Here is a 136,175-nt window from a genome sequence, read left to right on the forward strand (position 1 = left end):
AAATGAAATTAAGAGTTATCCTTAAGCAGGACCATGAGAAAGGACATCAAACGTTGCAAAACCTGAGCAGCCGAGAAAACAAGAGAAAAGGACAAGAGGACACAGCCCATGTAGGCTCGGATACTGTCTCTCTCCTTATTAAAAACTTATTGCAGACAAGGATAGCATGATCCAGTGTCAGGAACTTTGCAAGTTGAACACAGAGGGGAGTTACTACGTTTTATACGGTGAAGGTTGAACTGCATGAGTGGAGTACAAGTCCGGGCTGTTGATAGCAGGACATCTTTATATCTATTTTTTGTCGAATTTTTTTTTTTGCTGTTACTAGGACCGTTTATGTGGCTGTACCCAAAAGAGTATTTAAAGCAGTTCCAGGAGACTGTAGCTTTATCTCTGTACTTTTGTTTCAGATTTTGAATAATATCCTTGGAAGCGATCTAATGAAGTATCATATTTTCCCTGTATCCCATACTGGCCAAACTGTTTGCAGTTTCATTGACTTTGATACCCACGTGAGCAGGGATTTCACGCAAATTCGAATACATGACCTTTAGAAGTGTGTTTTGCAATATTTTGAGTAATCATCGTGATGATTTTGGGGGATTTATTGTTAGCTCCTTTGAGTGCAGTGATGACCGACAAACTATCGGAAAGGAAAACCATGTTTGATCCTGTGTTCCCGAATCGACTAATGGTGAGCCCTTCGGCAGAGAAGTTGGAGTTCATATTTGATATTTTTCCATTTATATTTTCGTTTGATCTCGAATTGTTGGATACATATTGCTGTAGAATACTGAGTTTTGGAAGCATCGGTTGCAATAATATGACAATCTTCCCAGTGGGTAGCACTGTAGTCATCGAAAGCTTTGCTAATTAGTTGCCTTTGAATATCATCTTTTTTGGAAGGGAAGAGACTTGAGGGAAATTTTAGTCCTGTTTGGATTAATTATTGAGGGTACTCATAGAGGGATGCATTGGCTGGTGTAAGTTGTTAGGTCAGTCAATAAATTCTTGTTCCGGATGCCTAATGGAGTTTTTTCTAAGATGTCGGGGATTTTTTCTATCTCATAAGAGAGAAGTATTTTCCTGATAGGCGAAAACTTGCTCAAGGCGACTTGTCTGATAAAAAAGATCTCAGCATTAAGATCATGTGCTAGGTTGCTGGAAGCTTCTTTTGCTTCTCTGAGCAAGATAGGGATGGAGTGAAATTTGGAAGACCAGTAGCCATAGGCGGATTTACGGGGGATGCGCCGCACCCCCAAAATTTTTGGTTGAGCTTTGAAAAAAATTAGTTTAGTATATTTCACTCAGAAACGCAGTTGGGGGAAAAAAATTCATAGCTGCTACACTAGTAAATTTACTTGAATCCAGTGTATCGCCAAACGTCGTTAGTGCAAGAAAAACATAACTGTGCTCATATTAACCCATTCATGCCGGTTGGTACAAAAATATACCAACCGGGAAAAAAATTATAATTCGTCCTCACATGATGCTATCTCCCCAATAGCTGTACATTTTACATAGTAAATAATCACAAAAAGGGGAAAAAAATATGCTTACTGTATCTTTGTTAAAAACGGTCGTAACAGTAGGCTTAAAACTTGAACAAATCATAACTCCAAAAGCATTCGTCTTCCGTCAAAAAGTAAAATGCAACTTTTGCATGTATTTTAGTAATTTCAAAAAGGTTTAAAAATTTTACCATAATTGTAACAGTGTATTTGATTCAGATATACTTTTAAAACGTTGTTTTTATCTTTGTTTCGTGTTATGAATTCTCTTTTTACTTTCAATGGTAGAAAATTGTACCAACCGGCGAATATGTAGTCACTGTCTTGCTTCGGGCAAATGAAGTGTTTAATCTAAAATTTGTACAAATAAGTGATATTTTTAAAATATTTTTAAAGTATTTTAGTAGTGTTGTTAATTTATTATGGACGTCATGGACGCAAAAAGCTGATAAGAGGAAATTCGATTAGATTTGAATATAAGCTGTGGGTGTTATTCTCGTAATACGGACTTTTATTTTTTTTCGGTACCATATTGCGTCACCTAGACGAATTGGTATAGCATAAAATATTAGTATTGGTATAGTATTTGTATAGTATATTGGTATAGTATGGAAAAATAATAAGAACCTAAGTACCAGAGGAAACGCATGCCATTATGGGCAATTTTTTACTTTTATTCCTGTGCTAAATGATATTCTTTCAACTTATACATTGAAAGAGTATACAAATGTATGTTCCATTGGGTTCAAGAAATGAAATGAAGAAATACACACACAATCAACCAAGAACAGCATGTGGTAATGCTGCAATAAAGATGATGCTGTAAAATGGAACGGCAGTACTGCAGTAGCAAGCAATAAAGTATTCAGGACATGATGTGAATCAAGCAGTAAATGAGATGCTTTTGAGAAAAATAATTTTATTATTCCAATATCGTAGTTATTGAAACACATAGCAAGTGCATCTGTCGGATAGAATTTTTTGATCCGTAGAAGAATACGGTATTAGAAATTGTTGCAAAAAAAAAAAATGTGGAGGTCCCTTATTTGGGGGGGGGGGGGGGGGGCAATTTCTGCAAAGTGCTGTAAAAGAATGGCGAATGTTCCAGACTTTTTGACAAGAAGATTCGCTATTCATTCCGAGAAGATTGTGATGCATAAATATTCGGTTAAAAATATATTCAATTCGAAATTTTACTACATTTTTAGTATCGATTTTTTCAAGTTCATATTTCATAAAATTTTATATTACAAAATGAGCACATTTCTTTTTTCTTTTGAAATAAATGAAAGTGTAATTAGAAAACTTTTATGTAAGTGTAAGTAATATTCTACAATTAGAAATAATTATAAGTGGTAATCAATGCAATTATTGCAATCAAACAATAAATGTAAAATTTGCAAACAAAATGTGCTCACACCATACAAACGCCGGTTGGTAGAAAAATCTACCATAAAAATAAAAATAGAAAATTTAACGGGAAAAATTAAATTTGTATATAATGCACTTACTAGACATAAAATAAATAAATACTAGTAAAATTATCACAGTTTATTGTTTTTTTCGAAACCGGCATTAATGGGTTAAGAATGCTGAGTAGATGTTTTTAAAAAACTCTTTATTATTGAAGATAAGAAAAGATCTCATTTTGGGAAAATGCAGTTATTTTACGAAAAAAAAGAATGCTGAGAAAAAATCTTAATTTCTTTCAAAAAGAAATATTGACATTTCAATTTTTGGACAGCTTCAGATAATCGGCGACGAATTGTGTGCCTCCTCCCTCCTCCTCGCACAAACCTTTTCCTTTCATATCTCCCTCCTCCCTTTTTTTTTTTCATTTTTTCTATTTTGTTTTCATTTTTTCTATTAGCCCTCAAAATTTTTCTTCTCCAAAGCCCTTTCTCCAGCCAAAGTTATTACAGAGTACCTCAAATTTCGTGTTTCTTGGGCTTCACTTTCGCAAAATTTATAAGGAAGATCTTCTAACCACCTAAATACATCAAAAATCGTTTAAAATTGTGTTTTTGGAGCTTCAGTTTTGAAAAACTGCAGTTTCCCTAACATTGCCAAATATGGTCTTACACTCATGTGTTACTCTAATTTTGGAAAATATTCGAACAAGGGCCTCCGACCCCCTTTCTCTAATATCATCAAGAGTGTTAATATTTTGGTTTTGAAAACTACTGTTTCGAAATATTTAATTGGGAGAATCTTTTTTTTTTTTAATACCATGGAGTATTGCAGAAGAACTTCTTTTTTAGGACTTCAATTTCGAAAATTTTCCAGGGGAGAGCTCCAGAACACCTGCACCGGTAACAGCATCAAAAAATGTCCTCCGTAGTGTTTTTAGAACTTCAATTATGAAAAGTCAAAGAGGTAGCGTGGGGGAGGGGAGGGGATACGTATTTCTATCTGCTTTTCAAAAAATAGATTGGAGACAGTCTATGAGTCTCACTCCTAACCGAAACTATAAATATGGATTATAATCACATTTATAAGACTAAAATTTCTAAAAATAGACTTCGAGCCACACGTACCTTTCTTGCCCCTAAAATATCACCAATAACTGTAAAATAGCGTTTTCAAAACTACTATTTCAAAATTTTTTCTGGGGCGTGAATCCCATTCCAAACCAGTACCTGGATTCACCCATTGCTTCTAATATCAACTTTCGTTTAAGACTTTTTCTGCAGTTTGAAATGTTAAGAATTGCCCATCCCCTAATCTTACTAAATATGGTTTACATCACGTTTTTTAGACTTAAAAGTGTGTTCCGCCCTAAAATTATTTTCTGATTTCGCCACTGCCTTGTTATTCTGGGAATACCCCCCTCCCCCTCCCCAGATCCCTGTTATTTTTGCACCCGAAATATTTCGGCCTAAATCCGCATATGCCAGTAGCTACTGGTAGAGCAGCGTGGTACATTGTTTTAATTTTTTTTCTTATTTGATTGGGCAGTAGATGAGTAGATATGACTACCGAAATTAATCTTACTCTTGATGCAACTGTTCGCAATGTTAAGAAGATCTTCTGTTCTTGCTCCCCATCTGTTTGAGGCAACAACTTTCAGAATATTGATATATTTAAAAACTTTTTTGGATAAACATTCTTAATCATTTTACTTTCATATTTTTGTTTGCAAACATATGAAATTTATAACATTCAATCTCTATTGACCCATGATGGATCATAAAAAAAACAATGAACCTATTCATGGAGGTAATTACACTTCGCTAGCCCCCTCCACCAACTAAAACCATTAAAGAGCTTCTTAAACCTTGTTTTCAGAGTTCAATGTCGAAAAATTTCCAGGGGACAATTAATAATCTCCCTGCTGTCTGAAAGCATCGAAGATTGTTTGAGATTGCTTTTATGGAGCTTAAATTTTTAAAAATGGCCGAAGCACCAACGTTACCAAATACAGTCCCCAGTCATGGTTTTAAGACTTCAATTTTGAAAAAATTTCGGGTTCGACTGCTCCCGTACTAAATCTAAAAATGAAAAAACTACAATTTCAAAAAATTTAATGTGGAGAGCGTTTCAATTTATCACGGAATGTCTCTTTAAACTTCCTTTTTTTTGACTTTAATTTCAAAATAATTTTGGGGGAAAGCTCGAGAACCGCACTTCGCATAACATCATGGAAGTTAGTCTGAAACTGCATTTTTAGAACTTCAATTTCGAAAAATTGGGCAGAGAGGTGATGGATTTTACTCTATTTTTTAGAAAATCAATTGGAGGCAACTTCAAAAAGTCCCACTCCTGTCATTACACTAATGTCGACAAATATAGCTTATAATGGTGTTTTTAAGATTTAAATTTCTAACAATTTCCGCAGAAGGCTCCCCGAAATTTCCTCCCCGCAGCATCAACAGAGACCGTCTGAAACTGCATTCTTAGTCCAAAATAATTCCAAGGGAGAACCCCCGCCCCCCCTCCTCACTCCCTCATTAGAAACGAGAATTTTTTAAGAGTGCCAACCTAAAACAAATTTTTGGTTGCGCCACTGGGTGACAGTATGCAGTTCTTGACCCACCTTGAAAAAAATGAGAAGATCAGGGCAATGTTGCTAAACCCCCACTTTCCAAGAAAAGAAAATGAAATTACAAAAAAAAAGTGGGATGAGGGGGGGAGTAAACTTGGTTGTATGGGCTAGCTCCAAAATAAAAACGTATGTAGGCCACTGCAATATTTCTTTTTCATTGCATGAAAAAATCCTGTAACAATGCCTTTTTTCATAGATGTACAGTACATATGCGAGAATAACCGTTAAAATTTGGAGTTCCAATCTATAGATTTCTCCTTATAAAAATGGCCCTTAGCATTTCTGGTTACATGGCAAATAGCTCATTCTAAGCTTAACTTTTTAACTTGGCATCGTTACATTTTTTGGTTAATTTTTAGTGGAACAAAATATACTCACAATGAGCTGCTTATTACGTTTTGGAATACAAGATTATATTTTTAATCTTAATACAGTCAAAACTTGTTTATTCAAACACTCTGAAAACGAATTCTTTCTTTGACCAATTACATTCTCCATTCCCATTTTAAGGTTTGTTGTTAATTTTTTGTTGGATAAGATGAACTGTGGTTAAGACTAATTGATTTTAAAAGTCTTAAATCTAAATGGTAGGTGAAAATTTAACTTTTTATTGACCGGTACATTGAGCAGCAAATAAATTTTAAATCATGGTAACCTTATACCAAAAAACCAAAATGGTACTATTAGTACTTATTTCAGAAATGGACTTTCCAGAAATGGGATTAGTAAAGGGAAAGGGAAAAAAAATCAGCATTTTTACATAAAGGTTGATCTCCTGCAAACATATAAATCAATAAATAAACAACCCATATGTACATTAATGTTGCTATGCTTTAACTCCACAGTGTATCATGATTTTTCACTATGGTGAATTAATTAAAAGTACACACCTACAATATGCAATCGTTACTAAGTAGAGATGAACACTGGCAGTGAGAACGAAAAACCAAAGCAATAGTTCAATGTCAAGATTCAACGAGGTAAAAGATACAAAATGTTTGTAAACAATAAAAGAGCAAAAGAACGAACGTATACAGGATCATTCTAATATACAAGAAATCAAAATACGGGAAAAAATAACGCTATATCTTCAATTTAGAAATAATTAATGCAGTTTAAATAAGCAAATTCTGTGCAACAAACATAAAATATGTAAAAGAATACCAGTAAAAGCCATTTAGCAAAGTAATGATTCATAGCAGTAGCAGATATTCCTACTTTTTGGTTAAAAACAGGGTTAATTTAGTAAGTAATATTTTTTAAAAAATGATTGGATTGAAATTGAAATAACAGTAATAAATACAAACAAAACTGTGAGCTGCAAAAGAACGTGCGAAAGTCACATTAAAATCTAAAAGAATCAAGATCAGCCGATCAGCAGTAAGCGTTGTCTTTTGTTTATATTATTTGTAATCTCCATTGAAAGTTTCTTAGGGAAAGCAAATCATTAAAGGCTCACGTGCTTGCGAGCACCAATCAGATTGCGCTGTCCTCGTTTAAATGAATATGGCGCAACCTGATTAGTTCTTCCTGTCACGTGACGTATTGATGATTTGCTCTCGTTAGCTCTCTGTTTTAAATAACGGTTAAAATGATCATTACAAAGGATTTGTGCATTTAAATTTGTTTTACAAATTGTAGTGTTTAAAATGTCTTTCGTACGAACTCACGGCTCAACACTGATTGATCAAATGCTCTGGATTTAAAGGTAAATTATCTGAGATTAGGCATATTTACTGGCTGTTTTTGAATGTTATGTGATTAATGCCCGAAGTTTCGACTGCTACTTCACATACAGGACCTTTCCATTAGGGATATATATATATATGAAATAGAAATTTTATCAAAACTGTGAAATTGAAAATGCTGAAGTTCTTTGTTTTTGAACGAAAGTATATCATATCTGTGATTGTTGATACGAATATTTAGAGAATTCCTAGTTTGTCCAATATAACATAGATTTCAGGAAAGACATTTAATAAGATAAACAAGATGATGTTGCTTTCAAAAGTTACCCTCAAAATGAACACTAGCTTCAGTGTCAGCCAAAGATCAAATTTTACAACGATTATTTGTACATAAGCCCATAATAAAGAAAGAAGGTGCGGTAAGACAATTTATAGCAACAAGACAAGTACATCGTGGAATCGACGAAACCCGAAAATTAAAAGAACAGCATAGAAACAAAACAAACACCTAGTATGCAAATTAGATTATTTCACTTTTATTATTATTATATATATATATCAGGCTTAGAGTAATCGCCGATTACGTAATCGTTATGTCGATGGGATACTCCCGTAATCGAAATCATAATCAGGATTTTCATGCCTAATTGTAATCTAAGCAAAATAACCCATAATTTCCCCTTGTAATCGTGTAATCTTGACTTTCTAAAAGTGAAAAAAATTAAGCCGCCCTTTTACTAATGTATTGAAAGATAAAATAGTTCAATATGAACATAGAAAACGACTTCTTTCTTCAAACAACTATTCAGTGCTCGTCTCCACTCGTCCCTGTTTGCAAACGAGAGTCATAAATCGAGCCCTATCTTAAGTGTTTAGTACAATTATTACCCTGTGGGTGTCTTTGACAGGAACGGAGGAACGTTTCAAGGCTTCTTGGAAATGTCTTCTCAAATCCTTACAATTGGTTATTCATCAGTTTCCCATTCATCTGTCAATGTTAGGCAATCAAGCGAAGTACATTGCCTCCTCAAAATCATATTTAGCTGAAAAAGTACAATGATATCAAAAGTACAACTAAGTTTCGCGCTACAAAAACTTTCGGTTCTTTTAATACTTTCATGAGAAAGTAGTGAATGACTGAAAAAAGATTGTCAAAAGAAAACTGAATTCGCATTTGTGTTTCAGTGATTCTTTAAACACTCTTGCCGTAACACGGCATGCTCCGAATATTCGATTGGCACTTGGTATACAAACATTGCAATTACATTGTTTGAAATCCATTACAAAAAAAAAAAAATTGCGACCCCTTGAAGTTCACTGCAACAAGATTTAACTATATATTTTTTAAATAACTAAGAAAACATTTTGTATTCAATGTTTATTTTAAATGTTGTTTTGTTTTGTACAGCTTCCCAAAGGACGAAACCCGCAAAAATTTATGGGTGAAAGCAGTTTGTCGTGAAAACTGGAAGCCTTCAGAATTCAGCAAAGCATTTTCCCAAAGATATGATTGATCGAACTTCTCTTTCGTGTGTGAGGTTACGAGAAAATGCTGTGGTCGATCTTTGCTTTTCCATCTCATCTTCAGAAGGTATTAAAATTTTGTTGTGTGAAATGCAGGATTCGTACACGTCCTTATTTGTACCTAACAAGTCCTTGTTTTAATGCACCATTACAAGAAAGTCCTTTTTTTTATGCTCTTATTATTTAAAAAAAATCAAACTTGTTTTTCTAATAGAATTGCCGCAAAAGCCATCACACTATTGAGGAGCAAGCTGTGGTACTTAATTTTGAAACCAGAAAATGAAGGAAATGAAGACACTTGAAACTTAAAACAAATTTAACCTAAGACATTTGTCTCTTGGCTCTACATTTGTCACAAAATATTGACAAATGTAGAGCTGCACCGAATCTTGAATATTCAGTTAAAACTTTCCTGTTCATTCTTGAAAAATTTCAATAATATCCTGAACTCAACTGAAATTTCATGATGAGTCATAAATCTTGAAAACCAGTGATGGCAGCCCTATTTTTAATTTCTGATTTATAGAAGTAATTGAAAAGTATATATTTGTTGGCGCCAATGTATCACTTCCAACTAGAGATGTACCAAGTACATGGTAACTATGATGTAATCTGCCAAATTTTGATCAGGTACTGAGCCAATGTCGAGTAGTTGTAAAAAATTGAATATGCAGATTTTGCAATTAATACAAAAGTGCAAGCATAGAATATACTGCAATCATTTACAATTCAAATTTAAATTTTGAGAACGATGAAGTTTATTATGCTTCAATGGAGTAAATCTTATATTTTAATGCCCCAGAGTTGACAAAACTTATTTGTTATTAAAAATGGGGCAAAAAGGGTATGTACAGAAAATATGAAATTTTTATATTATTAAATGGATTTTTGCCACTAACAAAATTATTTTTCAGAAGCATAAAAATACCTATTCTTAAAATGTAAAACAACGCTAAAAGCACAAATGTATAGGAACGCTGCAGTCACATGTTTTGGCATTACAAGGAATACTTTTTTCAATGCACAAAATGTGAGCTTATGGATTTAAAGACATCCGACAAAAGTCAGGTTTTTCTACTTTCATTAGCTCATTTTATGCACTAAAAAAGATGTTCCTTGTAATATAGAAACACCTGTCTGCAGTGCTCCTGCACATTTGTGCTTTTGACATTGTTTCATTTGCTTTTAAAAATTATTTACGTTTGGTGGACTAAAAGTATAGATTGATATAATTTGTTTTAATTCTTTTGATTAATCCTACCTTTTATGTATTTGTTTATTTTTAATTAAAAAAATAACTTATTTGCAGGATTAATGACACAAATAAAATATTTTAAACAATGCATAATTAAATTTCAGTTTGAATTTTGATTTAAAAACTTGGACATGAAGGTCTATACTACTGTTCCAATGAGTTCAAAATTTGTCACGTGTGTCGGTGGTTCTTCTTAAAACATAATTGGAACTCGGTACACTCCGCCGAGTAGTGAAAGGCCGAGTACTCGGTACTTGGTCAAAGTGCTCCTTGGTACGTCTCTATTTCCAAATGATACCAGGGGTCTGTCCAGGATTTTTCACAGGGTCCGTTTTTTGTGAAAAATCAAATAATTTTGTGAAAAATGAATTAATTTTGTGAAAAATCAAATAATTTCGTGAAAAATCAAATAATTTCGCAAAAAAAAAAATTTTTTTTTTGTTAAAACGAAATTTTAGAATTTAGAGATGGCACAAACTGCATCAATTAAACTTAAAGTTGAGTGTTTTACTCTTCTATGTCGAAAAAAATCATTCTGGAGTGTTTATCTGATATTTGCCGGGGGGGGGGGGCGGGTGGCATCGCTCTCTCAAGTATCAATATTTATCTACCATTCTACATTATGTTAAATTATACTAGAAATATTTCTGTACAGTATTTAAAATAACTAACAAAAAAATAAATAAATAAAAAAAATTCAGAATAGGGTTCAGTATTTAACTTTTTGACCCAAGACACTCTTAAAAAACACAGAATTTCGTTTAAAACTTATAAATTTCGTGATTTTAACAAAAATAAAAAGATATTTTAATTGTTTACCTCTTAACAAAGCGTAATAAACATTAAAAATGCGAAAAATCGGATTCCCATAGCGGATGCAAAGAGATCGCAATTCTCAAAGTGAAGGCATCAAAAGTATAAAAACGGCTTGTAAAAGAAATATTTTTGATAAAATTATTTTAAAATTGCATTTTAGGTTCCTATGATAAACATTTCATTAATATCTGTGGACACAGTTGACGCAATTAAAAAAAAAAAAAAAAATCTATTCAGCATTTTAATTTTTGACTCATAACAGAAAATGGAATTTTGCTTTAAAAACTTGAAATGAGAGTTCCAACAGAAATAAAGAGACTTTTCATTTATTTGCATCCTAATAAAGCGAAGTTAGCTTGAAAAAACAACAAAATATGATTCTCATATCGGATATTAAAAGATTGCATTTTTCAAAATGTAGACATCTAAAGAAAAAAAAAACGGTAATTAAAAGAGTTTATTTAAAGTTAATCATCCTTATTAGCATCGAAAAATCAAAACCCATATAATTTTCACCCAAAGTAACAATTAAACATTGCACTGCACCGCAAATATTGACAAGCTGGTAAAATGATAAGAATATTTTCTAATCAAGTCATTATAAAGGTTCAATGCCAGACGCTAAGTGGTGATAATTTTGAAGTTGGTAACCCTATCTGAAGAGATATTTTTTCCCCACCCTTACTATCTATCCCTTTGCAGTTCTAAGTTCATTTCGCAGACACATATTATTATTGTTTATTAAATCATGAGCGGGGGGGGGGGGGAGAAAAGTGCTTACCAATGCCTTTTCAGAAAAGTTTACAACAACACTGCTGCTAATTAGCTGTGATAAAACAAACAACCATTATATTTATTTGGCAGTAGCAATTACTTATCACTTGCAGGAGCATAGCATCGCAAAAGTGCCGATTTCTTTTTTTTCCAAAATTAGCCGATTTAGTATAAGCTGATCCCTCTAATTTGACTTCAAAAAAGGCTCCAAAAATTATCGGTTTATACACAGAAATATGGTTTATACACAGAAATATGCGTTATTTTGCTTTTGCTCTTTCAATAAACAATTTGTGAAAGATCCGATCTTGTTTATCAGAATTTTGTGAAGGGTCCGTTTTGTTTGATCGACATTTTGTGAAAGGTCCGTTTTGTTTGATCGGAATTTTGTGAAAGGTCCGTTTTGGTTGATCGGAATTTTGTGAAGGGTCCGTTAAGGGACCCAAATATCCTCTGGCCAGACCCCTGGATACTGTTGGCATTTTTCAAGACCCTGGATTTTGATTTAAGGAATTGTGTACGAATCCTGGAATTGTTATTTTATTAACTTAGTTTTAGTTGTTTGTCAGTTACGGAGCTATCATTATGGGTGCACATTGTATAATCACAACATTTTGTAAGATTAAAATTTCCAATGTTCATGTTTCAGTATAGGTGAGGAACATTTTATATTTTACCAATGGTACGTGCACCGCGTTGCCTGTAGTAGAAAATTAAAAGTTCATTTTGTTAGCCTGTATATTTAGAAATAATGGATAGTAAATTTCTCGCCAATTTGCTTGCCCATGTTACGGTTCCACGTTATGATAATTTGGTAATTTACTCGTCCCTGATATGATAATTTGCTCGTTAATATGTTCTTAAAATTGGAACAGAACAAAATCGAATTTTCAAAAAAAATCGCTTTGTGGTGCACACCCCCTTGCTACAAACTAATTTTTTGTCAAATTTTATGAAAATCAGCCGAACGGTCTAGGTGCTATGCACGTCACAGAGATCCGGACATTCAGATATCCAGATAGAGGAACTTTCAGCTTTATTATTAGTAGGTAAAGAATAGTTGGATGTAGTCTTTCCTCCAGATAGAAAAAGATGCAGGGTGCTTAATTAGATCTTTAATTAGATTTGAAAATCTCACATTTACTTACACACTCTTTCATGCACATTTGTGGAAACAGCGTCTGTGGAGTAATTATATGAAAAATTATTATATGAAAAGTTTTGTTTAAATTTAAATTTTGTATTTCATCATTTCTGTGAGTTATTGGGTTAATTACTTGATATCATTTATTTTACACTGAAATCAAATTGATTGGGATTTTGAGCACATACAATCCCTACCCTGCGACAAAGGTGTCCTTTTGATGCTTGCTTAATTGAGAAGCCAATTTTTCATGAAAAATGACACCAGTTGGTAGAATATTCCATTATCTGGGAACGTGATGTCTAAAACAATGTGTGATAAATATCTTTAACCTAAATGGTTTGAAGCTAGCTCAGAGGAGCTTTAATGTTATTTTTCTCAAATAAATTATTTTCCTTTTTATATTTTTAGGTGACAAAAACTCGGAAGCCACCGATGCAAAGGGCCTTTACTCCTCCCAACTCTGAGGCTGAAGTACAGTCAGCTACTCCTGAATTAGGGGTAGCCAACAGTTCTGAGGCCTACTACTGAATTAGAGTTAACCTTCAGTTCATCACAATCCCCTACCAAAGCAACATACAAGCGTAAAGTAGTGGAACTTAGTGAAATTATTGGAAAAAAAGATAAAAAGCTTAAAGTTTTGCAACAAAAAGTCTGTCGCTTTGAGAAAAAAATAGATAGTTTGTCAGAGTTGCTTGCTGATCTTAAAGAGAGAAAGTTTTTAGATCATGATGCTTTCGACATATAGTCAACAGTTTCTGCTGTTAATAAAGAATTTATAAACCGCCAGCTGTCGACTGTAACCGAATGTCCTTTGCCTCAAAAGTACTCAGAGAAATTGAGATCATTCGCATTGAACCTAAGCTTTTACTCACCAAGGGCATACGAGTATGTGCGCTCTACATTTGGATTAGCTCTTCAACAGCAGAAAACTTTAAGTCGCTGGTACCAACACATCGACGCTGCAGCAGGTTTCACAAAAGAAGCAATTGATGCTTTATCATTGAAGATTAGAAATTCGCCTAATCCCTTGGTTTTTTCTGTAATAATGGATGAAATGTCTATCCGCCAGCAAGCAGAATTTGATGGTAAACAAGTTCATGGCCTAATAAACTTAGGATTTGATGATAATGCTGATGATGGTCTGCCATTGGCTAAGGAAGCATTCGTTTTGCTCTTGGTATGCGTCAATAGTCATTTTAAGTTACCAATTGATTATTTTTTGACAGACGGATTGAGCTCCACCCAAAAACACATGCTCGTTAAACACTGCTTATCTCTTTTGCATGAAAACAGTCAATGTAGCGTCATTAACTTTTGATGGCCTCTCAACCAATTTCTCGATGGCAAAGCAACTGGGATGCAATTTTGATGATGTCAATTCATTGAAAACTTGTTTCCCTCATCCTAGTGACTCGGATAAACAAATAGCAGTTTTCCCAGATCAACCACATATGTTGAAGCTTGTGAGAAACACATTTGGGGAGAAAAAGAGTCTTTTCTCTACAGAGATTGACTGGAAATATGTGGAGGCACTCAACGATTTACAAGAAATTGAAGATCTCCACTTAGGAAATAAGTTGAGAGGAGGGCATATAGACTTTTCGAAACAGAAAATGAAAGTGAAGTTGGCGGCGCAGCTGTTTACTTCAAGCGTAGCTGATTCCATTGACTTTTGTAACAACAAACTTAAATTACAAGATTTTCAGGGGAGTGAAGCTACAACTGAATTTTTAAGAATAATTAATACTCTCTTTGACATTTTGAATCCTAGGTCAATACATCAGCAAGGCTATAAGAAGGCTGTTTCCAAAGAAAATTTAAATGAATACTTAAACTTCATGCAAAAAGCAAAATCACACATTCTTTCCCTGAAAGAAAGCCGTGCTGGTATCCCAATTTTGGAATTCAGAAGGAAAACTGGTTTCCTTGGTTTTCTAATATGTATTAACAGTTTTGAAGCTATTGTCAGAACATGGATTTCTACCGAGTGCCCCACTCTCTCGTACATTCCTATGTATAAGTTGAGTCAAGATCATGTGGAGCTGCTGTTTTCTGCTGTTAGGTTCCAGGGAGGCAGCAATGACAATCCGACTGCACGTCAGTTTCGTTCTGCCTACTGGAAGTTACTTGTGAACACAGAAATAAAGTGTTCTGCAAATATTTCCGGGAACTGTGTTCCGCTTACAGACATAAAAATTTTAGCTGTGTCCAGTTCCAAGAAAGTGATTAACATTACTACCCCACAAACATCAATGGTGGAAGTTGATGAATCAGTTGATGAGCCAGATCTTCATGGGTGCCACTCTAAAAATCCAGGACTGAAAAGCGCGTGGCTCCATTTCGCCACCAAAATGTTAGCGCTTAGTTTGTTTGATGTTTTAGACATATATAATGCTAATTTTTGATGCTGTAACTATATAGTAAAACCAAATTTTAAGATTAAGTAAAAATTCAAACCTAAATAAAAAATAACATATCATTTTCCAAGATTTTTAGGAGGTAAAAGTTGAAAAAAAAACCTAATAATAAAATACAAATAAAAAAACTTACTATTTGTTACTGCAGAAAAAAAAGCTTCAGATTGTATAGTTCATATTTCATACAAAAAAAGTAATTAAAAAAAAATTCAGGTAGGAGATTCTTGGCTATAAGTTGCATTGTGATAAAAACTTTAACAAAACTTTCCAGATTAAGATAAGAATGGTTGAAATCAACAGATTGAGTATCTTAGTTATTTTTTGGGAAAAAAAAAGCTTATCTTTTTAACTTTAGCAGATGGGCCGGTTTTTTGTCCTCAGAAGAATAAGACCTTTTTTGAGAGTGAGACATGGGTTAGAGACGTACCGAGTACTCGGTAACTACTCGGTACTCGGCCAATTTGCCGAGTACTCGGCCAAATTCTGATCAGATACTCGGCCAATACCGAGTAGTTGCAAAAAATTGAATATTGCCCAAGACAGATACTAAAATTTATAAAAAAAATAGCAAGCATTATATTCTACAATCATTTACAATTAAAATTCATAAATCAAATTAAAATTTTGAGAATAATGAAGTTTGTAATGCTTCAATGGAATAAATCTTTATTTTAATGTCCCCAAAGTTAATAAAACTTATTTATTAAAAATTATGCAAAAAAGGTAAGTATAGAAAATATGGAATTTTTATATTAAAAATAGATTTTTGCTACAAACAAAAATTAGTCATAAAAAATATAAAAATACCTTTGCTTAAAAAATAAATGGAAATAAAACAACGTTAAAAGCACAGTGCAGGAACACTGCAGGCACGTGTTTTGGCGTTACAAGGAATTTCTTTTTCAATGCACAAAATGGGAGCTCGTGAATTTAAATGCATCCGACAAGAGTCGGATTTTTTTGACGAATGTCCTTACATTCTTTAGCTCACATGTTATGCATTGAAAAAGACGTTCCTTGTAACGAAGAGGGGGCAGAAACAGGTGTCTGCAGTGTTTCTGCACATTTGTTTTATCTGCTTTTAAAAATTATTTATGTTTGGCGGACTAGAACTGTAATTGATTGGTATACAGTGAAACCCCTCTTATGCGGACAATTTTTAATTCCCTAGTTCCAATGCAAAAAACATCATAAAACCTGTGTCCTGCGAACACCTCTCTATTGCTGACAAAAAAAATTGTCCTGTTAGTGAACGCATTAGAGAGATTTTACTGTAATTTTTTTTAAATTCTAACTTGATTAATCATACCTGTTATTTATTTATTTTTAATTTTAAAAATATTTTTTTTGTAAAATTTGTGACTCAAACAAAATTGTTTATACAATGAGTAATTAAATTTCAGGAGGAATTTAAGTTTTAAAAACTATTATATGGACAAGGAGGTCAATATTACTATTCCAATAGGTTCAAAATTCATCACATGTGTGTGGGTGGTTCTTCTTAAAACATAATTGGTACTTGGTAACTCGGCCGAGTACTCGGTACTCGGCTACTCGGCCAAAGTGCTACTCGGTACGTCTCTAACATGGGTGCAAGTTTGGTGATGTGTTCAAGACGGAAAATATTTTCAGCTCCCCCCCCCCCCTGTGTGCTTAAAGAAAAATTTATGTGTATAAATGTTGGAGATTTTAAATATGCCAGTTTTGGAATCTGTTTCATTTGAATTTTAAGCTTTTGATTTTTCTAACAACATGAACTTAGTTTAAATTGTAATATTTAAACGTTTTGATATCGTGATTCCAAAAAGCCTAAAAACCACCAATAACGTGGGCTTTGCAACCTCTCCCCCAGAAAATTTTTTAAATTGAAGTACAAAAAACGCAATGGTAGGCCATTTTGGTAAAGTTCAGGGAAAGGAGGGTTCAGGGACTCTTACATCAATTTTTTCAAACCGATAGTCCCAAAATCACAATATTGGGTGACCTTCAAAAATATTAGAAAAAGAGGGGGGGGGGGGGGGGGTTGGACTCCGCCCGAAATAAAAGCTTTAAAAACGAAATTGTAGTTCATATTTCATAATGTTTATACGCTTTCTGAATGCATTATCGAAGGGATGGAGTTAAGGAACTCTCCATCGGCAATATTTCGAAATTGAAGTTCCAAAAACGCAATTTTAAACGATGTTGGATAATGTTAGGGGTAAAAGCGTTCGGGGCTCCCCGCCGCTAGTTTTTTGCCGATCGTAAACATTTTATTGCAGCAATAAAATCGCTTGGGACATAAGATTTCACTTTTGCAACATAACTCAGTTATGATCGGAAAGTCTACCCAAGGTAGCTCCAACAAACCAGAAAAGAAGGAAAGGTGGGGGAAGGGTATGCGTGACTAATTATAATAAATTGGTGCCATTCCCCCCACACAGTCTTCATTTGAAAAAGAATTCTTTTATAAGATAACAGGTGGTGAAATTAGCCACAAAAAAACCACTTCAGTGAAGTAGACACATTTTTTAAACAAGGTACTGTTTCCAATATTCATTAATTAAAAAAAGCAATAGGGGAACTGAATCTTCACCCCAGGGAGGGGCCCCGAATCACATCCCTCTTAAGGCACTCAAATATAGTCTAAAGTAGCGTTTTAAATATTTCAGCATCAAAAAATTTTCGTAAGAAAACTTCTGAACCCCTTTTTCTGAATTCACCACAAATATCCTAAATTTGAGTTCTAAGGCTTTAGTTTCTAAATTTGTTTTTAGGAACAGTACCCCCCCCCCCCCAGCTATAAAAATGACTTATGACCGCCTAAAAGTTTTAATACTTTAATTTTGGAAACTTTTTGAAAGAAGCTTCCTAATCCCTTCCCCCTTAAGTCATCCAAAGATAGTCCAAAATAGAGCTTTTAAAATTTCAGAAACGGAAATATTTCGGGCTGGGCGGCAAAATACCCCCTTCCCCCCTCTCTTTGTGGTTATTAAAGGCAGTGTAAGTTTGTGTTCAAGATTTATTATTCTATTGTAAGAGCAACTCACCTCCTCACATCGCCAAAGTTTTAAGACTAATTTCGAAAATGTTCCAAGATAGACCCCCCCCCCCTCAATTCCCTAACTCTTAATTCACTCAAAAATGGCCAAAATAGCTTTTCAATATTTCAGCATGGAGAAATTTTCGGGGGAGAGAGCTCCCTACCCCCTACCCCGAATTTCGAGCTCTTTCCTCTAAGTTCACTAAATTTGACTTAAACTTGCGGTTCCCCCCTGTTCATCACCGAAGTTTTAAGAGCTTAAGTTCTAAAATTTATTGAGAGAAAGTCTTTGAAGATTATCTAAAGCTAAGGTCTGAATGATTCAGCTTTGAATTTTTTTTTTTTTGGGAAGGGGGACCCCGAACCGCAAGATGGTCTAAAGGTTCGCTTTTACGACTCCAGTTTCAGAATTTTGCCTACTGAGAGCCCCCTCTTGACATTGCCAAAGACAGCCTAAAAGTTTTAAGACTTCAATTACAAACACTTTTCGGGAGAGGGGCCCAAATTCCCTTTCTATTAAGAAATTTAAGTATAGCCTCAAATAGTTTTTAATACATCAGCTACAAAATATTTTTAGGTTAGAATACCAAAACCATCTCTCACCAATTCACCAAAGATTGCCTAAATTAGTGTTTTTAAAAAACTCCATTTTCCGATTTTTTTTAAACCTCCTCCTCTTCACCTTTACATCATTAAAGACAACCTAAACATTTTTGACTTTTAAATTTTTAACAGTTTTCAGAGGAAAAATCCCGAACCACTCGTAGCTTCAAAAATGACTTTCAATTCAGTTTTTCGATATTTCATTATAGAGCCCTTAAGTAGCCCCTCCCCCTCTTAGATTGTCCAAAATGCAAACGTTTTAGGACCTCAGTATCGTGGGTTAATTTGCGAACTAACCCTCTTTGCAAGAGCAGCGTTTTTTCGTAAATTCGTGCTGCAGTTATTTTTCTCGTTTCTTTTTTCTCCTCCCCCCCCCATATTTCCATTCTAGCGAGTGTTAGATTGAAAGACATTGGAATTTAGTGATTCCTCAAGTCTTAGATTATTTTATCAGAAACCTGTCAAAACTGCAGGAACTGTTGCCCTTCAGTGTTTCAAACCAGCTTGAAATTTCCCCCCGATTCTTTCCAAAATTCCCATTTTCATTAAAATCTTTAAAGTCCCTGATAGTTCCCATTTTGCCTAGTATGTGAACGCCTTTTCTGAGGCGTAAACATTTCATCTCGTCTGCAATCACTCTCAATCGGTGATTCAGATGCAACTCTGAGACATTTTTTGCAAAAAAAAAAAATGCAAATGAAAAAAAAACCCGAAAGGATGATTGAAAATACAAAGAGAAAAGGCTTAATTTTCAAATAGAGACGACAAATCAGGGAGAATAGTGAGCAACTCCGCGGTCTGCAATGCAATGAGTTGGAAATGAAAAGTTAAACGGCGCGAGTCTATAGCTGCTCCTCCAGAAGCACTACGTTGCAAATAAAACAAGTTCATGTCGGAAAATCGAGAGAATGTCGATGCAAATTTGTGATTATGAAACGGTACAGTAATATTAAAGCATATTTTTCAAACACTCAATTTTTCTTTTTTGAGTAAAAACTGAAGAAAAGTCATCGAATTTCTTTCCGTCCCGATCTCCGTCTCGAAAATTTTGTCCAAGACGGAAATCCGTCCTGAGACGGAAGGTCTTGCACCCATGGAGTGAGAGATTCAAAAGTAAAGCTTTGTTTCATCTATAAAAATCATTTTGAACATGGAAAAAAAACCGATGACCGAAACTTTTGAAAAGACGGAATTCCGTTCCTTGGACGGAAGTGTGGCAGCCATGCAGATCTTCCATGTGTGTATTTAACGGAATACACCAATGATGTAATTCATTACATTGCTGGTTTTGTTGCAAAAAAATTAAGCAGCTCATTGAAATGCTCAGTATGCATAACTGCACTGTATGCTAATGTCATTCCAAAATCGTTATCACTAAACTCATATAAATCTAAGGGGAAGCTTATCTATCCATCGAATGATGTTTTCAGTATTTGCAAAGAGTGTGAGATTGTGTTTCGTCAGCACATTGTGCAAAATAAATTGAAAAGTCCAAAATTAATTATAATTCAAAAAGCACCTGAAGTTTTCAGAAGAATTCAATCCCGCCAATATTTTTCAGCTCTAAACCAACATCAGTTTGACACTCAGCCAATGGAGAACTATCTTATTCATCATATTTAAATATTTTTAAGTCTGCATATCTCATTACTGTAAAAATCTCACATTCAAAAAGCAATCTATTCCTCAGTTTTATAAACATATTATAAATTTTTAAGGTCAGTAATATTTTTTTTAATTAAATAAAATTCAAAATAAACAATAAAATCAATCAGTTTAAAATTAGTTTTATAATGTGCTGATGAAATGCAATCTGACATTCCGCACAAATATTAAATCTTTTGGAAGTATAAAAAAATAAATAAATAATGGTTATTAGAGATGCACCAAATACTGTATTTTACAGATTTGTTTAAGATAAGAAATATGTGGTTAAAAATTTTCAACTAATATTTGAATTTCATACTAATTTAAAATAGGGAAATGCTTGTCTAATTTAGGATGCTTTCATGCATTTTCATTTACATCTTTAAATTATCCATATTAAATTTATATTATTTTAACTTTTTAAGACCGGGAAGGGGGGAATTTTTTACTACAGTTAAGTCCTGACTTTTTCGACCAAGCTATTTTGGAAATGGAATAGTCCACTCTGAGACCCCCATTGGCAGCATCTCGGTTCTTGTGTGCACTAATTGCAGGAGGCGTGGTAAGCTGTCACCTTAATCGCTGTCTCACTTCAGGCGAGCGGCCTTTTTCGCTATTTCCCTTGTCTAGTGTTTATCGCATATCTTTCTTGTTGGTTCAGCTGTCTGCAATCTATAGACACATGGCATGTTTTAAAATTATGAATAAAACATCTGAACCAGAAAAAAAATATTCAAAAATCAAAAGCAATGAAGAATTTCAAAAGGAAAAAAAAAGAACAAGTCGCGTAAAAAGTTAGAACGAATATCAAAGTTTCTTCATTTCCCCTTCCTCCCGAAAAGCGGGCATCTTCACAAGTTATTAGCTATCAATCCTTGTAGTTGTATTGCCATTGGGAATTGTACATTACTGTCACTTGTTCCATCAGTTGAAAATACTTCGGTCGGAAGAAAGGATCTTTGAGGTGGTCTCACAGCGTGACCTTCCATCAGTACCTGCCCATATTGCTAATTAGTTCGTTTTTTGTTTTAGATATCATATTCAGCCAACAGCGCAAAATGCCTAACCTTTCTAGTAGCTTTAGTTTTTGGAAACATTTCCCCCCGATTTCGATTAAAAAAGTTTGAGCATAGCCAATAACTTTTATTCTTCTGCAGAATAAATAAATTACAAAACATATGGTTATTTTTAATACGTGTTTTCCTTTTTTATAAAGTTATTGAAAAAGGCTACAATAAAATTATATAACATTCTTTTTTTAGATTTTTAAGAGACATATTTAAGAATTACAGAAAATCAGAAAATATATCTCTGTACATGTGTTTAAATCTACCTATGTCTGAATATATCTATCTATCTATATCTCTATATTTTTCTAATTTCTTTAAGAAAAGGTAAACATTGCCAACGTCATAGCTCAACTTATTACAACCCCACTATACATAGCATGACACACAACTCTTTTTTTTTTTAGTTAAACCTCATCTTTAACTGAACTCTTCCTGAAATTTTCATTGTTAGAGATTTGTAACGATTGTCGCGAGACAGACAAACACAGAACTTCTTATCTCATTATTTTAATGTATATAAAGATAGATATGTATGCATAAAAATATTGCTTTGAGCGTGAGTGACCTGTTGTTCAGAAGAAAATTTTGTGCTTGCATTTTTAGAAGTGCAAATTTTTAATGTATAACTTTAATCAGAATTTTGAGCTTGAAAGGAAAAGTAATCCTTCGCTAGATTAAATATTTTATAAGATAACACAATTCTTTTTTTCTCCCATTCTGGGAGAATAGTTGCCAAGGCATTTTCTTTAGTCACCACAGCGACCTGAAATTTGGAGTTGGTCGGACCATGCTTAAATAATATACATATTGTTACAAATTCTGTAAATAGTAATTATTGTAGGAACGTAACCTGTAAATAGTTTCCCGTAATGAATATACAACCCCTTTTTCATATGGCTAAAATATACGACCCCTATTCCCTTTTTGTTCATTGATAAAAGTTGATAACGGACAACGCATTTCGAGAAGCGTGTGGAATATTTGAGAAAATTCTTTTCGGTGTATTTAAGCCGTTAGCGATGGATAAACAGTTAGTTTCGTTTGAGATTTCGAACGGAGAGCATTTTGCTCTGTTTATAGCGAGGCATTTCGCTGTGTTGTTTTCGTATTTGGAAGTAAATACGTGTGTAAACGTTGAGTTTACGGTGTTGTGTGATAATTGCTTAATTGCTGATGAATAATTTAGCAGTTGTTGAAGATCTTTCCTGTACATAGTGTAAATAAATTTCCTGTGCTTTTATCAAGAACTGTGTCTTCATTTCAAGAAAGTGGAAGTCGCACCGAATCCGTTACAAATTGGCGCCCAACGTGGGGCTTCTTCTGGACTTTCTTGGAGTAAGTGTGACTTTGGACATTTTTTCATAAAGACTGTTTGAATTTATAGACTTTGTTTTTATGGTGATTACTCGCGCAATGGATAACCAATTAAAACAACTTCTGGAAGCAATTAATGCTGCGAAAAGTGACTTGGCTGAAAGTTTGGCGGCTAATCAAGAGCAATTAAAAAATGATATGGCGGCTAATCAAGAACAATTAAAAAGTGATTTGACTGCAAGTTTTACTGCAAATCAAGAACAATTAAAAAATGACATTGCGGCTAATCAAGAACACTTGAAAAATGAATTAGCGACTAACCAAGAACTGTTAAATAGTGATTTAACTGCTAGAATTACTACAAGTCACGATGAAATGAAAAGTGACCTAACGTCGATGAAAACCATGATGGAGAATCAACTAACCGCCATGGGAGATAAAGTCGATGCTCTGGAAGAAAAATTTGATACTGTGGAAGAGCGCATCGCCAATATGGAAAATAAGTTGGAAGAAGAGGACAAGAAATTGACTTCATTTAAGGAAGAAATAATTAAGGACGTGGAAAGGAGATTGGCGACCGCGAAAAACAGCTCTGTACAGTTTTGCGCTCCCACATCTGTTGCTCGACCTTCCATTAAACTGGCCACATTTGATGGGAAAAGTTCGTGGCAGGTGTACAAGACCCAATTCATGATAGTGGCGGAAGCGAACGGATGGGACTCTGCTACCAAGGCCTGTCATCTTGCAGCATCCCTGAGAGGTGACGCAGCGGACATTCTCCAGACCCTTCCGGACAGCCAGCGCCTGGATTTCGCCGCCCTCACATCTGCGTTGGAGCTTCGCTTCGGTGAGAAGTGCCAGAAAGATTTCAGCCGACTCCAGTTGAAGTCCCGTTTCCAGAAAACCGGGGAAACCCTGCAAGAGCTTGCGGCGGATATCGAGAGACTGTCTCATCTTGCTTTTTACGACTGCCCTGCGGATGTTCGAGACAACCTGGCACTCGACTACTACATCGACGGGGTTCGAGATCCGGAAATCCAGAAAGCTCTACGGATGGCGGATGTCAAAGACTTGAATTCTGCCGTTGTGTATGCGATGAGATACGAGGCCGCCCAAGAAGCAACCCGTGTGGATCGCCATCTAATCCGGACTCAGGAAGCTGATGAGTCTGATTCCAGGTCGTCCCACCTCGCTGAACTTGAGAGACAACTCGGTGACTTGACAAGACATTTGAGCAGCATAACAGCCCAAAAGAAACAAGAGCAGAAGTGCTGGAAATGCGGTAGTGAAGGACACCTGCGAAGGAGTTGTCCGGCTCGCCAAGCTACGCGAGGGAAGGAAATCACCACCACTAAAGCTCTGCAGATTTCCTCTTCTAGTAGTGGCAGTGATGGACTTTTCATTTACGCACATGTAAATGGGAACCCCTGCAGACTGATTGTTGACACTGGAGCCAATGTGACAATCATTAGGACAGATGTGGCTCGTGAATTTGGATTGAAACTGCTGTGGACATCGCCACGCGTAAGTCTCCAGACTGTGACAGGTGACAAGATCGAGATTGACGGTAAAGTGGACTTGGAAATAGTGTTTGGGAATGCCACCTACCATCATACGGCATTCGTCGCTAACATCACGGACCCCTTCATTCTCGGATTGGACTTTTTGAAGAAATATGACTTCACTCTCGACTTCAAGACTAATGAGCTGCACTCGATGAGAGAAGACATAGCCGTTTTCCCTGCAGAAAGTGATGTAAAATCCGCTCATCAAATAATAGCCCAAACAGATATATCGATTCCCTCAAGGTCAGAATCATTAATACCTGGCTCCATTGAAGAAAGCAATAGTTTTCGATTTGGACTTGTTGAATACCCTAACCTAAGCAATAGCCTAAAAGGAGTGCTGGTAGCATCTACGCTTGTGGACCTTTCTAAGGATGTAATTCCCGTGAGAGTCGCCAACGTGAGTGAAAGGCCAAGGAATATCCGGAAAGGTGAAGTGTTAGCAACTTGTACTCCAGTAAACTGCATCATTAGAAGAATCAATTCCCCCGAGACTGTGTCTTCTGAGTCCTTGACATCGAAGTTAATTGGGAGTGCACCCTTATCGGAGGATCAGAGAACTGCCACTATTGTTCCCGAATCGAGAAACAGTATGGAACGACTAGCCCTACCGCCTATCAGGTGACAGTGACTCCAACATCTTCAGAACCTGATCCATGGAGTGACGACCAAGTTCGAAAAGATCAACTTGAAGACCCCGACATAAAACCAATTTTGGAGTTCATGGAGAGTGACAGTCGGCGACCTAGCTGGCAGGACGTTGCCATCTTTAGTCCTGCAACAAAAAGATACTGGGCTTTATGGAACTCACTCCATTTACGGAACGGCGTGCTACACCGGAAATGGGAATCTGATGACGGCAAAGCATCTAGGTGGCAGTTACTACTTCCCCGATCAAGGATTTCAGATGTTCTGAAAGAAATACATAGTAGTGCGACTGGAGGACATTTTGGTGTCTTGAAAACCCTCAATAAAGTTCGGGAGCGCTTCTTCTGGAGCAAGGCGAAGGATGACGTGGAGAAGTGGTGCCATTCCTGTGACGCCTGCGCTGCTCGTAAAGGACCGAAGAAGAGAAGCAGAGGGAAGCTACATCTGTACAACGTTGGAGCTCCTTTCGAACGAATTGGGATCGACATCCTGGGTCCTCTACCAAAAACTGCTGATGGGAACAAATACATTCTTGTTTCCATCGACTACTTCACCAAATGGCCGGAAGCATATCCCATTCCAGATCAAGAGGCTACCACCGTCGCAGAGACTCTAGTCCAACACTGGATCTCGAGATATGGAACACCTTTGCAGATTCATTCCGATCAAGGGAGGAATTTCATCTCTGCTGTGTTTAAGGGCCTATGTCAAATTCTCGGAATTGAGAAAACTAGGACAACACCACTACACCCACAATCGGACGGCATGGTGGAGAGATTTAACCGCACCATCCTGAATAATCTCTCACTTATGGTATCCAGAAATCAACAGGATTGGGACAAGAAGCTACCTTTGTTCCTGCTGGCCTACCGCAGTGCTGTCCACGAGACTACCGGATATGCCCCATCTCAGATGCTCTTCGGACGAGAGCTTCGGCTACCTTGTGATCTCGTCTTCGGTCGTCCTCCGGATGCGCCTTCATCGCCTGAGGAGTACATCCAGGATCTCCAGGCCCGGTTGGAAGACGTTCATAACTTCGCACGAGAGCGAATCAACATCGCGGCGGAGAAGATGAAGACCCGATACGACACAAGGTCTACTGGACATGAATTCAACGATGGCGACAAGGTTTGGTTATGGAATCCCATCCGACGGAAAGGTCTGTCACCCAAATTGCAGTCGCATTGGGATGGACCCTACAAAGTCCTTAACCGACTGAATGACGTCGTAGTGAGGATCCAAAAATCACCTAATGCAAAGCCTAGGGTTGTACATTATGATCGGTTAGCCCCATACTATGGCCATAGTTCATGAGTATTACGTAAACAACCATGGTTGATAACATAAAAGTTGTAGATAATTTTTGCTTTTAATGTTTAGTAATATTTCTTGTTATTATTGTGTTTTTTGTATCTGTTAGTTATTAATTAATGTGTATATTTGTAAACTTGTTATAGAAGTTTGGCACCCTTTCTGGGGATTGTACTGCTCGGGACGTGCAGTCCTTAGGAAGGGGGCAATGTTACAAATTCTGTAAATAGTAATTATTGTAGGAACGTAACCTGTAAATAGTTTCCCGTAATGAATATACAACCCCTTTTTCATATGGCTAAAATATACGACCCCTATTCCCTTTTTGTTCATTGATAAAAGTTGATAACGGACAACGCATTTCGAGAAGCGTGTGGAATATTTGAGAAAATTCTTTTCGGTGTATTTAAGCCGTTAGCGATGGATAAACAGTTAGTTTCGTTTGAGATTTCGAACGGAGAGCATTTTGCTCTGTTTATAGCGAGGCATTTCGCTGTGTTGTTTTCGTATTTGGAAGTAAATACGTGTGTAAACGTTGAGTTTACGGTGTTGTGTGATAATTGCTTAATTGCTGATGAATAATTTAGCAGTTGTTGAAGATCTTTCCTGTACATAGTGTAAATAAATTTCCTGTGCTTTTATCAAGAACTGTGTCTTCATTTCAAGAAAGTGGAAGTCGCACCGAATCCGTTACAATATTATGTGTGCCTATATGTAGTTATTATCTCTTGATGTAATTATGACCTCTTATCTCATTTTTTGTTGCGCTACTGTTTGAGTAACAGTTGTGTGTGGGGAGTGGGGGAGGGGAGGCAGTTTATTTTCAAGCACCCATTCAAGCTCTTAACAGATCTGTTTAGACGCCTTTTTAGTTTGATTTGCTAAGCGTTGCTTTTGAGATTCTAAAACTGGAAAGAAATAAGATTTGAGGCTGAAAATAAAAATAATGAAAAAAAAGTTAAGATGGCAAAATTTTACAAATAGTAGTTGCATACACGTGTTTCGAAGTTCCTTGTAACCCCGAGGCATGTATATGCAATTATTTGTAAATTGTGTGCTTTATCAACATAGTTTTGTATTATTTTTACCAATAATAATAATTCGTACATAAATTTATAAAACCCAAAATACCATCTGTTTCTAAAAACTGGTATAAAATGGTGAGAATTAAAAGTGGAGGAAAATAAAACGCAATTGTACAGCGAATTCGTCTTTTCTCATTTTTTGAGGATACCATGTGACCACAAGTCATTAGCAGCTCTCCATTCATGCAATCGTCGCTGCCACTTGGTAAATGACTACCGGCAAGAAGAAAGGAACTTCCTTGGGGTGGTCTCCCAGTAGGTGTCCCTTTCTGCCCACTACCCCCGTGTTCGTTTAAGTGAACCGTATTCGGGCGGTCTCGGATCTAAGCTACAAAGCCGCTTTTGGGCGGACTCTGTCTTGAGGAGTTCAAGCAGGGTTTGTGATTTTTTTTTTATTATTTTGAAATTTTTTTATTTAAATCATATTTTTTAATTTATGTTCAAAAATTTGCAGATATTACTTACTTTACATCTATAAACATAGTATATTTTGTACAATAGATGAATCCACTCAGCTTACTTTTAAAATTAAGATAAGTTCAGTAAATTTTTAAGATTTATAAATGCTTGAATAAGATATGATTTTTTTTTTTTTAATGCTTTGCTTAAAGATAAAGTTGCCATCATTGTGTAACCAAACCAAAAATTCAGTTTGTCTGCCAATATGCATTATACTGAATACCAACCAAATATTCTGTGCATCTCTGATAATAATAAAGAAAGAATCTATCATCAAAATTCAAAGAACTGGATCGATAGGATTTTAAATTGTTTTTAATTTCATGCAATTTAACATTTGTTTGCGTGGAATTCCCTTTAAAAAAAATTCTATAGATTGTTATTTTTTTAAATTCCTATTCTAGTAATTTTATCAAAATTAGTTTTTTCATTCATGTTAATTCCTTTAATTATCTGTTTTGAATTCAAGCTGCTATTTTTCAGTGTGGTGTATTCTAATTTTGTAATCTGGACATGGGCTTCAAAGTTTCATTTTTTAAAGAGTTTTTTTTTTTTTTTAAATCCTTATTCTGGCAATTTTATCAAAATTGGTTTTTTATTTATTTTGTTCCTTTATTTATCGTTGTTGAATTCCAGCTGCTATTTTTCATTGTGCTGCATTCTAATTTTATAATATGGACATGGCTGCAAAGTTTCAATAATTTTGTAATCTTATGTATGAGAAAATCATAGTTTTATTAATAAAATTATGTTAAAATCAGTTGATCATTTATTTGTCTCTCTTTATTTAAGTGAAGTTTTAAAACTTCAAAATGAAAACCTTAAAACGAAACCATATTATTACTTATAGCTGAAATTTGGAATTTTAGGTCAGGGTACTTCGTAAGAAAAAAAATTTTATTCAAATATACATTGAAAATTTTCAAAAATATTATGTTTTTTTTCTTTCTGCAGATGAAGATACTATAATGTCAAAGTAGACTTGCATATGAAATCTTTAAAAAAAAAATTTTTCTTAAAACTTTCTTCTTGGTAACTTTTATGTTTCTAAAAAATTGACTTGTTTTAGGGCCTAGTTTCATAATTTCTTTTAAAATGTACCTGATATTCAATTTAATTCAGGAGGTTTAAAAAAGTTTTCTAGTAAGTTTCCTATTACCTTTGATTTTACATCTAACAAAATGTCTTTTAAAGACTTTCACTGGTAATTTTGTATTACACTAACAGAACTGTTAATGTGTTAGGATATACTCCTATACCTTTAAACAAAAGCATTTCTGTTAATTCTTTGGAAATTTAAAGCTTAAAATATAATTGTGTTGGGCATTATCTTTTAATTTCCTAGGTAGGCAATAAATACTTAATCAATTAAAGTGAGAAAAGTAAAACGCGCGAAATTTTCCGCCCGCATGATGACAGAGTTTTTCTGTCCTCTCTCACCAACCAATGTGGCCACCTCTGTCATACAGTTACTTCAAACGCGACAATGGGAGTAGATGCGGTATGTTCCCTCCTGTATTCCTACTTCCATGGAGTGACACAGTTTTGGTTTATTGACAACATACATTTCAAGTTCGTGTACTCGGTCAGACGAGACCCGTTTATGATCTCACATCCAATATGACAAATAGCACAATAAAGGGACATAGTGTAGGACAGAATAAACAGCACACAAAAGAAAGTTACAACCAGGGCAATGGGCGGGAATCGAACCCACCACCTCGGGATAACAACAATGACGCGCCAACCAACTGCGCTACCGAGGCCCTCAAGAGAACTATTTCGAGACAATTATCAAGGAAGTTGTCAAACATCAATTGCTCAGTAGTTTGAAATTTTAAATTAACTTGTGTGTAATAAGTTGGGAGATGCTGAATGAAAATTGTACACTTTATAACTGGATATTTTTGCACAGTTGCTTATTAGGGGATTGAGATAAAGTAAGTGCAGTTTTTTAAATAATTTTTTCACACCCCCATTTTATGAATAACCACGATTTAATGCATAAAAAATTTGGTCCCAATGAATTTGTTAAATTGGAGTTCAATTGTAGTAAATGCATCTTCAAATACTTTTTTTTTCTTTTGTCATTATACAAGGTTGAGTCAAAAGTTTTTTTTGTATTTTCACATACGAAAGAATTGTTAAAATTTATTGAGTACTTAATTCATAACAGAATGCATTTAAATAAAATCATTACATGCAGTAAACTATACCACACACATCAAATTTTTTATAGGATTCATGGCTACCAACTACAATCTTAAAGCATTACCACATCAAGAATATAAAAATGCTTTTTTTTCCCCACTAATTTTGCCAAGTACAAAGAAGCACCATTTGGTCGAAACTTAAATGCAATTGCAGCAGATTAAAACAATTTCCAACAAAAATCAAGTTTTTGAGTGCACTTTGCTTCACCAGTTGCACCTTTTCAGCACTACGCATCATAGAAATTCTAAAAAAGTTTTTTTTCAGCCACCCTAATGTATGTTCATAACATTTTTTCATTAAAAGATTTATGATTTTGAAAAAAAATTGCAATTCAAGTAATAATGTGGCAAAATAAAAAGCGCTGCTTTTGCATTGATTTCATAAACCATGTTTGGTAACTCAATAGAAAAACAAAAATTTTACACGAACATAACAGAAATCAAATGTCTGCGCAATAAATTTTAACAAGTGCTTTTGCCAGCTAAACTACAATAGAGGACAAAATTGCCTAAAAATGGAAAATTTGGATATACTGCCTTTTTCCCTCCCACAGAACATTTTATGATTCTAAAGGCGAGAGCAGTGATTAGTAAAAGCTAATCCATAGAAATAAATCTAAACTTGCATACATTATCCACGTACTAATCTGCACATGACACAAACATTTCATGATTCTTAAGGCGAGAACAGTGATAAGTAAAAACTAATCCTCAGTAAAAAATCTAAACTTGCATAAATTATTCACGTCACTAATCTGCACATGACACTTGCCCCCTTCGATAGTCATTCTGTGTTGTGTAAAAAAAAAAAAAATTAAGTTTTCTGAACGTTCCGTTCATAGTCGCTGCGGAAAGTTGCTTAGGGAGAGCAAACCATCAGATGCGTCACGTGTCTGCGAAGACCAATCAGATGGCGCTACTTTCATGCTAGACTAAAATCAGCCTCCGATATAAAATTTCGCTTTCCGTCATGATTCGGAGTACGAAATTGACCGCTTGCAACGCAGTTTTGCGGGAATTGGAGGACTTCGAATTGGATTTCGTGAGCAAAATCGAGCCCTTCCTCGCCATGGGCATCCATCCCGATCGTTACCTATTTACGTACTTCGATTCGACGCGACTACTGAGCGAGACGAGAAAGACTCTCACGGAACGATTTCCTGACGATCGGTTGGAGATGGTTGTCGCCGAACAATCCGACATGGACGAGCTTCGCGACGTTTCAGCGAGAGAGCGAAGGGGAGGACGATCGTCCGTTGCGACGGGAAAAAACTAGCGTGCGGTCACTCTTTTCATCGGGCTTGTATTTCGGAATGGTTCGCTACCACCAAGAGGACGAATTGGGACCGGACGTGCCCGCTGTGCCGTCGTTGTTGCTTCGACTCGAGTGGTGGCCGTAGTAGATGCCGGATCAGGACGACGAAAAATTTCTTCGATTCGCAGAAGTATTGGACACTCGCCAAGACGTACCGGGAAAAGATTTCGGACATCAGAAACATGGAGAGGTTGCTGCAGGAAATCAATGCGAAATTACTGGAGTTGGCCGTCGCTAAAGTAAGCGCTTGTCTCGGGCCGTAGATCCTTGCAATCTTGGTAAGACCCGGAGGAAAACGTTGAAATAATCGAACAGTCGGATGCAGATCCAATTTCCTGCAAACTTTTGAAATTTTCAAAGTCCCATTTTTTTGAAACCCTAAGATCAAGGACCTAAAATTTAAACTTAAAAAAAAAAAATTTTTTTTGCCAATGTTTGAGTTCGAATGTTTGAGGGCTCGTTGGATCCGTATTCCGATTTTCATCAAACTTCAATTTTTTTCTTAATGCCATTCTCTCTTCCTCCGAACCCCTGAGGTCCAGAATCTCTAAGAGATCTAAGGAGATTACGTTTTTTTAACCGTGTTTGCGTGAACTTACAGAAAGCAACATTCGAATCGAAAACAAACACTAACGTTCGCGCGCAGTTCTAAAGTGATTCTCGTAAAAATTCACCAGGTGACATCGTGAACGAGCAGCTGGCCCTGTTTCCAGGCGATTTGACCAAGGTTCGCGTACAATTCTGAAGTGGTTCTCGTAAAATTCGTCAGATGGCCTCGTAAACGAACAAATCGCGCTGTTTCCATGCGAGGCTAACCAAGATTCGGGTACAGGTCTGAGATGATTCTCGTAAAAATTCGCGAGGTGGCCTCGTGAACGAGGCAGATGGCGCTGTTTCCATGCGAGGCTAACCAATGTTCGCGTACAGTTCTGACATGGTTCTCGAAAAAATCGTGAGGTGGCATTGCGAACGACGCAGATGGCGCTGTTTCCATGCGAGAACGACCAAAGTTCGCGTACAGGTCTGAAGTGATTCTCGTAAAAATCGCGAGGTGGCCTCGTGAACGACGCAGATGGCGCTGTTTCCATGCGGGGCTGACCAGTATTCGCGTACAGGTTTGAAGTGGTTCTCGAAAAAATCGTGAGGTGGCATTGCGAACGAGGCAGATGACGCTGTTTCCATGCGAGGCTGACCAAGGTTCGCGTACAGGTCTAAGATGATTCTCGAAAAAATTGTGAGGTGGCATCGTGAACGATGCAGATGGCGCTGTTTCCACGCGAGTTTGACCAGTATTCGCGTACAGTTCTAAGATGGTTCTCGTAAAAATTCGCGAGGTGGCATTGCGAACGAGGCAGATGGCGCTGTTTCCATGCGAGTTTGACCAAGGTTCGCGTACAGGTCTGAAGTGGTTCTCGTAAAAATTCGCGAGGTGGCGTCGTGAACGAGGCAGATGGCGCTGTTTCTTGACGATGACCAAGGTTCGCGAACAGTTCTGAAGTGATTCTCGTAAAAAATTACTAGGAGGCGCTCTCCTATCCCGTTTCTCTTACAGCGTTGCAAAGGTTCCTGGAAAAAATCACTAGGAGGCGCTCTCCGAGTCCGTTTCTCTTACAGCGTTGTGAAGGTTCCTGGAAAAAATCACTAAGAGGCGCTCTCCAAGCCCGTTTCTCTTACAGCGTTGCGAAGGTTCCTGGAAAAAATCACTAGGAGGCGCTCTCCGAGCCCGGTACAGCGTTGCGGAGGTTCTCGCGACGATCGTGTGGGGGTGCCGAAACCCATCTGCGCACCGAGCGGTTGGTTGCCCCGTCTTTGGTTTTTCCTCCGGGGTCCCGTTGCTCGAAAAAAGTATCGAGGGACTGTACCAGTCAAAGCTTTTTGATTCCTTCGCTAAATCCAAGTTCTCGTTAAAACTGGACTCGTTATAAGCAAATTCGACTGTATTAACCAGATACACTACAAGATGTTGCGAAAGCGACCTCGACCTCATGTGAACTGTAGGAGCGCCCTCTCGCGGACGAGCGAGAAGGCTGGAGAGAGTGAAACTTGATTTCACGGAAGACAGTTGTACGGAACTTGATTCCGAAAGAATAGGACTTTAAGCTAGGAACTTGATTCCACCAATCTTCTATTTTTAATGTGTGTGTGTAATAATTAGTCTAGTGTAGCATTAGTAGTTTAATCATTCATTAAAATATGTGTTATTAGATATTTAGGCTTCGTCATTGGTGCTACTACAGAACATATACGCAAATTTATGACAATAACGGATTACTTGCCGCCCGGAAAAGAATATCAGATTAGATGCACGGGGATTTTGCAGGTGAGCAGCTTTTTACCTGACTTTCATTGTCCAGTGCATAATGTAATTGCATACGTTAAAGATAATTGGCATCCCTACCGGGACTGCAAGAGTTTGTTATTGATATCGAAAGTAGATGCATATATGTTTTTATGTTCAGGAATCACACATACGTAAGGCCATAAGTTAAAGACACATAGCTTGTGACATTATTTATGATAAGAAAAGTTATTCAAGGTTAGTAATTATGGCAGACAGCTTAATAAATAAAGCTAAAAAGAAGCGTGTTGCAATCAGAGCGTCCATCACCAGGATAATTACTAAAATTCAGAATGCTTTAGAGAATTTAAATACAGATTCTAGTGATAAACTAGAAGAACTTTTAGAACATTTAAATGAAAAATCTTACGAAATTAAAGCGGTTGATACCGAAATCGAATCATTAGTAGAAGAAAAAGAGTTAGACGCAGAATTATTGAGTGCCGAAGAATATCGCGATAAAATTAGCACTTGGCGGTTCAGAGCCACAAAGAAACTGCGATCTCTGACATCGGAACAGAAACAAGAAATAAGCCACCCGGAACATTCGATTTCTAACGAAGTAAGAACAATCCAAGAAACAAAAGACAAAATAAATATTAAACTTCCGAAACTTAGTATTATTAAATACTTTGGAGACTATAGTGAATGGCTATCATTCTGGTCCTCTTTTGAATCGGCAATTCACAAAAATGATTCATTGGATCCTGTAGATAAGTTTAACTATTTAAAAGCTTATTTAGGAGGTAATGCACTAAAAAGCATTGAAGGTCTCGCGATGACTTCTGAACATTACGAAAATGCAATCGAAATATTGCAAGAAAGATTTGGAAATAAAGAAGCTCTCATTAACGCGCATATGAGTAACCTACTAAATATTTCCCCACTCAGAAATTCGGATGATACTAAGTCATTCAGAAACATGTATGACAGAATTCAGACTCAAATCGGAAGTTTGGAATGTTTAGGTGTTTCCACGGACAGTTACGGAAACCTTTTGTGTCCTATTTTGATGAAAATGTTACTCCGTGATATTATTTTAGATTTTAATAAGGAGTACACTGATTTGAAATATACATTGAAAGAAATCATGAATTTTCTTTTACGGCAACTCAATTCAAGAGAACGAACATTTTCCGATTGCGAAATCGTTTCTTCCCCCTCGCGGCGCCTCCCTGCCGAGCGTCTGAAACAAGAAAGATCCCATAGAGAAAAAAGAAAAACCACTTCAGCAGCTGATTTATTCGTTGGCGATGCAAATGGAATCGCATCTTGTGCATTTTGTAATGAATCATCCCATAGAAGTGAGAACTGTAGTTTCCCGCGTAAATTAAAGAATGAAGAAAAAATATCTCTACTTCGGAAGAAGGGTATCTGTTTTTGATGCTTAGGAAAGAAAAGACATTTGCAAAAGTTTTGTAAATCCAAGGTTATTTGTTCTTTTTGCGGTCATAATCATGTTTCAATAATGTGCAACAGAAATAAGGTCTTTGAAAAAGAAAATGAAAAGAAATTCGCGAATGAAAAAGAAAATGAAAATCGCGTATTAACTAATAAGGCAAATTATTCAGAGGTACAGTTGCAAACTTTAGTTGTATCTGTAATTGGCAAAGGCATCAAGAGTTATTCTATGAGGGCAATATGCGACACAGGGTCCTCCAACAGTTACATTTCTCAGTATGCGGCGGGAAAGTTAGAACCACAGAGGGTGAGAGAAGAAAGAATTAAGCATGGTCTTTTCGGAGGTACTGTGGTTTCAGAAAATCATAATAGGTACAAATTGAAGTTAGTTAATCCAGACAAAGAGTTTAGCTGTGAAATAGAAGTATTAGATGAAAAGCAAATATGTGCTTCTATTCCGAAGATTAAAAATACAGTATGGATTAAACAATTAGAAAATAAAGGGATTTACATAAATGATGTAGGTGGAAAAAGGAATTTATGTCTTTATGACAAGGATCCCGAAGAAATACATTTGTTGCTTGGAGCTGATGTATTAGGAAATTTGTTCACAGGAAGAATTGAACGTTTGTCTGAAAATAACATGATAGCCATTGAGACTAAGCTGGGTTGGACTCTAATGGGTAAAATATATAATGAAAAGGATAACACGGAGAAATCATTATCAGTTTTGTCTTTATCTATGCATGTTTCCGACTCTAAATTAGAAGATTTGTGATGTCTCGATACGCTAGGAATTTCCGCTCGTGAAGAAAACATAACTAAAAGTATGTTAGAAGAAGAAACAAGAAAACATTTTGTTAGTACTTTAAATAGAGATGAGAAGGACAGGTACGAAGTTGCCTTGCCATGGACTGTAGATAGTTCCCTTTTGCAGAGTAATCGATTGATAGCAGAAAAAAGTCTCGTTAAGACAGAGAAGAAATTAATTAGTACTGATAAAAGGGAAGATTATCAGAAAATTTTTGGTTTTTGGGAATCGGAAGATATTATTGAAGCGGTGAATGACAAAAAAGAGTTGGGTGTGCATTATTTGCCTCACCGGCCAGTGATCAAAGAAAGCAGTGAAACCACGAAAATTCGTCCTGTATTCAATGCTTCAGCACACTCTAGAAACAACCCATCACTTAATGATTGCTTAGCCAAAGGTCCAAATTTAATTGAGATAATACCCACTATATTGAACAGATTTCGAAAATATCGGATAGGTGTATCATCAGACATTGAAAAGGCATTCCTGCAGATTAGCGTCAGGGAAGAGGATCGTGACTTTTTAAGATTTTAATGGTATGATGATAAACATAATCTTAAAATTTTTCGTCACCGGTGTGTCGTTTTTCGTTTGACGACTTCTCCTTTTTTGTTGGCTTCGACACTGGATTATCACTTAAGTAATGTACCAGAATCTTGTAGAGAAACCGCAGAAATGCTCAAAACTTCCTTTTATATTGATAACTCTTTAGTTAGTCTTAATTGTGTCACTCAGACTGAAAAATTCATTCAGGAATCCAAATCCATTTTGTCTTCTGGACATTTTAACTTGAGATGTTGGAAATCAAATGTTGGAAATTCTATGATTGAAGAAATGAAAGGGGAATACAAGGAAATAACTGTGCTAAGTTTGATATGGAATTTAGAAGATGATTGCTTAACTTGTAAAGTAGAGAACACCTGCAATTTAAAAGATCCTGTCACAAGGAGAAAAGTGCTGTCCGTAACACAAAAAGTTTTCGACCCGATAGGATTTACCGCACCAGTAACTTTAGTACCGAAATTGATTCTGCAAGAGACCTGGATCCAGAAAATTAAGTGGGATGAAGAACTCCCAATAATTTTGCAGAAAAAATTCCAAATTTGGATGAAACAGTTGCATTTACTGTCAGAAATAAAAATACCCAGATGGATTAACATTGATCAGGAAAATGAATACCGAGTAACGCTCCATGTATTTTCAGATGCCAGCAAGAGTGCTTATGCAGCATGCATCTACGTGCGAAGCGAAACGACATCCGGTCCAAAAGTCCAATTGGTGAATGTAAGGAGTCGAGTAGCGCCGATAAAAGAAATACTTTCTTACCTGATAGGAGTAAGACTCGCGGAAACTGTCAAGGCTGATTTACAAATGTTTAACTCGATTTTCTACTGGACTGACTCAACGACAGCTTTGGGATGGATCAGAAGAGACCAGGTTTGGGGTACTTTCGTCCATAATCGTGTCCAAGAAATAAGATCCCCAACGGATATGTCTAACTGGCGACATGTACCTGGAAGTTTAAATATCGCAGACCTCCCAAGCAGGGGATGTTCTTTTGAGCAGTTACAGAAATCAAAATGGTGGGAGGGACCACCTTGGTTATACTTGCCTGAAACTGAATGGCCTCGATCTGAAGAGCAACCCGATGAAGAATTACTAAACAAAGAAAAAAGGAAAACAATTGTGACATTGATGGACAGAGAAAATAAGTCAGATTGGTACTTTAGATATTTTTCCTCCTTCAAGAAAATAGTACGAATGATTGCCTGGATGTTTCGATTTTACGGAAATACAAGAAATTTAGGAAAGAATGGATCTCCAAATCTTTCAGTCTTGGAGATAGAAAAGGCCGAAAAAACACTTTATCGGTTAATCCAAGAAGATTCCTTCACGGGGATTACAGATCCAAGCATTCGCACTCTAAGACCCATAAAAACTGAAGAAGGAATTTTGAGAGCAAAGTCAAACGTTGCTCAGCGAGATGACAAAGAAGATTTTCGCTATCCTATCATCCTACCTTCTAATCATCCAGTTGTTCATCGTTCAATTTTTGAGAAGCATGTAGAAATGCGTCATGCAGGAGTTACAATACTCATGGCTCAACTAAGAGAAACAATGTGGATTTTAAAATCAAGGAAAACCATTCGCAATGTGATAAGAAAATGCGTAAAATGTCAAAAATTTGATCGCCCTAAGCTAGAAGTTGAACCAGGGATTCCGCCCAGAGTTAGAGAAGCAGCTGTGTTTGAAGTCACTGGAGTGGATTTAGCAGGACCTCTTTATCTTAAGGATGGCTCAAAATGTTGGATAATACTGTTTACGTGTGCTATTTACCGTGCCGTACACCTTGAGTTGGTTACATCACTATCGACAGAAGCATTTATGCAGTCTTTCATAAGATTCATTTCTAGGAGAGGGAGACCGTATGTAGTCTATTCAGACAATGGTTCTAATTTCGTAAAGACACGCAGTACTCTCTCAAGAATCGATTGGAATGCAATTGCTGCCGAAGCAGCTGATCAGAAAATACATTGTAAGTTAAATCCTCCGTCCGCCGCTTGGTGGGGCGGATGGTGGGAGAGGCTAGTGAGGATGGTGAAGCAGCTTTTAACAAGTTTAGGACGTGCATCTTTGAATTACGAAGAATTAAGCACAATTTTGTGCGATTGCGAAAATATCTTAAATTTCCGACCCATCACCTATGTATCCGAAGATGTTAAGGATCCACAACCCTTGACACCTCTTATGTTCCTTCAGGAGTTGCCATCATCCGGAGTACCCGACCTTGATGAGGTGGATTCAAAGGAACTTGGTCGGAGAGCAAGGTACCGGCAACGACTTAGGAGGGACATAAGAAATAGATTCAGGAAGGAATATTTAGGGCAACTGAGACAATTTGCACTGAAGAAGCGTAAAAGCGACCCAGTTAAGATAGGAGACATCGTACTGTTGGAAGATACGAACAAGAAAAGAATCAACTGGCCGTTAGCAAAGGTTGTGGAGATTTTTCCTGGCAAAGATGACATTGTCAGACTAGCTAAAGTCAAAACAGAAAACGGTATGCTCCTCCGCCCGGTGCAAAGACTGTACCCCCTGGAGATTAACAGCCCGACTACAACAGGTGCCCAGGAGCCTGCAGCGGCAAACCAGGATTTGTTGAGTTCATACCACAGACAGAACTCAAGGTGGGAGAGTGTTGCGAAAGCGACCTCGACCTCCTGTGAACTGTAGGAGCGCCCTCTCGCGGACGAGCGAGAAAGCTGGAGAGAGTGAAACTTGATTTCACGGAAGACAGTTGTACGGAACTTGATTCCGAAAGAATAGAACTTTAAGCTAGGAACTTGATTCCACCAATCTTCTATTTTTAATGTGTGTGTGTAATAATTAGTCTAGTGTAGCATTATTAGTTTAATCGTTCATTAAAATATGTGTTATTAGATATTTAGGCTACGTCATTGGTGCTACTACAGAACATATACGCAAATTTATGACAATAACGGATTACTTGCCGCCCGGAAAAGAATATCAGATTAGATGCACGGGGATTTTGCAGGTGAGCACCTTTTAACCTGACTTTCATTATCCAGTGCATAACGTAATTGCATAAGTTAAACAAGAAACCGTTCCGTAGGTAATTGAGACCTTTTAGTAAATAGACAAGTGCTCGAACAAGACGTGCACAAACAACTTCTGCCGTAGCCTCTGATAGGATGGAAACAGCATTGCATCCTCGTTGGCTATGTTTTTGCTCATTTACTTCAAAATTCGCACAGTCGGTGGCTACAGCTGAGTTTTGCATCTAGTTATATTACAATATGCTTCCTTCGCCCTGGATCCGGTACTTGATGTACGAGAGAATAACCTACAATGGTACCAGACAGTCCGGTTATCACATCCAAAGACTGCAGTTTTGTTCTTATTAGAACTCATCAGTCTGGTAGTTGGAACAACCGAGCTGGAGGCAGATATCAACTCATTGGAGCTGAGAGCGCCAACAAACTGGTAGACAAAGTAAATTTATCTCACCACTGAGTGTCCGCAGCATGGTGCGGTTCGACTTGTGGCGGGTTATACAGCAATTAGCTCTGTAATACTACATGAAGTACATGGCTGGTTTTAAGGCTAATGTATGCCTTTACGTGCGGCAGTGATGGGAAAATTGTATTACAGCAATGCATTTGAATTTTTCAATCTCAGACTTGTTTATGCAGGGCCAATGAGAGACCATGCAGCCTAGTCGAAAACTAGGGGTCACAGCTCAGAGTTTTATGAGGAGAGTGGGGGCTGGGGACCAAACTAACAACAGGTTTGCCTTGGCTCTCAGCTGCCCTGCCTTTACCCCAAAAGCAAACCAATTCTCACTACTACTCCATATCCCTGACACAGCTGAGATCTAGAGGGAAAATGATTCCAAATTCTAGAATTTCAAAGCTTCCAACTCGTATCTTCTAACCTAAAATTGGCCTGACACTGCAACCCCGGTTATAAGTAAACCTTCACCTTCACATAAAAAATTTCCCGTTATGCTACAATACCCAAAAACATCTCTTGTGTGTCCATTTCCAGGGCTAACAGGCCCCTTGTGAGCCAGCTTCAGAGTTTTTGCCTGGCACATGGCAGTTCAAAGAGAAGGATGAGCAGGGCATCCCCCGCCGGGCGGGAGTGAAGACATGACAGCGAGCCCTAAACTGAGCTTTAGCTGCATTAAAATGTATTCTTTTTACTTTTATTCAGTACTAGTGTTACCCACACGACTTTGCCCATAGTAGAAAATTAAAAGGTCTTTTGGTTCGCCTGTATATTTAAATAATGTATGGTGAATTTCTCGCCAATTCGCTTGCCCATATGTTACAGTTCCGCGTTATGATGATTTCGTAAATTACTATTCCACGTTGTGATAATTTGTTCGGAGAAATTTTCTGAAAATTGGAATAGAAAAAGAACAAAATCGAACTTTTGAAAAATCGCTTCGAGGTGCACACCCTCATGCTACAAACTTTGCTAAATTTCATGAAAATCGGCCAAACGGTCTAGGTGCGATGCGAGTCACAGAGATCCAGACATCCAGATAGAGAGACTTTCAGCTTTATTATTAGTAAAGATTTAATTTAAAATACTAACACATTCCTGTCTTTTTTAATTAAAAGGAAAGATAACATGGTCAGTCTCTTCAGACGGTACTGCCCCTGCTTTCCTACCTTCTGTGCGGTCTTGGTCAGACCCGGATCTACATACTCGCAGACCCTGCAGTGTGTGTGGGGAAGGGGGCATGCCACTGAAAGTGCCCCCGGCCTTTAATGACATAGAAATTTAGCAGGCAGTTAGCCGCCATGCTGATTTTTGGCAGGGGGCCTCACAATTGATAGATTCGGGCCTGGCCCTGGTCATACTATGTTCTTTCATTGTTCGTAATTAGTTTTATAATTTTGTATTTGAATAAAATTTCTTTTTTGAAGCTACACTTATTTCAGGCTTACAAGAAATTAGTTTACATTTTACTGATGAAAAAACAACTGACTTCCTTAATAACAAAGAAGACATACTGCAATCACACCTGTTTAAACGAAATCAAAGAGACCTATTATGATCTAGATGAACTAAAATAAGTAAAATACAGTAAAATGTGTTTAGTTGAAGTAAAAAGAACTTATCTCTGCACAATGTGTATCACCATTTCAAAACTGGATGTATCTTATCAATGTGATTATTTGTAACTATTCTAGAAATTGGCTCCAACTTTTGAATTTAAACTTGTACTTAACCCAAACTATTAACAAAATCTCTCATTTTGCTTCATAAGTAAACTTATTTTTACTTACTTCTTGTGCAAATGTATTCAACGTAGGGAAACAAACATGTTCAAATCAAACAGATATTACAATAGGCAGTTTAAATTCAAAATTCTCTAAGTATTATTCAATTGTCGTTGTGAGAAAATTATTTGAAAATCTTTGATCCTCATCAGATTCATTCTCATCGGATGATTATCAAATCGTAATTTTCCTTTAAACATCATGCGTTTTATTCAAAACAAATACAATATGCATGTGGAACATATAAAGCATTTCTTAAACGGCAACATTTTTTATCCAGTTTGCTTTCTTTTCCAACTGTAGAACTGAAAGTTGAAAAAAAAAATTGCACGGAACATATCCATTACGCGAGCGAACATGAATTCAACATCAAAACAAATATTGCATCACGATTTTAACCATCTCAAACCCAGGGAGCTCAAACCTAATTCTCTCATTGGTTGACATCAGTTAATCGCTCCAAGTACATGAGATTATCATCGACCAGTAGCTCCTGACCCCGATTTCCACTTGCGATTGTCCAAATTGTTTCACTTGAATTCGACTGCCAACAGCGATTGCAAATCTGGTCGATTGCGATTGTCTTTTTTGCGATTGTGTAGTGTTTCACTTGAATCCGGCCCTTGATGTTGAATTCATGTTACCTTGCGTAATGGATATACACTGGTGTCCAAAAGTTAAGCATAATTGTTATTTATGTGAGTAATGTGAGAAATATACAACGAAATAGGGGGAAACGTGATATGCGAGTGCAACACGGTTACAAAATAAGGAAACTACTAAAAAAAGGTAATATTTACTTTTATCATCCCAAAAAATAGTTTAAATGAAAGTTAGGCATATGAGGAGTTTACTCTTTGTACAAAAAAATTTTTTTTATAAGATGATGCTGAAGTTCAATAGTGTGTATGACCACCTCTGACTGCAAGCATGCAGAGCTCTTTTTAGCTCCGGAGCGGAACTTGGCGGGGGCGGACGGGCTGCAAGTTGTCTCCCGAGCATATGCCAGACATGCTCGATAGGGTTCAGATCAGGGGAGTTCGCAGGCCACGTCATTCGCTGGATATTTTCTGATCGACCACAGCTGTTCGGTGACATGGTGCGTTATCGTCAATGAATATGAACTCAGGACCAACAGCACCTCGAAACAAGCGAATATAAGGCTCAAGAACCTCGTCTATGTATCTTTGACCAGTGACTGAGCCTGTCTCAAAAATGAGGAGGTCGTTGCGGCCATCCAACATAATGCCCGCCCACACCATTACTCCTGCTGACGCAAAGTGATGTCTTTCTCTTATGTTTTGCGGTTGGAAACGAGTCCCCTATTCTCTCCAGATTGTTACCTGACGAGAATCACTCTGAAGAGTAAAGCGGGACTCATCACTGAACATCACATTAGCCCACTGTCCCAGACTCCAATGCCGATGTTGCTAGCTCCAGTTTAAACGAGCGCGATTATGCACTGATGTGAGAGGAATGCAAACTGCTGGTTTTCTGGCATACAGACCGACATGATTAAGTCTCCTGTAAACAGTTTGCCTCGAAATTGTTATTCCTGTGACGGCACTGAGCGCCGAACCCAGTTCTCTGGCACAGCTGTCCCTATGACGTCGTGCAGACATTGCCAGAAAACGATCTTGGCTTGCGGTTGTGACTCTTGGTCGACCTGGTACTGGTCGGCGGGTAACATCTCCCGTATTTGAAAACCTCTTCCACAGTCTCGAGATTACACACTGAGGCACATTAAGAATACGAGACACTTCAGTTTGTGATCGTCCAGATTCTAGCATTCCAACGATTCTTCCTTTCGCAAACATGTCCATGGCGTCTTTGTGCCACTATTAGTTCTGTTTCACCAGATCCAATGTTTCTTGGTATAGCAATTGCATGAAACGCGCCTGATTCTGCGTCTCTTTCAATGCCAGTTTATTGCGAATGTTTACAGCGAGCAGAATTTTCCAAACATAACAACAATACAGACGTAAATTAAGATTCAGAAGAAACCCTACAAAACCGGAAATATTTCACAACACAAAAAACAGTAAATCGTGAAATTAAAACGAACTAAAACTTAAACAGCAATATTTCGCATTGCAATTTCTACCTCACAATTTAAAGGGGCGGCTCTGTTTACATTTTACTCGGGGTTGCTTTAATGTATTTAGGTTACCATGCTGTTTAATAGAACGCGCTCGTTTTCATTTCTCGTTTCGCCAATGTACTGTAATTGGTTTTGTTCGACGATCCTAACCGGTCGACCACTGAGTAACCGGTTGCAACCCGCTGCGTTCTATCATCTACCGGTTACCGAATTATTTGTTGATTAGTTGATTGAAGCACGTGATCACTAGATGTCACGTTATCGGTTAACCGGTAGCTACCGGTTGAGCTCGTCGAACGCAAGCATTGAGAACGTTTCAAAATTCGCCGCCGGGAACATTGGGCGCCGAGCATTTTGGACGCCTGAAACATATTGGGCGCCGAGCATTTTGACCCCGGGAATATTTGGCACAATATGCTCGGCGCCCAAAGTTCCCGGCGTCCAATCTTCCCATTTCGATATAATTTTACGAAACTTTACAGATTTTTCTCACATTTTATGAATTATGCTTAACTTTTGTACACCAGTGTATATTCCGTGCTTTTTTTTTTTTTTTCAACTTTTAGCTCTACAATTGGAAAAGAAAGCAAACTAAATGAAAAATGTTGCCGTTTATGAAATGCGTCATATGTTCCACGCTGTTCCACACGCATATTGTATTTGTTTTGAATAAAACGCATGATGTTTACAGGAAAAGTACGATTTGATAATCATCCGATGAGAATGAATCTGATGAGGGTCAAAGATTTTCAAACAATTTTTTCACAACGACAACTAAATTATACTTATAGAATTTTGAATTAAAACTGCCTATTGTAATAGCTGTTTGATTTGAACATGTTTGTTTCCCTAAGTTGAATACATTTGCACCAGTAAAAATATGTTTACTTATGAAGCAAAATGAGAGTTTTGTTACTAGTTTGGGTTATGTTCAAGTTTAAATTCCAAAGTTAAAACCAATTTCTAGAACAGTTACAAATAAGCACATTGATAAGATACATCCAGTTTTGAAATGGTGATATACATTGCGCAGAATTCTTTTTACTTCAAGTAAACACATTTGTACTATATTTTACTTCATCTAGATCATAAAACGAACAATGAAAAAACATAGTATGACCATGGTCAGGCATGGATCTACAAATTTTGGGGCCCCTTGCAAAAAATCAGCATGACCGCTAATTGCCTACTAAATTTCTATGTCACTAAGGACCGGGGGCCCATTTAGTGGCATGCCCCGCCCCCACACACACACTGCAGGGTCTGTGAGTACGGTGTAAGGAACATGTTGGTGGGATCATCAAAATTGTTCTAGAGTGATGTTCTCTGACGAATCTCGTTTCAGTGTGACAAGTGATTCTGGTCACCAACTACTGTGGGGACAGCGTGGAACACGTTAAGCACAAAAATTTGTTTGCGAACGTGATCGGTGCGGCCCAGGCGTCATGCTGTGGGCAGGCATCATGCAAAATGGCAGAACACCACTTCATATTTTTGAATAAGAAAGCGATACGTCGCAAATGTATTGCAGAGATGTTATGCTGGACCATGTTTGTCTTTCTAGCGGGGGTGTAGGTCCAGACTTTCTCTTTACGGACGACGATACACGACCACACTGGAGCATTGAAGTGTCAGACACACTGCAAAGTGAAAACATTCTCCATATGCAGTAGCCTGCTTACTTTCCCGACTTAAATCCAATTGAACTTGCCTGGGAGGCTCTTGGCAGACGTGTTGCGCGAAGAACCGTCCTCTCAGAACAGTACAAGAACTCAAATCTGCATTTAGAGAGGAGTGGGAAAACATCCCCCAAGTACTCCTCAATAATTAATATGGAGTATGGAAAACAAATGTAAATTGTGCATCAGTGTCCCTGGTAATCATACATCATATTAAGGTACTCATGTCTCCATGATTCTGACCTATATCATTTTTTTGTGTTTGTATGAAAATCATTTAAGTAGGAGTATTTTTTTTATTTTTAAGTTTTTATTTCATTGATGCAGTAATATCTATATTATTTTGCACTTATAATAAAGGCACATCCGTCCTACCAACTATATATTTCGTCCTGTTTCTTTAATCATTATCTATTCTTAACTATTTCAAAAAACGTAATTGTTCCTTAGCAATTGTCAAGCAGTGTATATGAGAACATAACTCGCCTTATTGAGCAAATTCCGCTTTAAGCGAGCAATATTATTGTCATTCATAAAATTTCTGTCGATTTTCACTGCAGAAAAGATTATTCTATTTTTGGCGAAATTAAATTAACATTTTGAATTCAAAAGAGAGATAAGACATAAATCCTGAGGAAAAGTGAAGACACAACCCCTTTTTTTAAAAAAAATTGTGGGGTAAAGGAGGATTTAGAAATTATATTTGTTGAAGCAAATGTTATATCATTTCCGATATATACTATTGAGGATATTGTAATTCTAAGTCAAACTAATGCAGATGAAAAAAAAGTGACTACAATAGCAACAAATGTGAAGAATTTAAAGTTCGACAGCCTTGGACATACTGTCAGCCCGGCTTAATCGAATATCGTCCGTTCCAAGAAATATTATTCGATTAAGTGGGGAAATTTTAATTACCTTTTTAAATTTACAACGTGTCTTAAAACATGATAATAAAAAAAACAAGTTTTTAAAGGAAATAATTAGTGTTATTGCTTAAGTTTTAGAAATAAGCTAAATAAACAACAAAATAGTTTAATAATTAGTATATAAACAAGTATATTACAAGTACATTTGAAAAATGATAAAAAGTAACTCACAACTTCAGTTATGAAATCTTTATTTTTGGCACTTTTTTTCAGAACAACATTGTTTTTTGAAAAATTCCATAATAGATGATTGCTCGCTCAAGGTCTTTGGGGAACACTTTCTGACACCTTTTTCCTCCTCGTCTACCATATCTTACATTAAATATTTATCAATTTATCATTGTCTAAATTGTGTACAGTATTTGTGTTATTTAATTTGTTTATCGACTGCGCTATTTTTTTTAAATGTCAAACACAGTTGGCGATAAATATTACTTTATAGTTTAACTCAATAATTGTTCTTACTTAAATTTTTTCTAATGAATTCAAAATGTGTCTCATCAAAACTATTCGTGAAAGCTGATTAATATTATTCAATTATCCGGGGAAATTATTCAATTAAGCGGGGATCTTTAGCATTGCGTCTATGGGGAAATATTCGGTTCCGGGACGTTATATAAGCGGGTTATTCGTTTATGTGTTACCCGATTAAGCGGGACTGACAGTATTCAATAGTTTCTAAAGTGCAGAAAAAATTAAAACTATTTTAAGCCGAAGATGCCAATGGCCATGTTTTTCGGACCACGCATTCCTTGAAAACATAGCAAGAAAGAGAAAAATAAGACAGTTCAAAGCAAATAACTAACTTTGGTGCTATACAGAAACATAAAAATAACGCAGCATGTATAAATTTTCATGATTTTTTCCACAAATCCTTTTTTACGATCACTCTGTTACATATAACAAGCAAATGCTGCAGTCTCTTTGTGCTTGTTTTTAGTGAGTTGCGACTGTACTACATGTATGGGAGCAAGCCTTTGCTACAGGCGGAGACTTCTGAAAGGTGGCAAAATTCACCATAGTTATTTTCTTTGTTCAAACTTGATATAAAACCTTGAAGGTAGATGGGTAAGGGCTAGTGATGGGTATAATCGAATCACTCGAGAACCCTTATTATCATGAATTCTTGGTTATTGATTGACTCAGCTCGAGTTTTCGATTTCTAAAGATCTCGATTATCAAAAGGTCTCGATAATGCCCATCACTGTTCGCTTAGCACTATCACCCCCCCCTCTCAAACCAATATTAAATGACTGAATTCGAAATTTTCCCCCCTTGTCTGACTATGTTGTGTATATGCACCTTTTTGTAGCACTGCCACTATTTTTTTTCTTCATTGAAAAAAAAAAAAAAAAAAACCGCAACAGAATTTGGACCGTATTTTTTTTTTTTTTTCATTTATTTACAGTGAAACGTTTCTGCCAATTACATTTTTTAAAGCATGTGTATGCAGTACATACATGTTACTGTAAAACGCCAAAATTAAAGAATGTCTACTTTTACTGGTGATTCACCAGAAATATTAAGTATATCACTGATGTCTTTGGTATGTGTATGTTGATATGCACTGGTTAATTTTAACATTTACGTACCAGATTTCATACTTTCACAGTTTAACTCTTAATGGGAGTACAATGCATGTCATTGTAAGAACTTATTCAGGGGCCATATAGCTAAAAGTTTGATGCATTTTGTTATTGTACCATAATCATAATACGCAAGTAAATGCAATTTTAGCAAATATTTAAAAAAATACTAGCCTAGAATTGAGATTTTATATTAGTAAGAGAGTAAACGTTAAACAAATTTACTCACTTTCAAAAGTCAACAGTCACTTTTCTTTTTCTTTCTCAACTAGTATAGCACTAACAAGTAAAATTACAACAATGAAGAGAATTTAATTATAATTTCTCATCACAGTCGTAATTCAACTTGTACTGTTGTTCAGCCGAAAAAAAATTCGTTAGTTTTTTCAAAACGACGAAGTAGTGTAATGACTATGCAGAATATTATTATGCCATCAAGTATTAAGTCATAGTTCGCCAATCTAGAATTGAAAATTTTTAACAATAACATTCCATCAATTCTAAAATTAACTTTGCATTCAAAACAGACGCCATTGATGTTTTTCTGCATTTGCGAGGGATTTTCCAACCTTTGTCAGCTCGAGAGCAATTGCAATTTTTGTGAGGGAATCGGGACTGAAGACAATCGCAATGTTACACTTGATTTCAGATTGGGGAAATAGCGATCGCATTGGTACATTGCGATCGGCCATGTTTCACTTGAACCCCTGTGTTAGTTTTTAAGAACAAAAATTACTATTTCCCTATATTCATGATGTAATTTCCGATATTGATAATTTTGAAGCGCAAGTTATTGACATTTTTTATCCGTTGTTTTCGTTTTAGATTTTTCTTCTTTTAAATTAAAAATTAAATATTTTTCCTCACAGTGGTCAAACAAAACTTCATGTATTAGTTATCACAAAAAAAAAAAAAAAAAAAAAAAAACTGATACCATAATATATGACCATTTTGTTTCAACATCAAAGACCATAGGTTTTATTATCTGTATATGAGCTCAACCTAGTCTGCTTTTTGTACTTATTCATATTAATTCTCCCAGATTATTAAGAAGTACTTACAACACATTTCATAAATAAGAATTAACACTTAAGTTAAATGCACTTAAAATACAGAAAAAATCTGAAATATATTATTATCACAAATGAAATGATACAACTTATGTTTAATTTCATTGTAAAGTTGTCATTCCTCTCGTGCTCAAACTACTTCCACTTCATAGGCCCGACTGTGATTCCTTTAATTTAACACACACAAGTAAGGGATTCATGCAACATATCTTTCACATGCTTTGCAGATGACCCAAAATGGAAATGAGATGCCCTTCAAGATGCAGATGTTGAAATCGTGCGGTGTCTTAAATTTCTTGCCAAGTCTTTAAATCTGGCAACTTTTCTTGAGATTTCGGCAGACTTTAAGCCCCTATATCTCGAAAACGAAGAAACAAGGGCGCACAATTTATGCATCAAAAAATGTCTCAATATGCTCTTCCGAATGCGACCATTTTGAACCTTTTCTATGATTACTGAAGTCGTGCGGTTATCTGGTAAGAATAAATAATTTCCTTTTACTTCACCAAAGGCAGCTTACTGTGTTTTTAAAATTCAATTACGGAAACATTCTGGGAGAGCAAAATACCGCCTTCTGCATATTATGTCCAAAAATCGCTTAAAGCAGCTTTTTTTGGGCGTTTTTAGGAGTTTCATTTTAAAAAGTTTCCAGAGGAGAACCTTCGAACACCTGTTCCCTTAAAATTACCAAAGATATAAAGATTACCAAAATTTCGCTTTAAGAACTTCAATATCAAAAAATTTCCGGAAGACTTATCTTTGAGATCCTGCTCTTACATAACATCCTAAAAACGCATTTGTGAACCATTTGCGATGAATAGGAAGGGATGAGGGGGTTTGGAACTTATCAAAAAGACTTGGAACTTGAAATTGAAGTTCCAAAAAGGCAATTTAAGGATGGCTTCAATCGCATTTTCGAAAAACATACAAAGAAACCCCCCAAAACTTGCCCGCTTCTTAATACAGTCGAACCCCGATTTAACGAATTCATTAGGGCCAAAACTGTTATACGTTAATTCGGGGTTATTCGTAATATCGGGATGTGAAAAAAAATTAACACTGCACTTATACCTTATCTAAAAATCTTAAATGCAACTGCGCAAAAATATCCATAATTAGAAAGTGTACACTTTTTATTTAGCATTCTGCTACTCTACACACTAATTAATTTGAAATTTTAAAGTACAGAGCAATAGATGTTTCACAATTTCCTTGATACTTGACTCGAAATAATCTCTTTTGACTTTATGGAGAAAAGAAAATATTCTGTCAGTTATAGTCTGCTGCATTTTAGTTTCCAGGTCATGTAAAACATTTGAAAGAGTGAGTTTTAATGGGAGTATTACCGCTATGTGCATAAGAATTGCTATTCATTGGTTGCCCTATCGGCCGTCAAAAATGGCAGACTCCAAAAAAAAAAGTTTTTCTGCTTTGTACAACATGGAAATATCATTTGGAAAACAATCCAATATTTTCTAACTCAAATTAACAAACTATGTTTCCTTTCGGCTGTTAAAATAATTCGTTAATTCAAGGCTTATTATTCGATAAATAGAGGTTATGCCTTAATTTTAGTCGGGGGAAAAAGAAAAATTCGCTAAATTGCGAAAATCATTAAATAGGAGCTCGCTAAGTCAAAATCCAACTGTATCACCAAAATTTGCCTAAAATTGCGTTTTTGGAACTTCAACTTCGAAAATTCTGGAGCAGTCTCCAATTCAATCCCTTCTTGTAACGTCATCTAAGTCTGGATTGAAAATGGCCAAGCAGGGTTGCTATATTTTTAGGATGGCAAAAAACACAAAATGTTAAGAAAAGCAGCCCGACATAATACAAGGTCGCCCAATTTCTCTTGATCACACATTACTTTCAAACATGGGTGCAAGTTTGGTGATGTGTTCAAGACGGAAAATATTTTCTGCTCCCCCCCTCCCCAAGCATGTGTGCTTAAAGAAAAATTTATGTGTATAAATGTTAAAGATTTTAAGTATGCCAGTTTTGGAATCTGTTTGATTTGAATTTGAAGCTTTTGACTTTTCTAACGGGGCCGTGGTAGCCCGATCGGTAGAGTGTCGGATTCGGGGCCGGAGGGTCCTGGGCTCGAACCTCGATGGTCGAAGACCCATTGTCGTCATTAAAGGGGACTGGGCGACGTTAAACATGCTCGTGGTCTCAATGTTCTCCAAGTGAAACGATACCTCTGGGGTGCTAGCACCAGGTAGCTATTAGCTCCTGCACTAGTTCTAAATTCTCATAAAACTGTTCGATCCGGTGATGGTGCTGCCATCTATCGGTATATAAAATAATGGAGGCAAGGCACTTTAGTATGCAGTCCTCGACATAAATATAGTGGTAGTCAGTTGTGACTCTGAATAGGAATAGGACTTCTCTAACAACATGAACTTAGTTAAAATTGTAATATTTAAGCGTTTTTATATAGTAATTCCAAAAATCTAAAAATCGCCAATAACGGGGGTCTTCGGGTCCTCCCCCAGATGTTTTTTTTAAATTGACGTCCAAAAAACGCAATGATAGGTCATTTTGGTGAAGTTCAGGGAAAGGAAGGGTTCAATGACTCTTACATCAATTTTTTTAAACCGATTGTCCCAAAATCACAATACTGGGCGACCTTCAAAAATATTAGAGAAAGAGGAGGGGGGGGGGCGCTCTGGATCTCCACGAAATTAAAGCTTTAAAAATGAAATTGTACTCAATCTTTCATGACATTTATATGCTTTTTGAATGCATTATCGAAGGGATGGAGTTCAGGAGGTCTCCTTCGGAAATGTTTCAAAATTGAAGTTCCAAAAACGCAATTTTAGACGCTGTTGGATAACGTAAGGGGTAAAAGCATAGATCTTTAAAAGGGATAGATAGGCCTTTCTCTACAGCGCAGCGTATTTCGCCCGGAAAAAGTGGGGTCATCATGATTCTTCCGAGAATCACGTGATCAAGGGACATCGTGTCTCCCTCTTCTTGAGCAGCAGTGATATAACGATATAACAATGCGAAGCGTCGTTAAAAGTCCAGGATTGTCTGAAGATTTTCATTATACTTATGTGAGAAATCTCTATATGTGTGAATCTGAGATTTTCTAGCGAAAGAGGGTTTGATGAATTTTATTAAAAAATAAAGACATAGTGAGTAACAGAAATATTTCTTTCTGGGAAAGGCAAAAAAAGTCCCCATGCAGAGTTGAAATTAAGAATATTTTAGGCAATTTACTTTAATTAGATGCCGAGCATTATATTAAATCACTAAAAACAAGGGATGGAAAATTAGTTATAGTAAGTCTGCGAAAAACTGGATTTTTAGGTTTTTCTAATTTCTATGAAAAGTGTGCTGGGAACATATGAAAAGTATATAGGTGCTTGAATTCCAATTCTAAACTGCGTAATGACTTATAAGCTTACTCAGGATCACCTTGAAACTTTTTTCAGTGCAATCAGGTTATGAGGGGGGATTCAACAATAATCGTCGGACAATTTCGAAGTGCGAAAAAAAGATGATTCATTTATACGGAAATTTTAAAGAGTCTAGTGCTTCAAATTGCCTGATTTTGACAAAATCAAATGCTAAGATTAAATTTGAAGCATAACAAAAATGCTTTGAAATAAAGCCTTTTCTTCCGATTCCTTTGACGACGATTTGGAAAATTCAGAAATCATCTCAATTAACAACATAACACAGTTAATTAATGATGTTTCTGACTACGCTGGATTTTTTGTCCGGCAAGTGCACTCTGTTGTGAACTGCGACGACTGCAACGCAGTTTTAACTACAACAAATCAAAAAATAGACCTAATAAAATTTAAGAATTTTGGGACACATTCATGTATGATAACTTATTGCAAGGTTGCAGTCATTGAAATATGTACATTTGTGAAGAACAACTGAGCGAGAATGTGAAAAAGTTTTGGGAGTAAAACACAAAAATATAATGTTACTCATGAAACCACAAGAGTTATGAGAAAAATTTCGAATTCCGTTTTTCTAAGTTTAAATAAGCATATGTTGGAAACAGAAGCAGCAGATTTTCTCGTTAAAAAGTTTATAAAATTAATCGTTACTAAATATTTCAGCGTTAGAATGTATCGCGCAGTCAATTCAAACAATGAAAATAATTCACAAAGACCAATAAGTAGAAAAGTAACAAAATTAATATTGTTAAGGGACAATAATCACTAGTTTCTTCACCCTCGAGTTTAAATTCTCAAAACTATCATATTCTGTGGACGAAAAATAAAGAAGAAAAGAAAAATTGGGGAGGGGGCGGAAGTCAAATGACCATTCATGTAGTTTATAATTGCAAATGAATTTATTTTCTGAGTACTTAAAAAAAAAAAGAAAACACTGAAGTTGCTTAAAAATTAGGAACAAACCAAAGTTATTGGTTTGGCTAATTTAGTGTTGGTACGAAACGCATGCGAATATTAGAATTTTATTTAATTGAGTTGATATTCGATACTATTTACATTTGTATTTCTAATTGGTTTATGGTTTTAGATAGGGTTTTATGTTAAATTGTTGCACTGGCTTCAAAAGTTGTGGGAAAAAGCACGAATTGAAACTATTTATCTGTATTTGAAAAATTTGATTGAAATAAAAGAAAATTTATAAGGTCAATTTTTGTTTAAGATTTTTGAAGACGTCTATTTCTACTCAGTATTTAAAGCACTTGAAAAACTGTTTAAATAGCTTGTGCGCCTGCTTCAAAAGTTATGATGGGAAAATATTTAATGAACCATTCCATGAAAAAGCTGTCATTTTGTCCTGCATTTCATTAAAAAGTAATAACTTAAAAAGGTAACAAAGAACATTTTTTGCAAAAGTACAACAAATACATTTGCGATATCTTAATGAAAAAAAAAATTGTTACTTTTTTTAATTATTACTTTTAGTGAAAAATATGAGGTGTTACGTGAGGGACAGAGTGTTCCCTTTTTCTTTAATATTGGGTAAAATGCTTTAATTTAACCCATGCTTAGAGGGGGGTTTAACCCTAAAAGCATTTAACCCATGGGTTAAATGCTTTAATTTCCCTTAATTGCGCAAATGATCGCGGCGCAAAGTAATTCTCTTCGATAAGGGAAAGTTTCTTGTGAGGGGTGTCCCTTGATCACGTGATGTCCAACGGAGGATGTTGACGCGCGCTCTGAGGAGAAAAGTGGGGAGAAGGCACATCTATTCTATTTTAAGATCTATGGGTAAAAGCGTTTGGGGCTCCCCGTCATTAGTTTTTTGCCGATTGTAAACATTTTTATTGCAGCAATAAAATTGCTTGGGACATAAGATTTTCACTTTTGCAACATCATTCAGATATGATCGGAAAGTGTAACCCAAGGTATCGCCAACAAACCAGAAAAGAAAAGGTGGGGGAAGGATATGCGCGACTAGTTATAATAAACTGGCACCATTCCCCCACACAGTCTTCATTTGAAAAAGAATTCCTTTATAAGATAATAGGTGGTGAAATTAGCCATAAAAAAACCACTTCAGTGAAGTAGATACATTTTTTAAACGAGGTAGTTTCCAATAATCATTAATTAAAAAAAGCAATAGGGGAACTAAATCCTCACCCCAGGGAGGACCCCCGAATCACATCTCTTTTAAAGCACTCAAATATAGTCTTAAGTGGCGTTTAAAATATCTCAGCATCGAAAAATTCAGCATCGAAAAGAGAACTCCCGAACCCCTTTTTCTGAATTCACCACAAATATCCTAAATTTAAGTTTTAAGGCTTTAGTTTCTAAGTTTTTTTTTCTAGGAACAGTACCCCCCTTACCTATAAACATGACTTATGACCACTAAAAGTTTTAACACTATAATTTCGGAAACTTTTTGAAAGAAGCTTCCTACTCCCTTCCCCCTTAAATCATCCAAGGATAGTCCAAAAGAGAGCTATTAAAATTTCAAACGGAAATATTTCGGGCGGCGGAATAATTTTTCTATTGTAAGAGCAACTCCCCTCCTCACATCGCCAAAGACAACCCAAAGTTTTAATACTTCAATTTCGAAAATGTTCCGGGAAAGACCAGGGCCGATCCTAGGGTGTCGGCCGCCCGTGTGCAAAGACCTAATGTGCCACCCCTCAAGTGTAATTTGCATATTTTGACTCATCTTTAACGTCTATATAAATCTTTCTTTAAATTTCTATGCCAAGTTCGAATTTAAAAAGGGGAGGGCGGGGGGAACAGAAGAATGATCTTATGAAAATGAAGAAATTAACTTCTTACGTACAATTTATATCTTTGATGAAAGTAATAGATACCAAAATTTACTAGTCGTAAAAACGCATTTTATGGTCTTTCTTCGGTGACATCAGAGAAGGGACGGAGGAAGGGGAAGCGTGGGGGGAGGTGTCAGGGGAGGAGGATTGCTCCAAGAAAATTGTCGAAATTGGCGTATGAAAAATATTTTTAGTTAATCTTTAGTTGTGTTTGGTTGCAAGGACAAAAGAGTCAAGTATATTCAAGGTGCATGGAGAAATTTTTGAAATTGACGTCAAATATCGCAATTTTAGGAACTTTTTCGAGACTTTAGGTGAAAGTAATGTTGCAGTTCTTTCCTAAAATTCTTTCAAAATTGAAATCAATTTGAAGCTATTTTTTAAGACCGTAGCTTAGGAAGGATCGGCGTTCTTCCCGAAAAATCTCCGAAACTGAAATTTTAAACCAGCAATTTTGGGTTACCTTTGTTGACGTTGCAAGAGGAAGGGAGATTCAATCGTCTCCCATCGAAAGATTTTGAAATATAAGTTTAAGACGCAAATTTAGGCCGTCTTTGGTGACGGTACGGGATCTCGGGGCTATCCTCCGGTAATTTCTCGGCACTATTTTTTCAAAAACCCGTTTTTGGCTAGATTTGAAAACAATAGGGAAAACGTGAAAATATTCTGAAACAAAATATTTTTCGGAACTGAAATCCATTATAGGCTATTTTGGGAAGGAAGGGTTTTAGAGCTCTTAAGCTGATATTTCTAAAATCATAATTTTATATTATCTTTGGTGATGTTAACAAAACTGGGAAGCTTCTACGGTTCGGATATTTTTCAATATTAATATCTGAAAAATATAACTATAGACTTTTGTCCACCTCACTTCGACGATTGATGGATATGCCCTAGCACCGTAAAAAGTTACATAAGCCTGGCAGTTCTCCTTCTGAATTCTTTAGAAAAATAAGTCCCAAAATCGTATTTTAAGCATTGTTTAATAACGATGGGACGAAGAGCGGGCGGGGGTTCAGTGTGCCCTCACGAACTGTGTTTTTGAAATTAAAGTCAATTTCAGGCTAGTTTAGGCGGAAAGCTGTAGCTCCACGGAACCGTCTAAAAACGAAATTTTCAGGTATAGTGATTGCGTTGGAGAAAAGGGGGATCCGGGGTCTTTCCCCAAAAGTTCTTGAAACTGATGTTTGAAAAACGCAATTTTAGTTTGTTTTTCAATAAGTTAAGTGAGAAGGGGGGGGGGGGCTTTTTGAGGATGGAATTAGGGGCTTCTCTAAAGACGCTAATTGAGACTGTCTTTGGTAGTAATGTTTGCGAATGGATTCCGGGGTTCTCCACCGCAAAAATTTCGAAAAATGCCAAAGCAATTTTATATGACTTTTGATGATAGGAAGGGCTATCGTCTGAAAACACGTTTTGGATTTTGGAACCAACATTTTCAGGTTATGTTTGATTAAGTTAAGGTGGAAGAGGTGAATCAGAGATTTAATTGGGTTTTTAAGATCGATGGTTCAACCAGTGAAATTTCCTGAAAATAAAGTCCTAGAAACGCAATTTTAAGCCTTCTTTAGTTTCGTCAAGGAGGTCATGGCATCCTTTTGGAACTTCGTTTTGGAGCTACATTTAAATTTGCTTCCCGGGGCAAGGGCCCTGTCCTCCTACCTGATCTGAAACCGGGCAGTTCATTCAAGATTTTAATCAGAAAAATTGTTCTAAAGGAGGAAAAGTACAACATTTTTGTTCCTCATTCATATATGTTACTCTCAATTTTCCACTTTCTCTCCACGCATCCTCGATGGTTAAACACAGAGTTTGTTACATAGTTTGTTGTTTGAAATGCGAGAGTATCTAATCCGTATAGCTTTTTTTAAAAATAATTTAAATAAAATATGTTCTTCATTGTTTAGGTCTATAAAAGCTTGGGGGGTAAACATTGGTGGCCACCCTCGGTGCTCCTTTTAGACGGCACCATTTCATGCTTGAGAAGGGGGCCTTTCCCCTCCCCTGTATCCATGCCTGATTACCGGTTCTGTCACTAACTTTGCAAAAAAATGAAGCATGTTGTTAAGAGTTGACATTAATGGACAATGAACCAACACAATGTTCCCTAACATTCTATTTTTTTTAAACTATGCTATGCTGTCGGGAAATCAACACATACTTTGACAATTGATTATTTAAAAATCAGCATATTTATTCTATATTATAAGTTATCTTGTGAGAAATTCTTGAAGAATTTTGCTTGATTATAAGAACTATATGATGCGGCCTGCGGCCGCCCTTGTGCGGCGCACACTCTGTACACCTGCTAGGATTGGCCCTGGGAAAGACCCCTGAATTCCCTAACTCTTAACTCACTCAAAAAACGCCAAAATAGCCTTCCAATACTTCAGCATTGAAATTTTCGGAGGACAGAGCCTCCCCCCCCCCGAACTCTTTCCCCCAAGTACACTAAATTTGACTTAAACTTGAGGTTCCCCCTTTTCATCACCGAAGTTTTAAGATTTAAAATTTATTGAGAGAAAGTCTTTGAATTCCCTCTTCCTAAGTCCCTCAAAGATTATCTAAAGCTGAGTTCTGAATGCTTCAGCTTTGAATTTTTTTCGGGGAAGGGGGACCCCGAACCCCAAGATGGTCTAAAGGTTTGCTTTTACGACTCCAGTTTCAGAATTTCGTCTAAAGAGAACCCCCTCTCCCCCTCTTGACATTGCCAAAGACAGCCAAAAAGTTTTAAGACTTAAATTACAAACACTTTTCCGTAGAGGATCCCAAATTCCCATTCTTTGAGAAATTTAAGTATAGCTTCAAATAGTTTTTAATACATCAGCTACAAAACATTTTCAGGTTAGAACGTCAAAACCATCTCTCATCAATTCACTAAAGATTGCCTAAACTAATGTTTTTAAGACTCCGGTTTCCGATTTTTTTTAAACCCTCCCCACCTTTAACATCGTTAAAGACAGTCTAAACATTTTTGAATTTAAAATTTTTATGAGTTTGCAGAGGAAAAATCCCGAACCACTCCTAGCTTCAAAAATGACTTTCAATTCAGTTTTTCGATATTTTATTATGAAGCCCTTGAGTAGCCCCACCCCTCCCCCTCTTAGATTTTTAAAAATACAAATGTTTTTGGACCTCAGTATCGTGAGCTAATTTGCAGACTAACCCTCTTTGCAAGAGCAGCGTTTTTCGCAAATTCGTGCTGCCGTTATTTTTCTCGTTTCCTTTTCTCTCTCCCCCCCCCCATATTTCCCTTCTAGCGAGTGTTAGATTGAAAGACATTGGAATTCAGTGATTCCTCAAGTCTTAGAATATTTTACTAGAAACATGTCAAAAACGCAGGAACAGTTGCCCATCTGTGTTTCAAATCAGCTTGAAATTTTCCCCCCATTCTTTACAAAATTCCCATTTTTATTAATATCTTTAAAGTTCCTGATAGTTCCCATTTTGCCTGGTATGTGGACGCCTTTTGCTGTGGCGTAAACATTTCATCCCGTCAGCAATCACTCTCGATCTGTGATTCAGATTCAACTAAAAGACATTTTTTGCAACAAAAAAAAAAAAAAAAACCGCAAATGAAAAAAAAAACGAAAGGATGATCGAAAATAGAAAGAGAAAAGGTTAAATTTTCAAATAGAGACGGTAAATTCGATAAATCAGGGAGAATAGTGAGCATCTCTGCGGTCTGTAATGCAGTGAGTTAGAAATAACAGAGCAACATAAAAAAAAGTTAAACAGCGCGAGTCTAATAGCCACTGCGCCACTCCTCCAAAAGCATGTTGCAAACAAAATCCATGTCGGAAAATCGAGAGAATGTCGATGTAAATTCGTCGTTATGGAACGGCACAGTAATTAAAGCATATTTTTCAAACACTCAATTTTTCTATTTTGAGTAAAAAACTGAAGGAAAGTCGTAGAATTTCTTTCCGTCCCGACCTCCGTCTCGAAAATTTTGTCCAAGACGGAAATCCGTCCTGAGGCGGAAGGTCTTGCACCCATGCTTTCAAACATTATGTCATAAAAACACAATTATTTATGTCATCCAAAAACAAGGCAACTTTTCAAATTTCGACAAAATTTAAAGTCGACCAAAAATACCCAGCTGCTACTCAATAAAATTTTAAGTTGCCAGATGTAATAAAATGTAGGTCAATCGGTTACTTTTCTCTTCATCTGACAATTCTGTACCGATTTCTCATCAACGTCTGAAGGATATGGCGCCCACACTTGTTTCGCAGAATTTGGGAGGGGGGGAGGGGTAAAAATTCCGTTAAGTTGCACTATAATATTTTGCGAATGAATTCCTTTTTCATGCAAACTGATAAAGCAAAACACTGTGTAAAAGGAAAGAGAAATTTTTGTTTCATATGTTTTTTGCTGGATTTTCACTAAAGATGGTCTAAAATAGTACTTTTAGTTTTGGAATGTCGCCTAGTGCGACCTATTTTGTAAGTTGAGTAGGCTGTTTTTGGTAATGCCAGGGGGGAGGGTCTCCCTTCAGTCATCCAAATATAGCCTGAAATAGAGTTTTTAATGCCTAAGCCTGAAACCCTTTCTCATAAATTTATCAAAGATAGCCTAAATTAGTGCTTTTAAAACTCCAGTTTCCGATTTTCACATCCCTAAAGACAGTCTAAATATTTGTGATTTGAGTTTCCAAGAGTTTGCAGAGAAGAAATCTTGAACCACCTCTAAACTTTAAAAAATGTCTTACAGGTGCGTTTTTACGACTGTCTCGCTCTTGGATTTTATCAAAGACATAAATGTTTAAGACTTCAGTACCAGGGGTAAATTTGCAGATCTATGCTCTTTGCAACAGCAGAGTTTTTTTCTTTTTCCTCTCATTTTCTTATCTCCTGTTCCTCCATTCCAGTGATTCTTAATTGAAAGACATTAGAATCTTCACAGTAACACGTCAAAAATACAGGAACAGTTGCCCATCATTGTTTCAAACCGGCTTGAGATTTTCTCCGATTCTTTACAGAATTAGGAATTTTTTTTTCAGAATCTTCAAAGTCCCAGATAGTTCATGTTTTTCCCGGTCTGTGGCTGCCCTTGGACATGTGTAGGAATTACATTATTATAACAATATCATCCCATCAGCAATCACTTTCATAGCTGAGATTTTCATTATGCATGTAGTAAAGTTCACAAAAAACCATACAAGTGAATAAGAAAAACCGCAAGGTTGACCTAAAATAGCGAGGAGAAATAAAGATTTAAGTCTCAAACAGGGGCAAAAGGAGTCTAAATCAAAAAATCAGCAAGGATAGCGAGCAACTCTGCCTTTTGTAATGCAGTAAGTATGCAGGAACGGCGCAAATCTAAAAGCCTAGCCTCTAAAAGCATGTTGCAAACATTGCAAGACCATGGTGGAAAACCGAGACTATCCAAAGATCTTGCACCCATGACCAAATTTGAATCTCGTACAAATTTTGTACAGCTCGACTAACATGCTTTATGTACAGTAATTATTTCAATTTAAGAGCACAAAATTCTTAAAACTCTCATCGCTTCATAAGTGTCTGACATGAAAATTTTGGTAGTAATCCAATATCCAAAACTGTAACGGACCTGTTGCTGCCCGATTTCATACCCTCCTCTGAAGTGACTTTTAAAAAAGAAGTAAAAAATCGTTAGATAAAAGTTTTTTTTTTTTAAATTTCTTTTTCTGAAAAACAATGACGAAACATCAGCATTTAGATGTTTTTTAAGACTTATGGGCTGTCCCCCCCCCCCCAAAAATTAGCATCAGTTGGAGATGCCAATGACTAAATTTACCGATGCATCGGCCGGGCCTTAAAAGATACCCCATTATTAAGTGCTTTTATCCTATAGATTATCAGGGCATTTCACCCTCCTCCCTATTTTCCAAAATTCAGGACAGGTAAAAGCCACAAAATTTGCAAAATGAAAATTTTCAGAAACAAAAATTTAAGCTAACAATAACGTCACGGCTCAAATTTTGGAAAATTGTTTAAAATAACATGTGGATGATTAAATATTGACGCAAGAATTACTTCTGGAACAGGAATTTAGCATTTTGGGCTATGGAGCTTATACATAGAGTACTTGTTTTCACTGTCCACATATTGAACTTTCTTCAAGTCATGCCTTAATTGTTTTTCTAAACTTGATAAACTCTACAGCATAGATACAGACTCAACTGCTTGATTTTCCAAAGGTCATTGACATGGTTAGGGCTTTTTTGGACGCCTTTGGCACTAGTTGGCTTTGCTGCACTGCTTGAACAAGACAACAAGAACAACAATGAAGCTTTTGAGGTGATTTTATTCCAACTCAAATCATTTACATAATAATATGAAACCACAGTTGAGCAACAATGCCAGTTCATCTATGACCAAATATCAAAGTGAATATTTCCCAAAAAAACACATAAAAAAAGGAAAGTTACAAAATCTAACTTTACATTACTCGTTAAAAAAAAAAAAAAAGCAACTTAAAACACACTCACTCATGATGCAAATGTCATATCACTTCCAAAAAATTTTAAAACTAACACTTAAAAAAAATTCTTATTTGCATATTGCCTCTATTTTAATCTTAATAACATCATTTTCACTGTTTTATTCCTTTTTTTAAAGACAAAATTTACAGCTATTGTTTTGAAGTACAGCAATAGGTATAACAGCCATGCTGTTGGATTCTCAGTGCAAAACTTACTCAAAAACAATTGCAATACTGACCATTTTTCAAAAGAAAAAATGACTTTTGAATGATGTCATTTGTTTACATAAATGATACGAAAACTGTTTTGGAGAACAGTTTAAAAACTTTTTACTATGATGTTCAAAATATTTATTGAATATACTCTGGATCTCATCAAATGATCAATTTGTGCATATTTGTACCTAAAGTATCAACTTTTTTAATCATTAGACATCTAAAATGGAAGCTTTGTACCCAAATTTGTAATTAGAACAGAATTTTTAAATTGTAAAATTGATTTCAACTATTTGGGTTTTTTTATGCCAATATTTTTGAGAATAAAGCTGCAACTGATGTAACTGGAAAAAGCTTTGACAGAATAATCCAACCATTTTGCCGAAAAAGGTACCAGCACGACTTTTAAGTGACCTCAAGGAATGAAGATACTTTTTAGTTGTAATAGTGACCACAGAGAACCCAGCTTGTTGGTAAAAATCATTTTGAAATTACTTTTGGTTCTTTCAGACAACAATCACTGAAAGACAAATATGGTAAATTAACATTTTTTTTTAAAGAAATGACATTTAAAACATGATACATGGTCCATATACAAGACCAAAATATTCAACTTCAATGGAACAAATTGAATGATATTTTTACTGGCTGCAAAAGAGGGGATCAAATACAATCATTTAAAGGGCAAATTATGTTGAACATGCTTTGCAAGTTGTTACATTAATGGACTTTTTAACCAAAATTATTCCAAAACATAAGTGCCATTTGTATGAGTAGAAGATACTTAAAATATAAAACTAATAGAAGTTATTTCTATTGTGCTTGAAAAAGAATCCTAATATTCAAATTGCAATACTGATTTATTGTAGTATTAAAGGCTATTCCCAAGCACTAGTTATGCCTTTTTCAAAGTTGTTTTGATATTATAAAATATTTACTTTATGCAATACACCCATATGAATAAATTTCAGAGTTCACGAAACTAAGTTGAAGTTTCACATTTTTAAGTTTCCATTAATACCTTAAAAAAATTGCAGCCCATTTTAAAAACAAAATTGATAAGTTTAATTTACATTTACAATTTTAAATAAACAAGAGTAAAAATGATCTCTGTTTTAGAAGTGAGTGTAGTTCAACAACAACAAAAGTTATGAAGTCATAATATTTTAGCTTTTAGAGAACAGGTACTAATGCTAATTACATGTTCATGATGTTCGTAAATGCTTATGTATGACACATTATGAAATATGTATGAATCCATCACATTCTTATACCCCCAAAAAGATAATCCAAACTCAAGAAAAAAAAAACAAAACAAATAAATCAAACAACAGATATTCATAAAAGTTTCAATGGGATTTCACAAGAAAGAGCAAAAAATTTGCAGTTGAAAATCACTTGGACTTGGTACACATGGAACTAAACTCACTGAGGATTTGGTTTAAGAGCTCCTCCATCTCCTTCAGATACAAATCGTTTCCTTCCCCTGTAAGAGAAAAGAGAAGATATACTAACAACTAGACTGCAGGGATGAGAACTGGAATGCTTTCGATGAATATATAGAACAAAATACAAGTTTTATTCTTTACATTAAAGTAACTGTTGAATCCAGTAGTCTTAAATCAACAATAAAAACTTTTTTTTTCTAACCTACGCTAGACCTTGCCAATAGTATTTGTCAGGCAGCCCAATGAAGTTCAGAAAAATACTAAAAACAAAACCATAGCAGCATTTCCAACTACTACGCCATTTAGTCTATGATTCGAGTTTTAAGTAATCACCACTTATGTCCGAATTAGTTGAGTAAAGTGAGCAAATTAGAGAGCCCAACTCTATGTCTATGTTTCCAAAGATAGTTTTGTTCTGTCTTTATCCCAAAATTTGCAACACCTACAGATCTGGGCAGCTCACTTGGGTTAGGATTATCCAGTAAGGAACCATAACTCTTTTCTTTTATTAGGTTGGAAATAATTTCACTTTAAGAGGCCTTGAATCTACCCATGATGATTTTTTGGATGCATGGTAGCTAACAGAATCTAATTATGGAAGGTAAGATCCAGATTTAGCAAGAGAGTCAGCAAACTCGTTATCCACAACACTACAATGACTTGGTATCAAACGCAGGGTAATTTTGCATTCTCCATTTATCAATGAATCAAACAATAGCTGGCATTTCAGAACAACTTTGTCTCTAAATTTTATAACCAAAGAAATAGCCCTGTGAGTTAAAATTATAATTCTCTGTTGCTTTTGGCAACTTCTACCAGAACGATGTGAACAGCTGCAACTAAAGTTAAAATTCATACAATTTGCACCAACAGCCATATTGAGGCTAGAGCTCCTATAGAAGACAGGCTGACCTTTCATTCGTCATTTTGATGCCACAGGTGAGATGAAAACAACACAGGCTACAGTACACTATAGTGGTTACATTTCGCTTTTGGTGCCCATTCAATAAGGTTCATTCAAATGAAACCTGGGTCAGTGCATTTAACTTCACATTAGACATTAGATGCAGTGGCGTAGCCAAGGGGGGGGGGGGGGGCGGTTCTGGACCTCCCAAATGACTAAGTGTAAATATATGATTGAAGAGAAAAACTTTGTGTGAAAAACAAGTATTTTACTCAAGTACAAAAATGGAACAAGAAAAAATATGTACATATATATTTCGTTTGAACGATATTTATGTACACAAAATTTTTTGCAGGGAATATTGGTACAGCAAAATGATCAACATGGGAGGAGGGTGGGGGGGACATGAAAGGAGGGGCGTTGTTAGGCATAGAGCTTTATTGAATAATTTTCAAATTAAATTAATAATTCTCAATTTTTTCTCTACTGTGCAAAAAAAATTCCTCTCTACAGTTTTCAAAACATTGGTTTTCCTCGTATCATTGAAGTACATACAAATTCCGAGAATACACCTGTTTAGAATGTAACAAAAGGCACTTCTCCTTTGTCTAGATCCCTCAAATTTCTTGGAATTTCACCCCTGTGCAGGTTTTCCGGAGAAGTGGGAAATCCAGCTTGGGAACAAGACAGAGAACTGGTGATGTCAAGAAAAAAATACTTTCAGTGCAAAGGAACCAGTCTGCTAGTGAGCTGATTAGCTCTTACTGCTATTTTTTTAGGGTTATGCTTCTTGATAATAAGAGAACAATATTGAGAATTTTGTTTCGGGCTTCCTTCTTCTTATAGAACAAGTAAGTATTCTGTCTCATTATTATTAAAGCACACTTCCTATTACAACGTGTTCTGCCGAAATAAGTTTCTTGTGCTTAAGAGAATTAAAATACATCTGAGGAATAAAATGAGCGAAAATAGGATGTTAAGTTTCTATTTTACATTATTATTTTGCTTTAGGTTTCTTTTTTGCATTAAATTTTGCTGCTTGTTTTAAATTCAAATGCATTCAAAATTATTACTTGTCATTAATACCAGTTAAATAATATTTTCATCACTAAAATCTATTTTGCTGTTTTTAAGCTCTTCCTATAAATTTCTTAAATCCCCCCCCCCCCCCACACTATTTGAAATTAAAAGTTGGCTACTTAACTGATTGGATCCCGCCGAAATGAAATTCCAGCTTCGGCACTGGTTAGAGGGTGTCATGTAACTGCATGTCTGGAGACAACCTAGATAGAGAGACTGACACACGCGCAACGTTTGATGTTGCACATTGACAATGTGGTTTCACACTGAAGAGAAGTTGGTCACACAAGTTATAGTTCACTACGGACCATGTCCTTGTTTTTGACCACAAGGACCCACTGCTTGTCCAGTTCCTAAAACGGGGAATCACCATCAATGCCCAGTGTTATCAAGCCATTTTGCAGAACTTTAGATGGGGCATTAAGTTGAAACGGCCAGACATGTTGTGCAAATGTGCCCACAAATGGCCAATGCGGTCTAGACAACATTGTAGTTTTGGTTCAAAATGCTGGAACATCCACAGTGCAGTCCAGATCTTTCACTGTGTGACTTTCATTAGTCAGACGTTTTTGGATCTCTGAATGAAGCTATTTGCGGACATCGATTCACAATGAACTACAAAGTGTGTGACTGGGTCCAGGCCTGGATCCGACCACAGCATACTAGCTTCTTCAATGATGGAATCAAGCGACAAATCTTGCAAAAGGGATACATGTGCCAACAGTTTTGGCAACTATTTTTGAGTTGATAAAATTGTTACCGTTACTTTACACTAGTGACCAGGGTTTTTTTTTTTTGAATGCCTCTAAAACAATTTTGTCAAAAACTAAATTTCAAGTAGCCAGGAAAAAAAAAAAATCAAACCAAAAAAAGTCTTCATTAGAAAACATGTACATTTCAAATACAAATGATTTAAAATGCACATTATATTACAGTATTGCATTTTAATTGTGTAATGAATTACACATAATCTAATTTGCCAGATATTTTAATAAAGCCACCAACTCAAAATGAATTGCGAAAATTTTTGGAAATGTTTTTCAACTCAAGTGTTTGATATATTATAATCTATTTTTGTATTTTCTTGTAACTCAATGTGTTATTTTGAAACTAATCCGCTTAAGAAAAAGGAGCAGGCAGTTATTAAAAAGTTTTCTTTTTCAAAATGGTTTTTTGAACACAATCTTACTATGAAACTCATATTAATAACTTGAACGTTAGAGCTTATATACAAACTTTTTTTTTTTACATCACAGCTTATTTATAAAGTTTGAAAAAATAATATTTACTTGGCTTAAAAAAAAAAAAGAGCTTAGTGTTTTGTAATTGTTTTTTTTTTTTTGCTGATTATGAACAGTTACTTGTGGTTTTTTTAATGGTATTTTCAGGTTGATTCTGGTGTTTGTCAACTCATGTTTACCAACTTTGATTTTAATGACTCTTAGAGTGGAAAAGGAGACCGAAGAAAAATGTGAAATGCATGAAATAGTCGCAAGAAATGGACTGAAATCTAGAGACATTTTGTTGTGGATTGTTTTTGAATGTTAAATTGTTTTCGTGTTATTTACACTAAGAAAGGTTTTTGAAATATGTTTAGGAGATACTAACATTAGGCTATGCAGAACAGAATTGTTTTTGAAAATTAATTTTTAAAAATCTTTTTGAAGTTTGGAAATTTGAGGAAATTTTAACTCTATAGAATTTTTGGAGATCGATAAATTGATGAGAAGAGGGCATTGATAGCTATAAATGTCCATGTTTTACATACTCATCATTTTAACTAACAGTTACTTTAATTATAAATCACTTATTTAACTTTAGTCGATTAAAATCATAAGCAGGGGTTGTCCCATAAGACATTAGAATCAGATACAGTAATCTCCCTACTGTATTGACCATCAGAGCTCTGTGTTGAAATAGCAATGAGTATTCTCTAGGAACTATGCAGTAGAAAGTGATGCAACTCCCAAGCGGGTGACAAGCACGGAAAAAAAGGGATGGTTCTAGAAGTTTCGAGTGTGAGCGGCACGTGTGATTCGGAAGTGTCTTTTTCATTTTTCTACTGCTGCTTCTTTTTGGATCGTGTTAGCTCTGCTGAGAGCTGCTGTTGGAGATGGTCATTATGTTAGTTTTGATTTATAGTTGTTAGCACAAAATAAAATAGTTACTTGTTAATCATGACTTCGTCTTTGCATTGCCAAACATTTCCGGCAACACTTCAGGAGGGCTCTGATAATACTCTTAAAAGAACTTACTTCTGCATATCAACTCGCTGTCTGTGGTCTGAGTATTGCTTGGCAAGGAAGAATCATAATGTTATGCACGGTGTTTGCACCGCAATGTTATAAAACCAAGAGACATTGTTGTCATTGTGCATTCAACCGTTGCTGGCCCATTGTCTTCATTATGGATGGCTCATGTCATTAGTGATTTTTTATCCAACTTCAAAAAAGGAGGTGATGATGAAATGATTTCGTATTGTGGCTTTTTATGTCTGTTTGCGAATTATTTTAACACTATTGGATCGATTTGAATTTTTTTTTTTTGTTTGGAAGGGTATACTTCCTAGATGGTCCCATTGTAATTTGGTGTGGATCTGATAAGGGGTCCCGGAGAAATCCAAGAAACTTAAGAGGACTCATCAGACAGAAAATTTCTAGCTTTCGGAGGAGAGAGAGAGAAAGTTGTAGCGTTTTACTTCCCCCTCTACGTGGAGCGGCTGACAGGTTTTGGGGGACGTCTTCCCCTCTATGCTGTCACCGCTCAAAATTTATTGGCAGAGGAAGAGGGTCCGTGTTATAGTTTTGGATGACCACATACAACTTTTGCGTTGATTCTTTTAGCGCATTTTAGTTTCGACCGAAATCTTCTACACAATCGGTGTTTTGTGCCTAACTTTCCTTTCCTTACTCACTGAAACTCGAAATTTTGTTAATTTTATATTCGTTATTTGTTTTCTAAATTTGATTTATTAAAATTTTTTCACATGCTACTTTTTATGCACAAGAAGGATATGCAGTAGGATCATTAACATTTCGTTTTCCTTCGAAATGCAGCATTATCAATCTGCAAATCAAAAGCATTCGCAGGATTGATTAAAACAAATTATGGATCACGTTGTGATTCGAATTTGCCCCTCTTGTTCATCAAATATTACCACATCATTACCGCCAGCACCAGGCAAATGGGCGCGAAATTCTTGCAATCTGGCTGAACTCACCAAAATGAAACAATTATTCAAAATTTGAGGAATGTGCCAAAACAAGGCCCCAAACCCCCTCCCAATTTTAAAGAAACGACTTGGACTTGAAATGATATTTTCGAATAAAAGCAAAACTGTTACTTTTGAAAACAGTTATATTCCAGTATTATTTTAATCTTTTGCAATCTATATTCTGTAGCATTTGATCTATTTCAGCCTCTGCTTCACATTTTAAAAGTCGATTATGAAAATTATGTTTAAGAACTTCATCGGCCGCTGTGACACCATCATTAACTTTCTAACCAGAAGTCAGTAAATTTAATAATCAATTAAATTTATCCTGATTTAATTAAACACACTGGTATGATAAATTATAAATTCATTTGTAGAAACGTGAATCGAAATAAAAGTAACGGAAAAAGAATGATTATGAAAAGTTTTCCGCATTAATTTCCATATTTGTCAAGCTGTATGGGAATGACAGAATCCTTAACCCCCCCCCCCCGCCACTTATTGATGCAAATTATCAGGGAACGTAATTTTCGGACTTGAAACATACTGTTTTAATTCATAGGGTAAATTTTAGAATTAGTAAAGCGTTCGAAAAAGAAAATCAAATTTGTTTCTGAAGTTTTTTAATCAAAGATTGCAGTCTTGAATCATTACTTACCTTTTTTTTTTTCAATGTCCTTTTTTTCTCTTTTCGAATTTGTGCGTAGTAGTTGATTTATATATGTTTTTAAAAGCAAGAGTTTTGAATAAATTTCAGGTTTTCTTTTCAGATTTTTTGTTTACGCTAAATGTTTCACGAAAAGAATATTAATGAATCGGAACAGTGTAAAAGTTATACCATAAGAACAGTAGCACCCAACCTGCGGCTTGAGGGGCAAATACGATGTGTGAAGTTGATACGTGTGGCCCGTGGTCTTCTTTAAACTCAACAAATCGAAAAGCACGTTTAATGAGAACGTCAAAAATTGAACTAAATACTCAGAATTGGTTTCTGATAAACTGATGCAATTAAAAAAAGATGCATCAAGTAATGATTACACCAATTATTGGTTTTTAATTTTCATTATTTTTTCCCCGTTTTCACATGCTATTTAAAAAAATGTTGAACATCTTCAAATTTTAGTTATGTTCTGAACCGCGAGAACCATTTTAATATGAGGTGCGGTCTCAAGTAGAAAAAGGTTTGGCACCACTGCCATAAGAGATTAAAAAATCATCAAAAATATTTTTTATTACAGTATGAAGTATGAGTTTAATAATTTTATTTCTGGAAACACTTCGGAAAACATACGCAAAAAAATGTCCCCTGTGGCCCAAGCTCGCTTATTATAACCCCAGTTTATTACGTTTTATCTGCAATCTTAGAAGTTTGGATTTTGAAAGATTGGAAAGTTTTGTGTATTTGCCATGAAATGAAATTACATACCTTTAATAGCATCCGTTTTATTTCTACCTACATTCCTAGCATAAGATGGAAAAATGCAGAACTTCGAGGCTGTTAAGCTACCTCTCTCTAAATGTTAAAATTATGAGCTCAAACTTCACAATCATTATTTTTTACATAGGCGAAACCAAATGGGAGAGTAAAACCAATAAAATAAAAAATAATAAAAAGGCCTATTTTGGACCACGCTAATTTACCATGCTGTTTCGTATAAGCTGAAAACGGACAGGATACAGAAAAATCTTTTGGAGGAGGCACCCCGGAAAATTGAGCCCCCCCCCCCCCCCCCCGCCTATTCGATGTTTAACAACAGAGTTTTAATGACTTTATTTTTAAATTGTTTTGCGGTCAATGAATCTACTTCTAAATATAGGAGTATTATGCACTAATATATTTTGAATGTGGACGGAAAACATTTTCAACGTTTCAAGCCAATTAAATACTAAACCCAATTTAATGTCATCGAGACAGTGGTTGGAAAAACATTTTTTTTTTGTAGTGAACTACAATTACTTTGTTACAAATGTAGTTAACTACAACTACTTTTTTCAAAATGTAGCAACTACAAACTACTTTTAAAACGTAGTCCCTACTTTCCAAAAAATAAGTAAATAAAAAGCATACACAATAGGTTGTCCCTCAAAAAATGAAAGTCAATTTTTCAAGTCGCATAGACTCTTGTATTTTTCAAAACAATCGTGAAAAAACGTCTCATATAATTTGCACAATGGCAACCCGTGCCCACTTGCACCTGAAAGTGTAAAACAATACTTGTATGCTGGGCCAAATCGAAAAAAAAAACCTCTCGAAATTTCTGTTGATAAAACGTTGCCCCTGTACCCAACACCCCACATGCACCACAAGAACATTTATTCAAATTAAAAAAACATATAGATCTGCCACACTTGACTTAAAATTTATAATTTTATTTAAAAAATTGATTTTGTTTCGAGTCATCTTTTAAAAAATTATATATAAATTTAAATAGAATATCAAGTTTAAAAATTACTGGCGAACACATTTACAGATCAACAATTACAAACGAATAATAAAGAATAATATATTTTAAATGAAAAATTTAACTCAACCTGGAAAAAATCCATATCTTAGAGTACTATGTGGGAGACAAAAATCGCAGGAAAACAAAAATTTCTATTTAATGCTAATTACCTAATTTTTCAGCTTCAAAATTTCGTAAAATCTTACATTTCTAAAAATATGTATCAAAATTTTTTGAAGAAAATTATAAATGTTAGGCCACGTGTGGGATATCTAAATGGTTTTTAATTTGAATAAATGTTTTTGTGCTGCGTATATGGGGTATAGGAGCAACGTTTTATCAACAGAAATTTTGAGTTTATAAAAAAACATTATATTTTAATTTGGCCTAGCATTCACAAATGCCGGTTCACACTTTCAGACATAATCGGCACTTGTTACCGTTGTTCAAATTATATGAATTTTTTTTTGACATAAAAGGATAAAATATAAGAGAGTGTGCGACTTGAAAAATTAAATTTCGATTTTTTTTGAGGGGGGGCACCCTAATACACACACCGTAAGAGGATTGAACAAAAAAAGATTGATAAATTAGCTCATCAGAAGACACTAATAAAAATGTCCGATATCATACACTCATACACTGTAATGCTCGTATTTACTGTAAGTCCTTCAGAACAGTTCAATTTCATCCTTTTCTATAACATTTTCTGTAGCTTCTTTTTATTTGGTGAATACTGTCGAAAATTTAAGCCTCACTAATTTTTTTTTTACAATCTTCGGTCTGTTCATATAAAATTCACTAAATTTTCTGCTCGTGAAATCATCGATATCTTCATTTTCGCGAAAATAAGTGCTTTTTTCAATATAAATATTGGTGAAATATGAAAATTACGACGGCAAACAAACTAATGGCGTTAAAATAAAATGCCTGAGGTCAGCTCGTATTTTTATGAGTCTTATTTCTCATTGCATCCGCTGATGTACTTGTGTAAAATTTGCGCCAGTTTAAATTCGTTTGAACCTGGATTTTTTTTCCCCGTTTATTTAAAAGTAGTTTTCAGAAATCGCTACAAACTACTATTTTTTTGTAGTTAACTACTCACTACACTACTTTTTTAAAAAAGTAGTGCGCTACACTACAAACTACTAAAAAATGTAGCTACTACAGTAGCATCGCTACTTGTAGCACGCTACTTCCAACCACTGCACTGAGATGCTATACAATGAGCGGTTTTAATTAGGAACATTGAAGGCAATGTTATTAAATAAACCTATCCCTCATTTGAGATTTTATAAATTAATTTATATTTTAACTACAAAATATTATTTGAGTAAGAAAATCATAACTTCATAAAACATAAGTTTTATTGAAGAATTCAGAAACTATTTCTGTGTGAATCTCAAAGCAGTTGCTGATTTGTTTTTAAAGTCATGACACAGTTGAGATAACATATTGATACTACATGCCGTTTCCATTAATAATCATTATTTTTCCAAGAAACTACCATCATGTGATTTCTATCATTTTGCATTTTTTATGAGCTGAAAAAGAAATCTATTATTTGGCAAATAGCTGCCTGGATCAAAATGATTTTTTTAGGTGAACCTACACATTTTTTTAGAAATGTTAATTATTGATTCCATAAAAGAAGAATTAGTAGACGAATGGCGATAATACGTTCCCTAGAATTCGCAACTATGTATTCTGCCACTCTGTGCCTCTGATTCCAGTATTACTTCTTTAGCAAACAAGAATGCTTTTATTCGAAATATGCTGTGTGTGTTTTGTGTTAATAACCTATATAAAAAATGCAAAAAACAATTCAATTAAAAATAATTAATAAAATAGTTAAATTAATCTATCCCGTGAGGGGGGCTGCCTCACCCCTAAAATCCGCAACTGATCATAAACTTATGATTTGCTTTCTGACCCGCCATAACTCTTCTAGGTAAGCACATACATATGTATTTTTTTTATGTTAATTACTAATTCAATGAAAAAAGAAGTAATAGACAAATCGCGATAATATATACCTTTGGGTTTAAAACCATTGAGTTACATATCTTTTTTCGCACTGTCCTTAAATTCCAATAATACTCGAAAAGCAAACAAAAGTGATAAGGGTAAGTTCAAATTTTCTTCTAGGTATATTCAAATATTCTTTCCTTTTTATATTATGTAAAAATTAAAATATATATATATATATAGTTACATTGTGACAAAATTAATTAAAAATTACTTAATGGGGTGAGTTCAATTTATTTTATCCCGTCGAGAGAAGCACGTAAACTCTCAATCCCCCCCCCCCAAAGATTTGCAACTGCATGAAAATCGTGATTTAGATACATTTAAAGCTTAAATTTTGTGTTTATATACATAATTTTACAAAAAAAAATGCAATTATTTATTAAAAAATAAGCAAAATTAAAATTATTTAAGAGCGTCATTTTTGCCAGGTTTTTTCCTCGCAATTCTCAAGTGAAGGAAAAAAATGCTTTCCAGACAGCTATTTAGGACAGTCGATCTGTGGACAGCAGGTGGAGAAGAAACACGCCCACAAGTGGGGTGTTGACCGTTTCCCCGAAAATGCCATAAATCACTTGTGTAGAGGCGAATATCGTACCTTCGTAAAGGGGGATGGAAATTTTTAGTTTGTGAATTGGAATAGGCTCACCATTCATTTGATTACTGTTGTTCAATTAAAGCTATCAAAAGTATTTTAACATCTTTAGAAAGCTGAGATTATACGCTATGCTTCTATTTTTTTAAAAATCCGAATACTCCTCCTGGTTCGTCAAAAATTCACCTTTTCTCAAAGTTCAACTTCAAGTTTATATAAAAATTTTTTGAATTATTTTAATGAAAAACTGCAAAAATAGAAGCACTCTATAGTTGTCACAGATTAAGTCAAAAAAAGAAAAGTTTGAAAATCTCAATTTCCCAATGAGCTATCGTAAGAATGAGAAGACATTCTGCCCCGTAGATTAACATAGGGATGCGAAAACCGGGAATCTGTCTGTTGCGGCCTCTTAAATTTCATACGTCATGGTCACGTGATGTTGCTGTGATCGGTGAATTTTCACACCTAAGCTTTTGGCTTTCTCTTGAATGACATTTAATTCTCACCGCACATGGATGATTAATTTTCTCAACGCTGCGTCTCATGGTAATTTTTTATTATAGGTGTTACTAATGTATTTATTACTGCATAGCAAAACAGTAAATTAAATATATTTTGCTACTTTAATAGTTGAATCAATTACCTTAATATTTTATTTACTAATAAATAACTTTATTTAGGCACTAAAATATAAAGTTCTTTATTTAATATTCCAGTTTCAAAATATATTTAGTGTTTAATTGAGGGGGAATTGAATACAGAACACCCCTCCCCCACCATTTAATTTATATTCTTTAATGATATACATTATAACTGTGTATGATTTCTGAAGTTTGATCAATATTCTGGATTTACTATTTCACGATGTCGCCAGTTCAATTTGAAATTAGGGTTATATTAATTAGCAGGCTTCAAAAAAAGGAGGAGGTTCTGAACTCGTCGTATTTGTTTTTCCTTTGTACAATGTTCCATAAATACTCCAAGGCACCTGTACCCAAGGGCCTGCACAGGGAGGGGGAGGGACACCTGTTGGCCCGGGCCCGAGCCTGGAGGGGGCCCAATATTTTTGTAACTAACGGTGAAATATAGGGGTAAACAATATGGAGAGGGGCCCGGAAAAGTCATTTGTTATGGGCTCCAAAATTTCTGTGCACGCCCCTGCCTGTACCGATAAGGAAAAGTCTTTTTTTTGTTTGAAACAGCATAGTTCCTCGGCGGTCTAATGTTAATCAAGTTCAGGTTTGATGAAATTGAGGGAACTCTTCAAATATCATACTCACATTTAAATCGATTTGTACTTTATGAACTTTGCATATCGTCTCACTTAGTGAACCGGTTTTTATGCTTTTTTTTTGTTTAGTGGTGGTTTTGCTTAGGGGTGGTCTAACTTAGGTTCCAAATCTTTGATTTACCCTATTTGGTCTTTAGGAAAAAGTTAAGGGTAAAACAATAAATTTCATGCAATTTCCCTCACAAACGATTAAATATAAAACCCATTGAAAAACTAAGGCCATAAAACAAAGGTTTGTACTTTCTTTACCTATAGTTAAAGAAAGTACTAAAAATATATATTATTAAGAGTAATGATAATGAAAATTTTGAATTAAGGATTCTCTGAAGCAAACATAAAATTCATTCGAGTGGAATTTTTAATCTTCATCTATAGTGGGGCCATGTGAAAAAACATGCGACTTTTATCACAAGTTACATGACACTAATTGCGAAACATAAATTACAATTTACAATATTGCAATTCTAAAATTTACAATTTTACAAATTTAAACTTAAAGTGATTTCGTTTTTTTTTATTGACTCGTGCATTTGCTTTCGGAAAGTAAACTTTGATAAAGTTAAATAAATGATGAAGACAATTTTTTTAGTACAAAGTTACGCATTTGAAAAAGCCTTTCTTCACAGTCGTCGGAAGTCTCCGAGACGCTCGCCGTGTTATTTACACCACTAAAAAGCAAAAAATAAATTACTTTTAATTAAAAAAAAACGCCGTCAAAAAATACCCAGGAACTAAAAAGCAAAAAATAACCGATTACACTTACATTCTATTTCCTACCCAAACATAGAAATGAAATTTATTTTACAATTTCAGTACAAAAATCAACTCAACACCAAATTATAAAATAAACACTGATTTTAATTACTATACGATGAATTATTTTAAATACTTAACTAATTATAGACGATCTATTAATTTTTAATAACCTTTTGAAGTCGGGGCTTCCTTTAAAATAATACCAAACGTAACTGAGTAGGTTTAGTTTTAAAGACTAATTTCGCGTATAGTTAAATTAGTGTTTAGTTCAGGATTCGGTGGGTTGTCAGTTACATTATGTAGTTGTTCATAGGAGGCCCAGACTTCAAAAGGTTATTAAAAATTAAGAAATCGTATATAATTAGTTAGGTATTTAAAGTAATTCATCGTACAGTAATTTAAATCAGTGTTTATTTTATAATTTGATGTTTAGTTTAGTTAATTTTTGTACTGGAATTTCTATGTTTGGGTAGGAAATAGAATGTGAGTGTAATCATTTTTTGCTTTTTAGTTCCTGGGTATTTATTGAAGGCGTTTTTTTTATTTAAAAGTAATTTACTGACTTTACTGGTGCACTCTACTTGTTTGTTTACATCCAAGCTTTTTTTGTTATATTAAAAAAAAGTACAGATGATAGTCCATTTTCATAAACTCCTGATAGTATCTAGTAGTTTTTGTCTGATCTTTTCCAAAATTGGCTTAGATATCCTTCGACACTCAAGAATTCGTCTGTTGCTGTCCCACTATGGGGGCAACACCCAACGGGGGGGGGGGGGTTGTATGGGAACCTAGTTTTCCTCAGATCTATTCCAAATTTGGCACGTATGTCCTTTGATGCTTGGGAGTTTAAAGTGTAGTTTCCGTCCCGTTATGGGGCAACCCCCCCCATAGGAGGTTTTCCTATATAGGAGCTTTTCCATATTTGGCCCTGATGTCCTTTGGTGCTTGGGAATTCATAAGGTAGCTTCCCATTGGTTTCTTTTCACACGGGGTACTACCCCATGTGAATTCCTGAGCATTAAAGGATCTTTATGCCAAATTTGGGAAAGAAGCCAAATAACAAGTTTTAAACCATTTTTAAGAATAATAATGATTAGAAAAAGGAAAATACAGGCAGCAATTAATATAAAAAGTTAAAAGGTTGAATCCTCCAGAGCTGATCAGTCGTGTAGGATTCAATCTGAAAATTTCCTTAGAAGTTCAAAAATTTACTGAAACAAAGAATCATTCCTGGGTATTGCATATGAAGAACATCAAGTTTTTCTAAAATATGAAATGAAAATTGATCTTTACTAATAATTACTACATTCATAAATTTAATCAAAAGCTTATTTTTACCGAATAGGAAGCTTTTTCACCACTTCTTCTGTAATAAAACCAGCAGTTTTGCACTTCATAACAAACTTTTCCAGCACAGTATATGCTTGAGGAACATCAATGACAATATCAGGCATTTCATCATAAACACGAAAGAAGCCCTAAAGTATTCCAAATTACACGAAGAAATTTAAAAACTGTTATGTATTGCCACTTGAATAATAATTCTAAACAATATTTCATACATTTAAATTAATAAAATGTAAGCATCTGATTTATTATAATAAATTATGCAAGTTGATAAAAAATTTTGCATTATATTAAAAGTTTCCTGCAGGGTGGTGACAGGAACTGTGAAAAAAAGTTCCCTGACTTTTCCCTGATTTCCCTGATTAAGTTCACCAAATTTCCCTGATTTACGTTACCAATGATAATGGTTTTCTTTCTTTGCCTTACTTGAAATCCACTGTATGTTTGTATAAAATGCAGTATTTTAAACGTTTTAAGTTATGTAAAGGTGTTGAACTAAAGATATATTTTAAAAAGATGCTTTTTTTTAATAAAATGGTTTAAAAAAAAAACAAGACATTTTTTTTGGGGGGGGGGAATAACCTACAAAACAGTATATTAAATTTTTATACAAATGGAAAGATTATAGAAAATTTAAAAAAAAAAAAAATAACTTCCAGAAACCACTTAGCATAAGAATTTTAAGAAACTTAAAATTACTTTTAAAAACATGTGTATTTATGATAGAACTAAAAAGTAATTGAAATTATTTTGAACTAAGTTTTCAAGCAGTATAATAATTGTTGCAAGAATAACAAGTAAGAGTGAAAGAATAGAAGTAATGTAGTTATTCTTATATAACTAATTGACATATTTATGCTAAACAGATGAAACCATTTGACAACCATTCATGGGGAGCTTTTCTCTAATCAAGAACATAGGTTTTAATGAATGAATATAGCATTATAACAATAAAAAATAAAGATATTTACTTAAGTACACAAGTTAACTCTATTTCAAATGATTTCAGTATGTAACGAGAAAAAATCTTAAGATTGCTTTTGTAACAAACAACTTTGAAATGCAAGGAAAAAAAAAAAAAAAAAGCAATTAGTTAACTTCAAAATATATAAAGGAAGAATATAACTTGGTTATAAAATTAAAGAATCACAAAAGTCTGAAGAAAAGAAAACCTTTATAATCTGCGTTGACAACGAATAGTATAACGGCAAAAAACAAAGTTTTTTTAATTGAAAGTTCAATTTTAGCAATTAAATTAAGAACGCGAAGAAGTAATAACTTTTAAACTTTTATAGTATTAATTCAAAAACCAAAGATTTCTTCTTGAAATTGTGATTACAGTACGCTAATTACTTCGAGACAATGGAATAAAGGCAAAGGAGCTAAGGCATGATTGAAGGCTTCCTCTTTGCCTGTAAGGTTGTTTATTTTACGCAGTATTGAAAGCGTAAAAGGAAATTTCAAGCTAGGTAAAATAAACAACCTAACAGATACAAAAGCAATCTTAGGAAGGTCATCCTGTGGTTAATAAGTAAATTCAATACTTTCAGGTTGCGGAAAAAAGATGCACAAATATGCGGCAGTGTATAATCGAACCTCATTAATTTTACTTTTTTTTTTTTTTGGAACAGAAAATTGGCGGAAAATGAGGAAGGGGATTAAGAGTACTTAATTTTGTAAAGCAAAAAAAAATTATTTTCTTCAAAAAAATCAATTTTCCCTGATTTTTTCTTATTTTATCAAAATTCCCTGATATTTCCCTGACTTTTCCCTGATTAATAAAGTTCCCTGACTTTTCCCTGATCTCCCTGATTTCCCTGATCTGTCGCCACCCTGTCCTGACAAAAAATGAGCAGAGAAACAGAACTTCCATTAGCGAAAAAAAAAAAAAAAGAAGAAGGAGACCAATCCTTGATTACTTGGAAACTTCATAATAACATTTTATAATAAAAATAAATGAACAATTAAGCAATTGAGTGCTTGTTTCTTTAAAGTTTAATATTAGAAAAAGAAGCTATTAACAACTCTGAATTATTCTAAATTAAAAATAAACTAAGTTGATTTGTTTAGCAATATATGACTAAAATACACCAGCAGAATTTATTGGATTGGGTGAAATATCACATGAAGTTAGAATATGAAAGAATATTTTTTGATAAAGTTTTTTACTTTAGTCTTGTTAGTTTTTCTTACCAATTGGCACAGACTACAAAACACCTCAAATGCTTAAAAACAGCAACACAATGGAGGGTCAATTACAATCCAGGAAGCATTGGGATTTAATGATAAGGGCAACATTGCGTTTCTTTCATGCAGAATGAATGAGGAAATCTACATAGGTCTACTTGAAGAAAATAAGTTACCTGTTGCCAAAGAAATTGGTAGACTTTTCTGAATGTTTTAAATGAGACAATGCATCCATTCACATGGCTAAATAGCAAGAGAAAATGATTTCTACGTAATACCGTACAAATAAATTTTATGACCATATGTTTCTCCTGATTTAAATATGACACACAATTGTTGAAGCTTACTGGTTAGAGCAATTGATGTCAATGGAAAGAAAGATGCCAATTCTAGATTTAAAAGCTTCTATCATCTCAGAAAACTCATCTAAAATACATTAAAAGGCTTTGCCCGTTCTATAATTAAAAACATTTTTACATTAATTTGAAAATCTGGTGAACAAACACACTGGGTACTATTACATATTTTGGGTTTGTGCGGCTAAGTCTCTTTTTTCATAAATTTTATAAATGTTAATCATGCATTGCTGTCTCAGAACAATGGTAGGATATCTTATTGTTATTTGCAGGATTAAATATCTCACTGAGGTGACAATACGTTCTAATCAACTGACAAGGTTTGAACAAAGTTTATTTTTTGCTTTCAAAAAAGGCTTTCCATTGTTAGAGAAATTAAAAGTATGAAAAGACTATTTGCTCTTGAATGCCGAAATTTATAAGTGGAGTAAAGAACGAAATTATTGCTATAATTTTTTTTTATGCACCTTAGCGACTCAGTGTAGTTCAAATCAAATAAGTTTTGTCCCCCCCCCTTTTTATGTTTAGCACCAAAAGATGCAGGGGGGGGGGAGTTAATAGCTTTGGTGGTATTAATGTACAGAACGACTGAACTTCTGCTTATAAAAAATAATGTGCAACTACTTTTGTGGGAACGTTGTATTTTCTGATCTATTATGCTTCTAGGCTTCAGGAAAACAAATATTTTTTTAGTTACCGAATGTGGTAAACGAAACTTGATTTCTAGACATCTTTCGGCATTTGTCCAGCAGTCTATTACACGTACAACAGAGAGAATAAACAGCATAACATAGAATAACATTTAATAATAGAAGAACTCACCCTAGTCATTTGATCAGGGGTGACAATAACACTAGATGCCAAGACTTGGAATAATTTACACATAAGATCCATCGAAGGTTCACGCATGTTTTCAATGACCATGATCAAAGCCTAAAGAAATTAAAAGATAATATCATAATCCTCATAATTACCTAGATGACAAGTATTTAAATTTTTTAAGCATTTCCTCCCATTTATTTATACTGTTAAATAACAAATTATATCAATAGGATTTATAGTCAGGAGAAAATTAGTCTATTAAATAGAAATGGTATTTCAATTATGTAACCTAATTTTTACTCTTCTCGTTAAAGAATTCAGTCATATGCTTCATTAGAAGAAAATTTGTCATCTTCATTGACCATGAAAATAATCGGAAGTAAGCAATAGCAGGGGAATGTGGGGTGAAGTGAAATATTTACTATGCTTTTAGTGTCACCTATCTAGCAATATTTTAACTATGTAGTAGTGGTGGTCAGAATTATAAGGACAACAGAAAATTGCACAGACAGAAAAATTATTTCAGAAGTAATTCAGTGAAATGTATGCATAAAATGCTTTTTTATGCTAAAAATCATTATGGAATGAAGAACATTTCAAAATTCAAAATACTAATGTTTTGCCATGATAAATTAAAAAAAACCACCATTAAAATTGGACAAAATTATAAGGACAATGAGTGTTTCGGTCCGAAAAACCGTAGTATAGTTAAAAACCTCGTAACGGACACCCCGCTTATGCGGACAGCTTTTTATTCCCTAGCAGTAAGGCATTGAGCCTAATGTATTAGAAACCTTTCTAAGATTGATACCCTCAAATACGGACACTATTTTGGAAGCCTTTTACATGAATCTTTTTTTGTGGACAACTGAATTTAGGAATAAAAAAAATAAAAAATACTGAGAATAAAATAATTAAACATTGGAAAGTTTGTTACATTTATCGAGTTCGGCAGGATAAAACTCTGTCTTAACGGACAGAAAGCAAGCTGCTCTGGTGAGAATTTAATGACATTTAACAATTTTTATGATCACCAATGATAGCATGAAATAAAAACCTTTTGTCATCCGAAAAGCAACCAGACTCCAGTGCTTTAAAGATCTGGATTTAAAGCATTTACTCGTTGACTGGGATTCAAATTAAAGAATCTGAAAGGATAACCAGTGAACCAGTGTATTGTAAGATTGGCTTTTGATTTTGGATAAAATGTTTGCTGGAGAAAAAGGGATGTTGTTTTCTTGATAGATCAATTTCAAATACATTAGTTAACATTATAGAGATTATGTTCTCATTATCAAACACAAAGTCGAAATGTCAACGTCTGGACACCGAAATTTAATGCTAGTAAGATGTGCTAGATTTAACCCATTTGATCAACAAGATGAAAAACCCTAAATCTAGTAGTGAATTGCTGAAAACTGTTGATGTTTTGGATACGATCACTATGTAAAGTACGTTAGGAGGGGGATTAAAACTGAAACAGTAGCAAGCTGCTTCTATCATGTTGTATTCAGAAATGCATATGTCAGAGTGGAAATTTTTTTGGCAATGATGAATCCAAAAATTTGCCGTCCGTTAGTGCATCTATTCATGTTAAGAAACGCAACTCGATGTAACCTAACCTGATAAAATAGCATTGATTATGACAAAATATATATTTAAAAACTTGTAAAAAGTTAAAGAGACATTAAAGTGTACATTAAAAAGATATTTTAGTTGAGAGTAAAAAATGAATAATGTAAAATAAACAAATAGAATTGTAAAACCCCTCTTCTGTGGACACCTCTCTGCTATGGACATAAATGTTTGTACCGTTAGAGTCCACTTGAAAAGGGGTTTTACTGCAATTAACAATGTCTCCCTCTTTTTTTAATGAACTTGATCAGTCTTGAAATCATGGAAGTTGAAGAACAATCTAGGAAATTTTTATAATGGCTTTTTTGATTTAGAAAATGTGTTCTTTCTTGTTTCGATACTAAATACAATTTTTTCATACTTCGGGTGTCAGAAAGTCTCACAACGTTTCAAATAAAATTAGATTGAGTCTCTTGTCCGGCCAGCAAACTAATTTCCCAAAATTAGAATCAAGATATGATTTTGAAGTTTGAGAAACATGTAGTTAAGCATATCTTGCTGGAAGAAGCCGTCTCCACTTGTAATTAACGGTGTTTTCGGTTAAAAAAACATCGCTCAGTACATGAACATTACTCTAAAAATTCATTCTGCCTTTCACAAAAAATATTGGAATAGTTTGCGTTTGTTGCAAAACTTTCTCAGACACTGCTGAACACAGTTTGAGCATTGCATTGTAGCTTGAATTCTCATCTAATAGATCTTGATGTTTGTTTTTTTGGAGCAAGCTCGCCTTGTTACCTTGTTTTACACACAGAAACAGAAGATTTCCAACCGATTCGTCTTCGGTCCCTTTATGTCAGGATTTCTGAGAAGGCTCTAAATGATCAATCTCTATCTATTCAGATTTGTTGCGATTTGTCGAATAGTATATGTCAAGAAATTTTTAAAGCAACCACTTTTCTGTTCTCAAATTCTTTAAGTTTAGTGCCTAGCAGGATGACAGTCAAAATAGAGTGAAACTTCTCCAATCGCTTACTAAGCATTTATATCGAAATGTAGTGCAGTTTGCAGAACAAAAACACACAAATTTTGTTTTTTAGAACACAGAAATCTAACTATCCTTTTAATTTTGTCCATATCAAACAAATGTCTAAATTCAAACTTATTTTGATTAATAAGAAATTTCTTTGTATTTCCAATGAAAGTAATAAAAAAAGTTTTGTTTACCATTAGTTACTAGTCATAAAATTTACATAACTTTCCAACCAAAGGCAGTGAAGATTTGGATGATTTTTCTTTTGTCCTTATAATTAAGGCCACCAATGTAGCACATGTAGTCTATTTCAGATAGGAAAAAAATAACTTAACTAATAAATTAACTATAATAAGGAGAATAGACTCCCCTAATAACTAAGAAGCGTAGGTAATACAAGCCACTTTCAAAATTTGATACACACATTTTAATATTTTGTTGCAAAACAAAAATTATTTTTGTTATTATAAAATGATACAGTACTTGTTATTAACATTTAAAACATTGAGACTTACTAATATTCGATTTAGTATTTACTTACAGTCGAACCGCCATATATCGAACATCCATATATCAAAATTTTCTACATATCAAAATCCCAGCAAACTTCCATGTCCATTACATAGAAAAATTGCTTTTATGTATCGAAAAAATCTTTATACTTCGAAATTTTTTTCGAGACATTGGTAGATTTTTTACCACTCTCATGAAAAAAATGTTTGTCTCATGAAAAATGAAGGTTAGGGGTGAAAATTCTGTTCACTAAAGGTTGCTATGAAACTCATAAGGAATCTTGGGTTGAGGGGTGTGTAGATAGGTGGTGGTTCCAGTCTAGAGTTCTGAAATTCGCTCAAGTTTATTTAAAATCTTAGATGTAACCAGTACTAAAGCAAAATCTGTTTCAAGTTATCCCTTTTGTCTCTTGTTTATCATTCGTAGTTTTTCTAGCTTCAGTGAAAATCATTCAAGTTAAATAGGTTTGATTTTTTACTTTTCTCTCGATTACCATCGTCTAAACGAAAATCCCTTAATGTTGCGGATGAAGCTGAATTGCCGAAGAATGAAGATGTTTGAAGGCCCAAAAATGTCATTTCTAGTAAATTTAGTATTTCCGCAAGCACAGTACCTGCTGTTATGAGAAACTGGAAAGTCATAATAAAAGTACTGAAACTTACAGAAAACTTTCACTCAAAAACATGAAACGACATTACAGTTGGTTTATTAGAAACAATGCAGCGCTCAGTAAATGTTTCACATTTAATTTTTAATTATTAACTTTCATTTCATCAGATGCTCGCATAAATTAGAAATTGGGGTTCATACACGAAACTTAAACTTTTATGTTTTAGGAGACTTATGATAAATTAAGATCGTTTCTACATATCGAAATTTCTATGTATCGAATTTTTTTCCAGCAATTTGCTACTTCGATATATGGAAGTCCGACTGTAGTTAATATCAAGCTTATTTGTATTTTAAATATAGTGTACACATAGTCAAGTATATGCAGGGAAAAGTGGATGAGGCAAAGTAAAACTTTATTTTGTTTAGTTGCTCAATCATTTACTATAAATCACTATAACGTATTCATTTGTTTATTTACTCATTTACACTCCATCATTTAGTATAATTCACTTATATTTATTCATTCATTCACTTATTTTCTTATTCATTCACTATTTTACTCACTCATTTTTCTTCATACATTAATTAATTAATTAAATTATTTGTTTATTGCTTTCTTATCTTTTTATTGATTCAGTCAACCTTTTAGTTTGATTCATTTAATCAAAAATATTTTTTATAATCAAATAAAAAATATTTCATAAGAAAAAAAAGTGAACATTTTCCATGTTTTTGTTAAAGGCACAAATTCACTGTCAAAAATAAAAAGCACTGTTACAATGCAAGTTTTAGTATAAAATACAAAGTTTTCCCATTATGTACTGGATCATTCCAAGTCAAATTGCCTAAATTAAAAAGTTGGCTGTGCTGTCATGTCTCCGATTTTTTCCATTGTTTTTTTACGAATAGATACCTATGAGAAGAGCTCAAATTAATTTTTTTAAGATTCTTTGAATAAAAATTACGCTTTGGAGAGATTTTTGAAAAATTCGATTTTTGATCATTTTTCGGAGTCATCGTTTTAGCATGAATTCAGAAAATCTCTCTAATTTCTTTATTCGCAACTCCAGCGCTCGAATACGCTACCTTGCGGTGATTTACAAAACTGTCGAAGAAACTAAAATATTGCCACGTTGCGTTCCACGTGTGTCTGTTGACGCAAACACAGGCAGTTTGTTCTGAGTATTTATTAACGCAATTGATGTGTCTTAGTTTGCTTTCAGGTACAGAAATTAATTCGTCCCTTAGTAGTATTCTCGAGCTTCTCAAAATAATGTTAGTTTTCCTTATTTCCTTCTAAAATATGAGTTGATTGAGAAATGGTGAAAGCGAAAACTCTGGATTAACAAACTTGGGTAACGTTATACAAAGTAAAAATTTTTTATTGTTTTGTATGAATTTGTAACAATATGAGTTTTTTTTAATCTTAAATTAATTTAACTAACCATATTTTACAGCAGCATTTAGTTGGAATGGACAGTATGCAAAATATTTTCTTGAATATATTATCTTCGAACAAAATGAAAAATGTTTAACCCAGAAAGAATTTACTTTATTCCTTTTATTCTCAGCTGAAAGGTTTCGCCAAATTTATTTAGGGTTATAGTTTTAGTATTGTGCGAGCAAAGTAGCCTTGGCGAGATTTCGCGTTTTTAGTTAAACCATTTTTAATTTTTATCATGAGTGGAATAAAATGGTAGTAAGATTACAGAATTCAATAAGTAAAAAGAAATAACGGTCAATCAAACTGAAAAGAAAACTACCACCATATATCCGTAAGAGTTTTGTAGATGATTTGCATAACATGACATAATTAAATCGTAACTCAGAAATTAGAAACATCGACACAGAAAAATTTTAAATTAACCGATTCGGGAATTCGAGAGAAATAGCTCAGCTACAAATGCAAAACAATAAGCGCTAGCCAAGCAAAGCAAAGAAGTATCATCTTTTGGTAATAATTTGTAATGTCATATTAAATTTTCTAGCATTAATTGTTATTCTTGTCAGGCCACAATTATTATTTAGTTTTATCAAGAATTGATAAATATTGAATTCAACATCGTGAAAATGGCTGCTTAGAACTACGAACTACGCAGTTTGCATTAATGTTTGACGTTTAGTAACGCTTCTTGAATTCTCATTTCTTTCTATGTGGGTCAGAATATCAACAAGACTTTGAAAATTAAAATTTAAAAAGAATAAAGCGAAAAAATGATGCATATGAACAAAATTTACTAGGCTTATTAGCATTTTCTTCGTTACCACGTGCATTTGTTTTAGTTTTTTCGTCCGCCATTAGACAGTGACTGCAGTGCCCCCTATAGTTCGTTGGAGTTGCAAATTATTCACTCAGTTAAGCTGAATTTGGTATCAATTTCAAGCTAATATTTTTCTCTTTCAGTGTGAATGACAGAAAGTATTCCTATGAACAGTTGGGTGTTGCCACTCTTTATCTAAAGTCAGTTTTTATGTTTTTTAAATTGGGAGATTAAATAAGTTATATCTCCGGAGTACCTACTACGATCTGCATCAAAATTTTTTTGTAGCATATTTAAATCATTCTCTTGCTAAGTAGAAAAAAAGTAGAATGGTGTTTTTTGTTGTATTGAAATAAAAAAATCAAGTTTGTTTTGAGGAAAATACGAGTTTTCTATTACTTTAAATCCCTTTTAAGCTTAAAAAAGGCCAAAAGCTTTTCAGAACAATTAATACTGGGCTCTCAAAGGATTTGCATCAGTAGTTAATCGCTAAGAGGTTATTTACTATTGATTTCTGCGATGCTCACAGCATTGTTTCACGACTTTGGAGACAATTTCAAACTACAGGAACAGCTATCCGGGTGTTCAGTAGTGGTCGTCCACGAGGAACCACACCCGCTGATGACCAGTATATTGTCTTACAGGCCAGAAGAAACAGGCGGCAGACAGTGGGAGAAATCGCTAGACACACGACACAGGCGACTGGACGACCAATATCGTGTTTTACCGTGGTCAGAAGACTGCACGGTGGTGGTCTGTTTGCACGACGCCCTATACGGTGTGTACCTCTAACGCCTGCTCATCGGAGAAGGCGTTCTCTGTGGTGCCGGGAACACCGGAATTGGAGAGACAATGAATGGGGACAAGTACTCTTTACAGATGAGAGCAGAATCAGTCTGAGTAGTGAATCTCATCGCATACTCATCTGGAGAGAGCGGGGAAGCCGCAATCATCCCTCAAACATCATTGAAAGGGACAGGTATGGAGGTCGCGGTGTTCTCGTTTGGGGAGGCATCATGCTTGGTAGTTGTACAGACCTTCACATCTTCGACGCAGGTTCAGCCAACGAGACCCGTTATTGTAACGAGATTCTTCTTCCCTATGTGCGTCTTTTTAGAGGCGCTATGGTTCGCAGTTCCTTTTCATGGACGACAATGCACCATGTCATAGCACAGTAGCTGCTGAACAGCTCTTAGAGAGTGAGGATATTGAACGTATGGATTGGCCAGCACGATCTCTGGATCTCAATCTAATCGAGCATGTATGGGATTTTCTGGCCAGACGCTTGGCAGCTCATAATCTTACCACCAGTAACGATTTGGGAGCTTCAATTGGCGCTACAAGACGAATGGGCAGCAATGCCTCAACAACTCATTGACACCCTCATTCTCAGCATGGGCAGATGCTGTGAAACCCACCCATCACAGGGATGTTTCGGCCTTCAGTAGCATTGCGCTCATGCTACTTTTTCAATAAAGCTTCTTTTTATCCCTCTGATTTCTCTTTTAGTAAGTGTTGCTTACATTACACATGTCCTTACGTATTGGGGATCTTACGGTATTAAATGTGTTGATATGGAAAGCTTTTGCACAAAGTTATATTGAAAAAACCGTCTTGTCCTTAATTTTTGCACACCAATGTACAGCTCTTTTATACATTTTGCCTACAACTAACTTTTGATGGAAATTGATTATAATTTAATATTTACACTGAAAAAACAAATATAAATATGCCTCTTCAGCTTCAAACATTTATTAGAGGATTAGATAAATGAAATTGTAAAGTGCAATTTTCCTTCCTTTTTTTAACCATTATGCTTTTATTCTTACAATGAAATAAAAGAAAATAAGCTTTAAAATGCGCTTTCAAACAATTTACACAATTCTTTCTGCCTACATACTACTAAGCACTATGTTGTAAATAAGCATGAAAGGAATCTTACTTCATATACAAGTTCATGATGAAAATGAGGCACTTCAAGTTCTTGGATACAACGACAAGCTTCAGCACTATCTCCTGAACATAAATATTCTTCTAGTAATAAATGCATCTGAACAAATTTTTTAAAACGTTAGAACTTAAAAGAAACATTTTAACAATCCATACAATAATATAAAAAAGTAAAATCCAAATTTAAATTCCCATACAGCAAATTTTTAACAATAAAACATTTTAAAGTTCATTTTGACTGAACTTTTTGTTGGTTTTTCTTTTTCAAACCTATCAGAAAAAAGATCTGGTTCTTGAGGGCCCAACTACTTTCATTGATAGTCAATAAATTGTATTTCTTACCCCTTCCCAGTTTTACCCAGGTTTATACTTGGGCAAAGTTTTTCTCCCAATTTTGATTTGCCTATTCGCCACACGGGCAACTTTTCTTCTCAATTTGCTTTAACTGCTTTGCCCAAAATTTTAATATATTTAGTTTTAGTCAATAGATGTTGGTCTAGAAAGGAAATAGTGGAACATTTTTCTGTTTTGAGCATGTTTTCATGCCAAAAGCATTTAGCTTTCTTGCCAAGGTTGCTATGAGGTTGCTTACTGTCCAAAATATCAGTTACAGGTTTCTAAATAGAAAATAATTTTGATGTAGTTAAATAAGTAAAGGCTGATTCTAGGCTAAGAAATGATTCCGATTCCGATACAGAATCCGATTATTTGTTTGATAGTTGCAAAAGTTTGTTTCATGAAATTCTACCAAATCCATTGTGATCATCTACTGAAAAAAAAAGCCATGCCTACCAAGGCAAAGTTACATACGTTATCTAAAAAGGAAATAAAACAATGAAAGAGTGAGAAGAAAAACCCAATATTTTTGTCCAAATTGTGAGATTAGACTGACTCTCATGCCCTGATTCAAAATATACCATACTAAAAGTTCCTGGAGTAAATGTAAGTTAGTTATTTAGCATAGTTAATAATTAATTCTGTTTACATAACTAATTTTATACACTATAAATATTTTCTCTACAAGTCATTTCCATAGCTTAACTGTAAAACTCATTTCATTGTGAAATCAGCATGCTCGAAAAATGCCAACATTTAGGCGAAATTTGTTAAAAGAAGTCTACATGCAGGGGAAATTTGCTATTTAACTTATAATAAAAAACTGTTCTACAGTCATTAATTTTGATTTTATTAAGTTTACTTTTTTAGCAAAGCAGTTATAGATATATAGTTTATGAAAAAATGAAATGAAAAAAATTTGAGACCTTTTTGGCCATATTTGTGAAAAACAAAGAAAGAAAGAAAGAAACTAGGAAGAGGTTAAGGAATCTCTAGCACACATCTTATACTTATTTTTATTTATTAATGTTTCAACATAAAGCAATGTACTACATGCTGCAATTGCTATAATTCAACACAAAAATTATAATTTCATTCAACATTAAAAAAATAATAATTTGTTAAAGGAATGGATGAAATACTTGTGCTTTTTTTGAACTGAAGGAAATAGAGCAAATGTTGTACCAAAACTGCATTGCTATATGATTTCAAGTCATCACACACACATATACATATATTCAGGGCGTCCCAGATATATGTTTCAGAACTCTTAAGACGGGCGGGATGCAGACTGACGACTCAAAACCATATAGCAATAGAAGGTCAGAAATACTTTCCCAACATGTGCAATGTTGCCAGTGAAAAAAAAACTCTGAATACTTACTTTGACCCGTGTATCTTTTGCTTTTTTACATGTATTATTAAAAATATTTTTCACTTACAGCCTCTTTTCCTTTATGGCACTTATGTGTACACCGCTTCAGGAAAGCATTTCTGAGCCCATAATGCTATATGATTTTGAGTCATCACGATGCACCCTACCCCTATTAGGAGTTCTGGAATGTTTAAACAATACTGTTCGCAATACTACCTGTCAAAAACAATCTTTTCTTTGTTCCCGTCAAAATTTTCATTCACACAAGGTATTTTCAATCTGTCTATAACGATAACCCTTTTATATATTATCAAAAATTTAAATTACTTAAATCTAGTTTTAAAAAAAGACATAATACAGTCGAATCTTGATAACTTGAAGTTTATAACTCGAATATTCCTTTATCTTGAAGTTTTCATTAGATCTCAAACACTTAAGACTGAAGTGGAAACTTCCCATAACTCGAACATTTTAGCCAGTCCTTAGGGACTTCCAAGTTATCGAGGGTTGACTGTACATATGCATTTTATATATAGGGGGGAGGGGAATGTTTTTATGAATATTAACACTGTCTATAATACTAACTTGTCTATAACGATATTTTCTTCAGGTCTCGAGATTATCGTTATAGAGAGGTTTTACTTTGTACAGTTTTTGGAGATATTTCTCTATTGAAAGAACATTTTACACAACTCAATTTTAAACAGCTGAAAAACTCATGTGTTTGTTCTTTTAACAACATACTATTGACAATAAAATAGAAGTGATTCATTTTGAATATTCTGTACATTATTGTGTATCAGGTCAAGAGTTTTGGAGCATTCCTAAAGTTTAAGCACAAAAGTTGGCTTCCATATAGGCCTGATAAAATCATAAAAAATGCTGGTACTTTCCCATAAGCAATAAATTGCTAAATACTGACAAAGCATCACTTTTTCATTTAATTATTTGTTATTAAATAGCTTTTAAAATACACTTTAAACAAAGAAGGTTATAGTTAACTTAAAAAAAAAATCATTGCTGGTTTATTTTGTCATTAAATAAACAAAAATAGACTGTAGTCAAGCGATTCTCGGTAAACATAATCATTCTTTGCATCTTGAAATTTTTTGCATGAAACTTTCGTTTTCCACTTTTCAAATAGAAAACAATATAGCACAGAAAATAAAAGAATAGCAAGGAGCAGGATTGTAGTGTAAAAGAAGGAGAAAACAAAAGTTTTCACTTCTGATAAGTTTACCCCAGTTAAAATATTGTGTGATAAAAAGTGGAAATGAACATTGTTAATGCAAAGAACAAAATTAATCTAACTCTTGGTGAACTAAAAATGTAGAACATTGAATGAGGGAAAAAATAGACAATGTTTGAAAAAACAAGGAGTTTATTGAAATGAAATTACAAAATTTAAAAACATTTCATCGACCTAGGCCTTTAAAATCTAGGCTTTTGGAAGTTTGGACCTCCCCCCCTCACCTGGCTACCGCTATGCCCCTCATTGTGATCATTAAACAGAAATGAAATATATGAAATATTTGGCACACTGTTGTGTTTTCCCGAAAATGTAGGTAAAAATGTAAAAGAGAAACGTTGAAACCAATCCCCCCCCCTTTATGAAATCTTGGATACTGGATTGTTAACAATCACCTCATTTCACAATGTTAGTTGTAATCCAATTTGTGGTCCCCCCCCAAAAAAACAAGTGAACATAGGTGAATTTCAATTCAAATCTGTAAAAAGTAAACCGCAATGCAATATTTCTGCTTACAGATGAACAGATTCTCATCAGGGTCCCTTGCAATTGTGATTTTTGATGTGGTAAATCGTCTACTGAACACAAGTGTTATAAAACACATACATACCGTGTGTTACAAAAATGACTGATACATTTGAAAAATCAATAAAAACTAAACGGGCAGAGACAGAATTTTTTTCCGTTTGTTGCATTATGCTTGGGACAATAATAAATTTTCAGGCAGACAAACTTTCAAAATTATTTAAAATGTTCCTCAACAGATGGTGCTGCGGGTATTTTAAAAGGTTTGAAAGAAAACACAGTCTGTAAGATCGCCAAAATGACCAGTATATTTGAAAAATCAATAAAAACTCAATGGGTAGCATTGATTTTTCAAATATGCCGGTCATTTTGGAGATCTTACAGACTGTGTTTTCTTTCATACCTTTTAAAATATGTGCAGCGCCATCTGTTGAGGAACATTGTAACTAATTTTGAAAGTTTGTCTGTTACTATTGTCTGAAGCATAATGCAACAAAAGGTATATTTCTATCGCTGCTCATTTAGTTTTTATCGTTTTTTCAAATGTATCAGTCATTTTTGGAACACCCTGTATATACACACTATATAAACACAATATGACATCAAAATATTTTTTAAAGCAATTTCATAAATACTTTTAAAAGCTATGAATAAGGAAACAGAGAAATGATTGAAAATCCAGAGGATATGAGTTATTGAAAGGTGAAGAAAAAATTCCCATATATTTTCAAAGTTTGCAAAAAAATACAACTTCTCAATTTTTGTCTGAGCTTTAAAATCCTGAAACTTCCTGATTCTGTTGCCACCATGTTTTAAAGAAAACAAAAATAGCCAATGTTTACATTTACCAATATTTTCCCATACCTGCTAAAATATTGCTCAAAAATTTTAACCAAGTTGAAAATATATTTTAAATATTTAAATTATAAAGCACTATGCAGATGATTGTTAAACACTTTGAAAGAGAAAATCTCAACTTCAGTACAGGATATAAAGTGATTAAGCACTTCAATATACAGGTGTTGTAAAGGAAAAAAAAGGAGATGGGTTGAAAAATTTCCTTTTGATGCAAATAATTTTGAGATATAATCAATAATTATTTAGGCATACACATAATAGAGGAAAACAATCGCTACTTTACCTCATACCTTAAGGTTTTACGGCTTTTTCAGCAAAATGTTGGTAGATTTAAGAAAAATTGGGCACAATGAAATGGCTCTTTTTCATTTTTGGTATTGCACTTCATGGTTGCAAAATATAATTTGATATTAAAATTCTTTCATTTGCACTGTTTCTATGAAAAATGGCAATTTACTTATTAAAAATGGTTAGAAAGTAAAATTTACTAGAAAATAATAATAATAAAAAAAAAACCTTTTTTTTTCTTTCACAGATGTTCAGTGAATGTAATGGCAACTGCTGCAAAATCTGATAGTTTTAGGTATGCTTCAGGGCATTTATTAATTAAGAAAGAAAATTTAAAAGCATAAGTTCAAAAGTAAAATGATAATGAAGATAAATAATATGTATCAACAATTGTATTTGCACATTACAAAATATCGGCTTAATATATTTTTTGCAAAAGCATTTGAACAGCTAATAGTGTAAATTATTTTAAAATAATTCACTGGAATAAAAATTAAAACTAAAAATTTTGTAATAAACTGCATATGTAGAAAATAACAAACCTGGTTGATTAGGTATTTTACAGGCCTCATTCCTCCACCAACTCCCCAAACATTATCCAATCGAACTAACCCATGTTTCATGCTAAGAAGCGCCTCAGCATGCTCAAGAGCAGCTCTAATAAAATTAAATACAGTAATTGAAGAATTTCATTTTCTAGTTGAAACATTAGAAACAAAAAACATAAATTTCCTAAAAAATAAAATAAAGAATTTTTTGAATCAATACCTTGCATGAATACAATCAAATCTTCCTTTAGAATTCTTAATATATTTTGGAGGCAAACAATCATCTGCCACAACTCTTGCAACAAAATTGCCAAGCACCTATAATAGGAAATATGACATTTTGATAATAGTTCTACGTTTTTGTATCGAAAATACTATTTGTAATGTACAAAATTTTTCTCAACATAACAAAACATTTGGTACTTATAGGTAAAGATTAACAAATAAGTCTTTTAATTTTTGTTTCAAGCTTCTGCTAAAAATAACTGTTTCAACATCAATCTACAGATACATTTACAGATGGAAGAGGGACAATAGTGAAAGTGCTTTCTTGTTTCGATGTTGAAATTATAGTATTGCATTGATGAAATGCTTTTCTAACTGAAGCCCACACAAGAAATGGCACATTTTTCTTTCATTAATTGTTTAATGGTCAAGTACAAGTAGGAACATGGCAGCACACGTTACATTCGAAAAAAGACCCTTATGTGTGTGTATACATATATATATGTATATACAGTGACCTCTCACTAATGCGCGAACAAAGGGATCAAAGTACATTTTGCAAACAAGTGATATTTGCACATAAGTGAAAAACTCAAACATAAGCTTAAATGCAATAAGTTCACATTAGTTATAGTAACACTAATAGTGCACTACTTATATCAATGAATAAATACACACATAATTTTCGTTTATGTATTGTAATTTATTAAGAATGTAAAAATTTCAAAGTTGTACATTTTGTCATTTTTTATACACTGCACAATATGTAAACGAATTTCCAAAAAACTATAAAAAGGTTGCATGATCAGTGCCGTAGTCTTCAAGCAAAGGCAGATCCAAGGGGGGAGCTAAAAGGAGCTTTTGCTCCCCCCTTTGGGTTCAAAGTTACATTTCATTTTAAGCCGTGTAGAATTTTTTTTTTTTTGAAATATCCCAAATTTGCTATTAATCTTTTAAATCCAAATACCCAAAAATATACTTACTCTCATAAATCACCTCAATTCCTCCCCCCCCACCTCATTTCATTTTGCCTTCTGGGTACAATGGGGGATTAGTCTTCTTTGTGGTCTAGCTTTTGTAAATTTTGCACGATAGTGGTTTTTATTGTTTGTTTTTCTTTAACAAAATCAAGATTTTCCCAAAGTTTGGGAAACATTTTGCCACTAGAAGGGCTTATTAATGCTCATATCCATAAGTACAAAAAGCTGAAAATTATAAAAGCTGCAGAAATGTACAACCAATTCTTAGAGCCTTCACAGCTTGCTGTCAAGAGGGAAAAAATGGGAAGCAAACACGCCCCTCCCCCCTCCCAAATACAGCAGTCGAGACAAAAAAGAGCTGCAACAAGTAGTTGATCCCCAATAAGTTTTATTTGAATCAAATACTCGATACTCTTCCTGTTACAAAAAGTATACCACAGAGAAGTTTCTAGTGTTTACGCCGGATAAAAATTTACCCAAGATCGACAACAGCACAAAACTGATTGAACGGTTTAGCCTTGGGGCATGTTCACAAGGAGAGGAATCTTTCAATAGACATTATAAAATTATTCTGTGATAAGATGAAATGCAGACTTTCTGTGAAAAATTTGTCTTAATGTTACAAATAGTTCATTTTTTGATTAGTATAGGGGGGGGGGGGGGGTCTGTATTTATATATACTCTTTATTTGAATATAAAATGATTTCCTTTTATTTCAGAATCGTTAAAATGTATGGGGTAAATGATGTTTTTAAATTTTTGATTTCAGCTCCACCCTTGGGAAGGGTCGAGATCCGCCACCGTCTTCGAGGATGCGGAAGCTCTTCTTAGAATACTGCTTGGCCACGACTTTTAGTGACGTTAATCCTTTTGTGTATGATTAGTTCTTTTCTCTAGATGTGCAAAAAAGAACACGTTCTTGAAAGAATCCGAACAATAGACTAAGGGTGTATGAATGCATTCTAAGAGAAAGAAAAAGAAGGGTACAAATCTTCTGATACGCAAAGTGTGGATAGATAATTTAACTTAAACTTAATTTTTTTTATCGCATATAAGTGAAAGGTACATTTTCGGTTTCATATAGTTGACATTGTTTTCCTATATCGCTGGCCGGGCAAATGAGAAAATCATGGATAAATGAAAAACGTGTATAAGTGAGAGATCACTGTTTCAGCTTCCAGTTCATCCACCATCTCTCTAAGGTCAAGCTATGCTAAATGAATGACTTTAATTAATGCAAAAAGTTGAAAACGTATGAGAACTTATTGATTACAGTGTAGATATACAAATAGAAAACAAATTCAAACAATGACATCATTAGCAAAAGAATGTTTGAATTATTTAACATACTGTATTTTCTGAAGATAAGGTGTGGCTCAAAAATTCTGCATAAAACTGCAGGAGTATCTTCAGTTTCAATGCAGTTAAAAACTTCAAGATGGGGTTAATGAAGTAAAAAAAGTATCCCACAACATATTGAACAGGATCGAAGAACTCAATTCTTTAAAAACCAGCAATATTGAAACTTTTTATTTTATGAACTATACAAAAAAAAAAAAAAAAAAATCATATAAAAGGTGTGTTTTCAAAGTAAGGCCTGATATGTTGTATACACAAAGAGATGGCCTGCACAACACAACAAGTGCTTCTGACATGTCCCAGCTGAGGACAACTGTGCTCAGTTGCGGCTCAACAGGCAATATGTTCTGAGCAGTGGTTGGAAAAACTACATTTTTTTTTGTAGCGAATTACAACTACTTTTTAAAAATGTAGCAACTACAAACTATTTTTTAAAAGTAGTCGCTACTTTGCTACTTTAAAAAAAATAAATAAAAAGTATACACAAACACACTGTTTCAGAATAGAACGAAAAAAAAAATGGTTTAGATTAATAAATTGGCTCATTTTGAACATGGAATATATTACTAAGTATTATTTATTCTTCCTTAACTTTACTGAATCAATTTGCCATTCCAATAATTCTTTTCACAATTTTTACGAATATTCGCTACAAGAAATAGAAGTTAAAAGTTGGATTTAAAAGTTGAAAGAATTCAACCTTCAAATTTTTAATTCTTTCCTGACAGTGAATATTTAATTCAAGAAGTACAACTAGGCTACTTGAAAATGTAAATAGATGCAGGCCTTATTTGATTTAAATTTTACACAGGCATACATGTACATAAAGTAGATTTAGATGAAGAAAAACATATTTTAAACAAAAGAGAAAAACTTTTAATTTCCATTATGGGAGTTGATTTTATAGAAACTTATAATTTGTAGGAGACTGATTTTGAGCTTCAAGTTACCGGTATGGACATCATCTCCTTTCTTACGCCACTGATAAAATGAAATAAAAACATTATTCAATTTTACCGAATAACCTCAAAAAATTACAAAATGTAATAATTGATTTTTATTATGTTACTATGTCAAAACTCAATCAGTGAAAAATAAAGAAATATGGTACTAGCATTAAAAAGCAAATATTAATATCCAAAATATGAAACATAACTAAGAATGTTTACTTTACTTCTATATGCAATTTTAAACTGCAGTGGACCCTCACAGCAGTGTTGCCAGATGGTCAAACCCAGATTTCCCCAATTCCCTTCCCAACTCTTCCCCAAAAAGTGATGTTTTCTATCAAAATTCCCCAAATGCAAAAATAATTTTTCCACGAATATTTTCATAAAATGAATTGACTTCCCGACATTTTTGTCACTTGAAATTTTTTTTTCTCCCCAAATAGCCAAATTTTCTTATAAAATTCCCCAACTTTTTCTTTTCTTCCCATTTTCGCTTTTTTTTTTGTCTTCTTGATCTGCATCTTTTTTTAAATCTTTACTAATACTACAGTTGAAAGTTTCTCTGTCCGGATCTCTGTGACATGCATAGCACCTAGACCGTTTGACCGATTTTCATGAAATTTAGCAAAGAATTAGTTTGTAGCATGGGGGTGTGCACCTTTAAGTGATTTTTCGAAAATTAGATTTTGTTCTTTTTCTATTCCAATTTTAAGAACATTTTCCCGAGCAAAATTATCATAAGATGGACGACTAAATTACCAAGTTATCATAATGTGGAACCGTAACGTGGGCAAGCCAATTGGTGAGAAATTCATCATTCATTATTTGTAAATATACAGGGGAACCAAAATACCTTTTAATTTTCTACTACGGGCAAAGCCCTGCGGGTGCCACTAGTCATAAATACAAGCGCCTGACCGAGAGATAAGAAAAAGTCAAATATTTTTTTTCTACTCTCATTTACTACTCCGCTTCTGTATGTGCATTTAAATTATGATTTTTGTATATCCAAGATTTGTCCATTTTGTAATCCAAGAACATTCTTCATCACACTTTTTTTTTTTGCCTGTTTCACGTATCAACTAGTTACTCACGCAGAACTATTAATGCGAATTCCGTAGCATAATATTCCACATAATGCGAAATGCGAATTCCATCAAGTTGAGCAAAGCTAAACCAACGCTGTTTGATACCAACAATGTAACTACTGATGTCAAGACTCGAATTTAAATACAAAATTTTTTTTTTCCCCAGGTTTTCCCCAAGAAAAAAATTTTTCCCCAAAGAATTCCCCTCAAAACCCATTTCTCCAAAATTTCTCCAGAGAGCACCAGATTTCCTCAAAATGGGGAAATTTCCCCATATCTGGCAACACTGTCTCACAGCAACGCGATTTGAAAAACGCAAAATGGCTATATCAGGGGTCTGTCCAGGATTTTTCACAGGGTCCGTTTTTTGTGAAAAATCAAATAATTTTGTGAAAAATGAATTAATTTTGTGAAAAATCAAATAACTTCGCAGAAAAAAAAAAAAATGTTAAAACGAAATTTTAGAATTTAGAGATGGCACGAACTGCATCAATTCAACTTAAAGTTAAGTGTTTTCCTCTTCTATGTCGAGAAAATCATTCTGGAGTGTTTTTCCAATATTTGGCCCGGGGGGGGGGGGGAGCATCGCCCTCTCAAGTATCAATATTTATCTACCCTTCTACATTATGTCAAATTATACTAGAAATATTTCTGTACAGCATTTAAAATAATTGTAACAAAAAAATAAGTAAATAACATAAAGTTCAGAATAGGGGGTTCAGCATTTAATTTTTTGACCCAAGACACTCTTAAAAAGCACAGAATTTCGTTTAAAACTTATAAATTCCGTGATTTTAACAAAAATAAAAGGATATTTTAATTGTTTACCTCTTTACAAAGCGTAATAATCATCAAAAATTCGAAAAATCGGATTCCCATAGCGGATGCAAAGAAATCGCAATTCTCAAAGTGAAGGCATCAAAAGTATAAAAACGACTTGTAAAAAAATATTTTTGATAAAATTATTTTAAAATTGCATTTTAGAGACCTATGATAAACAGTTCATTAATATCTGTGGACACAGTTGATGCAAAAAAAAAAATAAATAAATAAATGAAATAAAATAAACCATCTATTCATCATTTTAATTTTTGACTCATAACAGAAAATGGAATTTTGCTTTACAAATTTGAAATGAGAGTTCTAACAGAAATAAAGAGACTTTTCATTTATTTGCATCCTAATAAAGCGAAGTTAGCTTGAAAAAAGAACAAAATATGATTCTCATATCGGATGTTAAAAGATTGCATTTTTCAAAATGTAGACATCTAAAGAAAAAAAAACGGTAATTAAAAGGGTTTGTTTAAAGTTAATCATCCATGTTAGCATCCAAAAATCAAAACCCATATAATTTTCTCCCAAAATAACAATTAAACATCGCATCGCACCCGTAAAAACGCAAATACTGACAAGCCGACAAAATGATGAGAATATTTTCTAATCATGTCATTATAAAGGTTCATCGCCAGCCGCTAAGTGGTGACAGTTTTGAAGTTGGTAACCCTATCTGAAGCGATCATATTTTTTCCTCACCCTTACTATCCCTTTGCAGTTCTAAGTTCATTTCGCAGATATATATTATTATTGTTTATTAAATCATGAGCGAGGAGAAAAGTGCTTACCAATTCCTTTTCAGAAAAGTTTACAACACCGCTGCTAATTAGCTGTGATAAAACAAACAACCATTATATTTATTTGGCAGTAGCAATTATTTATCGCTTGCAGGAGCATCGCAAGAGTGCCGATTTTTTTTTTTTTTTTTTTCAAAATTAGCCGATTTTGATCCTTCTAATTTGACTTAAAAAAAGGTTCAAAAAATTATCGGTTTATACACAGAAATATGCGTTATTTTGCTTTCTGATTTGCTCTTTCAATAAACAATTTGTGAAAGATCCGATCTTGTTTATCAGAATTTTGTGAAGGGTCCGTTTTGTTTGATCGGGATTTTGTGAAAGGTCCGTTTTGTTTGACCGGGATTTTGTGAAAGGTCCGTTTTGGTTGATCGGATTTTTGAGAAGGGTCCGTTAACGGACCCAAATATCCTCTGGCCAGACCCCTGTAAGTGGTGGTAATTTTGAAGTTGGTAACCCTATCTGAAGCGATCATATTTTTTCCTCATCCTTACTATTCCTTTGCAGTTCTAAGTTCATTTCGCAGATATATATTATTATTGTTTATTAAATCATGAGCGGAGAAAAGTGCTTACCAATGCCTTACCAATGCCTTTTCAGAAAAGTTTACAACACCGCCGCTAATTAGCTGTGATAAAACAAACAACCATTATATTTATTTGGCAGTAGCAATTATTTATCGCTTGCAAAAGCATCGCAAGAGTGCCGATTTTTTTTTTTTTTCAAAATTAGCCGATTTTCTATTAGCTGATTTCTCTAATTTGACTTAAAAAAAGGTTCCAAAAATTATCGGTTTATACACAGAAATATGCGTTATTTTGCTTTCAGATTTGCTCTTTCAATAAAGAATTTGTGACAGATCCGATCTTGTTTATCAGAATTTTGTGAAGGGTCCGTTTTGTTTGATCGGGATTTTGTGAAAGGTCCGTTTTGTTTGATCGGGATTTTGTGAAAGGTCCGTTTTGGTTGATCGGATTTTTGTGAAGGGTCCGTTAACGGACCCAAATATCCTCTGGCCAGACCCCTGTATATAGTGAGTTTTTCTCGAAGAAGGAATTTTGGAGCTAACGCAAATTCCTCTCCTGCAACATAAAACTTTTCTGAACTGAATTGCAGGGCCTAAGTACTGCCTTCTTTATTGGGTACTAAATATTAGTATCTTGAATGAACTCTTTCTTTAACATCACTGAAAGCAGAAGTTCCTCTCATCGTACTAGTCAAAACATTGCTTTGTTAACGCACAAATCGCCACTCTGCATCTTTTTCATTCTAAATATGATGTTGATGAAACATAATTTCACATAAGTGGGCTGTTTATTTAAAGTTTGAAAATCAAAGAAAAAATAGAAGGTTTCTGACAACTATAAGAATGTAAAGATTTTCGAAATGCTTCAACAACTAAAAATGCGTTGAATATAATTACGGCATCTATTGTACAGTAGTGCTGCATTTTATTATTGATACATACTATATGTACCGTACTGTTTCATTTTATTCTATTCTCTCCCATTGATCATGTGCATCCTAACAGTATTTTTATTCAGTAGCACAGCTTTTTCAAAACCAATGCGAGTAATGCATCCCTCGAGTAAGGTGATATTTGACTGTATATGTGGATGACATTGATACCGAAAGCTTGACGGGCAAAGTTTGCATGAAACGGAAAAATTTCCGTTATCATACATTTTCATAATACTGTAATATTTGTTGTCAGCCAAACAGGGCAAAAAGCATAAACGGCTTAAATTGACAATTATCGCTTATTCTTTTCTTTCTATGCATGCTCTATTCAAGGCGAATATTGGGGAAATGTGAACATTTCAATGCCAAACAAATTAATTGTGTCCAACAGAAAGAACGTACGGCATCAAAATAATATGCCTGAGGTCAGCTCGTATTTTTCAGTCTTACGATTCTGATTGGTACAACCTTTACTCGCTTAAAACTTGCACCAGTTGGATTCGTTTGAAACCCAGTTTCTTTTTTTTTTGAAACCTTTTTTAAAAGTAGTTTCTGGAAATCGCTACAAACTACTATTTTTTTGTATCGAACTACTCGCTACTTTTTTTCAAAAGTAGTGCGCTACACTACAAACTACTAAAAAATATAGCTACTACAGTAGCGTCACTACTTGTATCGTGCTACTTCCAACCACTGGTTCTGAGTCTTTAAAATATTCAAGATTATTGAATAGCCTGTCCTGTGCGAGTTACAGACAGTGACATGTTTTTTGTTGGCAAGAAATCTGTTTGCTCCCATGATAATTGCTCACAGACACTCTCCATGATAATGCAAGTGCTAACACCACAGTTCAAACCTGAGCTTTTTTGGACTGTTTTGGCTGGGAATCGAAACACACACACAGCCTAAATCTTGCTCTGCGCAATTTCCACCTTTTCTGCCATCTCAACCATCATCTTAGTGGCATCAACTACAACAATGATGGAAATGTGAAAGGGTTGCATCATTGTAGCAGGTGGCAAAGTTCTATGAATAGGGTGAGGGTATTCAAAATCTAGTTCTAAGTTATGATATGTGCTTAAACTTGTCAATTATGCTGAAAAAAATAAACATATGTAGACTCTGTAAACAAATTTGGTTTTTGACAACCTTCATTTCTTTGGTTTTTATTTTTAAACTTCCATTGTTTAAATTTTTTTTTTTGTAAATACGTAAAGACTAACTGCAACATAAAAAAAACTTACTGTTGGTGCATCAGGTGTATCCAAAACCAGGTCAGACAGGTTTTGCAGAAGTTGATCAAATCCTAAAGCTATATCTTCTTGCAGAAGTATTTGTCCATACATATCAGATAGTAACACAGAAGTCATTTCCCGTTGAGAAGGTTTACGTTCCATTGCTAGGGTAATAGCCATAGAGACTATTTGTGGTCTCAGTTTACCCAGATTTAATTCTTCTAGGCAAACCTGCATGAATTTATTACAGTGTATTTAGTAAAACATTAAAAAAGTTTTTTTAAATCTTTTTTTTCAAGCAAAAATTTGTTTCAAAATAAATTTGAATGTACAATGGAACCTCGATAACGTGACACCCTAAGGGAACATGAAAAATATGTGACCAGTATTCTTTTATTGACTATTATTGTTCTTTTAATTTATTGTTGTGATATCAAGCCCACAACTAAAGTAGGCCACGAGTCCGGTAGCAGATTTTTATTCAGCAGTCTAAGACACAAATTAAAATATTCCATAAGGTACACCAACATTAGATTAGTATTAATGCTCATTATAAATCATCACCAAAGAATGCCACAAAATCAAATATTAAATTGATTGGAGGGGGAGGGGTGGCTCATGCTCTTTATTGGGTGGAGGTGGATTTTGTTTACATTAGGGAAGAAAAAATTTCAAGCATCTTCCACTAAGACATTTTTTGAAAAGGAAGTCTTTAAAAATGATTGTAGGCCACTTTTGGTAACACCAAGGAAAGGATGGCAGGGGTGATTGCAAGTTCATGAAAAAGTACCTGAAATTATAAAGAGAATTGGGGTTGGGGAAGATTTTTAAAGTTAGCCATCCTTATTATTAAAAAGTACAATTATTCATACAGCATGTCCTGGTTTAACCTACAAGATCTTTATTTTCCCAACGGTTAGCCTAAGATTTCCTACTTATTAATACAGAAGTAATAAGAGATGTTATGCATACATTAAAAAATTTAAAATATAAACAGAAATAAAACTAAGCATTTAGCTTTTTGAAATTTGACACTCTTAAACAGCACAAAATCGTTTAAATCTTCTCAGTTTTATGATTTCAACAGACATAAAAGAAATTTTACAAGTTCACCTTTAACAAAAGGCAATAAACATCACAAATGGGAAAAATCTGATTCAAATAAAGGATGCCAAGAGACTAATTTTCAAAATCATGAAATCCTAAGTATAAAATTGGTAGATAGAAGAATTTATCTCGATGAAATTATTTTAGAATTGCAGATTAAGGGGCTATGATAAGCATTACTAATAACTAACTGACGATTGAAGCAAAAAGAAAATTGAACCAGCAACTAACCATTAACTATTTGAAACTCATAAAGAGCACCAAATTTTGCTTGAAAAGTTTGTTTATGATTTGAATGAAAATAAAAATAACTTTAATTTATCTGCTAATTAACAAAACGTAGTTAGCATAAAAAAATAGAGAAATACAATACTCATATCCGCTGCAAAGAGATCATTTTTCAAAAAGAAAAAAAAAAAAAATGGCAAATGAAAGTATTTATTAAAGTAAAAAAAATAAAAAGTTACTTTTTAACTGGCCTACATGATGAACGTTATTAATATTTATGGACATAATCGCTGAAAATTTAGAGCGGGGGGGAGGGGGGGGATTTGATCAGATTTGTGGACACAAAAGCATAACGATAAATATCAGGATTCCAGTGAATAACTGGAACACAATTCTTCCTGAGTTATGCTGTGCACGAACTTCCCCCAGCAAAACAAAATTTAAGTTTCATAATTTTAGATGATATTCCACGTTGGGTTCATACCTTTCATGGGAAAAACAATTCAAGCACTTTTCAAGAAAAAAAAAATTTGTTTTTTTCAAGGCAATATAATAAATTCGTTCTAAAATTATTGTACCCAGATTTCATTTATTGCAAAAATATAATAATGAGCAATAATATAAAAAATAAATGAAAACAAAATTGCATTTTTTACAACAAGAGGCACTTTGATAAATTTCCAATATTAATAATTTGGTTAATACCTATATAAGGGCAGTTATGACCCAGAAGGTAATTTTTGGTTACACTATTACGTTCTAAAATATTAGAAGTTTGTAAATTATTTATCAGTATGCAAATCAGTTGTATTAGTCGTTAAGCCAATATAAGATATTTTAACTGTCCTGAAGTTAATTTAAAAATTGCTAAGGAAAAAAAATTATGAAAGTCCCCAGTTCAGTCCCCCCCACACCTCAAAATTTGATAAAGCTGCTCAAAAAGTGATACCCTGATATAGTCAATAAATATGTAAGTTCCGATTCATACAGCCATACTTCCAAATTGGAAAAGATTCACAAGTTGACATACATTATGACAGTAGTAGTTATATTTTTGGGAAAAAATGGGTTATTGTTGAAATTAGAATTAAAGTTTAGAAAGACAATAATATCCAGGTGTGATTGTGAAACCATGAAAAATCACCTGAAAGTTTCAAAGAGCAAATAGGGGGGGGGGGGGGTAATTTTTAAAACTAAAAGCCCTATTACTTAAATATACATATGTACAACAATTACTTTTCACATACAAACAACTCATTTCTTATGCTCAAATAGTTTATTAAGTCAAAATATCGCGCCTAAAATATAAAAAAATGACCAGCAACAGGCACTGTGCTTAGCTAGGCTGGTCCTAGTCATTTTATTAGACCCCATTGAAGATCAATGACCTGCCTTAAGCTATCTACTCCTTTGCTGATTACAACCTCTCCCGGTAAGCTGTTTACAACCCTACTAAAGTAGTATTTTTGAACCTTTGAGATAAAGGGGGAAAATCGGAAGTTGGGAGATAAAAACATAACAAAAACTACTGGATTTCCAGGGAATAACCCAAACACAATCACCTCTGTTACATACCTTAATTATTTTAAAAGACAAAGAAAATGTGTGTGATGTATTTATAAATTCAACTTTATAAAATTATAATTCAACTTAATAAAATTATAATTCAAATTAATATTTAAAATAGAAACTTTAAGATAAAATGTTAGGGGCTCAATTGTTAAAATTAAGAAAAAAAATCAAAAATCTGTTACAACTGAAAATCAGCTAATGATAAGTAAAATCAAATATGCAAAATTAAACAAGTACATATTTAAACAAAACAAAAGCAATCAATTTCAGTAATTAAAAATAGAATAGAACAAGCTGATGTACCACGTGTTAAACTAATTTTTAATTGCCAAAGTTTTAAAGATGCAAAAGGATTGAAATCTCAAACAAGGGAGCCAAATTTTCGGCAAATTGTTGGCATGCTTCCCATAAAATAAATTTATTTATTTATTACTAAAATTAAACACGAAATATGCTACTCTAAGGTTGCATGTGTGAAAATAACATCCAATTAGTCAAAATATTTAAATATTTGCAAGATGCAAAAAGATTGGAATTTCAAACACGAGAAGCAATTTTCCGCTACGTCCGAGTAAGTTCAACATTTGTGTATTTCCCATAAAATAAATTTATTTAGTTTTCACTAAAATTAAACACACAATACGCTAATCTAAGGTAGCATGTGCGAAAATAACATTCGATTAACCAAAATATTTAAATGATAGCAAATGCAGAGATTGAAATTTCAAACACAAGAGCAGTTTTCCGCGAAATCCGAGTAAGTTCAATGTTGTCATGGTTTCCGAAATAATTCCATGGCTAATTATTCAAATTAAACAAAAAATAAGCTAATCTAAGGTAACAAGTCAAAATAACTTTCAATTGTAAAAAAAATAATAAAAGATGGAAAAGGATTGAAGTCTCAAACATGGAAGCAATTTTTCGCGATGTTGCATATCGAACACGTGTTCAGAAAATTGCATTGGTGAAATATTTTTAAAAAAGTTTTAAGCACAATGCGGTGGTTTTTGAAACAATTCAAGCACTAAGAAACTTTTTCAAGGTTTTCAAGCACTTTTCAAGGGTGTACGAATCCTGTATTAGGGGGCAGGGAAAGACTTTTAGGGAATTTTTCCAGAAATTTTTTCAAAATTAAAATCGTAAAAACGTAATTGCAAGCCATCTTAAAAGGCCGTTAGGGGAAGGAATGGTTTTCGGTACTTTCAACAAAAATGTTTCGAGATTGAAGTTTCAAAATCAAAATTTTAGACGATCGGAAGCCTACACGGGAAATCTTTCAAAATTGGAGTCTTTAAAATGCTAGTGTAGACCATCTACAGTAACGTTAGGAGAACGGACGGGAATCAAGAACTGCTCCTTCCTAATGTTTTGAGATTGAAGCTCCAAAACGCAAAATTTTAGGCAATCTTCCATAATACAAGCAGGGGGTTTCGGATCCCTCCTGCTGGAAAAGTTTTGGAATTTAAGTACAAAAAATAAAATTGTAGATGATTTGGGAAGGAGAGACTTAGTGGTTTTCTCCCAGAAAACCTTCATTACTTATTGGGGGGGGGGGGCGATCATCCCAATGCCCCCTCCCTTGAATAAGAAACTAGTAGAAAAATTGATTTGCATATTAAGCAAAACAGCCTCAGTGTTAAAAAGCACGCTAAATTCATTTCACACATATTAGTTTGTCTTCACGAGTACATTTACAATTCTGTACCTCCAGTGCTAGAACAACCTGTCACATAATCGTTACTTTACAGGAGAAAGGGAAAACATTTGTCTGGCACATGAAAAGGATGAAACGCGCGTTCTTTTAACACTGGTAAAAAAATTACAAAGGAATTTTTTTACAATTATGTTTTGATGCGGAATACAATACATTAATAAACAGAAAATTGGAATTTTTGACTTAACGCTAGTCTGGCTATGAGTTACAGTAATAATTTTTACAAATAAATATAATCTTATTATTTATCGTATACATTATTAGTCTACATTATTGCATATCACTTTCATAAATTGTTTAATTATTTTGAAACATTTACATGCTTATTAAAATGAACCATAGAACTTACTACTACTTCTTGAGTGTCACCATGTTCAAAATATTCATGAATCAAAGGATCCACAGTTTTCTCCAAATCTTCAATTGTTAACTCAGGCACAATTTCTTCAAATTCACAGTTGTCCTAGAATACATGGTACAGAATTAAAGTCATTGCCAAATACACTAGGGAAGACTGGGGTTAATTGTTACATGGGGTAAGTTGTTACATTCGAATTTAAAATTAACCTCCTGGAGAAACTGACTTTCCTTGACGTAGACGATAGCACTCACCTATTTGCATTCCCTGACCATCACTGGAGAGCTTGCAGTCAGTAACATGGAGAGTGCTCAAGGAAAACGATTTTTTGAGTCTGGAAGTAATTTTTCTTTCAGCTGTTATTTTTCTATTTGTGACAAAGCTGTTGCAGATAACGAATTTATTTCTATACCACCTGAAAGCCTACATTTTTAGGTAAGTGCTAACATATTTAAAAGTTTTGTACGAAGATATAATACCAGTAATATGTGCAGGCCCGGACTGGCCATAGACTTAACCGGGACAGTTCCCGGTGCGCCCTCTCGAAAGGCGCCCTCCTGTTGTTTTCTTATTTTCCAAAACAATGTTTTAGCAATATGGAAATAAATTATGTAGAATCAAGAAGTGATTTTGCGTGTGAATATTTTCACATGCAAAAGCAGCGGTCTTCTTCTTTATATAAACGTTCCTTTTTAATACCCTTATAAAGGCAATTAGTCCCCCCTAGTTTTGTAAACGGTCTGCTCCCGTTCGTGACTTATCTTTTGCTTCAAGGTTCAGTTCTGAGGACAAAAGCGGACCCATGGTGTTTCCTTAATAAAAAAGGGATGTGAGGGTGAAAGTGACAGCACACATATCTATGGTCAAGAATGGTTTTACTAACTGTACTTAAGTTGCTGTCAGAGCGGATAGCTGGCATGACTTCCTGTTCTGATAACGATCATGAGGGAAATAGAAGCAAGTAAGATTATAGTCTTGTATCTGCATTGAATAGCCCTTATTTATCCTGCAGAGGTTCTGCAAACAATGGAAAAAAGTTTCACAAATAATAAGTCCAAATTAGTTGAGAAAAAAATAGTAAAATTTCGAAGGGGTCCTAGGAGGACTACACGGCTTTTCGGTGCACATTTGGAGAATTACTGGACTAAACAATAAAGATGCCGAACAGTTTTGAAGATAAAACATGTTTCGATTTTAAACTAAGTTTTGTCAATTAAAATCATAAAGTTCTTTGCCGTTGGCAAGCTTTGTGTTCAAAACATATTCCAGTTTTTGTAACTGGATTTAATTCCTTCACTGCATTAGTGTTTTTAGCCAGAGGTGTGCATAAAGGAAGGGGGTCATGGTATAACCTTTGGCATTGAAATTTTTAGGGGATCGCTTTAGATATTTTAAATCTCATGTTAAAGGTTACGTGTTCGGAGGAGAGGGCGCTGCGTAGCATTTTGAGGGAGATCATCATTGCCCTTGGGGGGGGGGGGGGGGCTGTTGCCCTTGGTGTAAGCTGTAGTACTACCGTAAAAATATTTATATTTGAATTTCTGCATAAAATTGTTATATTATTGCATTTTATGCTGCCTTCATTTAGCTGTATCATTTTGGAAAATAGTTTAATCTGTGTTTTTCCCTCATATATGAAGCTCGATACCCCCCTCCCCTCCTATGTAAAGGTTATTACTAATAAATTTTGCATCAATGAAACAATACAAATCATTATAATCAAAACGAAATTTGAGTTTGAAGAAGGAATGCATAACGATGTCGGAAATAAGTAAAACGCAAAGGTATTACTAGTGGCGTCGCTAAGGAGCGCGAAGGGGGGGGGGGAGCTGTCCGCCCCGGGTGTGACCTGTCTGGGGGGTGACACCTAAAGTGTAATTGCAAGTTTTTCAAAAATACGAAGCTGAAATGCATTTTCAAGAGTACTAATTTGAAAATTTTCCAGGGGGTGGGACCGCCCGAATCCCAGTATTCCCCCCCCCCCAAACATCATGGAATTAATACTACTATACTCAGAATTAGGTTCATATTGTCAATACTTAGGCATAGATAGTAGTGACCTCTTGTACCAACAAACTGAAAACCCATTATCTTTCCCTGTGTGTGCGATACGTTTCAAGTAATTACGGGGCCTACAATTTCAGATAGACCCCCTTATTTTTTTGATCTCTCGACGCCCACATGCGTCTGGGGCAAGCTACATAAAAAGCAGTCATAGTTTTTATTTTTCTTCTGTATATTATTCCACTGAAAACACTTTGTTTTTCACAAATGCAGTTGTTTCTGAAAATTTTAAGATTTTTATATTTACATAGAACCTAAGAACTTTTTTTTTTCATTTTAAAGGGGGGGGGGATATCTCAAATTACCGCTCAGAGTGTCACCCATGCTAGGTACGCTACTAGTATTACAAATATTAATAAGAGTCACTAAAGACTATATTAGAAATCTAATGCGAGAAATATCGAAAACCTTATTCGTTTTCCATCTGCAGTTACTTATACACATATTAGGAGAGTATATTGCCTACAAGGGCGCCCATATAGGGGGCAAGTGGGGGTTCTAGCCCCCATGCCCCTATGTTATATTGCCCCCCTTGCCCCAGAAATGAGAACTTCCTTGCTTTTTGTGCTTTTTTGTTTGCAAAAATGTGTATAAAAATTTCTTTTCCAGACATTAATGAATATGTTATAACAAATATCAAATTTTAATATCTCTAATCTGAACTGAAATCGGTTTTCGTGGGGATAATATTCTTCTAAACCATGGGGAAAATTATTGAGCCTCCCCCCCTTTAAATTTTGCATGTGGGCGCCCTTGATTGCCTAAAAAATAAAGGGCATTTTTTCTTTCACATAATAAAAGCTTAAGATTCTAACCATTAAAGCATTTTATGAAGGTCTTTCGCAGCATTCTTGTACTGTACAAGAGCTTTTGACTAACTATCTTATGATAAGTAGCATAAAAGGAGCATACATGTGGACTTTAATGGTTTTATGGCTTTGAATGACGCCTTTTAAGATGCGTTTTATGGGTAAGGATTTGCGATGCTTGGGGTTTCGTGGGAACGGATTTCTGCTGAACAAGGAAGGACAACTATCATAAATTTTATCCAGTTAGACGACAGAGGTCCAATTGCTGTTATTTACATGAATCGATGAGTCATTTGGATCAGATTATAGAGTTAGTAAACAAGTGATTTTGAAGCTGCAACAAAATTGGATACATCAAGTCAAGGATCTTTTCAACAGTAGGTAACTCGTTTCAGTTTTAATTTTCTTTTTATTGCGAAAATATTTTCCTTCATGTATAATCTTAAATTATAGAATTACGATCTATGATTCGTAAAAGAACTGTAATATCATCTATGAGCTGCGAAATGACAAATAAATGATATTGTAAAATTTTCCACAATACATATAGTTAAAAAAAACCACCTACTTAGATAAGTTGAAAGATAAAATCTAAGTGACTTATGTTATCAATTGAAAACTATTATTTTAAATAGTAAAACAGATTAAGATCAAGCCTGTCCCTGAATTTTTTTTTCATTTTTGCTCTCTTTTTAATACGATTGGTTTATTTCATGACAACTCTTTCTTGTTCACGTCAGTTTTCTAAACAAAATTTTACCCTCAAAAAGTTTTCGAAACTTTAAGACAGCAATGCCATAAAAATGAGTGGAAACATTTTTAAAATGTTCGTTTGCTATTATGTACTTTTAAAATATAACACTTGGGATAGCGAGAATTTCTGAAACGAATTTTCAGAAATTAGATCCTGTTCTAAGAATGGGGGGGGGGGATATCATCACGAAATACTCTCCTGTTTACTTACCCTGCGGAACAAAAAACTTGTAATTTTAATTTTACTTCGAAAAAATTAAGGAATTCTTAAATGAAAAAAAAGAAGGCAAGGGGAAAATTAGACAAGATGATCAAGAAATTTATTTGTTCTTCTTTTAAATTGAAATCGTTGAGTTTTCTTGCAAAAGTTTTATTAATTTATTTATTTCTTATAATGGTCATAAACAATAATAGCATTTTTAAATGTATATCCATTCATAAAACATGATTTCTCAAATAATTTAATTTTCATGCTTTTCCCAATAGTTGCAGTGTTATCAAAATGATATTATTTATTACGTATTGCAAAGAGGCAATCAGGTGCACTCGATGAGTTAAGAGATCGATTGGTTGTATTTTCTTGTAACTTGGACTCAAGATATTTGCTATGACATTATCATGTTAATAATCATACTAATAATAAATAAATAAATAAATATCTCACTGGAAAAAAAAACAGACTTTAAAAATAGACTTCAAAGACTCTAAATATTACTTATGTTTGATTTATAAAATGATGTATTGCAAATATTGAGCAAAAAACATTTTTTATGGTAGCAGTTACTGTATAGCATAAATAAGCCGATTTCATTACAAATATATAATTCGTATCAAATTTGACGTTTGAGATGCACAAAAATAATATTATACTTTAAGTACAGAACAAATGAGTAAGTATAATTCGGTTTTTCTTAAGAGCTGAAACTAATTAATCACTAGTGTCATTTTCCATGTTATATCCGCACTAAATTCTTCATCTTAATTGCTCTTTATTAATTTTCATTTTTGATAAATTATAATATTTCTTGATTACCCAATTTATAAAATCATGTTTTCCTTCATGCCTTTCTTGTATTACTATTCATCCAAAAACATACCATTTTTCTTTTCAAAGTACATTTATAGAAACTAGTAATGACCTATTTAACCTCATAACCCATGATATTCATTACCAATAGCTCCTCTTCTCAAAATAATTGCATAACTTTAAATGCTTTAAAAAATCACCATGCAGAGTTGCAAAGATTTTTAACAATGCTATAATGAAATGATATTTTTGATTTATTCTTTTTGAGTTTTAAACTTTAGCACATTAATTAAAGTGAAAAAAAAAATTAACAGTCTTTGAAAACGGACAGTTTCAAATGTGATGTACATCTCTTTTTAATTTTGAACTGCAGAAGCATTTTGTCGAAAGTAACCAACTAACATATGATTTGCAGGAAAAATACGAAAAAAAAACAAAACCTTGGACATGAATATATATTGATCGCACGGAGAAAAAAGCTCGTCAGTTTAAAGAATCGACAAATTTATGTGACAAAATGACAGCATCATGTTTTAAAACGACAGCAGATACGAGTGAAAAATATTCAATCGACAACACAAAAAATGTATCACGGCAAGAGATGTTGTCTCCTAATGATATTGAACTAATGAATGATACATTTCCAGAAGAAAAGAACAAGCAATGAATTTTCGGAAGAAGTGCCTATTAAGAAACACTTAGCAAAACTTCTCATTCTTGGAAACTAGAAAATATCCCCCCCCCCCAGCGTTCTTCAAATTTTCAAGGGGTATTTTGGGGGTCTTTCCTCTTTTTTTAGGGAGGGTCCCGTTCTAGGGTGTAATCAGTAATATTTAAGGGGGTGTGCCAACACTCTTGGGGGGGGGGGGGGGTCTCTCCTACTATTTTTGAACTTGCAAAAAATGTAACTTCTCTTTTGGACATTTTCTGTAACAAAAAAAGGGCTTTGTTTACTTCTCAATGATTTTTTTTATCCCCTTAAAATGTCCGCACTATATCTTAAGTCCTTAGATATTATGGAGGCAAAACCGGCGCCCTTCAACTCGGCTTTCCCGCGCCCTTTTGACCACCCAGTCCGGCCCTGAATATGTGCCAAGAACTAAAGTGGCGTCGTATGGGGCAAGTTGTTACAATTTTGATGGGGTTAGTTGTTACAAGTAACAACTTGCCCCATGCAAGTTTTAATTTAATATTATGTTTTCTTTTTAAATCTGATATGGCGGGGGACTATAAAAACAAGACAGACAGGGGCAAAACACCTAGAGAAACATACCTGGATGTCACTAAAAAAGTAATTGCAGGGAGTTCATTACGAAAGGCAGCCGATGAACTTCATGACACTAGAGAGATTCTACAGTACGATGAAAAATGCTAGTGGTGGTCAGTAGCATTTCTGATCTATTTTATTGCATGATTTAATTCATATAAAATACTGTAGTTGAGTCAACCAATAAAAAATAAATTTTGAAGGTCAATGTTTTGGATTGTTATGATTTTTTGTCTGTTTATTATACTTACCTCCAGGATGAAAAAACTGAAGTTTCAAATTTTTTCAACAATTCTTTGCAAAGTTATGCATTTTTTAAATTTTGGAGGAATCCGAAATTTTGCATTGATTAAAATCTTAACAGGGCTATTTTTAGAGTACTATTTGACTTAGAAGTTTACAATTGGTGCTGTTTTGTTCAGTCTTTTATAAGGTTTTCAAAAATATATAACAAAGCCCAGTTGCTAAAAAAAAATTTTTTTTATAACTTTTTTTAATAAAAAAGTTTTTTTTAATTTGTAAAAATTCAAAATCGAAATTTTTAATTTTCTTTAAAAAAATATATCTTACTTAGCCTTTTGTTAGCAACATTTATTCAAAACTTCAAGATGGCATTCTTTTGGTATCATGCAGAAATTTTTTTTTTCTCTTTCAACAGTGCTTTAATGGGTCATTCCATGTCAAATCAACCAATAAAAAATAAATTTTTAAGGTCAATGTTTTAGAATGTAACGATTTTTTTATCTGTCTATGATACACACCTCCATGATGACAAATCTGAAGTTTCAAATTTTTTCAACAATTCTTTCCAAAGTTATAAATTTTTTTAACTCTGGAAGCATTATAAATTTTATATTGTTAGTAATCTTTAAAAGGCTATTATCAAAGAACTAATTGACTTAAAAGGTTAAAACTTGTGCTGTTTTGTTCAGTATTTTAGGAGCTTTTAAAAAAAAATAACAAACCTAGCTTCAAAAAAAAAAATTTTTTTTTTAAATTTATTTTGTAAAAATTAAAAATCAAAATTTAATTTTCTTGGGGGAAAAAAAAAACAGGGTACTCAGTCTTCTTTAAGCAACATAAATTCAAAATTTCATGATGGCATTTTTGTGGTATCATGGAGGAAAAAAAAATTTTCTTTCAAACAGTTGCTTTAATTTTATTTGTAAAAAACATTTGTTCTAATGAAAAGTAGTTAAAGTTTGAACCGGGACTATTGCATAGAAAAACAAGTACTTGGCAGTATTGCAAGCATATTAACAAGTTCAAACAATTTTTTTGGTGAAAAAATATTTATTATTGAATAAAAAATCTAAATTTTATTTAAATTTGAAAACTTCAATTTAAAAATTACTGAAGCTTTTTAGCCATATTTTAAAAGCAAATTTAAGTTTTATTTATATATAATTTAAAAGCTCCAATATAAAATTTAATATTTTTTTAAGCCCATTAAGAAGCAGTTAGAGATGTGTGTAACTCACTTTGCTACTATAGAACTCAATTTGTAAATCCTAAGTATAGATATACTTTCTTCTTATGTAAGATTTCATTTGCTTTTGCCATCTCCTCTTTCAAGACTTGGTATGTTCTGCTTGTAGCAGGGACAGGATGTAATTTGCACAAAACAAAATTTTTAGGAATGGTCAAAATGTCTGCTTTTCTTGGATAAATGAATGATGATGATGGTTCGCTAGGATGAAGGAAAGAAACCTGGATTTCTTCTACCTGATCTTTTGAAATTACATATCCTATCCAAGATTTGCTGTCATAGGCACAAGCAATATAGCCCACAATTTCTTCAAACTGTACATCCCCATTATGAGGGCTCATGAACTCGGGATCCTCTGTACTAGAGCCTGGATTTGGATCTTTGCTGAACTCACTCATAACATCATCAATTTCAGGTCTAAAGAATGTTTTTGCTTACTTAATTGTATGTGACAAGCAATACAAATTTTCATTCCTTCTTCAATGCCATATGTTAGTGTTGTCATCCACAAGCTTGCAGTTCTTAGATCTTTTTTCACCTAATGTCCTTCCTTTTTAAATGGATTGCAGCAAAATATGCTCCATTGTTTATCCATCTTCAACTGAAAGTTGGCTCTTAACCACAAAAATATGCATAAATTTAACATTAAAATAACAATAAAACTTGGAAAAAAATTTCTCAAAGAAAGCAAGCAGTGCTTTGTGCACTGCACGCAGGAATGTGCACTGTCCAAGAACATACAAAGTACTGAAGATTTCAATGCCTCTGTAGTGGGAGAAAGCAGACAGGTTTCATATTACACCAGGAGAAAGCCTAAGGGTTCGTTACAGCAGGCAGCTGATGAGTGGGAGTGGCTACTAAGGGGATGGGTAGCAGGGATGTAGATGCTGAAGCATGACTCATGATGGTCAAGCCCTTCTAATGTATCAACCCATGAATATAAGATTGAAAAAATGTTGATTGGAGACCTTAGTTTTACTGAATTATTTCAACACTTTCGATTACGGACTATTTGCCATCGATAAGTAGGCTAATATATTTTCAGTTAATAAATTTTAATTCTTGGCTATTTAAAAAAACCTGCATATGTATATATATATATATATATATATCTATATCTATATCTATCTATATATATATATATATTCCTGTATAAATAAACATTTATATATATATACATAAAGGAAACAAGCAAATGGTGCCAATAACGCCTCCTCAAATACTGTACAGCTCCCCCCCCCCCCACAGGGATGAAACCTCTTTACAGAGAAAAACGCCCCTTAAACATTCCCTTAAAAATCTTAATGGCACAGTCTTTGCCATCCCTCCCTCTTTGGACGATCCAGCTGATCAAGCAGTATGAATTGTTACATGAATAAAGATGTTGAAAGAGAATTTTTTTTTTCTCTTATGATACCAAAATAATGCCATCATGAAATTTTGCATAAATGTTGCTAAAATAAGACTTAATAACATAAATTTTTTTCGAAAAAATTTAAAATTTCGATTTTGAGTTTTTTTAAATTAAAATTTAAAAAGAAAATGTTAAAAAAAAGAAAAAGGTAGAACTAGGTCATGTCATATATTTTATAAAACCTTATTAAATACAGAACGAAACACTATCAGTTTTAATTCTTTGAGTCAAATAGTTTTTTAATTACAGTCGTTTAAAGAAAACGTGTCAGGAAAAATTTTCAACTTCGTCAAAACTTTAAAATATTATAACTCGAAAACAAATGAGTGAAAAAATCCAAAACTTGGTATATTTTCTCTGTTGTGGCAATACTCCATAGGAACAAAAAATGAGCAAAATCTAAAGACATGACGTTTTGACCATTGGTTGATTTGATATGGAATTACTCAGTTGGATGACAATAATAATAATAATAATTCTGATCTCTTTCATTCTATGATTTAATTTATTGTTAATATGAATGGTTGAACAAATAATAATAATTACAACAATGATAATAATAATAAAAAATGTATTATTCAAATGTAGGTCTTTCTCCAACGCTGGAGTCAGTGCATAAGTGAAGACTGTTCGCAAGCGGAAACCATAGGTCAGCGTTACTCCAACAGATACACCAGTAAAAAATGTTTTGCAAGCCGAAACTGGGAAACAAAAATCTGTGAAAAGGAAATTGTGTCCAAAAGAGAAGAAATCAACAGACACAAAAGCAAAAAAAAAAGCAAAAAGGTGTCAAACAGTATGTTCTTCGGATGAAGATGATGAAGACTGGTTCTGCATAGAGTGCTCGAAACCGTACTCAGAATCCAAAAAAACTAAACGGCTTCCATGTTGTAATTGTGACAAATGAGCACATGACCGATGTTCTAAGTTTGATAAATTATACGCTTGTAAAAATTGTAATTCGGACAATGATAATGATAGTTTATTAGAATAAGTCATTAACGAAGTAAATCTGTAAAGCCAAAAAAGTTTTGGATTTTTAACGTGGTTAAGAATTTTTTAAATTTAACAGAATAAACCAGAAAAGGTGTAAAATTCATTTCATTACTAAAATGTATCTCATGTAACAACTAACCCTATATACTGTAACAATATGCCCCGTTGTGTGGTAAGTTGTTATAATCTACATCTAGTCAAAAAACTTAAAATATTTTGGAGTAGTGGCTTGCAATCATTTTTAAAAAAATATGTTATGAATGTTAAACAATCAAGATGCATTTTAAAGTTTCACGCGTGTAAATAATTGAAATAGTTTAGCGTAAAAAAAATTGTAACAACTAACCCCGGTCTCCCCTATACAGTCGAACCTTGTTATCACGACACCTTTGGGTCTGTCAACAAAGTGTCGTCATAGCCGGAGCGAAGTCATAACCGGAACAGTTTAAAAATTCATAACTAAACATAAGTTAACAAAATTAGATTTAATGAAGAAATTAATAGTGTTTATATATATATGTTTTTAATTAGATTAAACTAATGCAAATTCAAATTATTGGTAGATATAACAAAAATTATTAAAAAAAAAAAACTTTTTTTTAACCAATTCTAAAATACTTTCCAATAAGCGTGTGCTAAACTTTTGGATAACATTTTTTAAACTCCTCCTTTCCATGAAATTATCAGCAAGAAAGAAAACAATTCAAGACTCTCCACTTTTGCCCGCAATTTGATTAGATTTTGATGGCTAAGCCTTACCTTTCGAATATGAAAAAAACCCTTTGTAATTCTTTTATCCACTTTAGAGTTGTGTGTCCCTTTTCAATCTAATGAGGAGCTCTTTACTCTTTTTCTCTCATGGGAGAAGTTTGTAGTGACCACCTACAGCTTCAGGTAGCTATGGTCTTTCTCTTCTTCTGCTGTTTCCCTCGTTCAGTATTACAATCCACCTGCTTTGAATTCCTTTCTATTATCCATCATCTTGTCAAAATCTGAAACCTGTACCTTTTAGAACTTATCTAGCCGCCCCCTGCCATTCTTGAGGTGTTGTCATGCCTGGTCAAATCTCTTATCAGAATCCCAAGTTCCAACAACAAACATTTCCAGGTGTTTTCATTATTTTACTGAAAATTTTCCAGTTGCAAAGAAATATTTGATCCAGTCTGGGCAGCTCAAAGTGTCGTCATAACCGGAGTTGCACTAAAAAAACTGTTGTTAAATCCGGCGCCACTTAATATTAAAATAATACGGCATAAGTTCGGGACTTTGAAAAAGTGACGTGACATCCGGAGTGTCGTGAAATCCGGGTGTCGGGATAATGAGGTTTGACTGTATAACCAAATGTAAAAGTATCTGTTCATTTTCTAAAATTGATGTTTTTTTCGAATTTCATGAGAAATACCAGAAGAATAGTTTTGTAACTTTGGTCATACAGTGCCGGCAAAACAAAATCTTTACATTTGGTTGGCAAATAAAAACTTGAACATGCAAACTTCTTTTTATGATTTTACTTGGCATGCTCCCTTGTCATTTGGCCGAATCTATACTAATAATATAAAGCTGAAGAGTTTTGGTTTGAACGTACTAATCTCAGGAACTACGTGTTCGAATTCAACAATTCTTTTTGTGTTGAACAGTCCATTTGTTGAGAAAGGCTATAGGCGATAATTTACATTGATATTTTAATTAGAAAAAAAGTTATTCAATGTTTTATATGATTTTGTTAGCCATTTTTAGTTTTTTTTAGGCCACAGACCCCAAACCAATTGCGCCTGAAAAATATTTTTTGTACTAAAATGTAGGAAATTTAACTTTTAAGTATGATGAAAAAAATTTTTTTTTTGCAGATAGAGCGATGTTTTGTATTTTTTTATGAATTTTTGAAAAAACCTTTATTTCATTTTTTCCTGGGTTTAGTTTTTCTAAACTCATTCCGAAAAAAGTATAAAGGCCTCATTTCTAAAATTCAACTACTTCAACTCATTTCAAAAACATTTTATCCTCTTCAGACAAAAAAAAGTTTTCAAAAATACGCAATAGTTTTTTTTTTACAATTTTTTTTATGCAGAGCATGGGCACGACTTCCAAGCACAGCCGAAGTTTTAGCAATCTTCAAATTACGATGGTCAATACGTCGTGGCAATGACGTCATGGCTATGTGAGAGCTTGCTTTTGCTTATTTTTTTTTTCATTTAGGAATTTAATTCATTATTAACCCCCCCCCCCCCCCGACGTTTTGCTGTTATTTAACGTCACATATTTGTGTGCATTTGATTCAATAAAAGCAGCGAGTTTTTTTTTTTAAATCTTGTTGCACACTACGGGGAACAGAGAGCTTTTTTTTTTTTTAAAATTCCTTTTACAAAAAAGGAAGTATTGTATTCGCGAAATTTTTTTCAAAAATCAGCCTTAATTTCTATTTTGCTCGCCCCCAATATGAACATTGAGTTCTTTTTCAATCCGACCAGGGGCGGCAAATAGGGGGTTCAAGAGGGGGCGGTTGCACCACCAAATTTTTTGAATAAAATGATAGAAAATGGGTGAATTCAATTTATGTAAGTTAGACATCAATGTTCATTTAAAAAAAATCTCGCTGATTCTCAGTAACTTTTTGATGAAATTCGACACATTCCCAAACTAGGAAAAGTGTTTTTCGTTACTTGGATGATGACTTAAAAATTCATGAAGTGTTTTTCGGCCTTTTTAGAATATAGAAAATTGATAGAGAACCATGGTTAATTTTAACTAAAGAAGACATTTCCTCATATAGGCTAAATGTGTGCTGAGTATAATGATGGTATGTCCAATATGAGAGACTCGTGCAAAGTGGTGTGGCTGCAAGGTTTTCACAAGAAAATTCCTTGATACTGTCCAACCACAGATTGCATTGAATTTTCAAACGTCCAGATAAGACGAATCTATGTGAATAAGGGGGAAAAGTAAAAATTTGATGCGCATATTCTGCTCATTTGAATGAGACTACTTCTGCAAAAGCTGACATCCGTAAAAAAAAAAAAAATAGATTCGTCCATTTCCGGCTGTAAAACGGAAGTTTGTCTTTCCATACAATCCGTGGTCAGACAGTATTTTACATTCACTTTTACGCTCATTTTTGAAGTGCATATTTAATGAGTGTTCATCCTTTCGTCTGCTAGAAGCATGTTTCAGCTGCTCAATGCATTATATGCTTTCATAGAAACTTCTTAAAAACGTATGCGATTATTGAATTTGAAAAAAAAAAAAAACATATTAACAAATACATTTTATGGGGCTCTATAATAATGCAATCTCGGAGTGACACAAGATGGTCTTCAAGAGTTAAAACCATAAAAACATTTCTCGATAACTTCAAAGCAGTGATTTGACGACTGGAAGAATTATTGCAAAACGATTCTTTTAATGGTGAAAAAGCTCATTTTGTCATTTAGCATGCATGTATAACTTTGTTTGAATTTTTATTCAATTTGTATTGAGAAAAGTTTTTTAAAAATGCTTTACTCTATCAAAACATCTTCAGTCCGCTACCCTTAATTTTCGGACTATTCAAGCCACAGTTCAATCTACAATTGATCTGTGCATTATACTACCATAGTTCAATCTACAATTGAAACTGAAAATTTACATAGATGTCTATTTCAATCAAGCGTAAAACTTTTCAAAAAAAATTTTCCTCTAAGCCAATTTTAAATAGGCGCATAAAAACAAAAAAAAGTGACAAAAATCTGCATGATAATGTGAAGTCAAACATTATTTTTTTAATATTTTGTATGAAGTAATCGATTCAGTTTCGAATGAAATTAACACAAGATTTGATGATAATTATTTTTCTGTATGGTTGGCTCTATATTATCTGGATTGGATTTTAAAAACGAAAAAAAAATATTTCAATTATGAGTAAAATTTTTAGCATGAGGCAAGGCAAATTACAAACAATATACCGACAAGTCCAGTTCTCACATCCAGAGACTGCAGTTTCGTCTTTGCTATGGACTCATCAGTCTGGAATAGTGAATAACAGAGCTGGATGCAGATGAGACTAGATTATTCAATGATGAAAAATTAAGCACCTCACAATTTTTGAAGTTGCCTGAGTGATTTTGAAGAGCAAGATATAAAAAGTGTTTTCATACATAACTTTGTTACTTCAATTATTTTTTAACTATTCGAATCAGCTCAGCTAGCAGCAAGCTAGCATATGTAAAATTAATAAGGGAGCTCAGATACTTTCCCCATGGTTTAACTGGATATTTTCCCCATGGAGAACGATTTCAGGACAGATTCGAGTCATTAAAATTTGAAATTTTTAATAACTTATTCATTAATGACTGGAGAAGAAATGTTGTTACAATTTTAAAATGAAAAAAGTACTCAAAGCAAGAAAGTTCTAATTTCTAAGGGGAGAGGGGGGGGGGCGAACCCCCACTTGCCCCCCTATATGAGCGCCCTTGGCTAGTAGAGAAAGATTTTTTTATCTCTCAGGAGGTTAGAAAATTATTTTCGAAGCACAATGGGCAAAAAATTCAAACGAAGTCATATATGCTAAAGGGCATGAACATCTTCACTATCTTTTCTATTTAGCTCTACTGGCAAAACAGTACGACACTTGGCACTGATACATTAGTAACACAATTCCCTGCTCTTTTTTTATCGAGATCTTTTGTATGATAACTTATTAGAAAATGAATCAAAATTTTAATTGTTTCTAAACACATTCAAAAACAATAAAAGGTTTAATGTGAATAAAACACTTAATTTTTATTCATATTAAACCAATTTTATGACCACTTCCTCTCAGCTAATGTGTGTTTGGGACCGCACTGTGGTAATACATATTTAAGAAACTCGACCCCCCAAATGAAATGCTGAAATGCCGCCCCTGAATCCGACCACATGTGGATATATGCCTAAGAACGTATAGACACCCGAAATATCCATTTTTACAATCCTCGAGTTAATTACAAAGAGTTTTCTTGTGACGTTCGCATGTATGTGCATATGTGTGTAGTAAGTATGTGCATATGTTTCTTGCGTAACTGAAAAACGGTATGTCTTTGAAAGTTGAAATTTGGTACCTAGACTCCTAGTGGGGTCTAGTTGTGCACCTTCCCTTTTGGTTGCATTCAGATGTTCCAAAGGGGGTCTTTTACACCTTTTTGGGATAAAATCATTGCTAATTTCAATGCAAACTCAAGTGCTGATATAATTTGGCAAACACTTGACAAATATATCGCCGAGCTTTTGGTCGCCCAGTTTTGTCATCAAATTGGCAACAAATTTGGCATTTTTTTTTACAAATCTGGTTTTAATTTGGCCATATTTCGAGAGTTAACCATTGAATCACATTAAAACTGCCAACATTGGGAAAATTTATCTATATAAACGTTTTCTTTGCTTCAATTCGCAACAAACTTGGGGTGAAAACATTTAAAGCATTTCTTTGCTTACTCCGAGGCGTTATCATTAAATTCTAATAAAAGGAAGTCATGTGATGCATCAGCTCCTTTTTTTGGTGCTATTTTAATTAAATAAATATAGCGTGCGTTTTTTTTTCATGATCTTTGTTTTATATACATAGAAAAAGATTGTTAATTACCATCACAGGTAGATATGCATAGATCTTGTAAATATATCGATAGATAAATATAGGGGTCAATATAGGTAGATGGTCAGTATGAGATAGACAGGCCTGAATTTAAGGAACTTCAACAGGTGATCAATGCTCCCCCCCTCCCCACTTTGAAAAAATAAAGCATCCAACATAAAAGTGGACGAGCTTGTTGTTGTTTTCCCGACAAAAGGGGCATTGAGAGTACACCTCTCCCCGGGCTCTCTTTTGGGGCCATTTGCATAGAAAGGCGAACCAGCTGGTTGCCGCAGGTGGCTACTCTATATGGGTTTTGGCGAAGAGTTTTAAATTCCAAAGACTTAAATAGGTTTTTTGAAAAGGTGTGTATGCACTTTAGTTGAAGAAAAATAATCATTTCACATCAGAATAATCGGCCAGATCGTGGCCGAATATTCGGTATACGGCCAATTCACAAGGAAGCATGCCTAGTGAAATCATGACAAGAAAAAGTTATGTAAAGTTTTTAATTGCCAACCAAATGTAACATTTTTTTTACCGGCACTGTACAAACGATTTAGAATTTATTTTTATATTTTCGAGAAAGTATATAACATACATAACATGCGTAGTTTTCATCAAATGTTACTAAACTTTCAGAATATTTGATATCACTCACACAAAAAAACATAACTATAAAATTTGAAGTTAAAATATTGAAAATTTGATGAAATATGAATGCTTAAAGCAATTGAACTTTCACTGTGCATGCACAAAAAATAACAATTTACAACCTTCATAATCCAAAGCCCAGATAGATCCTGCAACTTGTGCTAAATTCCAGCATGATATCTTTAAAATTTGAAAAGTTATCAGTGATCTAATTAGCTGAATTTCAATAATTCTTTGATAGGCGACGACTCCTGAGGGATCGTAGGCAAATAATCTGTTTTTATCATGAATCACTCTGAATGACGGCAGGCAAGTGTTACCAGTTTGTGTTATTCGATAAAATTAAGAAGCGGAATCAACTGACAAGCATTAAAGCAGAGAAAGTAATTTACGAAATAGGCTTTAAAAATATCTAAGAACCAATCAAATTTCAATCCACGGAACCACCAGTTGAGAACTGCTCTTTAAGACGATTTTTAAGAGCCAGTAGTCAGGCAGGTCAGACACTTGCCATTTTTGATTTCGTTAAAAATTTTACACTGGTCTTTTCAAATGATTTTAGAAAACACATTTTTTCTCTTCTTCCAAAAAATTTTTGTGACCCACAAAAATTCCAAAAGTTGGTCCCGACTTAGGGTTTTTCTCAAATCGAAATTTTTTAATATTCAATTATCTCTGCGCATTGAGCATCAGCAAAAGTAATCTTTGTGATTACAACATATTTAGTGCCTCAAATGAAGTGCTTTAATATCGTAAATTTTATGGCTGACCCCGGCAGGGGGAGGCTGAACTGTGCCGAAGAAAGTGAAAATGTGTCTTCTTTGAGGCCTCCTGGTTCCATGCACTGAGGTTCAACAATAGTTTTTGTGAGAAATTTGTGTAATAATATATATAAATTATTAAATAGGCTCATTAAATGCATGGTTAATGCTCACTGCTGCGAAAAAATAGCAGTTTTGTCATCAAAATATGATAAAAAGTATACTTTTTAGGGCCTGTATCTCAGTGCACTGAGGGTCAGTATAGAACTTTATGCCTGCATTTCAAACTAGAGTGTATGTCCTTTCACAAACAAGTGACCTAACTATAGGCAATGAATCTGCAGGCTCATAAAATGCAGTTCAAGATGAGGAAATTGCATACGAGTTAACGACGCATCCACTTAGTTGTACTAAAGTTGTAAGCTTTGTCTTGCATTTTTTACTGTTTCATTAGTCAGTTAGGTAACCATACCCTTGTTTTATAGTGTCATAATATTGCTTTTATCATAAGTAATGAAACATGACTTAGTAATTGTTCACTATTATGGTAGTTTAGTGCAGAGAAAATAATTTTTGTCACTATAATGTACAGCCTAAAATGAAAGAAAATAAGTCATTATCAAACGAAAAAAGCTATCTTAATTAAACTATTTAAAAATATACCTAACACACCTTCAAAAAAGTGTTGCAATTAACTTACGTTTTTACCACAATAATAATCGTTTTTTCCGCTGCTTCCAGTTATAATATTATAAAGTATGCGAGTAAGGATAATCAGTCCACTTGCAAGCAGGGCTGCAGAGTCGGAAGGAAAATGGCCGACTCCGACCCCGACTCCGACTCCCGGATTTTGAAACGCCCGACTCCGACTCCAACTCCGACTCCGACTCCGGATTTTTTTAAAATTGTATTTTTTCAACTCCCTCTCTCCCTTCAGGGGAAGGGGGAAAACCTCTAAACAGAGATTGAAGTATTAATTCCTTTTTATGAAAATTTCGCATTTTGTTTTTTATTGTAAACCCAAGACGCATACAACGTCAGAAATTCAATTTAAAAATCAAATTTTCCAATAGTTACGAGTTAAAAAGTGAGATGACTTAAAAATCCCTTTTAAAAAATTTGAAAAGGATTATCTGTAATTTGCTCCCCTTTAATGTTTAACAAATAGACATTGATCAAATCGTGTGCTTTTAATTTTTGAAGGGAAAACAAAAACCTTTTTTTCTAAATCCAAGTTCTTAAGAGGGGGTTTTTTGCCTAGGGTGACACCCATCTGATAGATGGTAACCAAAGTTAATTTCAGAGTTTATAAAAAAAATATAAATACTTTAATTCTGAAAATTTTCGCGAATATATTTTAAATTATATTTCATCAATAAAATTGCAACGAAAATAGGGCGCATATACATCAGGAGCTAATTTTACACAAAATGAGGCGGTATACAAATTTGTACGAATAGCTTTTACTATACCTATGTTTCTCATTCGCAAAATTTTTAATTTAAATTTTATTTGCTGCTTTAGAGTTAACCTTAATATGAAGATTTTAAGATTAACTGCAATTATTGAGTGTTGTAATCAAGAAATCATTTACACTTATTTTGTTCCATACTTTTTAGTGAGAACCAAGCTTAGAAATAGTCTTAATAAAGAAAAAACCATTAGATTATTTCGTCGGATCTTTTGGATTCGTGCTTTCGCGCCAGAACTTTTTTGAATTTGCCGTTCACCCTTAAACGTTTCAACATTAGCTACGGGCCTCAACTTACTAATTTGTTACGTTTCTTTTACTATTTTACAACTGAGATCGAACAAAACACTATATTTCTATTTTTATTTGTAAGTGATTACTTGAAAATGTTAGGCAACAAAACCGTTTGCTGACAGTTGCTATTAGTTAAGTTAAAAAGTAAGCAAACTAGGGGACGGCTACAGAAAGTTCTGTAAGCACTCAAGCTAGCTGATTGCCATAATGGCAGTTATTTTCTCATTAGTATCTTTTCATACATGTAATCGAACCAATTGGAAGTCAGTTTTTAAAAAATGCAAGGAGAGTCAGCGAAAGGGAAAGAAAAAAAGAAGGTCGGAGTCGGAGTCGGAGTCGGCATGTTTTCCAACAACTCCGACTCCGACTCCTTTACCTAAAAATCAGTCCGACTCCGACTCTTCGACTCCGACTCCGACTCCACAGCCCTGCTTGCAAGTCTATAACTCTTACATAGCAAGTTTTTGATCATGCAATCATGAACGATATTCGAAACGATGAGAGATTTCCAGTACAAATTGTATAAAATAAGTCTAATCAACTATTTGTACAACTACTTCTGAAATAAAATATAATGTAAAAAATACAAATTTGCATGAACTTTGTGCATTCTATTATTCCACTCTTAAGCTCAATAATCACCATCGTGCCAAAGTTGGGGGAAAGTTTAAAACTGGATATGTTGATTGAATTGAAAACTGAATAGTTCATTTTACTGTTTTGAAATACGTATTGTGTTCTTGAAAAGAATTGCCCATAGTTTGGTCATTTCTTTGTGAAAATACACATTTTTCGATACAAAAACTGCCATTTTTTGGCAGGGCAGAGGATGAGCCATGCAACTAATGAGGGTATTGAATAATTTATATACATTATTACACAAATTACGTACAAAAACCATGGTTGAGCCTCCATACAGGGAACCAGAGGGCCTCAAACATGACAATTTTTCATTTTTTTCTACCAAGTTTGGCTACTCCTGAAAGGCTGTAACGAAGGTCAGCTACAAAATTTAAGATATATTTCAATTTAGGTACTAAATGTCATCTTGTCAACACAAGAATTTTTTGGATGATGCTCAATACACAGAAATAATGAAATTAAAAAAACGCTGATTTGGAAAAACCTCTACGCCGGGCTAAACTTTACGAATTTTTACAGGTCCACAAAAGTTTTTTTAGAGAAAAGAAAAAATACATGTCTTCTAAAATCTTTAAAAGAATCCGCCATGAAAATTTGAGCAAAATCAAAAAGCGTACGTCCGAACACCCCATTTCTGCCGGGTTCTTATAAAATCTAGCTCTTAAGGCTCTTCTAAACCTCTCCGTAAAATCAGATTCGACGAAAACACGAAATCTGTGGCAACACAGGGGGTGTATTTGGGAGGGGCTAACTCGATTTTTTTGCACTGCTAATTGGTCAGATTTCATGATGGACAACGTCAATCATTGAGTTGTTGAAAGGACAGTCGTAAATCTAAGCTGTCCCCATGAGGGCAGAGAGCGAGCTAAGAAGGATTCTGTTCCAAAACATGTCCCCCACCCCTCCGGCCTGTTTCCCACCACGACAACAGATCGGGTAGAAGGGTGTAGTATGAGGATGAAGAAAAAAGAATCCAATTCTCCTATTCTATTCTACCACCCTTCTCACTTTTACTTGAAAACTTTGGAACCGCGAGACAATTCTACACATTTACTCTTCGAATCGAATTCTGTATTTGTTTTGCAATTCATGGGCGGCATAATCTTCGTTTTTTTTATTTGTTTTATATTTATTCGTTCAGTTCATTCATTTATGTATTTTTCAATATATAATTGAGGGGGAGAGGGCGAGCGGAACACTGATGATCTTTATAACTTTATCGATAAAAGATTGCTTTACTTTTTACAGAAATTTCTGAAACTATTCTTGAAAAGAAAAGCAAATTAATCATAGAAAAATGTCGAAGAATTTCTGCGGATGTCGGTGTGAGCATAAAATAAAAACATTTGGTAGTTGTGTAGTTAGGTTTGCTGATAGCTAGTTTGATGAATGTTACAATTAATAAAAAGGCATAAATAGTAAATCTTTCGAAAACAATCGCGCCCTGTACAAGGATTTTCTGTGCAGTTTTTAATTAGAAAATTATGCTTTTGTTTTGTCTGTGAATTTTCTGCGCATCAAAAGAGGAAATAAAGAAACTGACGAATCTGCATGTTGGCACGATAGAAAACAGGAAAAGAAAAAAAATGCTGTTGTCTTGTTAGTGATCAGAAGGATACCATATTACCAGTGGCGCACATGAATTTTTTAAAGGGAGGGTCCAAGGTCGAAAGTCTCATTCCATTATTACGCCGTCAAACATATTGACTTGATTTTATCGATTCCCGAGAACAAAAAACAGTAAAAAATAAGCTAATGAATAAATAATTAGCATTAAGTAAAGAAATAACCAGAAATTAAATAATTTACGCTTTTATTTTTCTCATAATAAAAAAATGAATTCAAGTTCAAAGGATCTCATTTCAATTTGTAATCACAAAACTAAAAACATACTTATTACTGTATATTCATTTATAATCCCTATTCTTCTTCTCATAGGCTAAGTGCACAATATTTTAAAAAATCTCTTAACATGCGGGTTTTATTTTTTCACTTATTAAAACAGAAGTTATTGTAACCTTTGTTTGAAATTATTTCACGCACAAAATATAGAATCGTAATCGATCGGGGAAAAAAGCAAGACCTATGGGAGGGGTCCTGACCCCCTGGTCCCTAGTGTGCGCCAATGATAAATACCCACTAAGGTTTTCATTATTTATACACGTGTACTAAATAATTAGAATGAAATGACACCTCTCAGTAATGCTAAAAGCAAATTATTGCAGAGCTTAGTATTTTTGACAGTTGCATGCAGAATCAACGCTTGATTTAAATCTGAGAAAAGCCATGTTACTGCGTACAAAAGCCCTTTATCACGCTCTGAATGCAAATTGGGAATTTTACTGTTGTTTTTCTTGGATAAAAGCATACTTCAATTCAAACTTTCGTCGATGTGCCTATTCATCAACATTTTAAGATAATTTCAATTCATTGAGCGTATTGTTAAAAGAATAAAAATTATATGTTCACAAATTTTACCAATGCATATAATAAAACGTAAGTAATTGAACTCTAATGGTTTAAATATACTTCGAAAGAATGAATGAAGTGTAAGAAAGCGTACAGTGGTTCAAAATAGTCAGCAAGTGGTATTTAGGAATTTCCGTATCATAAAAATTTGATTTCTTGATCTTGAGGCAAAGAATGTTTTTTTCTTTCAGTTTGACACTCTCTGTTATTTAAACATTTTGTTCACATAGTAGGAAATAAATAAAATTCCTTATGAAAATAGAGTGGCGTTAAACAATATGAGTAGCACAGTATACAAATGAAAAACGTTATCTATCATGAAAGCGTCTCGAAAAATATTTACGTGTACCAACAACTACGCTGTTGTAAAAAGATTGCCATCAATCATGAAACGAGAAAAAAAAATCCTAAAAAAAGGAAGGAACATGGTTTTGTTAATATTTTCGAAAAATATTTTCGTTTAGAGTTGAAAACTGTCATATGACAAAAAGAAAAAAAATGCATCGATTCAATGAATCAAATGTATGATCATGTTCAATATCGAGAATTATAGGAAAAAATAGATTGCAAAAGACACAAAATTAAATAAGCATTATTCGAAAGGAGAGACAGTGAGGCACTCAATTTATGTGCCGAATTAATTATCACTATGAGGAACTTTCTTGTTCCCAGTCTCATTCGCTGTACGCAAAAGAGAAGACTTGTTTATCCAAAGTGGGGAAACAAAGTGCAAAAGGTGAGAAAAAATTATACATGAAATCAAATGAATTGATATCGTTCCATCTTCAGTATTGGAGGCAAGAGGCAAACAAAATAATATGAAAATTCAAAAAAAAAAAAAAATGAGCAAGGAAAAAATAGTACTGTGGCCCTAAATTACTGTGACAGTATCATCATACTAAACTTTCTTGTTCGCAGCCTCATTTCTTTTCATGCAGTCACGATGATTGACAAATTCGGATTGCAAAAATAAACTTTATGTAACATGAAAAGATTTCGGAAAATGCATTGTAAATTGTGAATAGAGTTCTTTGATTGTGAGCATGCGCAAATGATCAAGACGAAAGTTCAACTAATGATACTTCTTGAAATATGGAGAATGTTTTTGATATGAAGTGCTGCTGGCGTCATTGCTTTCTGGATTCTTTGAAAAAAATACTTTCAATTAGTGTTTTAAAGAGCCATTTGGGCGGAAAAAAGCATCACTTTATACATGAAATTGAATGAAGCAAATATGATCTTGTTCCATCTTGAGTATTGGAGGCAAACAAAATAATATGAAAATTCAAAACAAAACAAAAAAAGAGCGAGGAAAGAGTACTGTAGCCCTAAATTACTGTGATAGTATCACCACACTGACCTTTCTTGTTCGTAGTTTCATTTCTTTTTCATGCAGTCACGATAATTGACAAATTCGCCCTGCAAAATTCGTATTGCTTTCTTGATTCTTAGAAAAAATATACTTTCAACTGGGGTTTTAAAGAGCCATTTGGGCGGGGGAAAAAAGCACCAATTTATTCATAAAATTGAAGGAACCGAATATGATCCTGTTCCATGTTGAGTGTTGGAGGCAAACAAAATAATATGAAAATTAAAAAAAAAAAAATGATCGGAGAAAAAAGGTTGTGAGGTACAAGGGCGGATTCAGGGGAGGGTCAAAGGGTCAGCCGACCCCCTGTGAGAAGAATGTCATTATGATTATTATTCAACTTCAATTCTTTACATCCGAAAAAATAGTACATGGAATCATTGTCAACATTTTTTTTTTGCTTGGTTCTGTAAGGTAGTTCTTTTTAGCGCGTCATAATTCAAAGAATTGACTGGATTTGTTTACTGAGGCATTGCTATTTTGATTTCTTTGTTCATTTTCAAAAGCGCAAATTTCTCTAATGAGCTTAACTTTTTCCCCAGTTCTCCTCCCCCTCAAACCACATGTTGTGCGTGTTATGGGTGCTTTTTATTACTATTTATAGATGTTATCTCATATAACTAAAGCTTACGGTGACACGACCAGCATATCTGCCGAAAGAAATGTGACTTTTGATGAAAGTTTGAGGGAATATGATCCATGGCTCAGGCTGTGGCATTGAAAATTTAGGGGGAGGGGAGGTAATTTGAATGGGTTTTGACTTGGGGGGGAGGGGAGTGCTTCGTAGCATATGAGGCGGTACGCTCTCCTGCATGGAATGATGGGCAACCCTGATTAACTGCTACTTTTTTACGTAGGAATAATAACGATATCCATTGAAACTTGACCCCCCTTACAAAAATTTCTGGATCCGCCCCTGTTGATGTACTAAATCATACTTGCTGATGACAGTATCACCGTACTGAGCTTTCATGTTCGCAGTCTCATTTCTTTTTCATGCAGTCATGATGATTGACAAATTCGCATTGCAAAAATAAACTTTATGTAACCTGAAAAGAGTTTGGAAAATGCATTGTAAATTGTGAATAGAGTTCTTTGATTGTGAGCATGCGCAAATGATCAAGACGAAAGTTCAACTGATGATACTTCTTGTACTAGCGAGAATTATTTTGATATGAATTGCTGCAGGCGTCATTGCTTTGTTGATTCTTTGAAAAAATACTTCCACTTGAGGTTTTAAATAGCTATCTGGCCGAAAAGCATCATTTTATACATGAAATTGATTGAATCAAATATGATCCTGTTCCACCTTGAGTATTGGAGGAAAACAAAATAATATGAAAATTTCAAAAATATTGATCGTAGAAAAAAGGTTGTGAGGTACTAAATTACTTGCTGATGGCTGTATCACCACACTCAACTTTCCTTGTTCGCAGTCTTATTTCTTTTTCACGCAGTTGCGAAGATAGACAAATTCGCTTTGCAAAAATCGACTTGATGTAACATCAAAAGAGTTCGGAAAATGCATTGTAAATTGCGAATAGAGTTCTTTGATTGTGAGCCTGCGCAAATGATCAAGACGAAAATAAAAGTAATGATAATTATTGAAATATGTACAATCTTTAAAGGAGAAGCATTTTGATACGAGGTGCTGACTTTGCTGATTCTTCGAAAAAATACTTTCACCTGTGGCTCTAAAGTCACAGGGGAGGAAAAAATGCATGAAATTGTGTATTTATATATATATATATATATATATATATATATATATATATATATATATATATATATATATATTGGATTAATCAAATGTGATCCCTTTCCATTTTGAGTATAGGAGGAACACAAAATAATATGAAAATTTAAAAAAACAATTATCTGGGAAAAAGATAAATACTGGCTGATGAGAGTATTACCATAGTGAACTTTCTTGTTCGCAGTCTCCTTCTTTCCTTTTTTTTCACACAATTATAATGACTGATAAATTGATATTGTAAATAAAAAAAAATAAAAAGAAAAACCTTTATCTAAAATGAAACATTAAAGAGTTCGAAAAAACCATTGTGAATTAAGAGAGTAGATCCATGGTCGCGCCGTCCTTATGTGCAAGGTCGTGAGGCGCACTACGGCGCCAGAGTCAAAACGGCGCCTTTCACTACCAATCAAAAATGTTCCAAATGGGGGGAATCTCTCCAACCAAAGAAGGAAAAAAAAGAACTTTTCATTATATCCAGTATCCAACAGGGCCCTCTCAGCCCAAAGTGATGCCCAGGCCCTGGCAAAATTTGGTGCCCCCTCTCACAGGAATATCTGCAATTTTTTTGTGTGGAAGTTTTCAAAAACGGGAAGAAATAAAGAAATTTACCCCCATTTTGGTGCTCCTAAAATTGTGGTGCCCAGGTCCATGGACCTACCAGACCGTGAGTTCATCAGGCCCTGATTATATATCCTATGGTGGCGGAGAAATTACACTGCTCACTGAAACAAGCAATCCTCTCGCTGCCTATCTAAAATGAAAAATTATTGCCATGTTGTGTGTCTAAACATGCTTTTCAAGAGTGCAATCTTTTACACTGAAATCACGTGATGCTAGTTAATGCATACATCAGCATTTTTCTTCTTCGTGTGGAGGCGTGAATGCTGTTTAGGGTTAATAGTACACGAAGCTGAACATATGAGGCGCGAGAAATTTTCTATTCTTCATTTTGGATCTTGAGGAGAATATGTTGTACTATAATTTGTGCAATATGTCTCTTTTTGATTTTAAATTATTGCTCGCGGAAATTCGACTATTTCATTTTATCATACATAAAAATTATGGTAAGTGTATTTGCATATATTTTACTTGTGCGTAATATTTGTATATTGTAGACTACAATTTTGACTAACTTTTTAGTTCCAAAAAGTAACGACTTGACCATAATTACTCGATTCCTCTCCCCCTCCTTTTTTTTAAACTATTTGTGTGTCAGAAAAAGAGCTTTGGACAATGTATTTGTTTTAGATATCATATTCAATGCCTTCCGTATTTTAGAATTGTTAATATTTAAAATATTTTCTTTTTCCTAAACGCATTAGCATATCAGAGGAGCTACTGAACTCGAAATAAGTTCGAGATATGAAGTGAAACTGTAATCACACACGTGCACTGTAATCCAAAATTAAATACACATTTTTTTCAAAATCAATTAAATGACAAACGTATTTTTTTCTACGTCATATTGGTCTACAAAACGTCAATCCAGCTGTTAACTATATTTTCGCCGAACGCCACTGCATAAAGGCGCTCAAAAGACATTTGCACAACGGCGTTGATCAGGCTTGGCGCGGACCTGAGTAGAGCTCTTTGATCTTGGTTATGCGCAAATGATTAAGGCAAAAGTTCAAGCAATGACAATTCTTGAAATATGTATATGAATCTTCAAACGAGAAGACTCACATTTTTTCCCATTATAAGATGCAGTAATTTACACAGATTCTTTAAACAAAATAACTTCTACACTCAAACGGTGTACTTATATTAAAACAGCATTGAAAAATATATCACCTAAATAATTTCAAAAACTTATCGAGGAACTCGAAAAAAGAAAAAAACGGAGTCTTTTATCCGTTCTTTTTAGAACGGATGTCACCGTCGAGTCACATAGATACAAAAAACGACAAAGAATGAATGGTCATTAGTAGGGATCCAGTTTATTGCCTGGCGAGGCCTGTGGCGAGGCAGAGGGGAAAAGCGGAGAAGCAGCCAAAGACCCTGGGGGAGAAGAGAAAGTGGTCCCTCAAAGTGGGGTGTGGGGGGGAAATGGGTGTGGTCTGGTGGAAGGCGTGTTTTTCGCAGTTTTTCTCAATTTTTCGAAAATAAGGCTTTACTCCGTGGAGAATATCAATAGAACAAATTGTCTCAGAAACAAACTCAAAATATGTTTTTAAAGAGAAATGTTCAATCTCTTGCGCTCCTTTTTCCGTTTTTCCATATCATTTTTCAAACGTGTGAAAATAGTCGTTTAAAGTTTTAAAATGTTATTAAAAAAATTTCAAAATAACTACAGAAAAAATAAAAAAGAGCATCTCTAGTTCTAAGTCATAGCCATCGTTTAAAACAAACCGCATGAAAATATTCCAGTAATTTCTCGTGTTATGCTTTGTATAGGTAGCAGATTTTCCCGTAGAGAAAGCATTAGCGTCGAAAACCAAGATGGACGGTATAGAAGAGCCTTAATGGTGCGACAGGGGTCGAAGAAAATTTTTTAACACATTGTTCAGATTAAAATCATACTTTTTTTTCTAGGAAAAAAGTTTTGCGACTTTTTTTTCCCTCCTGTGCAGTTTGTTTTTGGACATACGTTTTGGGGGGAAGGGGGGGGGACGCCACTGGAATGAAGGTAATTATTTAGGCCCAAACAAAATTGGTATAACATCATAATATGATGTAACACGACTGCGGATGTTATACTTCATTTGTTATTTTTACATTGTAACGAGACAAGGAAAAAAAAGTAAAAATGGCACAAGTTAAGTTCAGAAATACCATTTTGGAAACAGTCGGTTTTTTGCACTCGCAAGGAGACGGCACGGCTGTGGGGTCGGAGATTTGCGTCAATTTTTTTTGTGGTGAAAGAGGACCCCTAGCACCTTATGTGGTTAAAGTAATATGATGCAATACTCAGAAAATTATGAGAAAAATCGATTTAAATTCGTCATGCTGTCGCCTAGGCGCCTTATGAGTTTGAATTGTCAGTCTCTTGACCAGTCGCCACTAGCCTGGTTGGTTAAGGCGCGATCTTGTGATCCAGAGATAGCACGATCGAATCCCACTCCAGAACTTTTTCTTTTTTTTTTGCTACCACAACAATTAGTGGTAACGAAGTAGTGGTAAAATGAAAAATATGAATTGTTTAAAATTGTGTTTTGCTGGAAGAAAAGGAAAATAATTAAAAAAAAAAAGATGTAAATAAATTCTTAAAAATTATGTAGGGAAGAGAAACTTTCAATAATTGTTAGATATCAAAAAAAAAAAATCCGAAAAAAAAAACTGTCCTATGAGCAAATGTCTCTTATAACCGTAAGGGGACCACAGGTCAAAAACCTTTACTAGGCAAATCAAACCGTGCAGAATAATGAGCAAGAATGTTTTTCACTGAATGAAAAAGTTAGCGATCCTTGGAGAAAATAAATTTCAGAAAGTATTATAGGGGTGAAAAGCATTACCACTAATTGTTGTGATAGCAAAAAAAAAAAAAGGCCCAGAGTGGGATTCGATCGTACTATCTCTGCAGCATAAGATCGCTCCTTAACCAACTAGGCTAACGGCGGTTTGTCAAATGGCTGACATTTTAAGCACATAGGGCACCTAAGAGACTCCATGGCGATTTTAAATCAATTTTTCTCATAATTTTCTGAGTATTGCGTCGTATTACTTTAACCACATAAAGTACTAGGGGTCCTCTTTCACTACAAAAAAAATTGACGCAAATCTCCGACCCCACGGTCGTGCCGTCTCCTTGTCAGTGGAGTAAGATTCAGTAGCATAACTATAGGG

The 136,175-nt window shown here is 34.3% G+C and overlaps 1 protein-coding gene across 1 annotated transcript; it reads right to left on the reverse strand.

Moving 5' to 3' along the window:
- Positions 1-61,660: 61,660 nt before the first annotated feature.
- Positions 61,661-115,383, reverse strand: LOC129219000 (programmed cell death protein 4-like). Its single transcript, XM_054853319.1, has 10 exons — positions 115,222-115,383; positions 107,568-107,681; positions 102,607-102,828; positions 93,889-93,986; positions 93,663-93,777; positions 88,482-88,589; positions 80,546-80,656; positions 77,172-77,311; positions 63,503-63,559; positions 61,661-62,593 (listed from the first exon to the last, which is right to left on the reverse strand). Exons 1-10 carry the CDS (start codon positions 115,381-115,383, stop codon positions 62,554-62,556), a joined length of 1,167 nt encoding a protein of 388 aa, XP_054709294.1. The 3' UTR covers positions 61,661-62,553.
- Positions 115,384-136,175: the final 20,792 nt, after the last annotated feature.

Source organism: Uloborus diversus, chromosome 3 (assembly GCF_026930045.1).
Source record: "Uloborus diversus isolate 005 chromosome 3, Udiv.v.3.1, whole genome shotgun sequence".
In the NCBI taxonomy this organism is placed as follows: domain Eukaryota; kingdom Metazoa; phylum Arthropoda; class Arachnida; order Araneae; family Uloboridae; genus Uloborus; species Uloborus diversus.

Bases quoted from the DNA above. Each gene is read 5' to 3' on its own strand.
- LOC129219000 (XM_054853319.1), bottom strand. From the start codon at position 115,383: ATGAGTGAGTTCAGCAAAGATCCAAATCCAGGCTCTAGTACAGAGGAT. The intron at 93,778-93,888 runs GTATTGATTCAA...TAATTTTATTAG, and splicing joins TTTGATTGTATTCATGCAAG to AGCTGCTCTTGAGCATGCTG. The intron at 77,312-80,545 runs GTGAGTTCTTCT...GGAATACTTTAG, and splicing joins CCCCTGATCAAATGACTAGG to GGCTTCTTTCGTGTTTATGA.